General features: G+C 48.9%; 5 protein-coding genes across 17 annotated transcripts; 1 reads left to right on the forward strand and 4 right to left on the reverse strand.

Annotated features, from left to right (window-relative positions):
* Window positions 1-693: 693 nt before the first annotated feature.
* On the reverse strand, window positions 694-7339 carry LOC141739857 (lymphocyte antigen 6E-like). The gene is made up of 3 exons (XM_074577970.1): window positions 6765-7339; window positions 3060-3179; window positions 694-2415 (listed from the first exon to the last, which is right to left on the reverse strand). Exons 1-3 carry the CDS (start codon window positions 6814-6816, stop codon window positions 2207-2209), a joined length of 381 nt encoding a protein of 126 aa, XP_074434071.1. The 5' UTR covers window positions 6817-7339; the 3' UTR covers window positions 694-2206.
* Window positions 7340-10652: 3313 nt separating this feature from the next.
* On the reverse strand, window positions 10653-14523 carry LOC141738466 (lymphocyte antigen 6E-like). The gene is made up of 3 exons (XM_074573683.1): window positions 14472-14523; window positions 11853-11972; window positions 10653-10861 (listed from the first exon to the last, which is right to left on the reverse strand). Exons 1-3 carry the CDS (start codon window positions 14521-14523, stop codon window positions 10653-10655), a joined length of 381 nt encoding a protein of 126 aa, XP_074429784.1.
* A 13816-nt stretch (window positions 14524-28339) lies between these two features.
* LOC141739861 (lymphocyte antigen 6E-like) lies at window positions 28340-35205 on the reverse strand. Of its 3 annotated transcripts, none has more exons than XR_012585819.1 (4): window positions 34198-35205; window positions 32282-32401; window positions 31308-31570; window positions 28340-29602 (listed from the first exon to the last, which is right to left on the reverse strand). XR_012585819.1 is itself a non-coding variant. In XM_074577978.1 (4 exons), the coding sequence occupies exons 2-4, from the start codon at window positions 34247-34249 to the stop codon at window positions 31413-31415; spliced, it is 330 nt and encodes a 109-aa protein (XP_074434079.1). In that variant the 5' UTR covers window positions 34250-34291; window positions 34419-35205; the 3' UTR covers window positions 28340-31412. The 3 variants fall into 3 exon arrangements, 2 of the variants coding, with proteins under 2 accessions (XP_074434079.1, XP_074434077.1); XM_074577978.1 differs by having other exon boundaries at window positions 28340-31570; window positions 34198-34291; window positions 34419-35205; XM_074577976.1 differs by having other exon boundaries at window positions 28340-31570.
* An 11482-nt stretch (window positions 35206-46687) lies between these two features.
* Window positions 46688-71333, reverse strand: TOP1MT (DNA topoisomerase I mitochondrial). Of its 4 annotated transcripts, none has more exons than XM_074577973.1 (21): window positions 71260-71333; window positions 69997-70104; window positions 69635-69734; window positions 69430-69506; window positions 69130-69220; window positions 67345-67397; window positions 65178-65250; window positions 64125-65029; window positions 61676-61791; window positions 59003-59124; window positions 58105-58227; window positions 57409-57596; window positions 56508-56652; window positions 55499-55642; window positions 54793-54978; window positions 54111-54179; window positions 52909-53023; window positions 51818-51945; window positions 50967-51061; window positions 49888-50037; window positions 46688-49471 (listed from the first exon to the last, which is right to left on the reverse strand). In XM_074577973.1, exons 2-21 carry the CDS (start codon window positions 70035-70037, stop codon window positions 49369-49371), a joined length of 3024 nt encoding a protein of 1007 aa, XP_074434074.1. In that variant the 5' UTR covers window positions 70038-70104; window positions 71260-71333; the 3' UTR covers window positions 46688-49368. The 4 variants fall into 4 exon arrangements, with proteins under 4 accessions (XP_074434074.1, XP_074434073.1, XP_074434075.1 ...); XM_074577972.1 differs by lacking the exon at window positions 71260-71333 and adding an exon at window positions 70826-70910; XM_074577974.1 differs by lacking the exons at window positions 69997-70104; window positions 71260-71333 and adding an exon at window positions 70826-70892.
* A 2504-nt stretch (window positions 71334-73837) lies between these two features.
* Window positions 73838-105221, forward strand: RHPN1 (rhophilin Rho GTPase binding protein 1). Of its 8 annotated transcripts, none has more exons than XM_074577985.1 (16): window positions 73838-73916; window positions 74955-75050; window positions 85511-85626; window positions 89805-89933; window positions 93508-93583; window positions 93953-94030; window positions 95009-95133; window positions 95459-95625; window positions 96177-96364; window positions 96525-96681; window positions 98780-98899; window positions 101118-101312; window positions 101603-101679; window positions 102913-103059; window positions 104305-104463; window positions 104620-105221. In XM_074577985.1, exons 2-16 carry the CDS (start codon window positions 74955-74957, stop codon window positions 104812-104814), a joined length of 2025 nt encoding a protein of 674 aa, XP_074434086.1. In that variant the 5' UTR covers window positions 73838-73916; the 3' UTR covers window positions 104815-105221. The 8 variants fall into 8 exon arrangements, with proteins under 8 accessions (XP_074434086.1, XP_074434085.1, XP_074434087.1 ...); XM_074577984.1 differs by having other exon boundaries at window positions 73840-73916; window positions 74896-75050; XM_074577986.1 differs by having other exon boundaries at window positions 73849-73916; window positions 85508-85626.
* The last annotated feature ends 35049 nt before the right edge of the window (window positions 105222-140270 follow it).

Below are 140270 nucleotides of genomic sequence, written 5' to 3' on the forward strand. Positions count from 1 at the left end.
TTCTTGGCTTGTTCAAGATGTTCTGATGTGTGTGCCACTTGAATATCTCTAAAACTGTCACGAGGGGAAAAAAGGTGAAGAGATTAGATTGGACAGAAGACAGCTGAAGCCAGCTCAGCTGGGTGTTGACAGCACAATAGAAACCATGGGGACAAGCGAGAGTCTCATGGCTAAAGATGGACTATAGTTACCAACCTTGCATTTGTACCAAGGAGAAAAAAGAGGTGAGGCTTTAGCAAGAAAATAGAGGTTGGAGGTAAAGCTCAAACTGAGACTGGATGCAGAAGCCAAAGAGGAAGACTGGGAGAGAAAAGAGACAGCGAGTGTGTAGCTGGGGGTCAGGTGTGGATGAGAGGAAGAGTAGACAAGAAGGGGTAGGAGCAGGTTAGGGTGAGATGGAGCCAGGAGACCACATTTGCTTTGCAAACCTGTTACAGAGATCCATCTGTTTCTGAGTGTTGTTGTTCCTCTGCTTTCAGCAAATACCCAGCAGAGTGAGCAAAGTGTTTAGCTGCTCTCCCTGTGCAATGAGTCTACAGAGAGAAAACCGGCTGGGTGAGTTGCACCCAACTAATTGCCCTGGGAGATCTTGTTGGGGTAATCCATGCAGAGAGCTTCTTCAGCTCAGGAGAAAGCGTTTCAGCCTCCTGTGACTCACTTTGGAAGGGTTTGAGTGAGCAAATCTCTCATTCCTAGCTAAGATTATCCACAGGGAAGGTCAGTGCAGGGGAATGAGTTCCTTTAATTTTAACTCCAACAGGAAACTTGACTAGTAAACATAAAAGATTTATTTTCAAAGTTAATATTTTGTTATAGATGAAGATGAAATTTCCCGACTCCAGCAGACACACAGTAGAAACTGTCCGTCTTTTCTGATGATTTTCCTTTAAGCACCATGCAAGATACTTTTCTACCCTTTCAAAATAATCCATAATGCTTATAAAGCAATTTCCACTGGAAGATCTTAAATCAGTTTAAAGAAAACTTAATGCTCAAGATTCCTTCATGTATAGTCCCGCCTTGTCCACTCTTTGCCTACTAGAGAGCTCAACAGCCATTTCCTTTCAGGCAGCTGACCCAGAAGAGAAATTGAAAGCAAGTTAAATAGAATACAGTTTACTCTGAAATGAAGTCACAAAACGACACTTCTGTCAATGCAGAAAAAACAAGAAAAAAAAAAAAAAAAAGAGAGAAAATCTGGGGAGAGGCTTCCTGAGGTGAATGCAAAGCAATTGCAATGTATTTCAGCATTGTTTCAATTCAACTTGCAGACCAACGCCTCCGCTTTTGTTGCTGCTAACAGGGATGCATCCAGCCGCTATGCCCAATGTACCACACCACACAGTCACACGATAGAATAAAATGACACTTTATTGTGCCCACCTTCTGTTTAACAACTGTGATATTAAAAGCTTCCTCAGAGCCAAATGATACAGGGCGGAAAATGGTATGAAGGGAAAAATGGCACAAGAGAATGGCAGGGACAAAATGAAAGGGAAAAAAAATGCATGGAGTTATAAAGGCCAATAGTAGGAGAGATGGTGGCTATATGGTGCTCTTCCGCGTATGCAGGGCTCCATGTCATGCCTTTCTCTTCCACACACCATTTTGAGATAGGGTTGTGCTCTTATGCATTGTCATCGTAGCATGAAAAGAGTAAAAATATTTGCTAATGGGCTGTGACCTTCCAGGTAGGAGAAACCTATCCTACGAAGACAGGCTGAGAGAGCTGGCGTTGTTCAGCCTGGAGAAGAGAAGACTGCAGGGAGACCTTATAGTGGCCTTCCAGTATCTGAAGGGGGCCTACAGGAAATCTGGGGAGGGGCTTTTTATAAGGATATGTAGTGATAGGACAAGGGGTAATAGCTTCAAACTGGAAGAGGGGAGATTTAGATTAGATATCAGGAAGCAATTTTTCATTATGAGGGCAGTAAGATACTGGCCCGGGTTGCCCAAAGAAGTTGAGTCCCCATCTCTGGAGGTGTTCAAAGCCAGGCTGGATGGGGCTTTGAGCAACCTGGTCTAGTGGGAGGTGTCCCTGCCCATGGCAGCGGGGTTGGAACTAGATGATTTTTAAGGTCCCTTCCCATCTAAACCATTCTATGATTCTATGATTCTATGAAACAGGGCACCATTCATACTCTATAGATGAGAGTTTAATCCCTTGCAATGCAAGGCCAAGCAGCTCCTTTATCCTCCAACCCCTTCAAAAACCCAGACGGAGGATGCAAGTGAGACTGGCCAAGACACCCAGAGCTATGATAGTGTAGCTGGTTTTCACACTGCTGGCACCGCTGATGTTGCACAAGGAAGTCTCGCAGCAGCTGGTAGCAACACCGGCTATGCCGATATTCAGGTCAATTGTTGGGCAGAATGCAGAACATTTCTTGGTAATGCGCTGGTTACGGTCATTGCCTGAAGTGGGAGAGAGGGAAAACAGGAAGAAAAGTCAGGTTTTTATCTTGTGTATTTTTTACGAACTTCAATAATAGACTGGCTGTGCAATATCGAGTGAGAAATACATTGTTTTGTACTGAATGGTGTTGGTTTTTCCTTGGGCTTTGGCACAATGTGTCATTATTTGTGTATATGTGACCTATAGAGACCACCTCTTAAGACTCCTCTGTTTTCAGGGCCAGGTGAGCGTAACCTAGGGCAGGAATTTGGAGATCTAATACATTTGTACAATACAAGATTGCAAGACATCATTGTCACCATGTCCTGACATTGCCCCTTCCAGAGTACCAGACCTTTCCAATTCCACCACCTCATGAGCATATATATAATCTTGGAGATGAGACAAGGTGTTTCTGCAGAAAAAGATTCCCTCTTCCAAAGTCTCCCTCTCCTGGGTGTGTTTAATCAGCAGTGTGTTATTGTTACAATATATTGCAACAAGATGGGCTATGCTGGGTTCCTACCTGTGGCAAGATTTACTCTCCATGTGCTGTGATCCTCATTGATTCTTCCACCACACCCCATAGTGGGACGAGACTCTGCAGTCTGCCTAACCTGAACCCCTTCTTGTCATCAGAGCCTTAGAAAAGCTTCACACTTACCTAGTCCTGTGGTAGAATAGGTTGTGAGACAGTACTTCTCATGGTCGGAGCATGTGGTTGTACTCAGGCAGTGTATGTTGGAAGGTGCATCTTTGCATGTGAAACACATCAAGGAGAAAGCTGCAAAAGAAGCACACAACACCCATCAACCACCGCTAGAAATATCCGTAGGAGCACATAACTGGTGGTGCTGATCCAGATGGAGGATCTGTCAAGCCCTACGGCCACAGGCAGACACCCTCCTGGGTGCATGAAACTTGGCCCCAGAAACTCTCCTGGACCCAAATTACTTTAAGCTTAGATTCCTGACACTGATGTGGTTTGCTTATTGAGTAACCCTCAAAGGATCTTCCTTTTGGATACTTATTTAAATCCATATAAATATCTGGCATCCAAAGTGTGCTTTTGGAAAGAGTTCCCCAGTCTACTACCACTTGCAGCATGAAGCTCTTGTGGTTTCTTTCCAACTGGGCTACTCCAAACCCCGGTTGCTGCCCATTAGTTCTCATATGGAAAGAGATCAGCTGATTCCTATCCACATGCATCCTCTTCAAGTCATCTGAAGAGTCCTGGCCTACACATCCTTTCTCAGACCACACAGTGAGTTATTTTAAAAATCTTTTCAAAGGTAAAAAGGGAGAGACACACCTGAGAGTAACTTCCCTGGCCATAGTGAGCATGACTTTTTTTGCTGCATGCCCCCACAACATAATGCAAATTAGGGACAAGTGACCTAGATCTGCATCTCAGTGCTTGCGGGGAAGACGGATGCTTGCATTTGGCTGCTTCATTCTCAGACTTCTGTGCTGGGCAATCCTGGACCTGTAGAAGACACAACTCGGCAAACCACCCCTTGGCTGCGGCAGATTCCTTTTTACAGCCATCCACGGGAGATGACTGCCTAGCGCTACAAAACGTGTAACACTGTGCATCAGCAAAGCGCTGTGCTAATGTGAATGAATGAAAACAGCTTGCACTCAAGTTAAGCTAAAGCAGTCATTCAGAGCAAAGAGATCCTCGGGGAAGGTTTCTTTGCATGATAAGGGGAATTTCCTACTCATCTGTTTATCTGAAACAAACACTCCTGCAGTAATGTCACCCACTGGGGATTAGGCTCATTCTTCTCACTTCCAGGCTATCCCTATCTATGGTCAGTTAATACTCATCTTACTTTTGTACCAGCACTGTCCTTTGCCTTCCTTGCTCTTCATCTCCCTCACTCTGCCTCTCCCTTGCCCAAGCTTCTTTGCCCTTGTTGGTGCCTTTGACAGTGATGCCCCAACCTCACTGCTCCCCTTGTCTGACCTTAGACAAGCTCATCTGGTCCAAACATGCTCTCTGCTCCCTATCGTCCTACTAACCCAGACCTGGCTCCAGCTCAGACCATGACCCAAGGTGACCAGGGTCATTGTATTTCATAGGAAGCCACAAAAATGTCTTTTAGGGAATTATTCATTCTTCTTTGTCTGTGTGGAAACTCTCTTCTCTCCCCACTCCTTTACCCTTTTGCCCTTTCCATGGCTCTCCAACACAATATTATCCTTCTCTCCCCACTCCAGACCCTTTGCCCCTTTGCCTTTCCTTGGCCACCCAGCACTGACTATCAATTTCCTCTGTAGTTTTCTCAGATCCTACTCTCCCTCTGTTGTCTCTCACTGAGGAGCCACTAGCAGAGGACGCACAGGCCAGGCAACTGGGCTTACAGAAGCTCAGAACACATCTCCCATCTTCCCATGCTCAATGCCCTTAAGATTTGAAAAGCCTCAGACCTGGCACCCAGCTCACTCTGACTTGATACCAAAACTGTTGCAATTTGCTTCCAACCTTGGTCATAGTCATTATTTCCATCTCTAGGCACAAGGGCACATTCCTGCTCCACCCCACTGGGAACCACCCTTTCCTCCCAAAATAACCGTACGCTAGAGCAGAGTCCCCAAACTGGGTTTTCCAGACGTGTAACCCATTTTATTCCTTAATTGATGCAACTGGGTTTTCCAGAAATGTAACTCATTTTATTCCTTAATTAATGCAGCTCCTTTAATCCATCCCATTTCAAGAAAAACTTCCTGAATCTACACAGGCAGCAGTGGAGCTTGTTGCAGTCCTGTTTCAACCCAACCTCGCAAAACTGCTAATTTAAGAGTAAAGTTGTCCTGAGACCGTTCTAGCCAGGAGAGGAGGAGGCACCTTCAGGGGTGATTTTGCCAACATCTCTGTGTTCAGGAGGTTTCTCTCTCACTCACCATTTACTATAGAGGACTCTGGAGGAATGTGGGCTCCTAACTTGGGAGGGAACAATATTTCTTTCGAAGCATGCACTGCTCAGGATGCAAACCTGGGATTAAACCAGGCTGCTTTTGGAGGTCTCCTGCCTGCATCCAGCAAGATCTTTTCTCTAACTGAAAAAGAATACTCCTCAAGGAAGATTTTCATGTGAATAATTCAAGCCACCCAGATAAACAACTTACATGTGTAAAGCATTAGCAAGTGCAAGTGCCGGCACATGCAGGATTTACACCGTTAAAATCAGCCAGGTTCAGGATTAATTGGAACAGCAACCAGCCTTCTGGCTAGATTGTACAGCGAAGTGTGCTGCGTATGTGTTAATTTTCACTGACTTCTTTGGTAAGTTTGCTGTCTTGTTACGTGATCTTTTTAAAAATGCGATTACAGTTGATAAGCTGCAAGAAAGAATCTTTTTATTGCCCTCAACTTTCTCAACCCCGTTGAGCACAATGATTTAGCACATGCCAAATTTAAAGTCTGTGAAGTCTCAAGTAAGAACATTTACAGCCTCAAATTAAGTGTGAGCCTAAGTGCTCTGCTAGACCAGAAGGGCCAGTAATTTGCAGGTGAAACCCTACAGAAGAGCCTGAGAAAAAATCAGTTTGCAATAAGGCAAAAGCCTCCCAAGCTGAGGAAATCAATTATTCCCCTGGAATAGTCAGAGGAATATTCAGGGCTGCACCCTCTTTTCCGTGCCTGACCCACAGCCCACCCCTGTGCAAATGGGTCATCTTCCAGAGGCACAAGCAGCAGTTGTTGGCAGAGCCCAGCCAGGCAGAGTTAAAGTGCAGGTTCACACTGCATCCTTCCCCCCCCAAAAAACCCAAACAGGCAGTTATCAGAATGAGAATGGGACTCTGCATTTCTATCCCAGACCTGGGATCAACAGCGGCAAAGTGACACTTCAAAGCAACAAGCTGCAAGAAAGAGATAGAAGCCAGAATTGCGTCTTCTTGTGGCATGTCCATCTCTACTAATTTAGGTAATGATGGTTTGTAATTACAACTAATAAACAAGCAAGTGAAAAAAATAATAATCAGGCTGTAGATAGTTATATGTCAAATTTGCAGCTTTATGGCAAATATTGGTCTCTCCCTATCCATCTCTGTATATCCCTCAACTAATCCTTCATCTCAAAGAACTGCACCAAGGGCTCTCAGCTGCCTACTCCAAGGGCTGGGCTAGGATTGCACGAGTCAGGGGAGGTGGGTATCTCATCCCCCACTTCAACTCCTCAACATTCTTCCAACAACTTCCAACTTCTGGCTTCTTCTCCTGAGGAGTGGAGTATTTTCTAGAGCCCAATGACCCTTCAGATTCACCATTCATGCTGCAAAATCCTATTGGCATCCTGCAATATCAAAGACATGCCCTAACTCTGGGGGTCTTGCTAATGCAAAGCAATCCTTGGAGACTCACCACTCTCCGTGCACAGGGCTAGAAGGAGCACAACAAGAAGAGAAGTCTTCATCCTTTATAGGTCTCGCAGCTTCCAAAACAAGCAGGACTCACCCAGGGCAGGTTTTATACCTCTGCAGTGTTTGCTGTGATGCTAGGAGAATAACTATAGGGTTGCTGTGTCAGATGATGGATAATTGGGAGTAACATGTCAGTGCTTGCATGTGAAAGTATGCGTTGTTGGAAATCTAAGCAGGCTTATATTCCCCTCCCGCTTCTTCTTTTCCTGGTTGTTTCACAATGCAGCTTGTTCATCTAACTTTAAGCATGCAACAGTTTCTAATTCTGGTTAAGTGGAGGAAAAGCAAAACACGAAAACAAAACAGCATTCACGTGAGAAGAGGAATGTTTTCCTTTACAGGCCAGCTTGGGTCTCAGAGCAGGCTGCATCCTTGGGGATCCTGTCCTCCTCATGTACTGTTTTAGTGCATATGGAAATTGATTGAATTTGAAATTGAAATTGGGATTGAAATGTCTTCAAAATGTCTCCCAGGATTGTCAATACAGCTAGATCAGAAGAGCAGTATCCTTCCACTGAATTTCATAGGGGACCAGACATCATTTTCTGTGGGCTTTTTTAAAACAGCAGTTCAAAATCGTAAATGTTTCTGTTCTAAACTTGGATATTTTATACGAGGGAAAATGTTTTCTTATTAGAAAATAAATTCCACTGGGCAATGAAAATGACCACTTAAATTAAAAAATAGAAATAACACCCACCCCCATCACATTGAACAAGCTGCGATTTTTTTCAGAAATTACAAAAAATAAATGTCAGCGAGAAAAAACTAAACCAGTTAAAGCACGGAGAATGAGGGACTGCCTGCTCAAGGATCTCAACTCATTAAGTCTTCAAAAAAAATATATAGCCAGCCAAAATTATGTGAAATGCCAAATAGGAATACTCCACTGGGTTTCCATACGGTGCTCTTTATTCCTCCTTTTTTATCATGTTTCATCCTATCTCCCTGTATAAAATCAGAATCTTTCCTGTCTTCTGATTGCTGTTTCTTTTTCCTCCCACTGTTGTCTTTCTGCCATCTAGGTGTAGGGACAGAGGCACAGTCCCAGAAATGGTCCAGCTGGATCCTTTTCACATGACACTCAGAGCTGCAGAAGCAACCTGCCTGCCCCAAACCTCTGCCAGCAACTCTGCCCCTTGCTGCTTTCCATCTGTTTTATTTCCCTTTTTTCTTAGTCTCAAAGTTGCTTAGATTTCCACCCCCCATGGTAAATATTTGGCCTTCCAATGTGACCCACCTACAGTCATTATCTCACTAAAAAGGCATGCCCAGTTCTTGAGATGATGTAACTCTTTCCAACACCTTTAAATTGGATGTATAAATATTGTTAGTATGGAGACCTGTGTGACTAAGGTGAGGAAATTTCTGCTTTCTCAATAGGTAGAGCATGAAACTCAGTTGGAACAGAGGTGGCAATTAACCAAGAAAGCTCAAAGGAGGGGCGTTGTTTGGCTTCACAAGACCAATGCCTTTGTAAGGCACCAGGCAGGAAGAAAATAGAAGCTGGCACCCTCCATGCCAGGCACTGCAGCCCTCTCTTCCTTGTGCAATATTTTCTTTTCCTCAATCCAGAAGGGATTTCATGAGCCTTTATTGGTAAATCAACTTTTATAGCTGCCTATTTGAGGTAATAGCAGAAAAGGGGGCTCTAGGCACAAGGCAATGCCATTCTGCAGCCCGTTCATTGCACTGCAGAGGCAGCCCACATTCAGATTTATTTCAGCCAACAGCATCCATTAACAGGTACAGAAATAGCATCTCAGCCAGGCACTTTTCCCCCCCCCCCGCCTTGTAGTCTTATCCAAGCGAAAACTAAAATATCTCTTGTCTCCTGCAAGCTGCTGAGATTTTGAGATGGCAAGGCTGTACTTCTTAAAGGAGTTATTGCAGGATTTCTGACAGTCAAGATTTTCCATTAGATGATCCTGCACTTTACCAACTGGTCCCATATGTCCCCCTAATATTAATGTTATCTTCATCCTGCAGCAGTGCCAGATGAGAGAGATTGAAAAGAACCCATGGGGGTAGAAAGAACACAGATGATTAGGACACCAGAGGGACCAAGGCAAAGTTTACAAGTATTTGGAAGCTATGAACTTCAAGAATATTTTGGAAAGAGTATCAGGGGATTTAACTGTGGGTGGAGGATGGGGTGGAAAGACTTATTTCCCTCGACACAGTTGCTGAGTGGAGATGGAAGGAGAGTGTTTTCCTCATCTTGTTCTAGACCTGGTTGAAATTGTCATGTGAGAAAGGCAAACAATTTCTTTATTTTGGTGAAAACATGTAGCTTTCATGAAACAAAAGCTGAAATTTAAAAGTAACTGTGAAATCCAGATGTTTTTACTAAATATGTATTTTCAAGTTGGCCAAAAGCTTTGAGAAGCATTTCAGAAATTATGATGATTAACGTATAGGAAAAGGGATGGGAAAAGTGGTTGAAAAGAAGTGCAAAACCCCAAGTTTCTGTTGGTTCCGCAGCACAGAAATGCTACAATACTTACCATTCTTCAGTTAGCCCGTCTTGTGTTTAAATGAATACCAGAACACCCTCCTTGCCCAGAAATTAAATCTTTATAGGATGACAAAACCTAATCCCATCTTCACAGCCTACAGCCAGAGCTGCGTTTTTTCCCCGTTGCACAGAAACACGTTCACTTTGCAGCCTGTCTTGAGTGCTGGAGGAGCTCAGTACCCTCCTCAGATCCATCTGGGCTGCAAACATGAGGGCTTTTTTCCAGGTGCCACTTCTATAGAAGCCCTCTTGAAAAGCAGCACTGCACTTACAAACTGCTCAGCTGGGAATTATGCACCCTCCAGCTCCAAGAATAAATGTATTTTGCCCATCTTAGCCATAGCTCTGCTCCTCCAAGAGCTGCAGGGGATCTCCACCCCATCTCCTCCATCCCCAAGCCTAGAAATGCAACAGTGACAGAGGAAAGGGAAGCAGCAGAGACCTCCCCACCAGATCAGACACCCATTCCCTCTGCCAGGCTCTTTCTGCCCGTTTCGCTGCAGGGAAATCATGAGCCATCACTCAGCAGCATCTTCTCCAAGCAGGCATGGAGATCACCTTTCCATGAGGACAGATTCCAGCAGCACCGTCCTCATCTTGGACATCTTCAGCATCTTGGTGTGGGGTCTTTACCAATTTTAAAAGTTGAAACCATCCATCCTACAGAGATCACATGAGAACTTTGCAGCCCAACCAGGAGCACAACCAATACCTGGCAAACCTCCAGTCCTGCGTGTTAGCATTTACAAAACAATTCTCGCTACTGCTTACAATGGGAACAACACAAGCATCTTTGACCTTTCCAGGTTGACACCTTCATTCGTTAGTGCTGAGTGATCAGGCAGAACATGTGGCTTTATGGAGTGTCTGTCTTGAGTTGCTGGATGCAAGTGAGTCAATTGAGAAAGGCAGCCAGGAAAAGACTCCCAGGTGTTAAAAAGTGGAATTCAATATGAAGTAGAGATTCAGACTACAGCCCTTTCTGGCAGAGCTGTTTTCTCAGCCTGATCTTAGTGTGAATATAGCAAACACACTCTAGAATAACATAAATCTTTATTTTGTTTGACAATTGTCATACATATGCTATCAAAAGAGCTTTCCCAGGGAAAATTAGTACAAAACAATGAATGATACAGGGGAAAAAATAGTAGCTACACTGCCATGCCATTTTGTGGATGGGATCAGAAGCAATGTCTTGGAAAAAACAGGGTAGCATAGACCCTGTTGGGGACACTTGACAGAGGATGTTCGCTTCTCAGCTGGGGAATACCTTGTAGGTTCTTGGGTTGTCACATCTTCTCCCACCCCTCATCACAATCCTGCCCTGATGACACAGATCATACTGGCCACAATTCCCAGGAGCATCACGGCATAGCTGATTTTTATGCTGTTGGCACCACTGAAATTGCACAGGGAGGTTTTACAGCATTTGGTGGAATAAGCTGCCACACCGAAGTTCACGTTCGTCTCAGGACAGTCTACAGAACATTTCTTGGTGATGCGGTATCCCATGTCCTTGCCTGGATGGAGAATAGACGAGAAAGGAGAGCTATGATTTAAAATTCTTCTGCAAGAGCTGACCAGAGGATGATAGGAGGAGGTATAATACGCTATGCTTAATTTGCAATGCAGCAATAACAGCTATCAGCAGATCTGATGAATGCGGGGTGAGTATCCACACAACCCGCACCAAATGCATGACACTAGAAAGTCCTTGATAGAAATCCACACCGTGCTTCCTGTAGGACAGCAAAAAATCATAGAATCATAGAATCACCTATGTTGGAAGGGACCTTTCAGATCATCGAGCCCAACCATCAACGTAGCACTGACAAAAACCATCACTAAACCGTATCTCTAAGCACTATGTCTACCCATCCTTTAGATGCCTCCAGGGATGGTCACTCCACCACTTCCCTGGGCAGCCTGTTCCAATGCTTAATAACCTTTTCAATGTAAAATTTTTTCCTAATATCCTGTCTAAACCTTCCCTGGCACAACTTGAGGTAATTTCCTTTTGTCCTATCGCCTGTTCCTTGGGAGAAGAGACCAACCCCCACCTCTCTACAACCTCCTTTCAGTGAGTTGTAGAGAGCGATAAGGTCTCCCCTCAGCCTCCTTTTCTCCAGGCTGCAAATCACTGCCATCACTGCCGTCACTGTCACTGCATTTTCTGTTTCTAAAACCGCATTACTTACATCCAACCCTTTTCCATCCTCCGTCACAAAGCATGGGTGTGAGCTCTCAGATCGAGCAACAGGGTCTGCTCATTAAAATCTGTGTGCTACAACCAGCCCTGCCACAAGGTGGTGAGGACCATACCACAGGTGGTGGATCACAGACCACCACTGAGGGATTCACTGAGGTTATGCGTTATGATCCATAAATTGATCCTCTGTGATCACTTCTTTCCAACAAGACCTACTACTGCCCTAAATAAAAACTATTGTCCATCAATTTTTCTGGAAGAAAAAATAAAAACAAACACCTTGAGGTTTTGCTGGTACTCACCTAACCCAGCAGTGCTGTATGTGGTTGTACAGTATTTCTCATGGTCTTCACACTTGTAGGTTTTAAGACAGTTCCAGTTGGAGTGCTCATTGTCACATGTGTAACAAAACAGCGAGGAAGCTGGAAAGAGTGCATATGCCACATATTAGTGGTTTCCAGCATTAACCTCCTGGGAAGAAAGTGTCAAAAGCCATGTCCCTTCTTGGAAAATACAAGGTGAAAAGTATGTTAACGAACAAGTTTTCATGACAAGTGAAATAAGAAGTTAGTTTTGAGTAATGAAGTGAAGAAGCAAACAAACAGAACAAAGCAAGTTTTCTTTCTTTACTTCAGATTTTCGGTGATTAAACCTAAAACCACTTTTTTTTTCAGCCTGACCAGCACCCTCAGGTGACCTTTCTTTCTCCCCCTGGGTTCGCATTGGTCTGGTTGACAGCCAACCTGCAAAAGCAGAGTTCACAACCTGCCCAGATGGGTCCAGTATAGCTCTGGCAAGAAGAGGGGGAACTGTCACTGTTCTCAGGTGAGAGCTCAGTTGTTAGTATTTTCAGACTACATCTGCAAAACACTGTACAGACATGAATTAATTAAAGCCTATGACATCCCTGTGAGCTAAATTACTGAGCACAGAGCCACATTAAAGGGAGTTCCCTGGGAGAGGTTGCTCTGGACAATAGAGAGATTATTTCTACCAGTGCCTGGAACAACATGTTCTCAGTGATATTATTAGCATGGCTATTACAAAACCAGAAGTAGGTAGGATATGTATTTCTGAACAAAACTGAAGCAAATTGAGTCAAATTTCCAGGCTGGCCAGCTGGCCATGCTGGAAACACAGACACGTGCGATCTCGTTCCCTAGAGGTGGATTCACAACTAGTGAAAACTGTTTCCCTCCTGTTCAGTGTCCCCTGGAATGCTCCTCATTTCTGAGCAGCAGTGACAGAGACAGCTCAGCTGCTCTCAGGACAGCCTGCTCCATTGTAACCAGTGGTGGAGAGCCCTTGGTTGAAGGCGACCAAATTGCAAACTGGGGAGAGTCCTTCATTAGGCTGAAATTTCCCCGATTTTCTCAACGCAGGAAGGCTCTTATTTCTGCACAGAAGAGCCCCTTTCAATTTAATTTGAACCTGTTTTTAACAAGGAAACTCCTCCCAGGAATTCTCCAAAGCCCAGCTGCTGTGGATTCAAATTCATCTCTGAAGTTGAACCTGCCCACGACACATGGTTAGACAATTCCAGAAGCAGTTTTAAAAGAGAATTAAAAGCCATTTTAGGCCCTAACTACCCCAAGTAGGAGAAGAAAAGGCCCCCGTTCTGTGATGTGGGGAGCTGAGGTGCCTTAGGTACAGCTCAAGTCAGCATATGACTGACTGTCGTGCTCTGAAACCTACCCAGATGTTCTTTTCTAGTGCTAGGTGTTGTGAGCGGAGGTGTTCGCCATAACAGCAGATAAAATCATCCTTGTTGCATCCTAGTTTTAACTTCTTTTTAACTGACTATTCTGCACTCGCTGTTTCTCCGTCACTTGGATAAGTTAAGCCTCTCGCCTCTTCTCTGGAGGTCCCCCAACCGGAGTTGTGGGCTACTCTCCATTTGCAGACCATGCCAAAACAAGCCCAGACACGCTGCCTAGCAAGTGTTATTGCATTTTTCTAGTCCCTGTAGCACTCTCTGATCTGCTTTTCTGCCAAATCTCACAAAGTTGTTCAAACCACTTCCTGCTGCAGATGGAGACCCCAGTATGTATGTGAAAGCAACCGAAATGCACTCGACTGACTGATGCAAGGAAAAACCCTCCCAGTCAGGAAACAATAACAGCTTAAATCATTATAGCTGTTATAAAACCTTGCCTGCGTCTGACCTCCACCCTCCATTAGCTCTAGTTTTGCAAATGCAGCCAGAAATAGTCTTAACGGTGCAAAAAGGCTTGTAGTACTCCTGCAAATACACTCACAGAGACGATGTTTCTCAACTGGATATTTCTACACAATTATCTAGTTTTATCTGCACCTCCTTTTGAATGAGGACCAGCACAGAGCATTGTGGATCCCATTACAAATACACTCACTCCTAGACACTTAAAAACCTCTTCAAACCTAAGAGCAAAGAGCTGTTAGGCTTTCAAATATCTGCCAACAACCTACTTTCTTAATTGTAATGTCTTTGTGGGAAATAAAGTGAAACACTGGCAGAAGACGTGGTGTCAATAGCAGCTGTATTACCTTTATCAAGAGCTCCTCAAGTTTCATTCAGGAACAAAAATAAAACCAAAGGCAAAACTGTGAGCCCAGCTTCATTCCTATTAGCATTTCTCAGTTCACATGTCTATCTTCAGATGTGAGTGGTCGGAGCTTGGTACTTGAGGGTGTGAGAAACCAGAGTAGTGAGCTTGTCTTCTTTGGGTTACGGGTACCTCAGCAGAACTCACCCAGAAGCTAAGACTCAACCACACTAAATATTGCTTGGTGCAGCTGACGCCAAAGAGAAACTGCACTACCAAGACCTCACCAATTCCAATAAAAACTGTCAAACCTTCTTTTCCCTGCGTTATTCCTAATTTCACTTCTGGTATTTTCATCCTCTCCATCTGGCGCTCCCAGCCTCCAAAGCTCCTTACCTTGCTCGGCACACAGGACTGCCGCCAGCAGGGCAATCAGAAAAGCCTTCATGGTCGTTGTGCCCTCAGAGCCTGAACAATGTAGGATGGTGCACCATGGTAAGGTTTTATACTGGGACTGGTTTTATACTGGGACTGCATTTGACTTCCTTTGATTACAGTAATTTGAGGTTTGGGGAGTGACAGCACATAAGATGAGATGTGATCAGTGATGGGTGTGTTTGTGCGTAGGAACCTATTATGAGTCTCCAGGTAGCAATTTTTTTTAACATCTCATTCAGATCCAATCTTTTTTTCCAAGGCCTTCTCCTGCTGACCGAGTCTACATTGCTAATTTAGGGGAAAATTTATCTGATTCAAACATGGGAGTCCCTTCTTACTCCGTTGGGCTGAACCATGAAACCTGGAGCAAAGCAAAGGCAGCTGCACCAGTCTGGGGTGGCTCATAGCTTGCAACATAGTAGGCGTCACCTGGCATCCTCCATCCTTTCTCTCTGACATGATATGAGAGATGAGAGCTTCTGTCGTGGTTTGAGCAACACAGGACTAATTTATCTTCTAATGCTTGGGAAAACTGCACTTTTAGAAGATTCTAGTGTCTGAATTGGTGAAAATATTTACTTTATAGCCAGCTATGGTATGTGGGTTTCAAGGTCTCAGTGTTTTTGAGTTCACCAGGTGCAGGGATAAGGAAGAGTGAGACCCAGGCACTTGACCCAAGCTGCCAACAGGATTATTTCATACCATGAATGTCACATTCAATATAAATTAGAAAGTTTGTAGCAAAGTTCTCTCTCACCCTTGATGACTGCAATCCAGACAACTTCTTGCCACGTTGCCGGACCCCTGAGCCCTTCTCTTCCTCCTGAAACCATGGTGTCCGGCATTTGCTGTCCACTGCTGGGAGTGCACAGATTCGTACTGATAGAATGGGCTGAGTTCTTCATTATTATTGATGTTAATTATTTAGTTTTATCCTATTAACTCTATTTATATGTCAGCCCTCGTGTTTCTATGTTTTCCTCTGATTTCTCTTCCTGGGTTGGAGGGGTCATTGGGTGATAGAAGAAATGTCTAAACTACAATAAATTGTTGTGCGTTTCTCAAATCTTAACAGCTTCATATCTGTGGGAATTGGGAGAGGAGGCAAAAAAAGAAGGTTGTTCACTGGATTGTCTGCAGTCATTCATACTCATCTCACTTGTACTAAGGAAAGTGCTTTAAGCAGAAAACCAGCATGTATCGTTCCTGCAATGACACTGTTTGTGCCTGGAGACTGTCACTCAGTGGCTCCTGTGGTCCAGGCAGGGATGGGGTTTAATGTTTTTGTTTTGCTCTGCTTCTCTGTCCTCCAGAAGTATCCAGGGTTTCCAAGCAACGATGTTTGTTGCTACCTGTAGACCAATTTTGGACTCTGTCAGGTTTTTCCAGTCCCTCATGACCTTTCCAGTCCTTCTGGGCTCCCTCCTTCTGCACCCACAACCACTTCATCACCTCTTGCCAAATGACTCAGGATGCAGCAGAGGCACAAAGTGCATGGAAACAGCTGCAAGAGTTAAACTACGAATGGCAGTGAAAATGACTGAGAAATAAAACAAGTCCTGGTCAAGAAGGCATCTCAGCAGACCAGGACCCTTTGTCTTTAGAGAAGAAATGGCCAAGGGGAGCTCAGAGTCAAGATTTGTAAGGTCAGAAATGGCTTGGAAACAGAATAAAGGACATCCAGTTGCTCTTTGTTTTCCCCAAATTACCCCCCAAGGAGTAATCTTGATCACCTGCCTGCAAGATCCTGAGCAGATGATCCTGTGCCCAACCCCTGTGATCGGTTACAGTCATTCTTCCTTTGCCTAGTTCCTCCTTTTCTGCAGCAGGTTCAGCCCCCAACGATTTCTGTTTCTGCCTGTGCCCAGAGCAGGATGGAGGGGCTGAGCATCTGGTTTTCAAAGTCTTCCGCTCTGTTCTCTGGATTTGCCTTGACCTTGAGCATAAATCTTTAATTATCTTCTCTTTTAGCAAGACCCACGTGACAGCTACTGTAGGAACTATACTTCAAAAATAAACTGTGAAAAAGCCATACTCTCCAAACAAGACTTTGTATAAATACATGCATAAACAATGTTAGGCAGGAAACATGATCTGATAGAGCATGGAGGGAAATGGTAGGTATTAGTCTACATGTTTGTTTTACGTATAATAGTCAGGCTTCTCTCAGCCAGCTGGAGAAATGGAAAACAAAACTTCCTACCCTTCCATCCACATCAAAAATCCAGAAACGAAACTGAATTATCGCACTGAATTCAGCTCATCTTGGAGCCAACTGAGCAGAAAAATGCAGCTCCTCAGCAGGAGGAAGGGAGCAACACGTGAACACAGCCCACGACAAGAAAGAAGAAAGGCTTTGAAATTAAAACAAATAAAGGAACAGTAAATAAATGACACTGTTAAAGCAAAGTGCAGCTGAATAGAAAATCTGCAAGTGAGAAATAGGCTGTAGGAAGTGGAAATGTGAGAAAGCATTTAAATAGATTAGAGAGAGGGAAGGTTAATAATAATAAACAAGATTAATATTTCACCCAGAACTGGAAAGAGAGAAGGAAAGATCTGAGAAGTATTAGTGCAAAGCAAAATAAATCAAAGCAAACACACAAAGCTTGGGGGGAGATAATTAAAGACAGGCAAAGTGAAGGTAAGAAATAAGATGGGACGGGATGGACATATTGACGCTTCGCTGTTTCTCCTATCGTGGCATTACTTAGCGCTGTGCAAAATGTACATGTTGTTATGTGCAGACACTGTTCAGGTATTAACCATAGCCCTTCAGGGGCTGAGGAGCATTTTCTACAGCTCCCCAAATCCCAGTTTAACCAGCCACTGGAGTTAAACTGCGGGGTCTCCTGTGGGGCCTGGATAGAGAATGCATCTGGGGCATCACCTGGCTCCTGTCCCTGTGTCCCTGAAGGAGAAGACTGCAAAAGCTTTGGGACCCAGACTGGGGTCTGGCCAGGTCCCAAAAACACACTGTTCTTGTGCGCTGTTGATATTGCAATCACGCCCAGGGGCACTGCAAAGGCTTTGAGCTCCAACCAGCACCATAGCAGTGGGGCGGGTGACAGAGAGCAGCCCACTTTTTCAAGCGAGGGGAGAAGACAGTTGGAAGAAAAGCCAGGGCAAAGACAACTGGGGTAGTGGGAAGTGCAGATGGTGTCAGGAGAACACAGTGTGGAAGTGTTAAAACTACTTTCCCAGAGACATAAAAAAAAATAAAATAAGAGAGGGGAGGGTAGCAGGGTGAATCTTGCTGCAGAAACTGGGCCACGTGGGTGTTAACCCAATGGTGTCACAAAGGACATTAAACAGTTAACAGAGCCTGGGAATTTTAAGGAAGAAACCTTAACCCACTTTGCATTTGGCAGCCAACAGCAAGTGTTTGTGCCAGACCTTGGGAGCACGTTGTGCAAGGCCTGTCCCTTTTGTGTAACTGGAGCCAGACAAAACGTGTTTTCAACCCGTGATGAAGTGGCAAGGTCTAAACTGCCAGGTCCAGGGACGTTTTAACCTCAACTGTCCCCACTTTCTACACTTTTCTTTCTGGAGGGTGGCTCCAATCACAGGTTTCCTCCATGGTACAGGGAGGAAACTCTGTGATTCAGCTCAGGGTTGCAAATTGCAGCCTCAGTGAAAAAAGGAGATGCCATGGGAGAACGTGTGAAGAAGCAGCCATGGGCAGTGCACCTGGTGTGCCTGAGTCACACAGATGCATGCAGGGCAAGAGGTCCATCCCAGCCCCAGACAGCATCAAGCTGATCTGGTTGTGTCCTCTCCTCCTTCCTTGGCAGGTCAGGGAAAGGCAGGTTGCTCCATCTGGCCATGCAGTGGCAACAGGGTTAGGTGAAGGACTGCGTGGGGGGAAATCATGGGATCCAGAAACCCCAGGAAAAAAGGGAGATCTGAGTGTGATATTTTGCCTTTTCACCCTAAGGCCTGACTGTTGCAGGCAGCCTGTTCTATTCTTCCCTTTCTCAAACCACATCTGGGTCTGTAGCTGACCTGGTAGGCTCAGGACAACAGGAGAGTGCTCCTCAGGTCAGCCTCATGGCAGATGACAGAGGCTACCAAACCTGCATCTAGGAAGGATAGGCGTAGCCCAGATGCACCATGTCTGGTTGAAATACAAGGTGATCCAGGTAGACTTCCATCTCAGCATGACAGCTGTGATGGTCACAAGTAGCCTTGTGTAGTCACAGTGGGTGAGGAACATGAGTCCTTTAGGGTCACAGCTACCAGCCAACGGAGGACCAAAGCCATTTTGTCACATTCCCTTAACCTCCAAGGTCCTAAGAGATAATTCAGCCTATCAGCTTGGAGGCTTATGGGGAGATATCAAATGGCACCATCATGTATGGAGTTAATGACCATGATTCACATCCCTGCCAATGCCCTGGCTGAAGGGTCAGATCCAGACTAGCTTACCAAACAGGGCACAAGCCCAGCCCTAACGCCGACCATGCCATTGGAGCATCAAAATGTCTTGGGCACACCCCAACGAGCATTGTCTCAAACAGTGCCCTGACATGGGGCTGCTCCTTGCAATTTGGCTGTAACTATCCTGTTTGGAGAGGAAAGAGGTTAGAGTTACGGATGTGAATCATCCTTCTTGGATCCAGGGCCAAGGTTTATTATTCTGTGGTGGCACCTCTGCAGCCAGGAGGGGGGTTATTGGAGACCTGCAGGGTCTGAATGAAAAAGGGCAGTGAAGAAGGATGATTGGGAGAAGAAAGAAGAGGTGAGACAGGAAAACCCATCACCCTCTTGGAATTCCCCCAAAAGAGTTAATGCCAGTCCTCACCAAGGAGGACGCCACTGGCCACAACTGTGTTTGGGGAGAAATGATCCTCACAGGTTTATTTAAGTTTGCCCTTGTAACACAGCTCAGTTGGTAATTCCCCAAACTGTCATTGCTTTTCCATTGAAAGTGGGATTTTCCCATTGTCCGAGGTCCAGCCTTCCTCATCTACTTTAATGACATGAGCAGTCAACGTGCAGGCACTAAAATGAGACTGTCCCATCTGCCACATGTTCATGCTGGTCCTGACAAGTGAGGATCTGTTCTTTGGAAATCTTAGGCCACAATAGGCATCTGACCTATGCCAGAACGAATGCTTATGAAAGGCCAAAGATATTGTCAAGGCTCTCCAGGAAGAAAAGTAGGTGACAGCTCTCATGTTTGTCTTCACAACTGTCTTTCTGATCTCTGTGGGGTTTTTGTGTTTGTTTTATGGTTACATGATGGTGTAGACAGCAGTCATTTGAACCCGCCGAGCCAGTGATATGTGAAACTCATCTAGGACACAGCTGTGGTAGCAGCTGGCCTTGTGAGAACTTCCACAGCTATCCACGGAGACACCAAGAAAACCTTAGTCTAGTTGTCCCTTTTACTTCTGTAAAAAATAAACTTTTCCATGTCTACCCATTATAAAGGGTAGACATGCGCACCCCACTCCAGAATGCAGGCAAACAGTCACGATTTTCAAAATTGCTCCTTTTTAAAAAAAAAATTGCTTTAAGTTCTTGACTCATCTTTTGTGTGATGGGCATTTGAGGCCTGGAAGTGATCCTCTGCGCTGAAAACCAATACCTGAAGTTTCCAAAGTGAAGTGAAAGCTGAGAATAAAATGAGAAAAGCACGTTTCTCCCTGTCTGTGGGAAAGCTGTGATGAGCTCCAGAGACAACCTCTCTACTCTTCATTTGTTTTAGGGGCTCTGGGTCTGATATTTTCCACATGGATCCCAACTGGGAGTGGAAAAAGTCGTGAGTGGAAAAACTCAGCACGTGCGTGGGAAGATCTGGATGCTCTGGTTTCTCACTTGACCCACTCCTGCTGATCCAGCCAGGTACGGCATCAAAACCCCAGTTGCATATGAGAAGAGCTTGGGCCATCCCTCGTTACGTCTAGAAACTTGTCACACCTGAGGTAATAGCCATGCTGAAACCTCCGCAACTGCGGCCAAGGAGGATGAGGAGAGCAGGGCTGTCCCCGGAGGAGGAGAGCCCACAGCAGGCGGAGGTGCTGGAGATCAAGGAAATATCCTGGCCGAAAACATCCCAGCCCGTCGGGTGTGTTCAACGGGGCAGAGAAACAAACAGGATGATATCTGGGAACACAATCATATTCCTCTCTGGGCGAGCAGAAGGGTATTTTCCCAGGAGCATTAGCCAAAAATTCAAGGCTGTTTTTTGTTTGGTTGTTTTTTTGCTTGTTTTGGTTTTTTTTTAAATTATTATTATTTTGGAAAAGCAGGGCAATGTTTTGCTGGGATGTGCATGTTTGCGCTGGCAGAGGGAAAGACATCAGTCCACCTCAAGAGTATCCCTGCACACTATATCTGGGGCTTTGACTCCTCTCACCCCATCCCCAATGCTCACGAGGCATGGTGAGAGCAGCTCATGTACCATGATCCATCCCATCCACAGTTGGAGCGGCCCCTCCAAATCCATCTTGCCAACCACTCAGCACAAACAAAGGCTTGTAAACCTCATGGATGACAGCCTGGGAGGGGCATGGGAACCAAAAGACACCCACGCTGATCTAGGGAGCAATACCAAGGTGGAAAAGTCATCCTAGGTTTGCCAGTACCCTCCTGCTTGCCAAGGAAAGGGCATGGTAGGAACAACTTGCCCCATCTTGATTGCATACACAATGTACCAGGCTTTCACCCACTCCCAACTTGTTAAAAAGTCAGGAAAAAGACAACCATGCCTTGAAGGGACTTTACAGTGTTTCAGCAAAGGCTTCCAGAGCCTCAAAATTGAGTCTGGGTGAGGAGAGGCATGTCCAAAGTCACGGGGGTGGGAGAGCGGTGGCTTTTGCTCCTTAGCCTGCAGCAGCTGCAGTTGCTCCTCCTGCCAGCTTTGAGCTGACCACTGCTGCAGGAGCAGGGCTGGGGGAAGGAAACAAGATCTCCGATGGGAAAAGAGGCCTATGCAACTTTCCTTCCTCTGAAAGCAAAGCCCTGGGACATGCCCTCCCATTTCTGGGCTGTAAACACAGTGCTTGGCATCAGGCCCCAGTTTTGCTCACAGCTGCTCTCTCCTGCCTCTCTGCATGGAGGAGAACCCACTTTCTTTCAAGCTGAAAGGGAGATGGGATGAAGGAAGCACAGGCAGAAATTGCTCTGGGGTGGATTCAGCACCATGAGACCCATTCTACAGCCAAAACCTCACCCTTTGTCCTGTGGGCATGGCTTTCACAGCTGACATACAGGGTATCTCCTCTCCTCTGACACATCCACAGCACCAAGCAATGCATCTGGTGTCACCCGTTTGCTTCTTCACAGTCCTGCCAAAGCATGCAGTGCAGCATTTAGCATGGAGGGTCTGGAGTGGGAGGTGAGATTATCTGTGGGGACGCTGCTGTGACAGCCTCCAACCCAGCTCCCTCTTGTTCCAAATACGAGGAAGGGACCATGCATGCAGGACCATTTCAGTAATGCCTGGGAGATGCTGAGCACCACTGCTGCTGGTTTCCTTGGAAGCAGGACAGCATCTCGGGCAGCACTGGGTTTCTGCCACCACGCCTTGGCAACGGTGGGTATTTTGGGAAATGAAATACGATCAGACCTAAAAATTCATCAAGCTCTGCTTCCTCCAAATCCTTCAGCCCCACAGCAGGCAGCAAACCCTGGGGAGAAGATCTGTCTCCAGATACATCCCCCCCAGCAGTAAGGTCCGCACGCCCAGGGAAAGCTTTGCACTGCTCTAAGCATGGGGAAAGGAGACACAGAGTAGTCTGGGGAGGTTCTTCTGATGTGGGGAGGGGGTAAAGCACCATCCTTCATTCTCACCACTGCTGACATCCAGCTGGGAGCTGGGTGATGAGCAGCCAAGCCAGTCCCCCAGCTTTTTCAGGGTGGAGCAGATCCCCAAGCCTCCTCCTGGCTCTCCTGTCTGCTCTAGCATGGGCTGTACCAGGCTCAGCCCTCCTTCTCATCCACGTCAGTGCTGGGCAGGAGGGCAGCCTGCCTGCTGAAGGGAACTGAAGGTCAACAGCAGCATGTAATCCTTCTGCTGCCTTTCAAGGTTTTCTGAGGATATGGGGCTCCATCAGAGGGCCACAAAGATGATCAGAGGGCTGGAACACCTATGCTGTGAGGACAGGCTGAGAGAGTTGGGGTTGTTCAGCCTGGAGAAGAGAAGGCTCCAGGGAGACCTTACAGTGGCCTTCCAGTACCTAAAGGGGGCATACAGGAAAGATGGGGAGGGACTCCTTATCAGGGAGGGGAGCCATAGGATGAGGGGTAATGGTTTTAAACTGAAAGAGGGGAGATTTACATTAGCTATTAGGAAGAAATTCTTTCCTGTGAGGGTGGTGAGACACTGGAACAGGTTGCCCGGGGAAGTTGTCAATGCCCCATCATTGGAGGTGTTCAGGGCCAGGTTGGATGGGGCTTTGAGCAACCTTGTCTAGTGGGAGGCGTCCCTGCCCATGGCAGGGGGATTGGAACTAGATGATTTTTAAGGTCCTTTCCAACCCGAACCATTCTATGATTCTATGATTCTGTGATCTCATCCTGGCACTGGGCTATTCCAGGGACCAAGTCTGTTTGCACTGTCAAGAGCCTTGGAGTTGAACGTGCAATAAGGCCAAGGGGTCCTGGACCCCTTCAGACCTACTGAGTAGCCTCCGCCCACGGCTTCAACCATGAGACCTGTCACCCTGCTAACAACAAATTAGGCAGTGGCCATGTAACCAGTGCACCCTGCAATGCCTACACCCTTGCCTTCCCCTCTGTGTCTACATCCATCCACTGTAAAAGCTCCCGTGTGATGGAAAGCCAGGGAGAGATGTCTTTCTGTGCTGTTTACATGACCAGCTCCTAACAAAAGCTCCTTGGCACTACAGTGAGTCAAAGAACAGCATTCTGGAGGAGTGAGCGATGCGGGAACAGCCCCAGCTTTGCTGTGACAGCTTTCTGCATCATGTCATGGAGACGATGAGTGTTCACACCAGTTATAGCAGCGCAGTGCTGGAGGGACCTGGGAGAGGCAAGCTCCCAGACAGATCCCAGAAGATGTCTGTGCACAGACATCTTCAGTGGGTGGGCAGGCTGAACCTTCCTGGTCCAGGAGTAAGAACATCCCTGGACCAGCTGGATGAAGCATCACCAAGATCCTGAGTGCCGAGATGCAAAGAGCCCTCCAGGTCAGGATGAGAACCCCTGTGTTGTTTTCTCCATCTTAACTACATGAATCAGGGACACCGAATGACTCTTCTGAGGTCAGAAATGGGGAAGGAATGGTAGAGCTTAGTTTGAAGTCTCACCTAGACCATGCTCTCCGCAAAAACCTTCATGGACTTTTTCTCTACTTTCACACAGTTGTTGAAGGCATCAGGCAGTGGGTTGTAAACAGGGTATAAACCCACACATGAGGAGGAAAAAGGTAGCATTTCCATTATTTACTTTCAACGTGGGTTGGAGATGCCAGTCTTGCTTTTTGGCTGTGACCATTTATGGGAGGAATGGAGGGAATTAGCAGAGTTTAGTCTTAGAGGGGCAGGAAGATGTTCAAGGGGACATTGCAAAGAGGGAATGTGTAGGAAAATCAGAAAGAGAGGACAGAGGCACCCATAATGGGACAGAAAGGTGCAGCCCCATCCAATTTGATCCCTTCTTTTCTCCCTAGGACCTCAGAAATGCCAAGAAAATAAGTTTCCCTCGAGGTTACCCAGGCCAAGACCAACATGAGCCGAGCAATTTTGGGGACTCCCAGCTGTGGGTGAGGGAGGGATAGAGGGTCGCACCTCACTTCCATTGGGTGTCACATTCTGGGCTCCCCATTTCAAGAACGACAAGAAACTACTGGAAAGAGTCTGGCAGAGGGCTATGAAGATGATGAAGGAACTGGACCATCTCTCTTATGGGGAAAGGCTGAAGGACCTGGTTCTGTTCAGCCTGGAGAAGACTGAGAGGGGATCTCATCAATGATGATCAATATCTACAGGGTGGGTGGCAAGAGGATGGGGCCAGACTCTTCTCAGTGGTGCCCAGAGACAGGACAAGGGGCAATGGACACAAATTGGAACACAGGAAATTCCATCTCAACATGAGGAAAAACTACTTTGGGGGTGCCAGAGCACTGGAACAGGCTGCCCAGTGACTTTGTGGAGTCTCCTTCTCTGATGATATTCAAAACCCACCTGGATGCATTCCTGTCCAACCTGCTCTGGGTGACGTGGCTTTGGCAGATGATCTCCGAAGGTCCCTTCCAACTCCCACCATTCTGTGGTTCTGTGATTCTGTGACTCCAAGCAGCCCATGGCCACAGGCTCTGGATTGAAACCTTGCAGGGCTCGGTACGAGCTTTTGAGGTTCAGATGCAAATGCCCCCTCTTCTAGCACATGCACCCCGGAAGCTGATATTAGATGCACCAGAATTACCCTACACAGACAAACCAAGGCACATCCCCAGCTGCCACCAGCGTGGGAGCAAGCAGACACTGGAGGCTGGCCAGGGCCTATCGTCAGCAAGCTGGCATCGGCAGCTCCGTCCTGCAGCCATCCTTCCCTGGGCTGCTTCCAGCCAAGCCATCTCATCCCTTGCACGGCTGCTGGTTTTCCCCCTGGAAATTGTTCCAGGAGCACAGGTTTTCTGCTGGCAGACAGCATTTTGTGGCCGGTCCACCACCACGCAGAGGCACCAGCTCCCTCTCGTGGGCTCAGTTTGTTTCTCCGCCCTGGAAACCATCCAGGATTTCCCAGGAAAGTGGTTTTTTTTGTTCCCCATCCCCCTGCATAATTCAGAATATTCATTAGTGCACCAGACGTGGAAGTTTTATGGAAATGTGCCAACTTCCATCAAGTTTCCTCTCGTAGGCAGGGTTTTTTTGATAGTTTTGTCACCCCTTCTTTTTTCTTTTTTCTTTTTCTCACTGAAGCTGGGATTCAAAACAACTAATTTAGGCATTGCCACAGCTTAACCACGACTGGCAGCCATGAGGACCTCTCCCCCCACCCTGCAGTACTATAAGAAGAGGGAGAAAAAGGAAAAACAAGCCTACAACTCTTGGGTTGAGATAGTTTAATAGAACAGTAACAGAAGCGAGAATAATAATAATAATAGTAAAAGAATATACAAAATTGCGATGCAATACGATTGCTCACCACCCAATGATCGATTGCCCAGCCTGTCCCGAAAAGCGATCACAGATTCCTGCCCCCTGGTCAACCCCCATTTATATACTGAGTATATGGTATGGAATATTCCTTTGGCCAGCTTGTCGTCTGTGCTCCCTCTCAGCTTCTACGGGAAGCTGAAAATGTCCTTGATTTAATATAAACATCACTTAGTAACAACTAAAAGAATCTGAGTTATCAACATTCTTATTCTCATACAATTTATTCTCATAAATGTAAAACACAGCAGCTACTGAGAAGAAAATTAACTCTATCCCAGCCTAAACCAGGACAGGCATGTAAATGGTTGATCTCTCTGATTCACTTGCCTTGAGCCTCTGGAAGGAGTTGGGGGTCTCCATTGAGACCTCCAAACACCATCTTCGATGCCTGTCCTAGGAGGGGGGAGTCACCCCAGAAGTGCCCAGCTCTCTGCAACTTGGGGGGCAGGCACAGACTGAGGCATCCACCACGTCATATGAGGAGAGTCTAAGGGAACTGGGCATGTTTAGCTTGGAGAAGAGAAGGCTGAGAGAAGACCTCATTGCCCTCTACAACTCCCTGAAAGGAGGTTGGAGAGAGGTGGGTGTTGGCCTCTTCTCCCACGTGAATAATGACAGGACCAGAGGAAATGGTCTGAAGTTGCGGCAGGGCAGGTTTAGATTAGATATTAGGAAGAATTACTTTACTGAAATAGTGGTCAGGCACTGGAACAGCCTGCCCAGGGAGGTGGTTGAGTCACCATCCCTAGAGGTATTTAAGAAATGTGTAGATTTGGCACTTCAGGGTATGCCCTAATGACAGAGATTGTAGGTTTGGGTTTTTTTTGTGTGCGTATGGTTGGACTCAATGATCTCAAAGGTCCTTTCCAACCATGAAGATTCTATGATTCTATGATTCTATTCTGTGATTTAGATATGTCAATGAAGGCCACAGTCCCAAAGGCCATTTCAGTTATCAATACTTGAAATCGAGTATGTTTTGTGGAGCCAAAAGTCAAGAATGAAAAGGAGAGTAAAAATTAAAAAAAAAAAAACAAAAAAAAAAACACAAAACAAAACAACCTCTTTTGATTTGTACCACAGACGAAAACATGGCTTGACCCCAAACAGTGCCTGGGAAAAGCTTCTAGCTTTGGTTTGAAAAACTCCTTGTTTCCCCAAAGAGCTGGAATTACCCCCAGAGCTGAATTTCCTGCAGCATTTCCACTCAGTCCCTCAGCAGGGAGGTGTCACGAGTCCAGAGAGGTGTTTGTCCATCCTGCAGCACACGCTGGCAGGGTGCGCCAGGTTGCTTGCCCCCTCTCCCTCTTCCCTAGCTTGCGTGGCCCAGCATGTCTCACCAGCATCCTGATGATGCTGGCCACCCCACAAACCAAATGAGGATCTCACCTCCTGCTGTGAGCCCTGTGGAGAATTAGTCAACACATCAGGGGGCTGCTGGACTTTAGAAAGGTGTTTTAGGTTTTCCTGCCTGGTGTGATACTCATATCAGTGGTGTGGGTGGCCATGGGACACATGGGGTTGTTGCTGACCACAGGAAGCCTTGTCTGTCCTCATCTGCCATCCCCACCCCTGGGGACCCCTACCCAGGGGACTGCTGCTCCCCCTTTTGCAAGGCTTGTTGGCTCCATCCCACTTCCAGCCTCCCTCCCAGCACTCCTCAAGCCTTGCCCACACACACAGCTTGGCGCAGGGCTAAATTTATCTCGTGGGTTTGGCTGTTTGAGGCTGTAAGCCGGTAGCTCTTATAGTGGAGGAGAAGGGTGACAACCACACACAGTGAGTCCAGCTGTCCTACAGCCTGGATCCAAAGGAGCCACGTCACAACTCCCTTTGACATCCATCCAACAAGTCCCTTAGGTATTTAAACTGCTAGCTATTGTCTGCAACCAGGCATTTATTATGCTGTTTGTAATTCGTTGTTGCTTCATCCCCATGCTGTGTTTGTCTGCCAGCTCCAGCCACTGAAAGGACTCTGTGCTTTGTGCTGCATCTTCTAAGTGACATGCTTGGGCACCTCTTTCTCCATGGACTTTTCTCCATGACCTACACTGGGGTCTCTGAGCTTCTTTGGAGGACAATTGCCCCCTCTCCCCTCTCTCCTCATGTCTGGCTGGTTGGGTATCCCCTCCCCAAATGCCTGCAGTAATGCCGTGCTGAGTATCTATAGCATCTTTCTCCCACACCCTGGACCATCTCCAGCTGAGTCATCTCTTTTGCACTCTGCAGTGCCCTGAACCACTCAGGTGTTGTTCTGGGGAGAGAAGAAGGGTTTCTTCACCTCCCCCATCACCATCACAGAATCACAGAACCACAGAATGGTTCAGGTTGGAAAGGACCTTAAAAATCATCTAGTTCCAATCCCCCTGCCATGGGCAGGGACACCTCCCACTAGACAAGGTTGCTCAAAGCCTCATCCAGCCTGGCCTTGAACACTTCCAGGGATGGGGCATTGACAACTTACCTGGGCAACCTGTTCCAGTGTCTCACCACCCTCACAGGAAAGAATTTCTTCCTGATATCTAATCCAAATCTCCCCTCTTTCAGTTTAAAACCATTACCCCTCATCCTGTCGCTCCCCTCCCTGATAAGGAGTCCCTCCCCATCTTTCCTGTATGCCCCCTTTAGGTACTGGAAGGCCACTGTAAGGTCTCCCTGGAGCCTTCTCTTCTCCAGGCTGAACAACCCCAACTCTCTCAGCCTGTCCTCACAGCATAGGTATTCCAGCCCTCTGATCATCTTCGTGGCCCTCCACTGGACCCGCTCCAACAGGTCCATGTCCTTCTTGTGTTGAGGACTCCAGAGCTGGATTCATTACTCCAGGTGGGCTCTCATGAGAGCAGAGTAGAGGGGCAGAATCACCTCCCTCAACCTGCTGGCCACATTTCTTTTAATGCAGCCCAGGATTCGGTTGGCTTTGTGGGCTGCAAGTGCACATTGCCTGCTCATGTTGAGCTTCTTGTTTACCAGCACCCACAAGTCCTTTTCCTCAGGGCTGCTCTCAAGCCATCACATCTTTGTATGGGGTCAGAGAAGCTCAGGGCAGTCTGTAGTGATGATAACAACTAGTTTTCCTTTCCACCCGCTGCAAAACCCCTTTATGTTTAGGGTCCTCCAAGCACATTTCAAACCCAAAGGGTGAATGCTGCCTTGACCAACGTCACAGCAAGGGTCACAGGCTTGGGGTAATTTTCTGGACAGCCTCATCCACATGCTAATGACTGCCATCTCTCTGTGGTTCCAATTGGCCCTAATTCCTGGTCAAAATTAGTGGTTAGGAATCACACCCACCTCTTCTTCCTCCCTGCACAGCTTAAGCATATTGGAGAGGAGTAATTGCCACCAGGGTAGCTTTGCATTGCAGGAGGAGGTCAGATTTTAAAGTCCTTGAGCTGCAGTGCCCTTTGGGCAAGGGAAATAACCCTTTGCTCTTCAACTATGCCCAGGATGATTTATTTCTCCTTATATTAGCCATGGGATACAAGAATGCTTTTCTGCAGCAAAGGCAGACCGAACCAAGCAAAAAAAACCAGCCAGTTTTGCTTTAAAGCGGAAAAAAAAATACACCACTGTTTTTTTCTGCAGGCTGTGGAGGACTCTGTCTCCGCTACCGCAGGACGTGTAAATCCAACACAATGAAATATTAATTATTAGAGTCTGTCCAACTGGGATTCCTCAGTGCTTTCAGAGAGCTGAGTAATTCTGGCACACAGGAAAAAAAAACAACGACACACAAGTCCCTTTTTTTTAATGAGAAAATCTTATGTGAGGAGTAAATTAGAGCTTTTGAGCCTTTGGGCTGAGGGTCAGGAGGGGGCTTAGATTGCTTCAGGGCAAAAAATGCAAATTCCTAAATAGGGTATGAAAGAGATCATGGTCTAATGAAGAGGTAAAGGAAGGTGCATCGCCCAGCACGGCTCCTTCAGCACGGAGATCTGCCCTCGCAGCATGGCGTAACTGTGAGAAGGAGGGGGTAAAGGAAAGTAGAAGTCGATTAATAAAAGAGAGCGCACATCTCTGAAGACTCCCGTTATGCAGCACTTCAGAAGAAGGCATTCATGCAGAGCAGCCACGGGCACAAGCCCAAGGCAGACGCGCTCAGCAAGGCTCAAAGTCCCTTTTGTCCCTCTTGTTTACCAGGGCTGGATTTGAAGCACAACACAGAGCGTCATCCCTGGGCTGAGCAATGTTTTGCAGATTTCGGAGCCCAGGCTGACCCAAGTTTAAGCATTTCCATGCTTTTTCCAGAGCAAAACTGCTCCAAAAAGTGCTGCTTGGGAGAAGGGAGAGGCATTCAGCAGCACCGCTGGCAATGAAAAATCTCTGAGCTCTCATCATTGTTCATTTTTTCAGCTTCCTTTTACCCTCATTTCTCTGCAGCCTCTGGAAACATCTACATGAAATATTTGGCCTCTCTGAAATCTGTATTCTTCTTTTATAAATCCCCCCACTGTTCCTCAGCAGCTCGACCCAAATGCGGCAAATACTTTTCATTACCCTGCGGTTGCTTTGGGGGATGTCAGAGGGTCGGGTAAACAAACGGCTTGCTGGAAGACACAATGCCAAGTGGTGGGTCCAGGGCAGTGCTGGCCCAGGGTAAGATCACTTGGCTCAAACAACAGCCACAAGCAAGTGAGGCAACATGAAGGAGACCTTATTGCTCTCTACAACTACCTGAAAGGAAGTTGTAGAGAGGTGGGGGTCAGTCTCTTCTCCCAAGTATCAGGCAATGAGACAAGAGGAAATGGACACAAGTTGCACCAGGGGAAGTTTAGACTGGATCTTAGGAAAAATTTTTACACCGGAAGGGTTATCAAGCATTGGAAGAGGCTGCCCAGGGAAGTGCTTGAGTCACCATCCCTGGAGGTATTTAAAAGACGGGTAGACATAGTGCTTAGAGATATAGTTTAGATTAGTGATGGTTTTTTGCCAGAGTTACGTTGATGGTTGGACCAGATGATCTGAAAGGTCCCTTCCAACCCAGGCAATTCTATGATTATATGACCAAGGACAGCTGCTGGAAGTAGAGATGGGGACAATGACTGCAGATAAGAAGATGTGTGCAGATGTGCACAGATAAGCATTGTTTTGATAAAAAGGTGGCACTGCAGGCAGAGCCAACAGGAAGAGGTATGTGTCTGGTGTATCTGACTGTTGGTGGGACACAGGGTGATGTCATTGTCCCCAGCTGGGAGCTGGGAGTGAGAGGCTTGAAGGAGTGGGTGAGGGGTGCAAGGAAGAAGAGTTGCAGTTAGCACCCATCACAGGCTCCGGCTTTCATACACAGGACTGCCTTTTCCCCTTCCCCAGCAGCAACCCTGAGAGTTTGCACAGTTTCCCTTCTGAGTTGGTGCAGAGGGTTGTTATTTTTCCCCACCCCGCTCCCTGAGTCTGAAAGTTGCCACTGCATGGCTCCCAGTTGCACCCGAGGTAAGGTAAGGTTGCAGAAGAAACCCCTCTAGAGACTTGCAGGACATGCAGAAGCAGCATCTCCCTCCCCCAGGCTGTAGAATATAACACGGCCACTTCTCCATCAAGCTGCCAGGGTGACAGAGCTCAGAGATGAGAGGCACATAAGAAGCAACAGGTTGGGAGGCAACACAGAGCAGGAGGTGATGACCATAATACTTTATCTATTCTGCAGCATGTTTGATGTTCATACCCTCCTGGGGGAATCTGTCCATGCTCTTCAGGCCTTCAGGAGCCCCTTTCTCCCACCACCACTGAGCAGGTGAAGAAGGACACTGGCATGGGACTCCGTGCCATCTCACTGCCGAGCTAGCCTGGGTCCTGGGCATGCACTCAAGTTGCACAAGAAGGTTTGGCAGCAATATGAGGTGTAGGAAGCCAGGCCCAGGCTGAAGTTGTGATGTGGGCAGGTCTCGGAGCACTTCTTGGTGATCCTCTTCCACAAAGACAAAAAGCCTTGCCCAAAGAAGAGAGAACAGCATTAGAGTGCTCTTTTATCTTGCACAGGAGGGAGATGGGCTACTGAGTCCTGCTGTCCTGCACAGCCCCAAGGACCAGCATAGCCAATGAGACCCACCCCAATCCCACCACAGCCCAATAATTGCTGGTTACCAGCTACACAAGGCATTCAATATCCTTGCTGGGCATCTGGCACCTGCCAGCATGGACCCTCATGTCAAGGCTTTCTTAGGTGTATGATGGGATCCATGAGACAATGTTCATGCCTGGATTTAAAGCACATTTGCAGGCTTCTCTGCTTGAAGGAAATAATTTTATTCCCCTCTGTATCTCTCTAGACCTTTTCATCTACCCTGGCTACCTGCTTCTTTTCCTCTGCTTGTATAATCATGGCTCAAATTTCTTTATTCTTCCTCTGAAGGATGATATCTTTGTCCTTCTTGTTCTCTCTGTGTCCTCTGCCTTTTCCACGCAGGCATAAAACAAAGGCTAAAGGGGAAAACCTCAATGTGTGATGGGGAGGAGGATTTCAAACCGTGCAAACTTCAGCACTGTATGGCTGGGCTAGTAAGGGCTCCGCCTCCCACACATGCTTCCCAGTGACTCCTCAGCTTATCCATCCACAAAGGGCAACCATAAAAAATTCAGGCAAAACCCCATATCCCATTCCTGAGTCCCCATCAGAGGATACACAGCCATTACACATACCAATTCCTACAGAGGCAACATTGGTCACACAGTACTCATCCTTGTCCGAGCACTTCTTGGCCTTTAGACAGCTCCAGTTGCTTTGTTCCCAGTCACAGGTGTAGCAATATAGGGAATTTGCTGCAGGAGGAGACAGAGGATATGGAAGATGGAGACAAAATGGATATGGAAGATGGAGACAGAATGCTGCTAGTCCCAGCAGCAAAAATTGCCTCCAGCTTTCCATCGACTCTCAAATGCACAAGGTGTGGGTCTGCTGAAAGTGATGGGGCTGCAAGACCCAGATCAAACCCACTCTGCCATCCACACACTTGCAGTCAGGCACACACATCTGTGTGTACATGCACCAATGGTGTAAGTCTGCCCTTCCTGCCCTCCACTCAAAATAATAGCACGATGGACCAAGGCTACTGGGTTTGATGGGATGCAGGGAGCTGGGTAGGACAAGGTCCCTCTGTAAGAGTCTGCAGGGATGTCCCAAGGCTTGGGGTCACCCATTCTAGTTGCTGGAGACACTATAATTTAGATTGGAGCCTAATTGGGCAGTAAGCATTGACAGTTGAATAGGGTTAATTGGGACCTCCATAGCCTAAAGAAGTCCATCTCCCAGGCCTGTGTCTTTGGGTGGGACTTCAATACTCTCAAATATATATCCATTACCTGGGTTAAAAATAAAGGGGAGGAGAAGGTCTTTTAACTCTTTGCTATGTGAATTGAGCCCTAAGACACATGCAGGCTAACACTTCATTTTTACTGCGTAGGTTATCTAACACAGATTAGGGCAGTCTTGGTTTTGGCACTGAAGACAATCTCTCTATCCCCCGGGCCTTGTTAACACTTGGAAATTTGTCAGAATCGTTATTCTGGTGAGTGAACAAAGCTAAATAGCAGAAAGGTATTCTTAGGCCACAATGAGACAGAAATAACTATTCCAAGAAATTATTTTTCTGCACCAGAAAATGTGGCAAATTTCCAAGCACTGGCAAAACCTCTTCCTCTTTACAAAATGAGTATAACATTTGTCCTTTCTGGTTGCTTAACTGTCTTGTCTATAGAGGCCATAAGATCACATACTTTAAGAGGGCTCTGATTTCATTTGCAGTCTCTCTGTGAAACAAAATATATAATCTATAATGCAAATAATATGCAAATATACATCTCCACCCAACACCCCAGCATAAGGCTGCTTAACCTATTTAGTCCACAACCAAACTTGGTCTCCCTAATTCCCCAACTTGGTCCCAAAATCTTGGAAATCAGCAGGCTTATTGGGTCTCTGAGATGGGCAGAAACGAGGGGTGTTCAGCAGGCAGCTGCACAAGGCCAGATGTTGTAGGTCTGTCCCTGTCATAGAATGGTTTGTGTTGGAAGGGACCTTAAAGACTATCTCATTCCAACCCCCCTGCCATGATCAGGGACACCTCCCACTAGACCAGGTTGCTCAAAGCCCCATCCAGCCTGGTCTTGAGCACTGTCCCACTGCTGCTGCTAGAAACAGTGTCACTGACAGCAGTGGGAGCCAGGTGGACAGAGTTGCTGATGTATTGTGCTATCGTAGGTTGAAGCACTTCTTCATAGAGATCTAGAAATAACCACAGTCTTGCATCATCTCAACAGACAAACTCACTGGAAAGTCTCTTAACAAAGGCAGAGCAGTGGCAAGTGCTTCCTTTTTTCTGTCTTGCTTTCATAAAAATCCAGCAGTGCATGAGTCTATAGGGAAATTTCGCTGCAGAAAATAAACATTTCACACATCCAGCCTGAGACTATGGATAAGAAATTCACCATGTCCTTTAGCTGCACCACTGCAAGAGCTAAAACACCCTCTCCCATGATTTCTTTCCCTGGCTACGAGGCCCCCCTGACTTTAAAACACACAACAATTCTTTGTTTAGTAGCAAACCATGATATCTCACCTTGGTCTGCACATAGGATCAAAACCAGCACGGCAAGGAGGGAGGCCTTCATCTTCTCTCAGTCGTCTCCGCAGCCCAGGAAAAGCACCCTCACCTGGGGACAGGATATATATCTTCCCTGTGTTTGGACCGAGTGATGATGAAGACAACAATTTTGAAAGAGTGGGCAGGGATCATGCATTATTTGACAGGCTAGGAATGCATGTGGGTTGTTTTCTCACCTCAGCATCGCCTTCAGGCTGTTCCGATGGGTCCGGAGAGGAGTGAAAGCACTGAGGCAATTCATTCCATTTATTGCTTTTAATACTTTAATTTATCTATGGTCAGGGCTAGCAGTGCTACTGATGTCTGAGTGGGGGTTTTGTACTGTTTAGTTCCAATCTGATCATCTTATCTGTGGGCAGATAGTTCAGTGAAGGCAGCTACCCAAAGTGAATGGCAATAAGAGGCATAAGTTAATGGCTTCATCTGGGTGGATTATTGCCAAGTGCGTTTCCAGGGTTAGACCTGGAGAACTCCCAATATCTACAGTCAGGGCAGACCTAGTTGTATATTCATGATTGGCAATATAAACAGGAAATGTCTTATAAATTCCTTCTTGCCTATAAAAGCTTCTGGTTACCTACAAAGTCCTAAATATTCTGCATCATGGTTTTGAGAGCAGCTGCTGCAAGAGAGGAATGGCTTTGGGGTTCAAATGTAGAGGCTGGGACACTGGAGGTTGGTTTCCAGCTTTGCAACAGCTCTCCTTATCTGAGAAAAGGATAAAAATATCTTTGTTCCCCTTCTACATGGAGCCTTCAATTGAAAGTCTTGCTAGACACCAGTCAGATATAATGTTCTCAACCTTTATGATTTCTCTGCATGCTTACAATTTGGGTGGAGCTGATAATTTCGGCCCTGCTGGGGCTGCCATTTGACTGCCCGTCCCACTTCTGCTTCCAAGTAAAGAGTTATCAGGAAGTTTTGTGCTGAATATCAGCAGACGTCTCCATGAGTCACCATGTGCCTGGCCACCAAATACCAGAGAGGACAAAGCAGGAGCAGCTCCTTTGAATAAAGCCACTTGGGCAATCGTCTGTCTGCTCGCCCCTTCCTTCTCTACCCTGCAAGACTTGGTCTGCAGGGAAGAGAACAGGGATCCAGCTGTAGCTACACAGCCTGGGGTTTAGAAGATTGAGATGCAGAAGGAGAAGAGGCGGACGCTCAGAAAACCTGTGGAAGAAAGAGCTTAGGCGGACAAGGGGAGGGCTAAAATGATTGGGGGCCAGCATTAGTGTGTGGGCAGGAGATCAGTCAGATGAGTAAGCATCCCTAAAGCAGGGGTTATGCTCATCAGAGACATTTAGAGCATCTGATGGGACTAATCATTGCTCATCACAGTGAAGGCATGGCCAGAGGAAGTTCAAAGGGACACCAAAACCCATAGCATCTTCCTTTTTAAGAAAAATAAGGGGGGGAGGGGGAATTATTGGTGTGGGCTTTTTTGGTTGATTTGAAGATATTTTTGAGGTTTCTGACACCAGCGTTAAACCACTGGGTCTGCCAATACAGCTGACAAAGCAGGATCAACAGGATGGTGAAGTCAGCCCTGATAACCCCATGAGCACTAACCATTCCTCTCCAATGGACATACACCTTCTGGGCGTGGAGAGGATAAGCCACATCGCTTTCACAACAGATGAAGTTCTGCCAGACTCAGGGACTGCATGCCACCATGGATGCTGGAGAAGGTGTGTCAGTCCTTCCAGATGTCACGAGGCAACAACTGAAGAGCGAGGCCTGTCCCAGGGAATAAGGATTCCCCAGGATGATTCACAGCATGGTGTCCTCTTGCAGGGATAACCCTTTGTAGAGTCTGGACATTAGCCTGGGAAGTCAAGTTTCAGCGTCCTGCAGCAGCAGGAGCGCCCAGGCAAAGGTCTGCACTGATAAAGCAGTTCGCTTTAACCAAATTTGTCTGGGTTTTTATTGAGGAAGAAGGGAAAAATAATTGTCTTACTCATCAGTATGATTAACAAGGTGCATTCTTGATTTTTTTTTAACAAAGAAATGTCTCTGACTCAGTTTATTCCCTTAATTCCAAGGACTGATGATGTGAATGTCTCCTCTCTGACACAGAGTCAGAGAATCATAGATTCATAGAATTGTCTAGGTTGGAAGGGATCTTTAAGATCATCGAGTCCAACTGTTAACCTAATGCTGACAAAATCACTACTAACCCATGTCCCTCAGCACCACATCTACCTATCTTTTAAATACCTCCAGGGATGGTGACTCCACCGCTTCCCTGGGCAGCTTCTTCCAATGCTTTATAACACTTTCTGTGAAGAATTTTTTCCTAATATCCTGTATAAACCTCCCCTGGCGCAACTTGAGTCCATTTCCTCTTGTCCCTGTTGCCTGTTACTTGGGAGAAGAGACCGACCCCCACCTCTCTACACCCTCCTTTCAGGTTGTTGTAGAGAGCGATAAGGTCTCCTTTCAGCCTCCTTTTCTCCAGGATGAACAACCCCAGCTCCCTCAGCCGCTCTGCATAAGACTTGTTCTCCAGACCCCTCACCAGCTTTGTTGCCCTTCTCTGGACACACTCCAGCACCTCAATGTCTTTCCTGTAGTGACGGGCCCAAAACTGAGAGTAACCCAGTCCAGGGACTGAAACACTCACTAACAGGAGGAAGATGATCTACAAGGCCACAGGAAGTGGTCCACCAATTGTCCACTGGCAGGAGTGGTTTGACAGACAAGTGTGATGATGGACAAGGGTACACAATAGGCCGCTTGGTATTTCGAGTGTTGCCAGTGGCCCATTGAGCCAGATAGTTGGGATGTTACCATCCTGGCCTCAGGTATGTCTGATGCATATGTGTGAGGTGTGGGACTGCCGTGGCTGGCATTTCCTCAGAGGCACATGGGAGACTGGGGTTGGTGGTGGCCAACTCATGGAAGCAGCATGAATGCAGCATGAAAGGCAGTGCTTGGCTGGGTCAGGGCAGAGAGCTGCAAAAAATGTGTCCCAGTATCCAGCATCACAGAGCAGAAATGAAACTACAGATATAGCAGTAAATTAAATGTGTCCAGTACCATCTCCAGCATGGAGGCCAAGAGGTGGACATCAACAGGGCCTCTTGTGAATAGTCATTCCTTTGTTCTCTCTCCTCTGTTTTTTTCCGGACATCGCACGGGGCAACGGTGGTTGGTCCACGTTAAAACCTTGGCAGGGAACGTGCTAACAATTAAAATGTTTAATTAAAGATTGCAGATGATGGCATTCCAGACAGTGATGTTCCTAGTAACTGTTTATTTCCCTAGCTTAGGTTCAGCCTTGGAGATCAGGCTCTTGCAGGTATGTGAATCACATCCTCCAGGATGAGAGCTTGGTCCCCGATTTTTGTCTTGGCTGTGCCACACTGCACTACACAACTGTGTCAGAGCTGGCTAGTAAACACAGCTTTATTTGGCTGCCCTTTGAAATGTCCTGGCCGTTGAGTCTTCCTGGATGTAGGAGTCAATGAACAGAAGTCAGCCAGGGATCTGCTCATCTTCTGGGAACTTCATACTGGGTTCTTCCCACAAAAGGCCTTGGGACACATGTCCGCATATGGAACCACAGCAACAAGGAGGGACAGAAACACCATGGCTTGGTCTCATCAGATCTTTTCCTTTTATTTCCCCTAAGTTCTTAACTGTTCAGCTTCCCTGTGGTCAGAGCATGATGTCTCCCTCATCATTTCTTAGGTGGCATCTCAGAAGGTTCCCAAATATTTCCATCTGTCCCAGCATCATCCCAATATGTATGTATCTCCATTTCCCACACGGTTGCTAGTACATCAGGGGCTGCCAGGAGTTGTAGGGCTGAAGAGGTTCTCAGCACCAGGAATAATTGCACCACCAGGGATTTTCCAATTGTAAATAAAACCCATTGAAGCAATTGCAGAATCTAATCCTGTCTTGTTCCCCATCCTTTGTTTTGGGTGGGGTTGTGAGGGAGGAAGAGACCAGGTCAGCATGGTACCACTTGTTTTTGGCAAGGAAGACAACGGTGTGAACCACACCCTAGGAGGACAAGAGGCAGTGGTGTGTGTTCAGCACCTCCTGGGTGAGGGCAAGCTCCAGCTCTTCCCATCCTCAAATCCAATGACAGTGGCCAAATAGTGATTTTCCTTTCTGGCTCTTTGCCTCCATCTTTCTCCTCCTACCAAGGGATTTACTTGTACTCGTTCCTGCAAAGGCTCATTATTTGTATCCTTCTTGGTCATGACCTCCCCAAAATCAGGACAGCAAGGTGGGTTGTCACCACCATTCCCCTGACACAGACCTGCCCCCACCTCAGACCTTCACAGATGTTTCAGTGCTTAACTTGTAGGGAAGTGAAGGGGAGCTCGGAGCTAATTCCACCCATAGGTTTACTGCAAAACTAACATGGGCTTCAACCCTTTTCATGCCATTTACTGAAGGACTCTGACACTGTGTCTGCTCCTACTCCACCTCCCATGCACTCCCCATTCCTGGGTGCTGTGACAGTGGCCAGTGGGAGTCCCGCTGTGGGGCACAGATAGTCGAGTTCAAGAACATAGTGTGGGCAGCCTGGGGCCAGGTTACACCAAGGTGTTGAAATCCTTCCAAGAACCTGCCCTTGGGCTTCCTTTCTTTCAAGCAGGGCAGGGAAACAGTGCCCTAGGGGCACCTCAAGTCTCTGTTTACCAGTATTACCTAATTTTATGGTGTGTCTGGGACATCTGTATTGCCCAGATCCCATCTGAGCCTGGATGAAGTTACATACAGGATTGTACCTGTACTTGGGGGCATTAATAGGCATATCCAGCAGTAATGTCCCAGTGTCACAAGCTCCAGAGGAGGTCACCACCCTTCCAGCTGCCCTGGGGCTAGAACCACGCTGCAGAAGAGCTGTCACGGAGGCAGTTGTCTATACCAATAATACATGGAGACCCCATGCACAGTTTCAAGGGCTGTCCCACAGTTGTCCACACCGTTTAATTGTTAGCACACTCCTTGGGATGATTTCGGCCTGACCAACTAGGATCATCCCTGACAATTCCAGATCTACTTTCCAGTTGGTATTTTGGATTCAACCACCTTATTTTGGAGGGAGACAACTTGGCTATACAGATGGGCAGCAGTTGACCCCAGGGCCAGGAACCGACAGAGAACATTTCATTTGCTAATATGCCTTCCCCATACTGTTCCAGACCTTGTCAAGACCAGAGTCTCAAGAGCGTACTAGAGCAATACCATCGGTGACACAAATTCACTATTTTTCCAGACCTTTTTCTACAAGTCTTCAGAAATTTCTGCCTGGCTGAAACAGTAAGAGATACACTCTGATCTGGGGCTGTGCTGATCGGGATTGCGTCCTCCTCTTACTCACCTCCATTTGTTTAGCTCTCTGCATACCTCCATGAAAACCTCATCATGCTGCTTGCAAAACCCCAGCCCTGCTGTGAGTCAGCACTCAATAAAAAAAAGAGAATAAATAAGAAACATCTTGGAAATGTCTTTTTTTATTTTTTTGGGCTGTAACCCAGCTCTATTTATGTTCTCCCAAAGCCCCGCAGAAGGGGGAAGGGCACAGACCCACTGAGAGTAGGACTGGGGCAGGGACATGCAGGAGCATTGGGCAGCAGGGTTAGGAGATCACAGCCCAGGCAGTTCACAGCCGTGGGATGCACCAGCACTTATCTTCTCAACTACAGTCACACAGTCTGTCTCATTTTTGGCACCTGGGGAAGTCATCACGCACTGATCATTGCTGGTCTAGTTGGTGCAGGTGTAGCACATCAGTGAGTTGGCTACAGGAGGGGAACATAAGTGATTTGCCTGAGGTCAAAGCAAGAAATTCCTTCCCAGCTGGACCTGTTCCCATGCACATACAGGCCACAGGACGTAGAGTAAGAAATAGAAGATTTGGCTGAGCCAGTTCTACCGCTTCTACTATCCCACACACGAAACTGCTAAACACACACTTCCCTTTAGAAAAACCCTCCTTCCAGGTGAGTGGGCAGCAGAGGTTTTCTGCAGACATTGATATTCAACTACCCTGTTACAGCATTTATCAAACGGTCACAGGGTCAGAAGAGCAGTGAAGGTCACACTCAATTTTCAGCTCAAAGCTTAATTACACCCCCATCCAACAAGTATAGCATTAGCTGCAGATCTCAAGATGTGATTAGATTTCCAGGGAAAACCCAAAGGACTCTTTCTGGTTGTGCATCACGAGAATAGGGGAAGGTGACAGATTTTGGTTTGCTCTGTGGGCAGCCCAAGGGTGCAGGGTGTCTACAGTACGAGTCCTTTGGCAGCAGGGCCCTGCTGTGACAGCAAAAAGGAGAGGCAAAGCTGACCATGCTGACCAGCTCTTTATCTGTCCCTATCTACTGATTTCTTAAAGACCACTGAACTTAGAAGTTATGGTTGTGGGTTCTCCCCAGAAAACACCAGCTCCCTCCATCCAGTGGAGCAGTTGACACGTGTGAGGGATGGGATGCCATTCAGAGGGACCTGGACAAGCTTGAGGAGTGGGCCCATATGAACCTCATGACATTCAACAAGGCCAAGTGCAGGGTCCTGCACCTGGCTTGGGGCAACATCAGGTATCAGCACGGTCTGGGGCTGAAAGGATGGAGAGCAGCCCTGCCAAGAAGGATGTGGGGGTACTAGTTGATGAAAAGCTGGACATGAGCTGACAACATGCGCTTGCAGTCCAGAAAACCAACCCTATCCTAGGCTGCAGCACCAGCAGTGTGGCCAGCAGGACGAGGAGGGGGATTCTGCCCCTCTGCTCCGGTCTCGTGAGACCCCACATGCAGTGCTGTCCCCAGCTCTGGGGCCCCCAACATAAGGACATGGACCTCTTGGAGCAGGTCCAGAGGAGGGCCACAAAGATGATCAGAGGGCTGGAGCCCCTCTCCTATGAGGACAGGCTGAGACAGTTGGGGTTGTTCAGCCTGGAGAAGAGAAGGCTCTGGGAAGACCTTAGAGCCCCTTCCAGTACCTAAAGGGGCTACAGGAAAGATGGCGAGGGACTCTTGATCAGGCAGTGAAGTGATAGGACAAGAGGGAAAGGCTTTAAACCGGAAGAGGGGAGATTTAAACTAGATATTAGGAAGAAATTCTTTACCCTGAGGGTTGTGAGACACCAGCCCAGGTTGCCCAGAGAGGTGGTCAGTGCCCTGTCCCTAGAAACATTCCAGGACAGGTTGGATAGGGCCAATACCTGCACTCCTCTGCACCACATCCCATATCTCCACTTCTCAAGACCTTTGCTGTTGTACCAAGGCTGCATTTCTCTGCACCATGTCCTTGAGTCAGTCATAAATACCTCATTCTACACAGAATAACAACTTGCTACTGCTATGCGTATAAACCTGCAACTGCATTATATAAAGAGACACAAAAGCAAAACAAATTAGCCATAGCCACTTGGTCAATTAGAAAAATTGCTCTTACCACTCAGCCAAGTTAAATAAAAGCCTCAGGCCAGTCAAGACAAGCTCAGTCAGAGCAAACCTAACAAGCCTCAATCCTGAGGTCTCACAAACTCAGTGTAAAGCTTACAGACTGTAATAGCAATGGCAATACCAAATTAAAGTGCTAAGGGATAAAAACCCACCTTGTCTTAGACTCTTAAAGGGGAAAACTGGTCTGAGCTATGTTTTTTTATGTATAGAATCATAAGTCCTGGTTTTTTTGTTTTGGGTTTTTTTTTTGTTTGTTTTTGGTTTTTTTGGGTTGTTTTTGTTTTTTTTTTCCTTTTCCAGCACACAGAAAGGCACTGTGAGGACAATCCAGCACAGGTGATAATATAAAAGAGGAAGAGAAAAAATAAAAAAGAAAAAAAATGAAGAGGAGAGAAAAAAAAAAAGAGACACAGGGGAGGGGGGAGAAAAAAAAAGCTAAAAAAGCTATTTGCTCAGCAAGGGAGTCAGGGGATGTGCAGTCACAGTCCAGATATGCTGCTTGCTAAAGGGGCCACACTGCAAAGCCTACCCAACTGGCTGTAGGGTAGATGAAACTAAATCAATCTTAACCAAGAGCAGTAACGGAGGACATCATAGAAGGAGTCGTGACTGCACCACAGGCTGTTACAGCACAGACCACACGCCAAGTTGCAAAGATGCTCAGCTCATCACAAGCGTTGCCAAGGCCCCATTGCATGTTCACATGGCGCCCATCACCATGTCAGTTTACAGCTGTGGTTGGTGACCCCCCTATGAAAGACATGGAGATGAAGCAGAGAGCTGGATGAAGCATGAGGACCCAATACAGAGTCCTATGGAAGAAGGAAGAGAAGCCTAATACAAAAAAATGGGATTGGGCCATGTACCTGGTCTAGGAAGAGAAGCCAGACCTGCTGGGTCATCTCCCCTCACTGCCTTCAAATCCCACAACCCCTGGATAGGCAAAAGCAAATTCTGTTGGCTGCAGGCATTGAAAGTCATCCTGTGCCTGGTTTTGTGGGGAAGCCTTCTGCATGCAGAAATGGGGACAGTGCTGAGTCTGAGGATGCACGGGAGATGGGGTGGTGGAAATTTAACACCCCCTCACAGGTCCTGTTTTCAACAGAATTGGGGTTTGCAGCACCGGGAATGAACTATGGGAAGTCAGGAACCCTTTCTGCCTGAGGGACTACCAAGAATGAAATGTGAGCCCTAATTAAAGGTGGTTGCACTAATTGCCACCTCATTCTCTTCCACTTTGGCAAAGTCTTCAGGAGTTTGAAGAGTCCTACTACGGCTTAAGAAATAAATGGAAGAGATTACACAGAACAGCTTTTAAAAAAAAAAAAAACAACCAAAGAGCTCATTCATGTATAGGTGACCTGGTGGGAAAGGATTAGAGACTTCCTCATCTGACCCACCTTGGCAGATTATTTATCTGCCCTGTTTACAAGAGAAAGGGTGGTCTGGATGCAATCCACCAAGCTAGAAACACAGCATGTTTTCTGAAAGGCATCATTGATCTGCCTCACCATCCCTCCTGCAATAGGGAGCAACCCCGGGCAACCACTGGAAGCTACCTCAGTTTGCAAGAGACCTCACATCACGCTCTTCTCAGGCTCATGGCAGCAGAAGGAAGCTATGAGCCCTCCTGCAGCTGTGAGAGCAGTTATTCAAAGACAATCACTCATAATTGCATCTTAATCTAGACTTGGATTAAAAATATTAAGTAATTTATTGGAATTCTTCATGCCTCATCTTGCAGTGGCTCCAGATTGAGGCCTAGAGAAGCTATTCTCAGAGTTTAGGACAAGCTTGGCTGCGCTGGGCTCTTCCTCATTCTTTATTTTCTTTCAAATAACACATGTGCTCAGCTGGACAAAAATCTCACTACTATGGCTAAAAAGATAGGAAGACCCAGTTCATGTGTCATCTACTCATTCCCTGTGGGACACCCACAATGGACAGCCATCCCCCTTTTACAGTTGCATGGAGCAAGTGCCAGGGGTTCTCCTTCACAGGGCACAAGCCTGCTATCCTGGAGTTTTATCCTTGCCTTGGAAGCCCTTCCTCTGCCTCTCATTAGGCCATCCTTCATTTTACCACAGGGATCCAATTTCTCGTAGGTTAATCTTTTGCTTTCCTTCACACTCTCTTTGGCATCAGCAGTGTCCCATTCACAAACATGTGGCAAGGGCCAGTGTCTGTACAATTGGAGCTTATTTTACAGCAGTCCAAACTTGGCTGACTGTTAATGGACACAGAGTACAACTGTGTAAACCCAGGAAGCTCCTTAAGCACATGTTTTATTTATACCAAACCACCGACATGATCTTCTCTCCTGCTAAACCGTGTTGGAAAAGGAAATGCCTCCATTCGTGGTGTTCAGGGACAGACGGTCTGACACACAGCAGTGACGGTCTCAAATGTTGTTCTACCCCTTTCCTCTCATACTGACAAAAGCATTCCCCTTTAAAGTTTCTGTTCTATTTTTCCTTTTTTCTCCCCCCCCCCCCCCCATTTTTGCAACATCAGACCTCAAGGGAAGAATAGAGGAGAGGAAAAAACCTCTGGAAACCCTTTACATTTCTCTTCCTCACATCCCCACAGGGGTTTCCCACCTCTCACATGCCTGCCAGACTACAGCTGTTTTGTTTTCCCCTTAATCTGATCACTCACCAGGGAGCAGATGCAGAATATAAGCAGCAGTTCAACAGCAAATGCTCCTCACTGAGGAGTTTTCATCACACCCACTTCCCTCTCTGCACCAATTAAGATGAATCAGCCAAAAGCCCATCTCTCCAAACCACCTACAGGCGAGCAAAGGCCCTGTCATTAAGCAGATGAAAGAGCAGCTAAGCAGCTTTGATGACTGCCCTTCCTCAGATCCCCCGCCAGGACCCCTTCTCCACTCCACGTAGCCCTAATGGGCAGCAGAGCAACACTGCCAACCCCACTGCCAGCCCCCACCGTGATGGAAAGCGGCTCTAGGAAACAGAAGGCTGTTGTGCTTTTTATCCATCAACGGGGATCAATAATCTCTTGGCCACGCATCAAGAGCTTGACTCATCCTCAGGAGAAAGCATGACGTGGGAAGGTTTCCGATGAGCGCAACTCAGTCCAAGGGCTTTAGTGTCTGCTAAAGATGCCAACGTGCAGGCTTTACGTTCCCATCTTTCCAGGATGCTCATGCAGAAGCAACAGGCAGGGCCGGAGCCCCATTGGAGCCTCCAGCTGCTCAAACAACTTCCTATGGAGGAACAGGTATTGCTCATACACACCCCCAAGCTATAGATTGAGATGGTCCTACATTCTTCAGCCACAAGCTCCTACCACAGCCCTCTGAAGCTGAGCAGGTTGGTATTTGGTGGAAGGTGAAGTTCAGAGAAGCTCGTGAAGTTCAGCAAAGTCCTAGCTGTGGGGATGAATGACCCCATGCAACACAGCAGGCTGGAGGAGAGCAGGTTAAGGGGGATCAAGTTGCTGCCTTCAGCTATTTAATGGGGGTGGCTATAGAGAGGTCAGATCCAGACTCTCCTCAGACATGCATAGAGAAAGGACAAACAACTGGTTACAAGACGACACAAGGGAAATTCCAACCAAATAAGAGGAGAAAAAGTTTGCTGGGGCAGTGAATAATTGCCAAAACAGGGACTCTGAGATATGGTGGAGGAATCTCCCTCCCTGGAGATATTGAAATTTGGCCAGAAAAGGCCCTGAGCAACTCAAAGTTGGCTTTCCTTTGACCAGGAGGTTGGAGACTCGAGCCCTCCAGAGACCCAGCACTTCTGGGAAGAGGCTGGGCATGGACAGTAGATGCCAAAGACAGACAAGAGAAACTTCTCACTATCTCCTACCACCAGAGGTTTATCTTACCAAACAGCCACAGTATCGGAGCTGTTCTTGTGCCATTCTACAGCGCAGGACATCCCCAGCCTGCAGGCAGGGAGACAAACTCTCCGGCCACCAGAAGAGTTTTTTAAGCATCATTATGTTTCTAGAGCAGCCCTAAGCCCACCCCAGCATCAGTGTGAGCGGTTCAGCTTTGTTCCTGGTAAATTCGCCTTGAGGTCTCCTCCCAACCAATACGAACAACAGGCTTTTACGAAAAGCACATTAGAAACCTGAGAAGTTACAGGAAAAGGTACCACTTCTGGTTTTGCCTGAAACCAGATCTTCCCTTTTTGCAATATTTTTTTTTGCTTTAGAATTAATAAAAAAAAAAAGGATATAATTGCAAAGGGAAAATGCTAAACTTTTGGCTTCACATTTCACTAGACAAATACTGGCAAAAATGTGAATAGCTTGACCTTAGGCTACCTAGTGCCTTAGGCATCAAAGCACAGGCTTTCATGTGCCTGCAGAAAAGGCACTTCATTGGAAAACCCGAGTTGAAAACATCCCTGTAAGGTCCAAGGCAGGTAGAATTCATCTGAGTGTGCCAATATTGCTTGGAGTCACCAAATAACCGCAAACAGTTGGGCTGGAAGAGGGATCCTGCTCCACGGGGTCCTGAGCAGTGGAAAATCCCTGTCAGATGGGGCATTAGACCAGATCACTGCTTCATGCCACTGATGTCAACGGCAAGTAGCTCAACTTCTCCAACCTGTATCTCACTTGCTTGTGGCTAAGGGCCAGGAGGACACTCCCCAGACTTATCAGCCTCTCCTTAAAGCTTAGCTGTTTCAAACACATTGTGTACTAAATCCCAGTATGGGTTTTTTGGTACCTGGCAACACACATGAACTCTCCACCTTGCTTTCGCTTCATACCTCCCATGCACTTGGATTTCCAGTCTTGGTTTCACTGAGCTTTTTTGATAGAAATGCTCAAGCCCCAGAGAACTGGTTTACAGGGCAACACAAACAAGGGTAACACCCTTTGGGGAAAGGACACTTAATTTAAGCTCCTACAGAACAGACAATAATTACTATTTAGCTGACGTTGGCAGGTCTTTGCAGCCCTGACATTCAGAGCATCTGAGCATGGCCAACAAGTCCTTCAGTATCACACAGAGTCCATCTGCCAGCCTGGTCATCCTCATCTGCTACAGCACAAGAGGCAAACACAAGTCCTCTAGCTTCATTAGCTGGGTTCTCACTGGAGTTGAGCCACCTCAATTTTGCTGCTTTTGGAGAGAAGTATGATGATTTGATAGAGAGAGGGGAGCTGTTGAGGAAAGCACAGCCCTGTAAACATGAAATATTGCCAGCATCCAGTTTGTGGATCCACCACCCCAGCAAAAACAGGGTGAGGATGGACAGGACCATGTGGGACAGCAATTACCCAGCCTTTCCACCCCATTAACCCAGCAGAGGATCACAGCACTGATATGAACCTGCTGGAGGAGAGGCCAAGGACCAAGTTACTCATTTCCCCCCAAAGCTGGCAGTAGGATTTGCTTTCTGGGGTGATTTTTCCACTGCTCCCCCAGGAGCTGTTCAAATTGCTGCAGCTGCTCTTACTAATGCAGGTCCTTTCGCTCACATGGTGCTTAAGAGAGACTTTTTCCTCTAGGAAATACTTAAAAAAAATAATTCTATTGGTTCAATGTAAACACCCACAGTGCTCATCAAATTGCATCTTGCTCCTTTTTTTCTGGAAAACAGGACCACTGTTTCACTAGGGGCTAGACTACAATTACTCCCTTGTTTGGGATGGAACAAACTTTCCATCACAGTCAGTGGAAAATATTCACTTTAACCTCTTTTGAAAGCCAGAAAGCATATAGCAGGGTGGGCAGAAAAAGAAACCACAAACACATTTCCATCCACTGGGACCAAACCGCTTACCCTTGTTTCACAGGCACAAATCCAACATAGGGGTCAAGGCATGCCAAGCTCCTGTTCACTGTGCAGCTGATAACCGGTCTACCTTGGCCAGAAAAAGAAATCTTGCCAAAATTCAGATTGATTTAGATCCCTGTTTTAGGGGTCAGTTGTCTCATTACAATCAAAATGAGCTTTTGGGTCTTGCAGAAACACTCCAGTTGGGAGTTTCATAAGTTGCCACATCTCAGCCAAGCAGTGGAGCAGACCCCAGTGCCTATGCGAGATAAAGCAGCATTGGCTTCATTTTCCCCCTTTACATTTGTCACGACTCTGCTATCCTGCGGCAATCCAGTTTTGGTGGCTCTGTTTTGCATCCGGGCCCTTAGGGACCAAGCAGAAATGGGTTTTGAGATCTGCAGGCAGGCTCTTTGCTTGAAGGCAAAAGGATTTCCTATCAAGACTAATCCCCTCCAGACAACTGAGGGTACGCGGACCCCGTTATAGAGACCGAGCCCCGGCTCAGACCTCTGCACATCAGCTCACAGCAGAACTGCATCCTGGAGGAGTTGCAAAAAGCCTCCAGTCACCAATACTCAGAAAGATAAATAAGTCACTTCCAGTTTTAATGAAATGCGTTTCAAGTACCTGACTTCCAACCAAAATTGCAACAGTTTAAACACAAGAACAAGTGGTTGTCAATGAACACATGGGAAGCACCGAGAGCTTTGGACTACAGCGACCTGAACATCAGCCCTGAGATGCCAGAAGGCTTTGCTGCCAACACAACGGCTTGCTTACACCTGAGACTCACTGATATGTAGGGTAACTGTTGCCAGGTACATGCTGATATCGTTGTTATTTTTTTTTTTTTCCCTCTGAAAAGCAGCCAATTAGGCAGCAACCACCAGCAGTTTATCCTATTGGTCCCTGCCTGCTCCATGCCCAGTGGGAGCAGAGCAGGGAGGATGCAGCCCGGTGACGAAGCTGTCATCCCCTGCAGGCACAGCTCCAGTAAGATTGGTACCACTCCCCAGCACACTCAAATCCCACTGGAGCCTGATCCAGCCCCACAGCCAGCATCATCCTGTCCCCAGTGCTAAATGTGGGACTGGACAGTTTAGTTTCTGCGACGGATACAGTGAGCTGAGCCAGAGACAACTGAAGCAAGTAGGGGAAAGAAAGTATGTCCCCAAATGAGGCGTCCTCTCCCAGACCAAGGCTTAAGCACATAGGGGTGATTAAAACACACTTTGCTCATGCCAAGGTGAATTTCAGCCCTCCACGTGGAACTTGCCTTTTAATCCAGTATCTTCCCCTCCCTCCTTCTCCTGCCAAGACGTTCGCTCCCGCCCACAACATTTTTCCATTTCGGTTTGTGCAGTTGCACGATTTTCTCCTCTCCTGGAGGTGAAAAGGCACGAAATACCCTGACATGTAAAATCCTGAGATTTTTTTCCCGTCCTCCCAGTGCATCCCTGACCCAAGCCCAGGTTTTACACCACAGCTGCCTGTTTCGGTGCTGTGATTGCCTTATGTTTCCCCATCAAGCCAATTCAGAGAGCCTGAAAAGGGCAGCACAGCTCCACTACACATCAAGGAGATAGGATTAGATCTAATCTTGTTTATCAGCACAATTAAGGTTCTCATTCAATCTTCTTCCCAGACTCTGGAGGAGGAAAGAAAATATCCAAAGCACTTGGCAACTCTGGAGAGGCATTAGAAGTTCACATCAAAGTCACTGCAGGCAGCATGAGTGTCACACGTACCTGTTTCAAGTAGAAACCAGGTGTTTTCTTTTGTATACAAATAAAAGGCACAAAATACCCGTATCAAACTCTTTCATTAGACAACACCCTAGCCCCACCCCTGCAACAACTGCAGTGGCACATAAAGATAAAGCCTTCCAATAGCACCAAAAAAGCACCACATAACGTGAAAGGCACTCAGAATTCAAAGTCCTCATCGGCCATGTCGATTGCCCAAGCAAACTTCTCCCTCTGTGTCTTGTTGTAGATCTTCTCGATGGGCACACCAAACTTCTTGCACCTGTACAAACCACAAAAGAGCAGCGGGGATGTGCTACCCATCCCGCTCTGCTCCCACCACCATGGTCCTCTCTGCTCAGGGTGTAGCATCTTTCACCCATTCAAACTCCTTTACCCCCAAGCTCCTTAAGAAATTAACTTTGTGCTGATAAAAATATGCACAGTGACCCCTTCTTGCCCTAAACCCAGAGGGAACATCCTGCAAACGGTTATTTGCAGCAATGGAAGCCTTAGCTTTGGATTTTGCTGGCCTCCCTCAACAACTCTGGGTCTTGGGCAGGTTCCTCTGGGCAGAAATAAAGTTTATTCCTTTCCCCCCCGAAAAGGCTCAGGTGTGTTTATACCCCTCCTGAGGCATCGCTAGGTGATCTGCACGTCTCTAGAGGAACATCTCCCCATAACATGCCCAAGACTTACCAAGCTATGCTAATCCTGGGGTCCAGGTAATTCAGCTTGGACGTGCCCAGAGCTATTTGCTTGTTCTCCTCCTTATCTGTGGCCTGGACGTTCAACTTGGCCAGCTGCTCTTCCAGCCGCTTCAACAGCTTCTTTTTCTTCTCCACATTGCTGAGGGCAGAGGAAAGAACACAGGCAGCATGTTAAAGTGGAAAAGAAGCAGCAGAAGTAAAATACAGAGCAGTTCTCCTGGTCTGCTGTTGCCTGGGAACACGATGGGAAGCCAAGGAGCTTCACTTCAGAGTAGTCTCTACACTCATCTGAAGTCCTGTAAGGCCTGAGCCTAGAAATACTCCAGAATGACAGAATCAAAGATGCCATTCAGCAGTAACCTATTTCTAAAAGTATTTTGACCTGATAAGTCACTTTTATAAAAGTGTTATTACTACCCGGGTTGGGCAAGCAGAAAAGTCAGCGTGCAAAGACCATCTCCCTCAAATCCAGGCTCCATGAGCAACGATCATCTCTGACAACCTGCTCTGCATCTCATCAACACAGGGCACGAGAAGAAAACAAGCAAACTCAAAGTAAAACACAAAACACAAGCTTTGTTTCTCTCCTCCAGATCCCTCCTGTCTCTGGGCAGCAAGTCACATTTGGGCTCTGGGAGGGAGGGACAAATTTGGACAGACCCAAAGCAATGACTACTGCAGAGATCCACAATCCACCACTGAAGCACCCCACAAGAAAAACATGCATCAAGGCCAGTCTGTGTGTCCCCAGCTCCAACCGCAAGTGAGGCAACCTTTGCACCGTGGCATTTGTAGGATAACTCCAAGGGTTGAAGTCTCAGTATTCAGTAAGGTATGTCCTATCACAAATAAATTCCCCTGGAGGAGCTCTTTGCAATCCTACTGCTGCAAAGAATCTTCCACAAGGCCTCCACCCATCTGCCAGGCTGCCATGGCACCTAATACCCAACACGGGCATCTCTGTTCTGATGAGCTGCACGTAGGGTGTTGGACCACACCATCCCCATCTGCAGACCCTCTGCACAGAGATCCCTCTGCCAAAGACGATTGTAAGGAAGAGTCACTCACGCTTCTGCTTTGGCATCTTTTGTGTCTTCAAACTCGTCTTCGGCTTTTTTCAGCTCTTGCTGGGCTTCCTCCACCTGTTGCTTCTTGGCATCGATCTGGGAAGGTATATACAAAGTCAGCCCATGCTCCTGTCCTCCCTGGAGGTTTCAGCTGCCTCCCTCTCGCCCTTTCCTTTGCCACATCACTCCTCAATTTCTCACCAGCCCTACTCCAGAGCCAACACCTTGCCCCTGCAGTATCTGCTGAAGCTCAGGCATTTCTTAGCATCTTACAAAAAATCATTACAACAGGCATGACAGAAACACTTGCAGTTCTTATCTGTTCATCTTGTGCAACTGCCCGACACTGACTGGCTCATGACAGCGCTGGAGTCCTCTGCAAAGTTCCAAGCTCACCAGTAGAGCGTGAACAGAAGCTTAGGACACCTAAAAATGGTAGTTGGAAGTATTTCCATAGCAGACCCATGAAATTTCAGCTGGTCCTCCTGCAAACAGCCAGACGGGAAAACTAATTTCCCTGCTTCCAAGCCAACTGTGTTGAAGCTGTGCCATTGCAAAAGGCACCCAGCTTGGTTTGAAGACACCAAGTCATGAAAAAACACAACCCCGAACTCTGTGCCAAGCATGCTTCAGCCAGCATTTGAGCCTACTCCATCGCTCTCCACCCCTGGGTTGCTGATGTCTCTGTACTGATTAAAAAAAGCCACTATGCCTCATTCATTCCCTGCCATGCTTGATCAACACAATCTCTTTAGGCATCAGGTTATTTCACCCTACCTCTCCCCATCCCCCTCCCTGAAAAAGATCGGAGATGAGATCAGATCTAGGGGCTCTCAGTTTGGTCTGTCTCACCTTGGCCTGGAGGTTTTGCATTGACTTCTCAAAGGTTTTTGGTGTAGACCTCTGATGGTTGCACAGGATGGCCACTGCTCGGTTAGCTCGGTTGTAGGAGAGGAGTTTTCCCGCAACATTGTCTTCAGCTGGAAATAAATGGAAGCATCACTATGTCTCCTTTCCGGGGCTTGGGGAAGGCAGGGAACAGCCCAGAACAACAGTAAGTTGTTTGCTTTTCCCATCCTTTCTCAGGGGAGAGCAATACCGGTTGTGAAAATTGGTGAGTAATACTGAATCTGATATTGTGCCTCATCACTCATGTATCCAAGGCAGGCAAAAATAATGTAATCAACCAGTAATGCAAGGAAGGGGGAAAACGAAATACTCACAGTATTTCAGCAGTTAGACTACCACTGAGCAGGTAACTATTTCTCACTTAGCATTCAGCCTTTCAGTACTTAAAGGGGGCTACAGGAAGGATGGGATCAAACATTTTAGCAGGGCCTGTTGGGATAGGACAAGGAGGTAGGGCTTTAAACTAAAAGAGGGAAGATTTAGACTGGATATAAGGAAGAAATGTTTTATGCCAAGGGTGGTGAGGCACTGGCCCAGGTTGCCGGAGAGATGGTAGATGGCCCATCCCTGGAACCATTCCACGTCAGGTTGGACGAGGCTCTGAGCAACCTGATCTAGTTGAACATCATAGAATGGTTTGGGTTAGAAGGGACCTTAAAGATCCTCTTGTTTCAATCACCCTGCCATGGGCAGGGACATCTCCCACTAGACCAGGTTGTTCAAAACCCCATCCAGCCTGGTCTTGAACACTTCCAGGGATGGGGCATCCACAGCTTCCCTGATGTCCCAGCTCATGGCAGGGGGTTGGACTAGATGACTGTCAAAGGTCCCTTGCAACCCAAATTATTCTATGATTGCATGGTTCTCAACCCACTGCATTCTCCCTTAAGTTACATACCGCCCTACAACATGATGCATGACCTGCCAAGGAGAGGCAAGCAGTTCTAGGGACCCCAAGGCAATGAATGGACACTGCTGAGCCCACTGGCCTCACAATGCAGCCGGTGATACCACAAACACTGTTAGTAACTCACAGTTAGTGAGTGCCTTGAGCTGCTCCTGCAGGGTGATGGAAGCATTGTAGGTCCTGAAGACTTTGGCAGTCAAACCATCCATCAGACTCTGGAGGTGTCTGTTCAAGATGCATGTCTGGAGGAAGGAAGACAGGACAAATATGGCGGGGGGTGGGGGGAAAGGGGGAAGGAAAAAAGAACAAGCGAAAGCAGGATGATGAAGCCCTTGCTTCTCAATCATCTTCTGCCTAAGCAATGAAATTAGGCATTAATTCTTTCATAGCTTGCAGATCTCCTCATTTGGTCAGGCTCTTGTCTACCAAAAACTGGCACAAATTCCACCTAAACCCACAAAGAATTTCTCTGGAAGTCAACAATGTCTGCCCATCTACATTCAAGAGGACACACCTTGCATCCCATATCACATCTGATATCTCTGTTCTATGGAGCACTTGGGGCTGCAGTTAGACTGGAAACAGAAGATGTTAAGATTCATCTGGGGTTTGGAGGAAGTCTTACTTGCACCAAGAAAGTCTATCACAGATAAATCCTAAATAACCAGAGAGGAGCAGCTTCTCCAGAGTAAAGATGGGCAAGTGGCTTTATAGGGGATGCATGCAGAGGGGGAGCATGGGTGGCAGCACCCCATGTCCTATACTGACGAAGAGGAGCGAGGAGGTTTTTGCAGGGGAGTAGCTCGAGAAGAAAGGCTGCAGCACATTTCTCCAGTGTCCCTCTGCTCCGCCAGCCTCTCACACTTCTGCCGAGCCCCGGTGAGGTGAGAAAGCATCAAACAGCTGAGGTTTGACACCTCCAGCAATGCCCCGAGCAACACATGCGTGGGCAGGCCTTCCCAGGCTAAAAAAAGCCCAAGCAGATGCGTTAGAGGAGGGAAGGAGCAGAAAGCCACCTCCTTAGCAGGGACATGGGTTAGTCATGGGTGCAGGCAGGCAGGCAAGCCTGCATTCAGAGAAGCAAGGATGCTACCAGTGCAGAAAAAGGATGGGGGAAAAAAAAAAATAATAATCACAGCTTCCCAACAGGGTCTTCAAACAATTACAGTGGTGTCTCTGGAGGGGAGATAGTTAAAACCAGAGTAAAGGATCACACTGATGCAGCACCACAGCCTGGGAGCCTGCAGGTTGGACAGGAGTGTCATGGGTTAGCTTCTACTCCCTCTGGCCTACCAGTGCTGTTTCAAAAGCTTAGAAGTGACAACTCACATTGAGCCTGTCAAAGAGGTCATCTGCTGGGTCCTTGTTCTTCATGAACAGCTGCAGGTTCTTGAACACCTAAAGAAGAGGAAAGGATGGCCCTGGTCAGGGGCCTCCCTCATCTCCATCTGCTTCCTCATCCAAATAGACTCTGATCCAAACTCATGGCAGGATGTGTACTACACACCATCAACCTTCTCAACTTCATGGACTGCCACTGGGACCTGAAAACCACTGGTGCCACAGGTCGGTTTTCCCTCATCTCTCCTATTTCTGGCACTCCAGTTTCCCCACAATCATTAAAATCATCTATCTCATGGGCAAAGCAAAAGAAAAAAAATATATCAATGAGGACAGTTCAAGTCCTAATGCCCACCAGTCAACCGGGGGTGCTCCAGCAGAAGGCAGGACTTCTCTCTCAAAGCTCATGGGCTAGAACAACCTTGAAAGCCCTATCCCAAAGTTTCTCCCGCTTCTCCAGGACAGGGTCAGCATGTGCATATCCTCATCACCCAGCACTATTGTACCTCATGTGCATGCTGCCATCATGGTGTTGTAGCACAGGAGGCATCCTTGCAAGAGGTTTCAGGTGCAGATTTGGGACTGATAAGCACTGAGTGAACTGAGCCATCCAGCTAACCCAGCACAAAATTGCCATGTCGGACGCTACCTGCATCTCTGCCCCACTTACCAGCTTCTCCACCGACACTTTGTTGTAGTAACGGATGGAGTCTTTCCCAAGGAAGTCAAACTCTACCACATGCTCCTGCCCATCCAGCTTGGGGTGCAGCTTGATGTGCTCCACGCGTAGGGAGCAGCAGCCAACTGTGTCCGCAGTCTCCCCTTCCTCCTTCTCATTGCCAGCTCGCAGGGCCAGCTGGAAGGAGACAGCAAGCCATCCATCCCAGCCCACATCAATTCCCTTTTCCAAGGTTATTAAGATGGACGTGGACACCAGAAGGGGGGGAAAAGAAAGCTTCCTCAGGACAGTACCTCACTGAATGGCTACTGGGACCCTGGTGGAAACCAAGCAGTGACCGCCTCCAGCAGGAGATTATTTCATTGCCTAAGAAACCCTAAAATATCCCCCCAGAATAAAGTTATCCAGCTCTCCAGTGGGGGCTTTGACATCATGCAGAGACACAAATGCAGGTAAAGTCCAGGAAGGACTGTACAGCTCCTGCACTGCCACAAAACTGCATCCTCAAACAAGCATCAGCAATTACTAGCAGTCACCACCCTCCATGGTCATTGCTAGATGCCCCATGAGGAACAGCCCTGGCTACTACAACCAGCAGACACAAAAAAAATGCGATGGGTTGGGGTTAATCAGGTAAGCTAAACCCAAACCTCACCAGGGATGGGGGACCCGGGGGCTAGGGTAAGGCTACAGATACCTTATCGATGAAATAGAGGGCCACTGCTCTTTGCCGCTTCTTCATCTCCTTGGACTTCCAGTCGGCTCGGTACTGAGCACGGATTTTGTGGACAACATCCTTTAGGCGCCGGGCTACCTCATACTTCTGCCAGTCTTTCTCACCCTGAAAAGACAGGCTAAAACCCAGTGCCCCATCTTCCTTCCATCCCTACCAGTTAGATCCTGTTCTGGGAACACCCCTCCAGCATCTAAATACTGCTCAAACCCCATTGTTTTCTTGAGGAAAAAAAAATCCATGAAGTGGAAAAGTCAGAGCAGAAACAGCTCATCCAGGGTTTCTGTGCCCTCTGCTGGCTGTGCTCGACTTGGCCAGGATCCCAGGTCTGAGCTGCTCACAGTCTGGTGGCGTCTTCCACCAGCTAGCAGCCAGGACACAGCAAGTGAGAAACCAAGTGGTCAAGCGCTGCATGGCCATGGCCACTGCTACTCAAGACACCACCAGCGTGGACTGACACAATGCACTTGCTCAATTGTGCCCAACTTCTATCCAGCGTCCTTATTTGTTTTGAGGACTAGAAATAGCTTTAAATCACCTTTCCCTCTCCAGAGGGTTCACTCCCTCCCTCCCATAGTACTACAGATGGTGATTCTACCTCCCCCTAACCCTATATTTACTGGCATAAATGAATTCAACCCCATAAACTCTGGTCCCTGTGGACCCTCTCAGCCCCTGCCAGGCTTTAAACACCCTTCCCTGGAAAGAACATGAGCAGCACAGCACAGGGATGGCTCTGACAGTAACATTCCATCCCCCTGGAATAGGCTTGATACTTAACAATCACATCTTCTTGTCCCCTCACCACTCAATTGCGCACCAATTAATTTAGTTTACCCCCTTTTTTGGGGGGAGAAAACACAATTACATTTTTGTCGATGTGCCACATGTCTGCTTTCCCCTGATCTTTCCACCTGACAGAAAGCCCATGGCCCAACAGGCAACAGCTCTGCCTGAACAGCATCACTCCAACCTTCAGCTTGGAGCTGGGGTTCAGCATGATGTACTTCAAAGTGTTCTGGATGTTTTCTGTCCACGAGGCCAGCCAGGTAACCGTGTTGTCAAAGCGCACCTCCTTCCACTTGTGCCCTGCTGGAGGCTCAGGGATCTTAGAGTCCCTGTAGGCAGAGCACAGTTACAGCCCTCAGGCCATAAAGAAGAAAGAGGTCGTTGAACTCAACTGCTTCTTCAGAGTGAGACAAGGATGGTCACCACACTGCAGCATTACTTACAGAAAACATACAGCCCACCCAAAATTGCTCCACAACATGGCCAGGTCCTTATCATTTGGACGCTGGGGACAACAGCAGAACTTGCTGGGCTGGTGGGGAGTGCTTTGAATCAAGGCCACAAGGTCTTCACATGGGTGGTTTAAGACCAATGCAACTCATGTAACTTAAGAGGGCAAATGCTCTTAACCCAATCGCTACTTTTCCTCCCTCCAGTGAGTATCCTGATGTTTCCAGCCAGCACGAGGGAGCCATAAAATGAGGAGGAATGGCTTGTTTGGAAGAGGAGCACAGGAGAAGGAGTAGAGAGTTGTCCCTTCTTCAAGTAGGCCATAGGAGTACTGCAGTATTTGCAGTGGATGTCAGGTGAACAGTGTGGGCACCAGTGAGAGATGGAAGCTGCTGACCAGCTTCCTGACCACTGTACCTCCACAGAGAAACTAAAAGCCAGATCTAACTGCAAAACAGACATTTGAAGGCAACTAGAAGGTGACAGAAGGGCTCCAGTGAAGTTGAGCCTCAGGGTGTGCAGATCAGTGACTGTAGGAGATAAAAGCCCACAGCAGCTCCAGGTAGAGGAGGTGTGCCATTCACCCCAGTCCCAAAAGCAGCCCCACGAACTCAGCTCTTCTCAAGGCAACTCACTTGCTGCAGTTGATGATAACATCTTCCGGCATGATCCGCTTCTTCAGCATGCCCATCTTGGGGTGGTCACCACGGCCACGGAAAAGCCCCGGTGGCTCAGTTTTGAAGTTGCCTATCTTTTCACGGTGCCCATCAAGGATGCAGTACCCATACTCTTCCTGGATCTTATCCGCCTCCTCCTTCAGTTTCTGAAACAAGCACCATTCCACAGGATAAAACCAAAACCCCATGACTCACACCTGCCTATCACTACCCTCCTTTCCCTGGAGAAAGAAAGGCTGGAAAGGCAGAGCTCAAAGGATTGGAGGAATAGGTGAACATGGGTCCAAGCCCCCTCCCAACAAATGGCGCATCTCCACCCCCTTTGCAAACCCTCACAGTAACGCTGTCCCAGCATGATATGCTAATCAAACAAGCCTGTGTGCCACCAGCCCCTTAGCAAGGTCCACTATCCTGTGGACAGGATGCCAAACCATGGTTCAAGGATGACTGGTACCCTGCAAAGCCATGAAACCTGCAGCATCTGCAAATAAACTTAATGAAGAGAGGTGTGATGGTCATGGAGACAGAGTTGGTCCAAAGAAGTCCTAGGTTAGGGCATAACACCAGGAAAGCAGACAAGTAGTAGCCAAAATACCCCAAGCTGGTTCCAAAACATATCAGCCAGTCCCAGATATCATTGGAAACAGTCTTCACCTGCTTCTCCTCTTTGGAGAGTGCCTTCCGTGCCTCACTTTTGTCCACAAAGTACTTGTGGATCTCCCTGAAGTCGCACTTGTCCAGGTCCTTGATTATCTTCTGCTCCTGTGAAGTCATCTCCTGAGCAAGAGATAAGAGGGGCTGGGTAAAGCCAGGAGGCAAAACCAACTCCACACAGAGCTGCTGCCTATCCCCCCCTTCCACAGAAAGGAAACGGAGACCCATATGCCAGTTCTTCAAAAAAAAAAAATCAGAAAGAAACTGCCACTCTCAGCTCTCCCAGCCACATCCACCCAAGGGCAGACAAAGCTGCCATGGCAGGAGGCCAGGTTGCCTCTGGACACCTGAGCCTGCACCCACAGAGAAGCAAAACGCAGCAAGTTCTCGGGTGGAGCAGCCTCTAACCTCTGCTGTGGAAACAAGCAGTCTGCAAGCATGACTACAAGCAGCCCGCGGAAGCAGCACTGAAGGTACCTGGGAGCACATAAACTTGCCCTAGTAGGGGTCTTGCTTTTATTTGGGGCCTGAGCTGTGGCGCTATGGGACTGCAAGGTTAATCCTTCAGAGGGACACATGCCCCAAAGTGTTTGTGAAGCTGTTTGCAAGACCCAGCACCTGCTTTTTAGTAGCATCACTAAACCTCAGAGGGAGCACAAGTGCCAATGAGAAGCCCTCAAGGATGCTGCAGACAGCAAGCCCCAGCCCAAACCCACAAGAAGCAAGGAAATAAATCATATCATTTAGAATCTCATAATCATAGGATTAAAAATAAAGAACTTAGCCGCAAAGAAACCCCATCCCTTCCATCCCACACCACAGCCTGGGGATGACAGGTTTAATGCTGAGCATTTAATGCAGAGGATGGACAGCAAGGAATCCCTCACAGGGAAGGTACCTTCCTCCAGTCATTGAAGAAGTTGTTCTGGAAGATCTCCTTGGTCGTGTATTCATGATCGAGCATTTTAGCGTAGAAGGTGGCAACTTCTTCTGTGGCCAGGCTCAGCTTCAGGGGTTTGCCTAGGAAGAAATAGGACCTTTAGCATTGGTTATGGGGGCAGCCCAACCCCACAGCCACAGACAGTTGTTCGGCGAGTACCCATGCTCACCACAGTACCAAAATAAGGACAAGGGGTGAGAACAGACACTGGCAAGATTTCAGCACCCCTCTGCACCAGGCACAACCTCATCTGCAGATCAATGCTCAGAGCACTTGACACAGCAGGATGCTACTGTGGCCCATTCGCAATCACACACTTCATTTTCTTTTCCAGGAGAGTGGAAATCCTGATTTACGTTAAGGTCACTGAGACACAGGGCTTTCAGCAGCCACCATGCCGTGACAAGTCCCAAATAAATGGTTCCACAGGACAACACAGAAAGGTTTGCTTTCTGACCATGATCACTTCAGGACCACGCTGAATAGCCAGGACCCCACTCAGAGAGGTTTCATCTCAAATGCTTTCCCATGCAGATGGAGCAATCGCGGGAAGCTCAAAGCTGAGATTTGTGCAACAGAGATGCGAGAGCCTCTCATGGTTGTCCAGTGGGTCTTGGATCATTCCTTGGAGGTAGCAAAGCCATCATCCTCTCCTGAGCTTTTTGGCTAGAGCAATGAAGTTCAGTAAAGCCAAGGAACAACTTGACTCTTCCTAGGAAACCGAGACTTTGAAATAGCTTTTCTAGGCACCCTGCAGGAAAAGCTCCCTGCAGAGCTCCAGGGGATGGTTCAATCCTGCCTGCACCAGGCACTCTGTTTTTTGGGATTCCTGACTTCCACCTGAACTCCAGGGCACGGTGGGTCACAGCCTTATAGAATCATAGAATCTTCATGGTTGGAAAGGACCTTTGAGATCATCGAATCCAACCATACACACACACAAAAAAAAACCCCCTATGATCTCTGTCACTAGAGCATGGCCTGAAGTGCCACATCTAGATGTTTCTTAAATACCTCTAGGGATGGTGACTCAACCACCTCCCTGGGCAGGCTGTGCCAGTGCCTGACCACTCTTTCAGTAAAGTCATTCTTCCTAATATCTAATCTAAACCTCCCCTGATGCAACTTCAGACCATTTCCTCTGGTCCTGGAAGAAGGACCTGGGAGAAGAGGCCAACACCCACCTTTCTCCAACCTCCTTTCAGGTAGTTGTAGAGGGCAATGAGGTCTCCCCTCAGCCTCCTCTGAGGGGGAGCCCCATGACAGCCCCATGACAATCTGCATAGCAGTAGACATGTCTACATGACAATCTACATGCCCCATAGCAGCCCCATGACAATCTACATACACCAGCTCAGCTGTGGGCCCTTCCTACTCAGTCTTGTTGCCTGTCCACAACCACTTTTTTATCCAGGAATGGTGCCACCTTTTAGCAAACAAGCCAACATCACCCAAGATCCCAGGCCAAAGCCATCACCCCAAATGCACAGAACACATAGATGGGTCTCCAACATCTCAGAGGGCAGACAGCAGGTCCAAATCCTCCTCATAGATGCAAAAAGTCTCTGACAGCCCCATCTATGTCCCAGCAGTGCCCTCTGGTGACAGCGTTGCCAGACACCTAATTTCTCAAATTGGCCTTTTTTTTTTTTTTTTACCTCCTGTAAAAACCCCACAAGGAATAGCAAGCCCCAGTGAGATGGCTGAGGAAGTCCAAGACCCCATGGGACTGAAGTCCCCTTTGATCTCCAGCATCCCTTGATCAAGTCCCAAGGTCCTTTTTGCCTCCTCCCCTTGTTCTGTCAGAGAACAGTTCAGGGAGCGGGAAGAAAACAGCCCAGCAGGCACAGTGGGAAACCAAGGAGGACAACAGAGACCTGGATCTGTCCTGCCAATCTCTCAGCCCCTTCACTGATGCACTGAGTTGCTGTAAGGCAATGCATGGTGGCCCTGGGGACAACATGGGAGGCTGTGACTGAGAGCTTGGAGTAATCCAGCAATGTCTTGGAGGGCAACTGATGTGTCAGTCACAGAGGCCATGGGACAAGCAAACTGCAGCTCTCAAAAGCAAAAATCGCATTTTTTCCAGTTTGCAGGGAAACCATGACCTAAAGCTCAAACCCAAAAAGGTATCTTAATGAGAAAATATTGGGGTTTTTTGTCTCCAGTCCATCTTTACAAGAGGTACACAAGGACTTTAGGCAACAACATCATGATGCATTGCTTCCCCTCAAGAAACTCAGGGTCCAGCCCCACCACTGCATGTCCTGCAGCCAGGACAGGCTGCGAGAAGACGCGCAAGTCTCAGAACCGCACATGGCTGCATTACAGCATCCCAAAACCAGCTGCAGGAACCCTCACCCTGTCTCAGGGTGCTCTGAGCGGAGGGGATGCATGAAGCACCCTGCAACTGTCAGGGGCTCATTAGCTCCCCAATAACCCCATAATTCCTACCACTTGCAAAACCCTCCAGCTTTAACCCATGGTTCAGGCTTTTATACAGTGGGATATTTAGGCCCTTTAATAATTTGTGTTCTGCAACACTTCCCCCTGCCCCATACAAGAGAAGATACTGTCTCTTTAGCTAGGCAGAGGACTCACACCCCAGGTCCCACCAAAAGGCAGACGTACCATCATAATAAAACTGCACATCATCAGGCAGCGGTTCGTAGAGGGGGGCAAAGTAGGGTCCTCTGTGCTCCAGTTGCGTCCACTTCACTCCATCTTCTTTCTTCTCCTCTTCCCACCTGGGACAGATGCACAGGGACCAGTGAGAGCAACCCCACCCAGGGGTCTGGGAGCTTCTCCCAGAGTCACACCAGGGAGATGCTCTGTGAGCAGCAAGGGTTGCCACAAAACCTGGGTGAAACCCTGTCGCCTCTGCTACTGCCTCAGTTTCCCCATGCTTTCAAAAAAGGAAGGCTGCAATGCAACCCAGGGAAAGGTATCTTGAGGAAGGGGACAGGCTCAGTGCAGTGACATGGGGAAACGCAGGGGGAGAGCCAAAGGATGGAGGGGTCAGCCAAATCCACAGGGACAGAGACCCCACCGCTGAGCCACAAAGGTTGCTCAGTTCACACCAAAGAGGCTGCAAGGGCTAAAACACTCATCCCTTCCCTCCCTAGACCTCACTGCATTTTTTTATTTTTTTTTTTTAAAAAAAAACACACAAAAAAGCTCCAGAGGAGAAGCTCACACCAACATTTGTAGCTAGGAGACCACCACGCCACACTATTTATACCTATGATCTTAATGCAAATAAAATCTTAAAGCACCTCTCCTCCCTGCAGAGGAATTAGGATTTTAAAGTCACCACAAGCCTTAGCTGAGAAATGATGGTTTAAAAAAAAAATAATAAAGAGGGGGAAAAGAGAATGAAACCACACACCCTTAAGAGCAGAGGAATAACATTTAAGAAAGATAACCCAGACCAGGGGTTGGAGAAGCGATTGCTGATGGCAGTGCATGGGACCGGCAAGGGATCTGCACCCTGCGGCTCAGCACCAGCCAGGCAGACACTTGCTCTTTAACCCCAACATCACCGGGAAAGCAAGGATTGCTGGGAAAACACAGCAAGATTTCACGCCAGGGAAGGAAAAACCGCCGTGTTTCTCACTCAGCGGCGCCCCGGAAGTATTTCATACCTCTCTCCGCTGCATGGGAAGCGGGGTGGAATAAATCAATTGCATCAAAAGGTGCATTGTGCCAAGAAAACACGGCAGGGGGCAGGGAAAAGATATTAAAGAAAAAAAAATAATCAGAAAGCTACAGAAAACTTGGCTGAAAGCATCTCAGAGACAGGCAGCTGGGAGGGTGATTTGTGGGATGCTGTAAGAGCTCCGATTCTCCTCCCAAACCCACGCGATCCCCCATCCCAGCAGAGCATCACCCACACTCACCTACTGCAGACCCCTGAACCTGGACGGAGGCAAAGTGGGGTGAGACGGGGTGGACGGACCCCACGGCCGAGAAACGAGGAGGCAAGATGCCGGTACATGCCACCGACCACCCAAAGAGACTGCAAGGCTGGTGGTGGATGCCCAGGTCACCCCCAGCATCCTGCCCTGGCACCTCACTACCCACTGAGGCATGGTGGTGGTGGTGCCCAAGGCATCGCCATGACGAGCCACCACTTTTGTTCAAGGAGTCCAGGTTGTGGCACTTCCCCACGTGCCAAGGCAGCACAGCCTTATGGGAAATGTAGTCCTGCACATGTTTCAGGGCAAAATTGCTACAAATCGAGCTGATGCTACCTACCGGCCTCTTGCCTCCAAGCCAGGCTCCAGCCCCCCAAACAAGGCATTACTTAGCAAAAAAGTCACAGAGTCCCACTTTTCCTGCCGCCCTGTGCCCCACAAAATCTGTCCTAAAGGCCCAGGCACCCATGGGCATCCCTGTCTGGGATAACACTGTAGCAGCTCCCCACCGCCCAGGTTTGCCATGCACTCCAAAGCATCCAGCCCCCTAAATGCTCCTTCTCTGCCCCATATATTGGGGTGCTCTGGGAGACAGTGACACCAAGTGGCTAAAGCCACCACTGTCTGCCACCTTAAAATTTAAAAATACAGCATCCATCAGACTTGCTCATACACTCTTTCCCAATGCTCTGCTACCAAAAAGCTTGCCTGGATCATCCAAAAACTGCCACAAAGGGAAAAAAATAAAATAAATTACAGCTCCTTTATACCCTTCACAAGTCCCTGATATGGCTCCTGCTGTCTTGGAAGCTGTTTTATCACAGGGGGTTGTGGAGATCATCTCCTTCCACCAGCCACAAGCATCTCCCGTCCCTGGGCACCAGCAGAGCCATTTCAGGAGGAATATATATTGTATATTCTGTTATAAGAATTAAAAAAAAATATGTACTAATATTATTTTGTATTCAGGACCTCCCCTTATCTCTCACCCACTTTCTCCTGCCAAGAGTGCTGAGTTCAAGGCCTAAGAAAAATACAGCAGAGCAGTTAGAACTAGTAATAAAAAGGGAATTTTCACAGTTTCACCCTAAAAAATAAAACTAAAACCCCAATTGCATCAGTGTTAGACCTGCCCACAGGCCAACGCAACACAGGACACTTACCATTTCCACTTGTTTTCTGCCTCTTTCTTTTCTTCCTCTTTCTCCTCCTTTTTAGCTCTTTTGTTGTTCTTTTCTTCTCCTTCTTCCTTAGATTTCCTTTTACGGGTTTTCCCTGGGGCCTTCTCTTCACTCTTTTCCCCCTGCTCTTTATTTTCCTCCTTTGTTTTTTTCTCCTTGATTTTCTGTTTTTTCGCTTTCCCTGGCACATCTCCCTTCCCTGCCTCATACTCCTCCATCTCCTGTCCAACCTCCGTGCTCTGGCTCTCTGCCCATCCTTCACCCCCTTTCTCATCCACCTCCTCTTCCTCCTCCTTTACTCTTTTTCCATCTTCACTTCCCTTTCTCGGCCCATGTCCCTCCTCCAGTCCCTCTCTCACTCCTTTCTCTCTTTCCTTATCGGTCTTCTCCAGCGCTTGATCCTCTTCAAACATTTTTTCCTTCTTTGTTTTCTTCCCCACTTTCTCCACCCCCTCTGTTTTCACCTTCTTTTGTGTCTCTGCTTTCCCCTTCTCCTGCTTTTGCTTCCTATCACCCCGTCCCTGGGTGCTGCTGCTCCCTTGCTTGGCTCTGCCCTGTCCCCTTGCCCAACTCCTGCTCCCATTAGCACCCTCCTCCTCCTCGATGCCCTCCATCACATCCCTGGGGCTTCCGTCAAACTCATCCTTCTTGCTCACTCTTTTTCTCAGAGATCCCTTTTCCTGCTGCTTCCCCTGCCCTTGCTTCTTCTCTCTTTCTTTTTTCCCTTTTGAGTTTCGGGCATCCCCTTCCTGCTGCGGGACAGTGGGGTCCAGCTCCTTCTCCTCATCCTCCCTCATAGCAGTGACCCCCACACCCATCTCCAAAGCCCCAGGCTCTTCAGAGAAGGATGGAGCCCCACCAGTAACACCATCATTTGGCTTTGGGACCTGTGGGAAGAAGCCAGAAGGGAAGAAAGGTTGAAGCTGGGAAAGAAGAGTGATTATCCCAAAGCCCAGGTGCATGGAAGAGGTGCTCAGGGATGTTCCCCATACAGGACTGTGTCTGGGGGGGTGATGGTCCCCCTGTCTTTCCTACCCTAACTCCAGCCTTGGTTGCTGAGAGCTGCCATCCTCCTGTGGGTCTCGCTCTCCGAGGTTTGCGCTGTGACCTACAGAAAAAGCACAGCCATTTCTCACCACATTAGTGAGCAGCAGCCTTAATCTCTTACAGCCAAAATTAGGGGATTGCTCTCAAACAAGCCCTCGTTTCCCTTTGAGCACAGGAGCACCTTGGGTTCTGCGGCAAATGGAGATATCCCAAAGCAGCAGTGACTGGCCCCCATAGGAACAGGATGGTCCCAGGTTGCAGCTTACAGGATGAGGAAGCTCAAATGAGCAGGACTGCAAGGTCCTCCCAAGGAAATGTCCCCAGAGACACCTCTGATCAGAGAAGGGGACAGGTTTGGAACGTTTGGCAGCACCAACAGAAAGCAGGACAGAGATGGTATCAGGCTGAGCATTGTGGACACACTGGAGGAGAAGACCTTGTGACAGAACACCTCTCCTTGGACTACAGGGACAGTCTCCCCCAGTCCCTTCCCAAGAAGGCAGCCTGAGCATCGGTACAACAGGGAAGGACACAGCCTTAACAATGCAACGAGCTGCAGGATCACGAGCATCTGTATCCATGACCTCCACCATCAGAAATATGGGTGGGGAATGCAGGAATGTTTCCCTGGTCAGCAAAGCGGTCAGGTGAATTTGGGGGATTTCTGTGGGACTTGCAAACATTACACAGCACTGACCTGCCCCTATAAAATACTTTCTCCCAAACCTTCTCCAAGCCAAACAGAGAGTTGAGAACCTCCTCTTTGAGTTGCTTATGTTCCAGAAAAGCAAAGCAAGAGATTAACAAGGGATTAGCAAGCACAGCCTAAAACCAAGCCAGATCAAGCCTACATCTACATAGAGTTGAGGTGAAACTTGTGGCTGTCCCTGTTGGGTCATGGCCATCTCTCAACCAAGTGAAATGCCCGCCAGGCTGCAGAGCATCACACCCCCAGCTTGTGATCAGCACCACCACAGAAAAACCCAACTTATCCAGGCCAGCAGGTCAGGGCAACCACAGCCACATTCCTCCAGCCCATGCCAGGCAAGCTTGGAGCTGAGCTCAAGGCCCTTGGCACCAGCCCATGGGTCAGACCCATTGCATGCCTTTCCCCTGCTCCTGGCACCCCTCAGCAGGGCCACTTTGGAAGCATGGCCAGCTGCCCGATGCCACCCAGGGAGGTGTTGGTAAGCCAGGTTTCTCCATCCGAGGAGGGTGGTGACAGCTCTCCTGCACATCCAGGTGAGCACAAAGAGAGAAGAGCCACAATTTCTGCTTTTAGCCAAAACATCCTGTAGACATAGTTTCTGCAAGGGAAAGGGAGATTTTTGGCCCTTTTCTAACAGATCATTTAGGGCTGATACTAAATTACCAGGCTGTGGGACATCAGAGTGACACAGGGCTCAAGAAAGCCTTCAAGCCTGCTTGGGATGGGGACAACAAGTTCTCATAAAAAATAGGGGCTGGATGGTTTTTCCACACAGCCGGAACACACATTACACAATCTCCACTAAACTCATTAGGGCAAGCAACTCGGCAAAATACGCTCAGCCCTTCCAATCTCATTAACAGCCAAGCAGATTCATGACTCAGAAGGCAAAGTCCTACCACCTCTTTGGGATCGGCTCCTTCCCCAAAAGGTCTTATTAGAGGCCTCTCACCGGACATGAAAGCCCCTGCCTCTAAGAGGATTAGCCTGCTATGGGACAAATTTACAAATTCAGCTTCATATCTCTGCCCAGATCTAGCATGGGGTGAGAGAAAGAAACACCCTTTTCCCAGGCTTTGCGAGGCTGGTTGTCCCCACTAGCATTTCCCCACCGCCTACCTCTGTATTTATGTAGGTATGTGCATCTGAGCAATCGCACCCTGCTGACTCGAGCATCCTTGGGGAGGTTGGATGGGGCCAGGAGCCTCCCTCTCCACCCTCAAATCCCAGGATGGAGCCTCAAATTCCATTTGTGATGTTTTTGGCAAGCTTTAAGATCACTGAAGGTACCAGGACATGGCAAGCTCCCCAGTGAAGGCATCAGCAGCAGGGTGGTCTCAGTGATACAGGAGGGAAAACCAAGGCCGTGCAACTCCATGGCAAGAAGAAAAAGGGCAAATTTCCACTTCTCTGGGCAAAAACCATTCAAAAAGTAGCCCAACTTACCTTGAAGAGTCTTTCAGCCCCACTGATGGCCCTTGGTGGAGGGTTGATTCAGTCTGAAAGATATTAGCAGTGTTGATCTGGGAGAAGTTAGCTGGCATGGGTACCCCAACAGCAGCATCGTCCCCAAGCAGCCATCCAGCCCCTGTGATTGCAGCCACCCGGGCCACAGTACCCATGTCCTATTGACATTACCTTGCCCATCCTCAGCCACCTTGGCTAGAAACCAGGGGCCCAAAATGGCAGGCTTTTCCAAGCACGAGGAGAGCTTTGAGGTTTTATGGGGTTGGGAAATCCCTGTCTTACTTCCAACAACACCGAATAGGTATTTTATAAAGCAAATACATGAAAACTATCACCCCTCCTCATCCACCTGCTCACTATATGTGTCGCTGCTATCAGGGACAGCAGCCCAGAACAGCAGACGGGACAGGAGGACTCCAAAACAAAGACGCATCAAATGACAGCTTATGTACATCCACGCCAACTTGGTCCTTAGAAGATTAAATGACCCTTGTAGCAGATGGCAAGGGGGAGAGAGAGGTGGGGGGGACAAGCCACAGGGTGGGAAATACAACAGGGGTGAACAGAGGGCAAGGAGAAAGAAAATCAGAGCATAGGGAAAACAGGGACAGAACGTAGAAGAAAACGAGCTTAGAGGGCACTCAGAGCCCTAAGAGCTGACCCGTGGTGGCCACCAAAAATATTATCACACTGCATGCTTGTTTTCAAAGCTGAAGCCAGGTTCTTCTGCTCCTGGCTGAGCAAGGCTATGTCTAACCACACAGGGCACTGAAACCCCATCCCAGCTTCACCTGATGCTTGCCAAGCATTGAGGCTCTCGTTATAAATTCTGACTTCCCCAAGTTTCTCTTTCAAAGGCTTTCAAGGGAGGCCAAAACCACACAGGGCTTTTTCTTGAAAGCTGCTGCTGAGAAGCTGCTGGGTTAACTCATTAAAGGTGGGGGGGAGGCAAAAAACAAAACCTTGAGTTAATTATAGGTTGGTAATGGCAATATACACTTTCGTTCCCTGGGAATACGCCTGCTCTCATATTCACAATCCTTCAGCCACTGTCAGAAATCAGGTTGGTAAATTCAAGAGCAGCCAGCCACGACCTTCCAAAAAAAAAAAATAAATTCCTGCATGCAAATGCCTGGCACTCGCACCAGGAACACCGACAACACCAGGACACCAACCACAGGCAGCCTTGGGGGGGTTTCAAGGCTGCAGCTCTGATCGCATCCATCCAGGAGAGTTTGCTGCCATTTCAGACACTGCAGGAGGAGGGGTGGAGACTCATCGTGGGGAAGGGAAAAAGCATCTCTGCTGGTTTTACACACCAAGACGACAAGTGCAATTAAATTAATGTGGGCAAAGCAAAATGTAGGGGGAATCAGCCAGGATTCCCAGCATCATCACAAGATCAGGGAATGATCTTCTTGGGATGCGCAGGGAAGACCAAATGCCTCAGAATGGGACACCATCAGGATGAGATCAATCCCAACATCGTGCTTGAGAAGTGACGGAGTCACCCACGTCCTGGTGCTCCCCATTTGTGCCAGTTCATGCTCTTGGTCCAACACCAAAATGTGACGGATTCAACCCTGATGCCACATGCATCTGAGCTTCTGGCAATTTATTCCTTAATTTAATTCAAGGTGCTCAAGGGATCCCTTTTAGGGGCTTGCACACAACCACAAGTTACAGGACACCATCCTCACAGCTCCCTTGAGAGGAAACCACATGAGTGCTCCTTAGTCTTTCGTTGCAGAGACCACCACGTACCAACCCAGATGCATCTCCTTCCTCTGCTTGGATCCCATCCTGCAGGCTTAAGCCGGGACCTTTCCCTTCTGCAGCCTCTTGCTTTAGAGAGCTTCTTGGCCAAAAAGGAAGGAGAGAAAGAACACAAGTTTTTCCCAATTAAAATACTTTTTTTTTTTTAATAATCAAAGCAGCCCAAGGATAGCAGAGTTGGACACAACACTTCCATGCACAACTGGGGAACCCAGCATAGGGGGGCACAAAGCCCCAGTGATCCTCCCTGGTTGCCACCATCAACCCCCCCATCCAGCCAAGAGTTACCTGCTGATGATGTTTTCCTGCAGCGGCTTCTCCTTGACGTTTGGCGATTTCTTCTTCTTCCCTTTTACTGCAGGGGGCTGCATGACAGGACAGAACAGTGTAACAAAAAAGGAAGATCATTCACTGGGTTTGAAGTCCACAAAACACTGGGGACAGTCACACGGGTGACCCCAATGCCTGGGCATGGCAAGGGCTTGTCTGGTACCTGCACGAAGCATGGCATTTCCTCCAGATCCTTCTTCACAGCCTTTCTCCTGGGTGCCTTTGATATCTCCTGCCCCTTCCCCGACTCGATCTTTCGCTTCCTGGGGACAAGAGAGAATTCAGCCCACTGAGGCCAAGCAGGCAGCAAACCCCTTGGTGGTGGGAAAAGCCATGGTATGATGCCACACTACCTAACCCTGGGGTCCATCAGGACTGAAAAAAGGCTCCCAAAAGGAAATTTGGATGGATTTCCCTTCTGGCCACTTTAGGGCTGAGCTGCCCAACAGAGCCAGCTACAGCAAGCATGATAACATAATGCTGGAGGCCTCCCCAAAGTCCCCTGTCATGCTTCACAGTACCCACCTGCTACTAGTCTTTGCCCCACTGGCTCTTGAGACCCCCATGGCTCTGTCATCCACCAGCTCTTCGAGACGTGACACGGGGTTAATGCAGCGTCCCCAGGGATAGTCACTGTGACAAGATGGGGACAGTGTGTGGTTGGTAGCACCCCACTTTTGCTCTCAGAGGGAACCCCAACAGATGCTCACCCCACAGCTCAACCCTAAAATTTGCAGCTACTCACAGTGTCAAGTAGAACATCAAATGGAAAAGCCTGAGCTGCTGTTGGAGATGGTAAAAATTAAATTGCTGCTAAAATAAAAGCAAAGCCCTTCCCAATAACATAGGGATTCACAGCTCCATGTAAGTAGATGGGGGTTGGATTTACACCCTCAGAACAGCCCAGGATATGCAGCAAGTATTATCTAGGCCCTAATCACACCACGGCAATGGAAAATAATAATTAAAAAAAAATACCACAACAAAGGAACAAGAGCAAAATTAAGATATTGACTCTCCCCAGCAAAGCAGGCAGCTGGGCCACCATCACCCAGCTATTATCTCTCTTCTCCTTCTCATAGCTGGAGCAGCCAGAACCACCCCCACCCCCAAAAATAAATTAAAAAAAAAAAAATCAATCACAATTACCCCCAGAAACTCAAGGCCTCAGAGAGTGCAAGAAACAAAGTACATATTCAAACAATGCCAAGGTGCTCCCCACCCATGAAGAGCCTTTACCATTGAGGAAAAAAGGAGAATTCTCAAGGAGAGAAGGTGAAGCTACAGAACACCATGAGACATCCTGCAAACTTTTCAAGGTATAGAAAACACGTTGAAAACCTCCATATTTTACCAGCCTCTGCTGAGCCACGAGCACTCACTGCTACTGGTGGGACCACGCTCACTCAGCGCAGCAAGACATGCTTCCTCAAAGCCACCCAGGCTGCAGAAGACCCCACCCCTCACCCAACTAACTCCCTAATGACAATGCCCCCCTACAGGAAGCTTATTTAAAGACTCCCTCAGCCCTGATTGGAAACTCCCAGCTCAAGATGCACACTGGGAAATGAAGTTTTAGCCCAAAAGGTGAATTTGAGGAGGACCCCTAACCAGCACCTCCTTGGCAAGGAGACCTCCTAGGGGCAGAACGCTTTGCACGACTCAGATGGAGCTAAACACATTGGTATAAAAACAGTGTAGAAAAATCTCCCTTGCCAGGAGACAGCCCCCCTGCAATTAAATAATTAAATTAGTCCCAAACCCCAGCCTTTCTCAGCTGCCTCTTACCCATCAGAGACCCACGGTTGGATTTGCAGAGGTCTCTGAGCCTAGACACTGGGTATAGAGCCCAGCTCCTGCAAAGTACAGCATGCTGTGACCCACAACCCTCATCCTGAAGTCCTCACCCATCCCATTCCTCTCCAGGCCTCTTCATGCAGGTGGGTCTATTGCTTTCACCTGCCCACGTTGCCATCAACCACCTCATCACAGCTGAGCCTCAAAACCATCTCAACCATCCTCAAGCTGCTGCAAGCTACTGGGAATGGGCTGGTGCAAAGGGGTTTCACGAAGCATGGAGAAACATGAGCTTTCCTCAAAAACGCTGGGTTTTGAGGCAAAAAAAGGTGTTGAGATCCATGGTGAGTAGCGGGGTCATGCGTTCCCCTGGGAAGATGCCACCCGGTTCGCGGCTCGGAGCGGAAACCCCTGGAGACAGGGCTGGCTCCGGGAAAGCCTCTTTGATCCCTGTTGCGCCACCCGGGGAAAAAACATCCAAGCCACCTTTCTTGCTGGATGAGTAAAAGTCGTCAAGGGATGGGAGCCAGCCCCAGGGCAGGGAGCAGGAAAGGACGACTTCATGCCGGGGCTTGTTCGCTCTCGGCCACCTTCCACCAACTGGCATATATTTAATTTTCTTCCATTTTCACCTTGGGTCCCGTATAGATTTATTCAGCCCTAATGCATGCTGAAGGTTTCTCCCAAGCTCTCCACGCCAGTTGGGATGCCCAACGATGGGGTTTGCAGGGTGGGTGAGCTGGGAGAAACCTGTCCCAACCTATACCAGCACCAGTTTGCCGATACATCCTGCCCAAGCACAACCTGGGTTAAATACCTTAATAATTAAGATGAATTTTGTATATTTTAATGTATTTTTTCCCTTTGCAGATACTCTTCTCTATGGAGGAGATGGGAGCAGGATGGGTCCAACCAGGGCTCTGCGGTGGGGAAACTTGGACCACAAAGTGGGTCTGGCTCATCCTTGGGGAAAACCAGACTGCAAATGGGGTCCCTGCACGGTTCGGTGACACCGTGGCGAGACGTTGAGGGCGGTGTCAGTGACAATATCCCACGAGCTGTTGATGGCAATCAGGTCCCTCACCAGCAGAGGAATAACTACCTTGTCCTACGTGCTCCCTGATGCGCAGACGTTTGCGGCCACATGATTAAAAGCATTTTTCTTTGCAAACCACTGCGATATTCACCCAAAAAAGCATTGCCGCCATTCCAGATAAAACAGTAACTCCACCTTTCCAGTCCAGCATCTCCTTTCGGATCGGGAAAACCAAAAGGAAGAGAAAAATCCATACCAACATACTACCTTCCCTGGAATCGCGCAACCCTTGAAGCCCCCAACAAGGAAAAACAGGCTGGGAAAGGTGGAAATGGTTTAATATATTCAGTAATAAAATAAATTCAGGCACTATAAAAGGTTTAATTTATGCCGGGCTAATTTTGTTTTTCCCCTTGTTAAACAGCTGAATCTGCATGGTGTTCCCCGTGCCCCATTGACGTGAACAGGATTCATCATGCATAAGCGCGGTCTCATTAACTTCATTAGAGAAAAGAAGCCAGGTCCTGGTAAAGACTAAAGGAAGTTTTTCCTGGTGACACGCGCCGGTGACAACCCAGCTCAGCATCCCCACGTAGGGTCCCACGTGCATCTCGGGAACCGGATTTTTCCAGCCCCCAGAATAAAATTTTGCCAGCTTTAATGTCGTTGCCCCGTCCAACTGTTATTTTATGAGTGTGATTGAATGTAAAACCCTGCCGTGGCTCAAAACTGTGGCTCAGGAAGGGGAAAATGGGGTAGGATTTGCCTTTATCTGGCTGGAAAAAGTAGGAAAATAGGATTTATTTTATTTATTTCTTTATTTTTCTATTATATTTTGTGTTTTGTAGAGGGCTTTACAGAAGCAACATCTAATGGTTATAGCAGGGCAAGCAGGTTCCAGATGTTGCAGAATCGCTCCAGCAGCTGTGTGAGCTGCAGTGGCACCATCCAGGTGTTGAGGGATATTTTTTTTTTGGGGGGGGGGGGGAGGGAAGTGAGGGGGGTGATCTGGGGGCCACACAGAGGGGAGCAGCCGGGGCACAGCGTTGGGGTGGAAAACAGCTGGACCTGACTGAAGGGTGGGCGCAGGGTGGGTGCTGCCTTATTGCAACCCCGCCACCTGCCACAGCAGCCCAGATGTTGCGGGGGGGTGGGGGTTATAAGGGGCTGAAGTGGGGGTGCGAGAGCCCAGATGTGGCCGGGGGGCGCCTGGTTAGAGGTGGGGTCGCCCAGCTGTGGCTGTGGGCGGAGCGGACGCGCATCCAGATGTGGTTGCGGGGGGGGGGGGAGCGCGCGCCCAGCTGTGGCCGTGGGAGGGGCCCCCCCCGCGAGGCCCCTCCCCATCCCGTGACGTCCTCGGCGTTCTAATTCCCACCGTTGCCACGGGCGACGGCCCCTCCGCCCCGCCCCTCCCCAAGCCGCTCCCGCCCTCTCCCCTCCCTCTCCCGCACTTCCATTGGGCAGCGCCGCCGCCGATCTTCGCCATCCCCTTCTCCCATTGGTCTCAACCTCTCTCCGCCCCGCCCCGCCGCCCTGCTTATGCCGGGACCAGCGCCGTGATCGCTCCTGCTCGGCGGCGCCCAGCGGCGGGGCCGTGCGGGGGCACTGAGGGGTGAGTGGGGGGCTGTCGGCTCCCGCGGGAGGGAAGGAAACGGGGCCTGAGTCACCCGTAGCGAGGGGGGGAGAGAGAGATTTGCGGAGCTGTGGGGTTTTCCCCCGGGCATCTCTGGAAGTGAGTTTGGGGGGGTTGGGCCCCCCCCCAGCTGAGGTAACTCTGTGAGGGGCGGGGGGGGACTGGGAGAATTTGTGTCGTTTACCCTTGCCCCCGGCTGAGGTAACTCTGTGGGGTTTGTGTCCCTTCTCCCCATTTGGGGTAGCTCTGTAAAGGTGGGGGTCTGTGGGACTTTGTGTGTGTGTGTGTCCCAGCTGGGGTAGCTCTGTGAGGGGGTACTGTGGGGGTTTGTGTCCTCCCCCCTCCTATCTGGGATAGCTCTGTAGAAGGGGTCTGTGGGTGTTTGCCCCCCCCCCCCCCCCCATTTAGGGTAGCTTTGCAAGGGAAGGGGGGGTCTGAGGTAGGTCTTGCAAGGGGGGCTGTGGGAGTTTGTGTGTTCCCCCCCATTTGAGGTAGCTCTGCAAAGCGGGGGGGTTGTTTGTGGGGTTTGCCCCCTCCCCCCTACCCATCTGGGACATCCCTGCAAGGGGGTCTTTAGGGTTTGCCCCCAGCTCGGTTGGGGCATCACTTCAAGGGTGTCTGTGGGGTCCCCCCCCCCCCTTCCCCTGGGGTAGCTCTGTAAAGGGGGTTTGGGGATTTGCCCCCCCCCAACCCAGCTGGGGCAGCTCTGCGAGGCAGGTGTCTGTGTCCCCTGCCCCAGCTGGGGTAGCTCTGGAAGGGGAGAAGCAGCCTGTGGCCAGATGTTAGGTGCTGGGGGGTTCGCAGTATCAGAGGGCAGGGGCTAGTGGGGGTTTAAACCCCCACCCAGGACTCTGAACCCCATCCCCCCCTGGGGCTAGCAGGGTGTAGGGTTAGGCCAGGACAACCAGAGAAGCCCACGGAGGGGACACTGAGCCCCAAAGCCACCCTGTGGGGTCAGGTGGGAGCCCCCACCTGTGGGCTGACCCCCCTCAACCTGTGGATGCTGTGCCCCTGGAGATGATGCCCCCTGAGGAGGAGAGCCTGGCTGGTGGTGGGGAAGGGGACAGTGGCCTCGTCCTCCTGCAAGCCTTGAAGAGCGGCAGCACCCGGAAGGTGAGGCACGGCGGTGGGGTGCGGTGGGTGGGGGCAGGATGGCAAAACGCCCAATGGATGCTCCATGGGGCTGGGTATCCCTGGTCCATGGGGATGGTGCAGGTCCATCCTGGCCATCAAACCGTGCTGGGGGTGTGAGGGCATAGCAGGGGAAAGGCTTAATATGTGATAGAAAAGTGTCCAGTAGCTCATCTGTAAGCAACCCTACAGTACTGTCTGATAGCTCATCATAGACTGGTTTGAGTTGGAAGGGACCTTAAAGTTCATCTAGTTCCAACCCCCCTGCCATTGGCAGGGACATCTCCCACTAGACCAGGTTGCTCAGAGCCCCGTCCAACCTGGCCTTGAACCCCTCCAGGGATGGGGCAGCCACAGCTTCTCTCGGTAACCTGGGCCAGTGTCTCACCACCCTCATAGTGAAAAATATCTTCCCAATATCTCATCTAAATATCCCCTCTTCCAGTTTAAAACTGTTGCCCCTCATCCTATGGCTCCCCTCCCTGATCCAGGTCCCCTCCCCAGCTTTTCTAGAGCCCCTTTAGGGATTGGGAGGCTGCTATAAGGTCTCCCTGGAGCCTTCTCTTCTCCAGCCTGAACCCGCCCAACTCTCTCAGCCTGTCCTCCAAGCAGAGGGGCTCCAGCCCTCACAGCATCTCCGTGGCTTCCTCTGGACTTGCTCCAACAGGTCCATGTCCTTCTTGTGCTGAGGACTCCAGAGCTGCACGCAGTACCCCAGGTGGGGTCTCGAGTAGAGTGTCAGAATCCCCTCCCTCGTCCTGCTGGCCATGCTTCTTTTGATCATCATCTCTTTAAACTCCACTCCTCTATCCCATCTTTTTCCGCTGGCTCCATCTGCAAGCTTCCCAGTGACTCTTTTTAGCCAAATTCTCCTATATTTTGGCTTTTTCTCCTTCCTGCCCATAGGAAGATGGTCCAGCCAGGCACTGCCTGTCCCCGCTCCGTTGCCATCAGAGGTACCGGGCAGGGTTTTTCTTGCTGACAAACAACTCCTGGGAGCTGCCTGCAAGGAAAGCCGGTGCAATGGCAGCCTGGCTGTGCGTGTGAGATGTGGCTGATAGCTCCACTGGCGTCAACTTGTTTAATTAGTAACAATGGGGTGAAAACAACGGGGATTGTCCTCCGGCTGCCACAACCTGGCTGCTCGACTTTCCCTGCTGTCCCTTGGGTGTCAAGCCACACTCCTAGAGTCGAGGAGGCTTTAAAGAGCACCAATTGTTGCCAGAAAAGATGGGTAAACATGAGGTTTTTGGGGCTGTTAAAGTGCGTTTCCCGCTAGGTCTGTCCCCTGGGAACCAACTTTATTAGCCTGTCGTGAATTCACCCTGTAATCTGATCTCTCGTTGCAAGTATATAATTTTCAAAACTTGTTCTTCAGCAGAGCGCTGCATTTCCGTAGCCCTTTGGGGGAAGAAAAACAAAAGAAAAAAAAAAACTAAAAAAAAAAAAAAATCACCTAAAAAAAACCCAAACCCAAGACTCAGCCGGGCTCTAGGGGTGTTTGGTTTTTTTTTTTTTCCCCTGAATGAGTGTTAGGATCACAACCTCAGCTGAATAAGGATCAATCTGATCTTGAGTCACTTGAGCCTGGCCTCTCTGACTGCAGCTAAAGAGGTTGCAACCTTAAACCAGGTTGGAGTTTACCCAGGGCCTTGTCTAAATAGCAGGTGCTGCTTCTAAGGGAAGATTATCAGGAGGGTTGGGTTGGGGTTTTTTTCCAATTTATTCTGCATACAGACACACCGTTTCCCGTGTATGATCCCTGTTTGGAGCTGTCGGATGGTAGTACAGAGGAGAATAACATAGGAAAATATTGCAAAGCAAGGGAGCAGGGGGGGAGGAAAACTGGCAGGGGATATGCAGCATTTGTCATAACATGATTACTTTTTTTTTAATTAAAAAGACCAAAGCACCTGATTAAATTTCCTATTTATGATGTAAGTTTTTTTTTTTATTTAAAAGGATCTATCAATACAGCCTCGTCTACTTTGTTGTGTTTTTTCTTTTTTTTTTTTTTTTTTTTCCACCCTGACGGCATCCGGGGCTGTGGATCTTTGCTCGCTTGCAAGGGGATCCTGAACACTGCTGCGATGGTCACTTTTTTCTTTTTTTTGCCAGGGTTCAAGTACTGGGGCTGAAGATTTAATACATCTGTTTCCTGCTGGCGTCCTGCCCTGACTCTCATGATGCCCTGTGCCTCCCCCAGCTCCCCTGAGTGCTTCCAAGCTCCTAAAACTCAAACTCTGGATGCAGATTTTGCTGTTTTAAAAACCCAGTCCCCCAGATCTTTATTTTTCCCCCCACGTTTTATTTTTTTTTTTCTTCTTGCTGAGCGCATTAGCCAACAGTGCAGGCACTTCGTTGTGAAATTTAAAACCTTAATCCTCCACTCATTTGTTAAAAGGCTGTGTGATGTAACCATATTCTCAATAAAAGGTTTTAGAGGTTTTAGCTGGTAATGTCTCCCACAGAAAAACAGCTTGCAGCCGGAGTGCTTCATGAGATTAGTTTCATGATAGGGACTTTTATATATAAATAGATGTTTGGGGAAGAAAAACAGTTGTTATGACCTACTGGTTGTTTTGTAGTAACAACCCATATTACTTTCTGAAATGCCTTTGGCTGTCAGGAGAAGGAAATTATCGATGATCTTTTAAAAAGGAGAATTTTAAAGCCTGCCTTTGTGTGTATATTGGTTCTCTGGCTTTTGTTTTGCACTCTGTCCCATGGGCTAACACGGCTAAACCGGGGTCACTTGGCCACTTGTCCTGTGCTGGCCTGACTCAAAAAAACTCGTGGGTTGCAAAGTTGCAATAATGCCACTTGACAGCTCTGACTCCATCAAAATAGCTTTTAGACCAGTGTGGTTCTGGAAATAAAACTGGTGCTCAGAGCTTGATGCTCCAGTTACCTTATTTCTACAGGAAGTTTTCCGGCTGCTGGATCATCTGTGTGCTTGGAAACATCCCTTTTTTGGGGACAAAACTCTGTTAGGATGTATTTTTGCTCTGGGCAGTGGATGAAAATAAGTACCTGCATATTTTATTTTCTGTTGGAGCGGGACATGTTATAAGCATTTACTGGGTAAAACCTGCAGGGTTGAGGTTGTACCTGGAGACCACGTGCTCAATGCAGAGGGTTGGGGACACAGATCAAGGGTACCTCTGTTAATGACCGTGGTAGCTTGTGTGTCAGGGCTTCCTAGAGCTGCAGAAACTGTTGTCGTCTTTGGCTGTTCCTTGTCTCTGCACAGGTATTCTGCTGCAGCTTTTACTACGGAGCAAATGTTGATGTTCTGGAGAGTGCCTTGACTGGTACAAGCTGGGTGAATTAGTGGAGAGCAAACCCAGCTTGGACTTGACCAGCTCTCATGGAGTTGCCCACCTCTGCCTGAGTTACACTTGGCGGTTGGTGTTTGACCTTCCCAAGCACTGATCTTGGGCTCTTCATTCACCGGCTGGAGCTGAAGGCTTCCTGGGTGCAAGCCGTACGATTTCCTTGTACTTTAGCACGTCATGCTCGTTCATGTACCGTTTTCTTTAATTGCGTTGTGAGCACAGACTGGTGATGCTGGAAAGGTTGGTTGGTCACTCAGTGGTGTTGAATGCTCTAGGAGCTCACTCAGTCTGAAGACTGGGGACCTTTAGGGTTAACAGAAAACCATATCGAGCATTGGCATGGGTTTGGCATTGCCTGTGAATCCTACATAAAGGAATTACCTACGTAAGAGAACAGTTTGCAGATGGGATGACTCATGATGTCCAAAGGTTACTGTGGCTCTATCTGGAGGATGGTCCTTGTGGCTATCGAGTGTCAAACTGAGATATCTCAGGCTTGTTTTGTAGCATTGCTTGGCTTTGCCTTTGTCTGTGAAGTGATTTTTATTTATTTATTTATTTTATTCTGACTGCCAGTTCTCTCTCTCTTTGTAGAAGGACATCTGGAGTGGCTCTTATGGGAACTGCTGGGGTTGGAGGAGGTGAAGTGGAGGAGACACAGGGGAGCCAGGCTCCAGCGGAGCTCCTGACATTTCATCTGAGGAGTATATTTATGCCTTGAGCAACCAACCTCAGCAACTGGTTGGTGGGAGGAGGGAACAACGCAGCGCTGGAGAGGTCAAACGAAATCCCAGTGGATTGTCCAGCAAAAGAATTGAACCATGTCTTCTTCCTTCCCTGGGGAAGAGTTGAATAGTAACACTTGTGTTGCCTTTTGACTCCTCCCTTAAAAAACCCAAACAATTAAATTGTCTATTTCCTGGGAACAGGTTTTTAATTATAAAATTGAAGCAAAATGATCCTTAAGGCTTTAAGGAACATATGCAGCAGTTTGGGTTAATGGGAATGCTGGAGGCAGTTGAGGCTTTGGGGCATGTAGCAGATGAGCATCACGGGTACCTTTGCCAAAAGCAGCTGGGTTATGCTTAACATATTCTGGTATCCACCGTCTCCTGATGGTTGGTCTGAGCAGTGGAAGGTGAGGTGGGCCTAATCCTGCCATTAGTCCACAGCTGTGTCCTTGAGATTTGCTTGTCTGATCTCAAGCACGTTGTTCTGGGTTTTGAGACTGGGTCTGAGCCTGTGTTATCTGACATGGGGTACCAGACCTGTGGTGCAGATGTGCCGCGGCCCATGTGCAGCGTGTGACCTCAATGACAAATCTTAGGGCAGATAATTTGATTTCCATGAAACGGGGTCATTCCCTCATTGAAAAAAGGAGAGAGAATTGTGGGAAAAGATGCCTGACTTCTCTGAAGCAGGAGGTTATCCCTTATATATTGCGTTGCCAGACACCGAGGGGTGTTTGTATACCCACAAGGCAGTGATACACTGGCTGGCTGATGCCCTGCTCCCCTTGCAGCTTTCTCCTTGAAATTCCCTGTCCTTGGGGATGTGAAGGTTATCTGCTTGGCAGTGGGTCTGGCTGTAGATCCTAGGTCAGCACCAGGTAACAACTCATCTCACCACTGCCATGTTATCAATGTCTCCATTCTACATGCAAACTGACCTTCTTTAGTTTCTCCTGCTGTTCTGTGAGCACCCTCCAGCTGCTCTAATTGGCAATAATCCTGGTGGTGGCTGGTTTGTGGCTAAAGCCAGGCTTGGAGGTGGCACAGCTTGGTCCATGCTTCAGCAGGTTGGCTGTGGAGCACCTCCCATGATTCAGCCAAGCTCTGCAGGTAGCTAGGACCTTTTACTGCAGTACCCAGTAACTAAACTCCCTGCTACGTATGCTGACAGCTCACAGTCATCCGTTGATTGCTTCATATGCTTAAGTTTTGCTTTTGCTCAGTTCTTTCCAGTGACTGAGCTCCTGTTCTTCTAGCGGAAACAAAAGAGCAGAAATTAGTCCCTTTGTGCCTGGCTTTGCCCTTTGGACTTGCTGGCATCAGCCTCTTCCTAGAGGTGATTAGCTTTTAGTGTCATCAATGCTGGGAAAGCTGTGAGGCGGTGGCCTTGTTTGGCACTGGGGTCACAAATAATGCTTTAGGTGTGCCTTGTCACCCAAGACATATCCAGGTTTCATCTCCTTGAGTTTATTGGAGACATGAAGTGCAGAGTACACTTGGTGATCATCTCTAAACAAACATTCCCTAAGGACTTGCTTATACAAGCAAACCTAACCACATAATTGCCCTATTTAACACCCCAGATGGGTGCACTTGAACTGGAAGAGGTGTTGGGGAGTTAACACCGCCATTACGTCATTGTGTATGTTCCCTTCAAAGATAGGGTTTGAGCTGGCAGAAACCTTGACATCCCTCAAAGGGGATGTGTTTGTCTTGGCCTCCTCTGGGAGGGGTCTTTCGGCCTCTTCCCTTTTCTCCCTTACGTGGAGGCATTGTCTGAGTGCTTTCTGTAATGCTGTCATCTTTCCACGCCAAGGCTTGAACGCAATGTTATTTGGCAGATGTCTTCTGAGCATAAAATTGAGCCTTGCTACAATAATACTGGCTCTAATCCTGCTTTGTCAGAAGCAATAAACTTCAGAGCTGGACACAACTCGTGTAACCTAATGACCCATACCTCATTCATTTTCATGGCTTTCGTAACATAGGCTGTACTCTCTGTACATACAAGCTGTGCCGTTTCATGGCTGCTACACGATTTATGGTCTCTCCCTGGAAGAGTTATGCGCTTGCTTCTCCTCTGTAAAAGCTTTAAGATAGAAAGGCTGAGAAATCTCCCATTTAACCTGGCCACTTCTGAAGCACCAAACTTTTTTCTTCTGTTGATGTCTGTAGGTGCACCCAAGAGGCTGGTTGAAATAATAGATCTTTCTTCTGATCTTAAAGGAGGGTTGACCTCAAGAGCTTGTGCAAAGAATTCAGCAAGGAAAATCCCTTTTATAACCTAACAGTGGGTTTTGGTGTGGTCTTTTTTTTCCTTTTTTCCCTATGCCCCCCTTATGTAAGGCACACTTAAATCCGTCACAACTTTAGAAGCTCTGTGCTGTAGTTTTTAGCTTTTGGTTGCAACTTGGAGAGTAGATGCACGGGCAAAGCGTTGGTTTCCTTTGAATGCAAGCTGTTAGAGGATGGGCACGCTCTCCTCTTGACTCTCTATCTCCCTTTTGATTTAAAGATGGCCTTTCTTGCTTGTGGTGGTGTTCCCTTTCATTTTCAACCTGGGCTAAGCATCTTATTCTGGAGCTGAATTTACTTCTTGCTCCAATATTTGTGAAATAACGTCATTTCTGCAGTGCTCCAGGAGCAGATGCAGCCTAGGCTTGGTCATTCCCAATGGTGGCTTGGGCATGATGTTTATATTGTCCATGACAGCGAGGGATGATGCTCTGGGACCAACAGCAGATCCTCTGGAGGCAAGATGCGTTGCAATTCTGTGGGTTACTGCAGTTACCTAACTTCATAAAGGGTGACGTGGAAAGCAAGGTGCGGGGAGATCCCATTAAGTCCTTAAGGACAGCAAGTCTTGAGACTCTGACTTGACATCCTGACAAGGCTTTGATATTACATCAGGTGCTCCAATACCTGACTTTCCAGTACTTTTTGCTGTTGGCTTAGGAGCCTGGATGGGAATTGATAACTATCTTGTTAAATCAGATTGAAAAGACACCCAGTGTTCAGATGGTGGGGGGTGGACCTTTCAGCTCTAGAAATGGCTTAGTGTCTCCTGGTGGGAGAATAGAACAGAATGGACTATTTCAGTTGGAAGGGACCTACAGTGACCATCTAGTCCAACTGTCTGACGGCTTCGGGGCTGAACAAAAGTTATTAAGGGCATTGTCCAAATACCTCTTAAACACTGACAGGCTTGGGGCATCAACCACCTCTCTAGGAAGCCTGTTGCAGTCTTTGACCACCCTCTTGGTAAAGAAGTGCTTCCTAATGTCTAGTCTAAGCCTCCTCTGGTGCAGCTTTGAACCATTCCCACAAGTCCTATCACTGGATCCCAGGGAGAAAAGCTCAGCAGCTCTCTCTCCAAGTCTAAGAAAATCCAAATGCCATGATGTCCTGGATGTTGTTGAACTGTGTTTGGTCCTCAGCTGCACAGGGGCTTGCAGGCGTTCCTGGAGGGCAGCTCCTTTGTGCCCTTGTGGAAAGACAAAGGGATTCACGATTATCAGTGCCGCTCTGTTTGCCTGCTTGAGAGGGTTCTCGATCATCAGGTTTGACACTGTAGCCACTCGACTTTTGCTACTTGGTATTGTCTCAAGCTGGGCATGGGAGAAGTGGAGAGCTGTCAAGTCCATTAGCTAAACCCCGTAATTGCTTTTGCAGTGAAGAGGTTTTAACACTGTTTTTGAATCTTTTGTAGAGCCATCCTGGTGTCTTCTCATGCCACTCTGCATCTTGCTTCTTTTCTTGCTTACTTTCTTCTTGCCTCACCTCCAGATAAGGAGGAGTTCATGGACCTTTTCTGTGGTTTTGTATAGTCTTTCCACTTGTGCGTCTTCTATCGCTTCTCATCTGAAGGTACTCTGGCCTCTTGCCCGTGTATTCAGGTAGTCTTTGCTGTTCTTCCCCCCTGAAAACATCTTAAAATCTTCTGACCCCTTTCAAGCAAACCTTTGCAAGAAGTGCAGAGATCTCAAAGGTGATGAAAGCTCCTGTAGTAAGAGTTGGAAGCAGAGAAGAGGTTCTTTCCACCTCTAACAGTTGCTACTGGGGCTGTTGAGTTTTGGGTGGATTTTTATAGCACTGGATGCAAAGAGAGGAGACCTGGATCCTGCTCGCTTGCATGTGTTTGGATATATTTGCATACACATTTGGCTTGCACGTCTGTGGAGCTGACAAGCGCACACAGCTCTCATCTGTACACCTGAGGGGCTGTTGAAATTTTAATAAGCATCAACTTCTCTTTATGTCTCCTTTCCCACCTTCTTAAGCTTTAACTTCCATATATAGGTTAATGTCTTGCACTGTATGAAGAAACCTCATTGAAGGCACAATGTTTGCAATCAGCCTTTAACTAATAAAATAAAAACTTGTGCATTGTCTTGGACTAATCTGCTGAGCAGATACTTTCTAGACAAGAGTTTGATGCTGTCCTCTTTGCTTTGAGAGCCTCTGGGTGCTCAGATTTGAGTCTGCATGGTTGGGTTGGGTTTGTTTTTTTTCAAGAGCCAAGTTCAGCGACAACCCAGCTCCTTCTTGCTGGAGAAAACCTGGCATGATACCTTCTTGGTCTTCATTCTGTGGGATTCCTTCATCGTTTACCTTTTTCTTCCAATTTCTGGATTTTTCCCTGGGGAGCCAACAGTGTGTTCAGGATGGGTGGGTTCCCCAGGGAACTTCTGGATCAGCCTTTCATGTATTTTGCTCCTGACCCAAGATTTCTGCAGCTGTTGGGGTGTTTTCCTTAAGAACCCACTTAATTGCTTTTCCAGAGTAACTGGGGCCTCCTGCTTCCAGCTTATTCCTTCAGTAATTTCAACAAATTCATGGATTACTGTAAAAGCATTAAGCCTGTAGATTTATGGACCAGATGGAGAGACTCTGAGTCCTCGGTCTCCAGTGTTCCAATTAGGAGCTCAAGTCTTTCACTTAAATGAAAATGCTAATGTTAATCCCAGACCCTTTTCAAAGAGGACACCGCTTAGTGGACTTCAAATATGAGAAACTAATTTTCAGAAAGCTGAAGTCTATGAAAATACAAATTTTTCCATTCCCTACTGACTAATCAAAGCTGGTCTCAATTTTTTTTTTGAACAAGGACTTCTTTTTTCCCTTTCCTACTTCCCCAGAAAAGTCAAGTAATTAGTTAGAAGTATGTTTTCCCAGAGTAACTCTGGGACCTACAGTGTTTTCTGGAGAGGTAACCAAGCGTTGCCCTGGCTTCTTGGATTTGAGACTGTTGTGACCCATCTTGGAGGATGAAGTGGGACCTGGTAAAGCCCACCAAGGTCTCTACGTGGAAGAAATTAGCTGAGAAGGTGTTTTGGACAGGACAAGAGTGGGCACTGTTGGAGGTCTGTAGAGTCTTTTGGGTGGCAAAACCCCTTCTCGATGTAGAGGCAAGAGGTCCACCAGCATTGATGGAGGTAAAGCAATGGGGAGCAGGGTAAAATCGATGTGCATAGCAAATGGAGGAGTTCTAAGGGAAAAAAGAGGGTGAAATAATGGCTTTGAGGAGTTTCTTTTGGTGCTACAGTGGATCTTGAAACAGTCTTGGAGGGATCTGCCCGTGCTTTGCACTGGTGTGTGAAAAGCAGGCTCAGAGGTCTCCATCCTCTTAAACTGCCCAGCCTTGTGCCCTCCCAAATGTGTTGGTTTTTTGGTTTTTTTTTTGGTTTTTTTTGTTTTTTTTATCCGGGGTCTCTTAGAGGCTCATTTCATCCATCTGAACCTCTCCTTGCACAATGGAAATCATCTCTGCTTGGGTAGAGCTTTTGTGGCCCTGCATTCGGAGACCCTCTTCGTGGCAACCTCTCTGCTTGGGGCATCCCATAATAACCTCTTGCCCCCACGAGACGGGGGATATTGCCGACTGTTATTTCCTGAAGTCGGAGATTAAACGTGTTTTCCCTGTCTGCAGAAAGTCCGAGCCGAAGCCAAGGGAAGGAGGCAGGGATGGAATTAATTTACTGCTTTGTGCAACTTGTTTCTCCACCCCCGTGAACTCTTGACTTGCTGCCTTGCATTCGATCCCCTATAGCCGGCAGGAGATGGGAGAACTTATAGGCACGGGGGTCACATCTGTTCCTGAGCTCGAGGGTTATGTTGAGCTCATCTGCAGCCCCCCGGGTCTTGTCTTGTGTCTGGATGGCGAGACCCTGGAGAGGAGGTGCTTAGTTCCTGTTTACAGTTGCATTTGGGAAGCCTTTTCTCAACAGCTTAGAAAATACATTACTGTAAGCAGCATGTGGTGTTAGATAATAAAACTTTTATTTCAAGTGTAATGTCGGGCTCTGAAAGAGCCCTTTTTAATCCCAAAATGGTGGTTTTTTCCGGTGAGAACCCTGCCCCTCTCTCTCAGCAGGGCTGTGACCCCTTCGCCCAGACCCAACGCAGCAAACTGCAGCATCGCCGGGCGCGGATTAACCAGCAGATCAACAAGGAGATGAGGATGCGTGCAGGGGCAGAAAACCTCTTCAGGTGAGTCCTGGCTCTGGAGCATCCCTCTGGCCCAGGGATTTGGCTGGGGGTGGAAATATGGTCTTGATGCTGGCGCTTCCATGGCTATGGTTGGGGTTTGCTCAGTCTGCCCATGACTTTGCAGCATTCATCCTAGAAATGCCCACCCTCCATTCGCTGCAATGCTGATGCCATGCATTTTAATGAAAAACTAGAATTTTAACATCCTGGAAGCCTGGTACAAAGCAGGGTGTGAGCAGATGGAATAATGGGAACAAGCGTTTAACTGGGATTGAGCTTGGACTGCAGAGCTCTTGCCTGATAACCCCAGCAAATAGGTCAAATCCAGCTTTAGTTCCGAAAAATCCCCATTCCACTGCTTCCACCAGAGCAGAAGCTGAAAATTTAGGTCTGTCTTTGCAGATGGGTGCAGTCCGGTGGCTCTTCATCCTGTTGGGAGGATGCATTTATGGAGTCGTGCAAAAGTTGGCACCTTTGCATGGCTTTCAGATTGTCCAGCACAAGTGGAGCTGGCGCAGAACTGGCTTCCCCTGTAGATTGTTCATGATGCGTGACTTTTTGCAGCTATTTTATCTTTTTTTTTTTTAACCTAAGAATGACTTTTTTTTTTTTAGCTCTTATGTGTGTCTCACGTCCCTGTAGGACGTTGGAGCAGATGTGCAGGGTGGGCAGGTCTGTTAGTGCAAGAAAATATCATAAGGCTGCCCTAAACTAGCTTCTTTTGGCCTATATTTCCAGTGTATTGATTTATTTCTTTTTTCCCCCAATAAAATAAAATCAACTTTTCACTTCTGAACTTGAATGATTTAACATCAGTGCCATATGCACCTGGAAGAAGGGAGTAATAATTGCTCCACCAAACTATAAGAAAAAATGGTATTTTACTGGTAGTCGAGGCCAGCGGGTCTTCCCTGGGGGAGGTGAGGTTACAGCCCCCATACCCCTCTGCTTCAACCAGGCTGCCGTGCCTCATCTAATTAAAAAAAAAAAAAAAAGGCCATGAAATCCCAACATGTGCTGCTCCATGTGACTCCCCTTTATGATAAAAAAAAATAAAGGGAAATGTGCTGGCTCAGCAGAAACATGCCTCGCCCCGGTTTTGGCGCAAACAGCGGGACTTGGAGCTGGATGCAGGGGAGTGAGCAAAAATGTGATGCAAAACACATCTTAATTACTCGGCCAGGGAAATGCACTGATGGAGCTCTTTTTTTTTTTTTTTTCTTTTTTTTTTTTTTCTTTTCTTTTTGTTGGATTAGCAGTTTGAATGTCCTTTGGTAGCAGCCACTTTTCCTCCCTCCCACAAATCCACTTTGCAACTGAGTGATAAATGCGGGTTTCTGGATGCTTCGATGGTCAGAACTTATGAAACATGGGAAACCTTGGGGCAGGGGGGCAGACAATAAATCAAGCTTGCGTCTGAAACTAAAGGCTGAAGTTGTGGGGGGTGGGGATTATGTTGTAAGTCTAAAGGTTATTGCTTAAAAATTATAGACTTGAAACTTCTTTTGCATCTCTCTATGCCAGTGCTAAATGCAAGCAGAAAAAATCTGTGGGTTGCCCAGCCTGGAGCGGAATTTGCAGCTGAACTTGCTGGTTTCTTTGCCTCTGCAAAAATAAAAATACCCCAACTCTCAATGCTTTTAAAAAAAAAAAAAAAAAATATCTCCTAGACTGTTCTGTTCAGTATATCGGTCTCCTTTCCTGAAGAGTTTGCCATGAATGGTGTGTTTGGAAAAAAAAATAAAAATGCACGTGGTGTTTGCTCAGCGGTGTTAAGAGGGTTTGTTTGCTGGATAAATAGATGGGCAGAGGCAGCGGAAACCTTTTCCTTTCTTGTTCAAATACTGGGGCTGAGTGAAGCAATCAGGGAGATAAAGGTGTCGCCAATAAACCAGTTTCTTAAAAAGAAATTAAAAAAAAAAAAAGGCAGAAAGCCTTGGTGTTAGCTAAGCAAACAGCTGATAACTTCAACGAGGAGGCTGATGGAAACACGTAGGCTCTGCGTGCTCATATGGAGATCGGTGCTTGCCCAGGATGGGGAGCACAAAGTACCTCAGTGCAGGTTTGCTCACAGAAGTGATTGAGTTCTTTCCCTAAATTACTTCTCTGAGAGGTGCTGTGCTCTTAACTGCTGCATGTGGCACTTGCAGAGTGCAAACTGCAGTGCCACGGAGTGACATTGGGCTTTAAAACCTTAAGCTGGTGACAACTCCTGGAAAAACTTGCACGTGCGTGCAAAACCCTGCCGAGCAGACTTGGTCTTTGGAAGCTGACGTGTCCTCTCTGCTGCAGAGCAGGGCTGAAAGCACAGGTCAGAAATATATCATGTGTAGGTAAAAATGTAAAAATGTTACCCTGGCGTTGCTGGGTTGCAAATCAGCTATTGGTAACATAAGACATTAAAAACTATATAAATATTGTTGCCAGCTGGAAGCAAGAAGGCGAAACTCTTTAATTCATATTGGAAGAAAATTGTAGCGACAACAGTAATGTACCTCTGTGTCCTGGAGGTGTAGTGATGCATGGAGGACTAAATTAGCAATTAAATACTGGTTTATAGGGGAAAAAGGGTGGTTACTGTGCTGATACTCTATGGGGAATAGCAAAAATGCCAAAGGATGTTTAAATGGAAGCAGCCATGGAGATCTTTGGACCTGCTGTGTCTTTGCTTTGTTTGTTTAAAATAAAAAAAAAAATTCATTGGTCTTGGGAAATCCCAGCAAAGGGGAGTCAGGGGAGGAGACACTGAAGGACCAGCGTCTTAAAAGAAAAACAGCATAGTTCCTTCTCGCCAGGTCAGGGCGGGGCCCCTGAATGATCCTGTCCACAAAAAACCACAAGTCAAAGACACTGTGCTTTGCAAAAGCTGGGGGAAAGCGTTGCCCTGGCCGAGCAGAGCTCGTACACATGTTGTTTTTCCAGGACCCCGGTGTGATTTAGCACGAGCAGCCAGAGCCCCTTTCAGCTGACAACTGCACGCTGTCAGCTCTGGGTTATCTCTCCCTGCTTTCCTTCGGAGCAGATAAGAAGGGTATAATCAGCCTGGGAGCTTGTCTTGCAGGGAGCGGGCAGCTGAAATCAATCCTTGGTGTTTACATCTCCTTGACGTGCTGGAGTGGGGAACGGAGGGCCTGGTCTGGCTCTACTAATGGGTGAGCACGGCAAGCCTCTTCTCTTGCAGAAGGGTTATTTGGACCCAAAAAGAAGTTTTTCTTCCTGTCATGGACCAGCAACTAGGACCACACAGCCACTCACACACTCCCCCCGGTTGGAATGGGGAAGACAATCAAAAGAGTAAAAGTGAGAAAAATCTCATGAGTTGAGATAAAGACAGTTTAATAGATAGAGCAAAAGGTGTGCGTGCAAGGCAAGGAATTCATTCGCTGCTTCCCATGGGCAGGCAGGTGTTCAACCATCTCCAGGAAAGCAGGGCTCCATCACACGTAATGGTTACTTGGGAAGACAAACGCCATAACTCCAAACATCCCTTCCTTCTTTCTTCTTCACCCAACTTTATGTACTAAGCATGACGTCATATGGCATGGAATGTCACTTTGGTCAGCTGGAGTCAGCTGTATGGGCTGTGTTGCCTCCAACGTTTTGTTCACTCCCAAATTTGTGTGCTCGCTGGTGGGGCAGTATGAGGAGCAGAAAAGGCATTGAGAGCTTAGCAACAACCAGAAGTGTTAGTGGGCTATCAACAATATTCCTGTCCCAAACCCAAACTAGCACTCTACCAGCTACTACTAAGAAAGTCAACTCTGTCCCAGCTGAAACCACAACAGTTCCTCAAACCCAACTATCAAGCACTTTTATTTGGTGTGGGTGAGCACCTTGAGTGCTCATAGCCAAACCTGAAGCTGCACTGGAGGTGGGAGCATGGATGGGCAAGGGGAAGGTTGCTTTGGGGGAGAAATAAGCAGGTTCATCTGAGCAGGGTGCAACACTGTAGAGTGAGTTTTGCCTGGCCTCAACCTCCATGGCACAACAAGCTGGGTGCTCTGGCTTCCTTGGTCCAACATCATGTTCAGAGCAAGAGGTATGGAAGGTTTGGATGGATGCACGTGTTATCGCACCACTGGATAACTTAACCTCTGTTTATCACTGCAGTCAAGTGTTGATAAATAAAGGAACTGATGAAATGGGGGAGGTTTGATCCACACGGTGTTGTCTTGCAGGGCCACCAGTAACCACAAGGTCAAAGAGACGGTTGCCCTGGAGCTGAGCTACGTGAACTCCAACCTGCAGCTGCTGAAGGAGGAGCTGGAGGAGCTGAACAGCAGCATGGACGTCTACCAGAATGACAGGTACACTGGGCAGGCAGCTACCTACAGCATGGGAAGAGCAACTTAATCAGTTGGGGGTTTATTTTTATTATTATTTCATTTTTGCTTTTTCTGGGAGCAAGGCAGCCTCTTGCCTTGTACCCATTGCTCTGCTTCCCTGTTCTGTGCAGGGTTTTGCCTCTGGCAGGGACCACGGGGTGGTGGCAGGGGGGGTTGGAACTGGGTGATCTTTAAGGTCCCTTCCAATCTGAACAATTCCATGGTTCTGTGTGATTTCATGACTTAGGCATGGGCCAGATTTCCTGGAAACAGTTTTTCACCTTGGGAACATCCATGTTCCATCTATAGAGCTGCAAGAGGAGCAAACTCAGCAGCATTCCTAGCAGATACTCAGGAGGCATTTGGGGATGGATGGTGTGTCCTCTTAACACCAATGTCCCAAAGTAGGATGGATAAGTCAGAAACAACCATCTTGACTTGCATCATCCCCCTTTTCCTGAGCATCCCACTAGAGCATGAATTTTTTCCAGCAGGTGAAAAGGGTATTTAGCAGAAGAAATTAAAAGTGTGGCTGTTCAGGTGTCCCACCTCCTGTTCTGCTTGTTCCCAGAGCGGATTACTCACAGGTTTCTTTTCCCGTCGAGGGTATTAGGTTATTTTTCTCTCTTTCTGAGGTTAGACATTTTTTGTTAATTGTAAATGCTCTGTCACTTTGAAATGCTTACCCAGCCGCCTCAGGCTTGACTCACCAGAGCGGTAATCCTAGCATGCTCGCCAACAGCAAGCCTACGTGCCAGGGCGGCTCGTCAGCGCTGTTTCACTGGGTGAGAAAAGCAGAAATCCCCGAGGCAGAACAGACCGGGGACGCTGCAGCAACGTGGGAGCCACTGCCGCTCCTTCCCTTCCCGAGATGGATGGGTGAATGGTGTTTGATGACACCAAGCTGAGTGGTGCGGTTGACAGGCCTGAGGGGCAGGATGCCATCCAGAGGGACCTGGACGAGCTTGAGAAGTAGGCCCACGTGAACCTCATGAGGTTCAACAAGGCCAAGGCCAGGGTCCTGCATGTGGGTGGGGGCAACCCCTGGTCTCAGCACAGGCTGGAGATGGAGGGATGGAGAGCAGCCCTGCTGAGAAGGGCTTGGGGGGTGAAAAGCTGGACGTGAGCTGGCAACGTGTGCTGGCCCACATCCACAAGCCCCCCGCATACTGGGCTGCATCCCCAGCAGTGTGGGCAGCAGGGCAAGGGGGGGGATTCTACCCCTCTGCTCCACTCGGGGGAGACCCCCCTGCAATGCTGCCTCCAGCTCTGGGGCCTCAGCACAGGGGAGGCATGGAGCTGTTGGAGCGGGGCCAGAGGAGGCCCCAGAGATGCTGGCAGGGCTGTAGCCCCTCTGCTGTGAGAACAGGCTGAGAGAGTTGGGGGGTTCAGCCTGGAGAAGGCTCCGGGGAGACCTCTAGACCCCCTTCCAGTACTAAAAGGGAGCCCACAGGAAAGATGAGGACAGACTTTTCAGCAGGGCCTGCTGCGGTAGGACAAGGGGTAATGTTTTTTAAACTAAAAGAGAGGAGATTCAGACTAGATCTAAGGAAGAAATTGTTTATTGTGAGGGTGGTAAAACACTGGCCCAGGTGGCCCAGAGAGGTGGTAGAAGCCCCATCCCTGGAAACATTCCAGGCCAGGTTGGACAGGGCTCTGAGCAACCTGGTCTAGTTGAAGATGTCCCTGCTCATGGCAGGGGGTTGGACTTGATGGGCTTTAAAGGTCCCTTCCAACCCACACTATTCTATGATTCTGCGTCCATCCACGCGCTTTTCCCAGCGCATGGTCCTCCTTGGAGAAGGATTGCTGTGCTGCTGGGGACAGAGAGAGGTGCAAAGACCAGGAGAGCATCAGTGACTCCATCCTGCAGGTTCTTGCAAGGATATTAAATGTAGGACCAGGATGATCCAGGTGCAGGATTGCGTTAGAGTCATGAGGTCTCCTATGTGTAGAAAGCCAAGGGAGCCCATATCTCTACCACCCTTGGGTATTTGCTGCACTTAGAGGGTCTGTTGCAGTCTCTGAATATAATCCTGGATGTTGGTCCTTCTTCTTCTGTGCTAGAAGTAGGGATGCATGCAACATTTCCCGTGTTGCATGCATCCTCCCCAAATTCTTCCCTATCAGGGATGCTCAGCTTTTCCAAGGCGCTGCTTGTTTGCTCTGGTTTAAAAAGAAAACAGCATCAGCAGCAACCCCAAAACCCTGCCCAGGCCAAACAAAAGCCTCTTTGTTTGCTCTAGGCATTGGATTCAAGCGGAAATCTTGTTAAGGAAGGAGCGATAATGGCTTTTCTGCAGTAATTATAGCTCTTGATGCTGTTTATTCAGTATGAACAGATGAAAATGTGGGTGCAACCTCCCTGCCCCGCTCCCCATGTTTTTGCAACTTTCTTTGCCTCTTTTCTTCCCTGGACTAATGAGTGATGTGCTAACAAGTTATCAGCAGTCTCTGGAGGTAACGAGAGGGGGCTCTTGTGCAAACTTGGACTGGCGAGGGCTTCATCCTGCCCAACCCGCTTCCCATTTCTCACTCTGCCAAACCCTTCTCATCTCTTTAAACCCTATAAACCAGACCCTTGGGAGGCCAAGGTCTGGGGATGCCATAACGTGGCTTGGTGCCAGGGTTGGGGACATCCCTGAGGGATAGGTGGGTATTGGGGAAGACTTTTGTGGAGCTGATGTGAGGTGTGCGTACCACCACAGGTTCCCATTCCCCATCTCTGGATACAGGAGTTGAACAACGGGTCCAGCTCTGGGGCTCTTTGCAGAGCAGCAACACTGTAATTTTCTGTGTGCTCCAGGCTCTGCTGCTTAGACAGGCCATTACTTCTTGGCAGCAGAAAACTGAAAAAGCCATTAAATCCCCCAAAAGATGGTCCTTCCTGGCTCTCATCCTGCAGCGTTTCTTCCTCGGTGCTGCACAACTGCCCTGTTTCAATGTTGAAACACAAACCACTCCCCAACTGGGTGTTCCCAGAGTCGTCGTCACCTTCAGCATTTTACAATATCAAATGGGCTCTGCGATAAGAGCTATTATTAGACAACTGCTTTTAATAGAGGTAGAAAATTTCAATATCAGGTGCAGGGGTACAGCCCAAGCAAGTCCTTATCAGCGCCGAAGCCCAGATTAGCATGTAGAAGTGGGTGAATCCATGACCTATGCTCCCATCACACCCGGTTCCCGAGGGCTGGTAATTAAAGCAGCTTCGTTGTTGAAGTTGATTTGGGCACTATTGTACTTGCTACAGAGAGAAAAGCAGAAGCTGGATGAATAAGGCTAATGGTTTCACATTCTTTTCATATCATATATGAAATATATGATATGAAAAATATATTCTGTTTTCTGCATGCCTCTGCTCTCACACTGCCGTTCCAAATATAACATTGGGAATTTTTGTTGACATAATACGAACGTTGCTGTGCAGAGTCGGGTCCTCTTCTACATTTACCCTTTAATAGGAGCAGCAGAAGCCCAGGGCAAAGAGCTGCTTCATTTTAATCCCTCCAAGGCTTTTAAACCAACCACCAAATAGGTTGCTGTCTTCTTCTAGTGAGTCCATCAGCGTCCCCATGATCCCTTTGGGCCTGAAGGAGACGAAGGAGCTGGATTTGCTGGTACCGCTAAAGGTGAGCATCGAGGTTTCATTCGCTTGATGCAATGTATGACGATGGAGGGAAGTGACCGTTTACTTTGGGTACGATTGGGTGCTGTAGAGGAGATGCTGCAGCAGCTGCAGAAAGTTTTCTATTTTAGAACAGTTGCAAAAAACTAGATTTATGGGGAGGAGCTGAACTTAAAACACAGCAAAGTGGGAGATGAGGGTCTGGAGAGCAAGAGCCAGGCAGGGGAGGAGATGGCTTTCCCTGGCACAGGTTTTCTTGCAGAGAGAGCTTGCAAACTCTCTGTACAGAATTGCTGAAAGTCATCCTTTAAATCTTGAATATCTATTCCCAAGGGTGACTCAGGGCATTTTTTTCTCTTGTTTCCCCATCCAGGATCTCATCAGTGAGCACTATGGAGAGGAGGGTGTCTTGTTTGAAAAGGAAATCAAAGAGTTCATGGAGCTACGGCAGGTCGGTGTCCCTTGAGTTGCAAAGTCTTTCTTTGGCTTGTTCAGAAACGCTCTCTGGAGGTGTCCCATTTTGCTCCAGGGTCCCCCCAGCCTTTCTCCAAACTGCACCCTTACCCTTGTGTCTTGGGGTGAAGGATTCCCGCACTAGAGCTCCTCAGTGCTTAGTTCATAGGTTACAAAATATTACAGACCATTCAGTAATTGTTTTCTTTCCCCATCCTTTAACGCTGCACTAACCTAGAACTGAATAGCAATAAAAGTTATAATGCAATCCATTACTTGTTTATGAATATTAGTTCACCCCCAGCGAGGCTAAATGACCGCTAGCGCTTGGAGAAGAGGAAATATAAAACAGTCTGGCAAAGGTGAATTTTCATAAGTAACTTCAGGTTTTGCCTTGCTGTGAAGCTTTGATCTGGGAGAGCGGAAAGAAAGAGGCTTGCTCAAGCCCTTGTGAAGGGCCTGATCCTGCTCTTCAGGCTGTGGGAGGGGGAGCCCTGCAAAGCCAGAAGCTGGGAAAAGCCCTGTGGTTACAACTAGGCGTTAGGAGAGCTCTGACCCTCCTCCCTGTGTCAGGTCAAAAGCTCAAGGGCTCTTTTATTAAGAGCAAAAAATCCTATTTCTTCCCTAGTATTTATTGCAACAGACTTTGCCTGAATTTCCCTCTTAAAAAAATAATAATCCCATCTTGGCTTAGGCAAGTGTTACCATCAGGTTGGTTCCCAGGCTGCTGGCTCTGGATTTGGGTACCCCAGCACTGAACTTGTGCCGGGGGACCGCCTCCTGCTGCTGCGCTGCCTCTCATGCACTATTGATCTAATCCTATTGATCATATCGATCTGATCCTATTGATCTAATAACTGAGGTGGAGTTTCTCTCCCCTGGGCTGGCCAGCATGTGCAGCTCTGTAAATCTGACATTTTCTTCCTGTTTCCTCCCCTCTCTTCCCACCCACATGTCTCCTCTCCCATCCCCGCAGGCGATGCGCACCCCAAGCCGCAACGAAGCTGGGCTTGAGCTCTTGATGGAATATTACAACCAGCTCTACTTCCTTGACAGCCGTTTCTTCCCTCCCACCAAAAACCTGGGTGTCTTCTTCCACTGGTTGGTGCAGCTTTCCCCATCCCACCCGGGGCATCATGAGTGGGGAGGGAGCCAGAGCCAAGCCTCCACAATGGGATCACTGCCTCGGCAGCAAAGCTGGTGTTGGTGGATGCAGAGAGCTGGGTTTTCCCTTTGTTCTGGGCTTGCTGTTGCCCTAGGCGAGTTGGTTAGGGGAGGCAGGGGAAAGTGTGTGCCCCGTGGGGATGAGCCATTGTCGCAATGGTGGCTGCGAGCCCACACAGAGTGCTGAGAACCCTCCAGGTTCCTCCTGCATCTGTGGGCAAGTACTCGGGGATGGGCAGCTGTTGACTCTTTCCTTCACCAGGTACGACTCCCTGACGGGGGTCCCGTCCCACCAGCGAGCACTGGCCTTCGAGAAGGGCAGTGTGCTCTTCAACATCGGAGCCCTGCACACCCAGATCGGAGCGCGGCAGGACCGCGCATCCCTGCCGGGCCTCAACCAGGCCATCGATGCCTTTCAGAAGGCGGCCGGTATGTGGGTTTCTCCGTTCCCCAGCTCCCCATGGGCATGCAGGCAGCATTTCCACAGGGTGGGAATAATCCTCATGAGTGCAAGAAGGGGAGGGAGCAGTTGTGCAAAGAGGGATGGTGCCAGGACATCTCCAAGAGACCATGAAACAAGCACAAGTTGGCCCCACACTGCTTCTGTCAGTTATGAAGACAAGCTGGGATGACCCAACAGCCACCCAAAGGGCTCTCTCCTGCCACATGGCTGTAGGGGTGTCCCAGCTGGGGAGAGGAGAGATGCTGATCCGTCTGCGAGCAGCCGGAAAAAAAGGGACCTTGGGACTGTGATGACCCAGGGCTTTGGAGAAGAAAGCTGTGGGCACAAGGATGGTTTAGGTAACAAGGAAGGGACCCGCAACATTTTTACCCACTGGTTATGGTGGGATGTTTGATGTGTGAGCTGCATTGGTGGCTCTTCTCATCCTGTGCCGCCGGTGGGGAAACCTCCATGGTCAGAAAGCCTGATCCTCCTGCTTACAAGCCCAGCTGCTACCAAGAGCTTCTGCCTCACACAGGTGCCTTTAACTACTTGAAGGAAAACTTCTCCAACGCTCCCAGCCTGGATATGAGCGCTGCTTCCTTGAACATGCTGGTGCGATTGATGGTTGCCCAGGTCCAGGAGTGCGTCTTTGAGAAGATGACCTTGCTGTGCACTCAGCATGACTTCCTCTCCCGGCTGCAGCTTGCCCAGGAGGCAGCAAGGGTGAGCACCTCAGAGAGGAGAGGACTCAGTGGGACTGCCACTACTGGAGAGGCTCCTTCTGTGGTCAGCAGAACCCCCCAGGAGAGGACAGCCTGCTGTCACTGTCTCCTGATGGATGTCCAACATCCCACCCCGTGACTTGTCTCTTGACATCCCACAGGTAGAAGACGTCTACTCGCTGGTGCACCAGACGATGACCCAGGCCCACGTGAAGGATTACGTTCCCTTCTCTTGGACCACCATGGTCCACGTCAAGTCGGAGCATTTCAAAGCCCTCTCCCACTACTTCGCTGCCATTGCTCTCTGCGACTGCCCCGGTGAGTGTTAGAGCTTGGAAACAGCTCCCTGCTCAGCCAAGTGCTGGCTCTGCGTAGTAGCCTGGTATTTGGGAGGCAATGCAAAAAAGAGGTGAAGGGACACATGCACAGGGTAAAGGGATACAAAACCTAAAGTTTTTGGGATGCTCTGAGCTGTTGATCTCACGTATTGACTCAGCGATTCATGCACAGGGCAGATTTCTCCTATATTTCTGGTTTGCAAAGTCCTTCCAAGAAGGTGAGCAAAAAGGTGCTGTAGGGATATCACCTGCTGTCCCTTTTGGGACTGGGTGGGTAAATGGGGGGATCAGCTGCCTGCTGACCACACGTGTGCTGGTGTCTTTGGCCGGGCATCCTCCCGAGGCACCCCGGTCCATGTGGCTGGCCAGCGAGGAGTTAAAAAAATAAAAATAAAATGAGAAAAATTCTGTTCTGGGCTACTCAAATTTAATTGCCAGCCTCGTGGCCAGCTGCTCTGGGCATCCCAGGGTGGTGGGGTGCTGGCAGCAGAGTACACGTGGCTGTGCCGGATCCAGGCTTACATGGTTCCGGGGAGCCAGCTGGAGCGTGGACGTGGGATGCAACCCATGATCTCCATCTGTGCCATCACCGACAAGTGATTTCGGGTCAGGCTGAGGATCTGCAGGCGGGCAGGCGATGCATGCTGTGACCTGTGGTGCTGACCCATCACTTGGTGGGGTGGCTGAGGACAGGCTGAGGGACTTCTTGGGGGATGGCTGCCGAAAGCAGTGTCGTGCCAGTGATGGCAATGTCTGCCAGACTGTCCCAGCATCCTCCCCCGCTCCGGAATCTGCCTAAAATCTTGCTGCCGGGCTTGTGCTATGTGGGTGTTGCAGAAGCAGGATTGAGCAAGGAGAGTTGCTGGGGCAGAGACGGGAAAGAGTGGGGTGCTGTGGGGCTGGAGCAGACAGAAAAGGGAGAGGATGATGATGGTGCTGGGTTTGCATGAGGTTGCAAAGGACAGGGCAAACCTCTCCCCTAAAATTTTTAGGCTGTTTGCCTGTCCTGGTAACCTTAGGTGCTGGGGGAAACACAAATCTGCAGGAGATCCCTAATTTAGGGGTTTAGGTTGTTTTTTTTCCATTCCATCTAGAGCACGCTGTTGAGATCTTACGTGCTCACTCACTGCCTCTCCAAGCATACCCTGACCCTGTTGTTCCAAGTAACAACTATTTTGCTTCCGTAACCAGCTGGAGGTAAACTCCTTACGCTGCAGTTTAATCCTCCCAGGGATGCAGGCATGGAGAGGGTTGGCGTGGGGAAAGCCAGCCCTGTAGCTGCTGGTTTCCAGACCACTGTGTGCCTTTGCTGGGTGTGCTCACCAGGCTTTGGAATTTACTTCCGTCTGGACCAGCAGGTGTACAAGGTTCCCTAGAGCCCTTTGGGTTGCTTCCTATTGCACCCTGTGCCCAGGAGAGGAGGTTCCATGCATCCCTGAGTTCCCTGTGAGCCAAAGGGGATTAGGATCAGCTTTGGTTGGAAATAGGGGCATAAAAATCACACGTACCAACAAATCACCCCAGCACCGTGCTTGGAGCGCCTGTGCAAGCTGTATCCATCTCAGTTTCTCCATTGAAGGACCCCCACGGTTGCACCACCAGTTCTCTGCCCATGCAGGGGTCCCAGGCACAGCAAGGAGGGCTCAGCTCCCAAATTACACTTTAATCTGCCCATCTCTTGTGCTTTAGTTGTTGTCTGACTTGGATCCATGTCACTAACCTCCAGAGGGGAAAACCCAGGGATCTTGATTTCCAATCCTACTTCCAGTCCAGATCAAAGGAGGGAAGGAGGCAAAAGAGTCAGGTACTTGTGCTGTGCACTGGACAAATTCTGCACTTGGTTTCAAAGCCTAGTAGAGCCTTGAATGTGATAACTCATCCCTCTCTATCAGTGATGGCTTGGTCGCCATTGCAGGCTGTGGTTGGGTGAGAGGAAGCTGCTGCTGAAGTTATAAGGGCCACCTGAGCATGGATGTGGCTTCCTGGTCCCCTTGTCCCCACCACTATTGGGGGTCCATGTGGCTAAGCAGCACCCTGACTTCTCTCTAAGCCCATCCCCACCCAAATTTTTCACACAGCGGCATCCGATGCTGAACTGCCAGAGCAGGAGAAGGCTTTTATCCAGTTCCATGTCACCATGCCAGAGGGACCATCTCTCCGCATCCTCCTGCAGGACCCCGAGGAGAGGAGGAAGCTGGGTAAGTGCATCCATGGGGCAAAGCCCCCAGTTCTTGTGATGAAAGCTCGATGCACAGACAGTGAGCCCCACCATAACCCTACCCATGTAGGCATGGTCTCCACGAAGGAATGTGATGAGCTGTTGGGGGATCTCTCCATGCAAAGACACCTTTTTTGGGACTTTCTTTGGAAAGAACCTCTCCTGGGAAGGCAGAAAAGTGTCACAGTTCCCTATTAGGGTGTCGAGGACCAACTCATGGTGCTTGCACTTACCTGTCCAGCTGAGTTTGACAGTAAAACCTCAGATGCCAAGGTGTCCTGTGCCAGGTGATGTCATCTAACTCAGCATGGAGAAATCTGTAGGGGCACCGAGATCCTGGAAGCTCCTTGGCTTGGGCTTGCTGCTGACTTGGCTCGATGACAAGAAGACGCAGCAGATGCCAGGGGGTGGCTTTTTTAGCTGCATCAAAAGTCTTGGGAGACGAGAGCTTCCTCCCATGCGGATTTTCAGCTTCAGGGGAAAAACAGAGCGTTGCTTATTCAGCTGAAGTCGTGTTTTGGCAGCCCCTCCCCAACAAGGCTGCAACAAGAGCAAGCTCAGCGCCCTGATTTTGGGGTGTTGTCTCCTGTTTGCCTCCCCCATAAGCTGTCTCCTGGTGTTCTTTCCCCTCATTGCACACATGTGAAAGGAGACAGGTCCCACCAGGAATGAGTTTGTCATGTCACCGACCCCAGCAAAGTCCTCCTGACTGCTCAGCCAGATTTTACTGCTGGGGATGGAGGACGTGCATGAGAAGACTCCTTACATGAACCCCCAAACCAGAGCGTTATGGTAACACCACCCCAATACCCTCAGCCGCTGTCTGGTTTCCCGGTTTGCGTCAACCCAGCTCTCAGCTCTGCCTGCTCTTTTTTTGGGGGGACGGGCTCCGTTCAACGTCCACTGGTGAAAAATGAACGCGCAGATGCCAGCCTCAGCTCTGGTTTTGGTTACAGGAAAGGAAGAAACTTGCATCATTAAAATCATCTTCCCAAAAGGATATTTTTTTCCCCCTTCCCTTGTCTCCTAATCTTATTACGTTTTATCATACACAGGATATTCCACCACCTTCAACAGAGTGGAGCCAAAATCTTGCACAACTTCCATGCTCAACTTCTATTCCCAGTGATCTCTCTAAAATAGCAGGAGTTGATAATATTCAATAAAACATAGTTTCTTTCTTGTCCGTGGATGGAGCTGGCTGTGAATGCTTTGATAAAATATGATTGATTGCATTTGATACAATTATTTTGGAGAGTCACTTCCTCTCTGGTTTCCATCCAGCCTCGATATTTCTGCGACTTGTCATGGGGAAAAGCAAAGGTCTTCAGGCCACTGGCTGTGGTTCTCATAAGCCTGAAGCAAATTCCGACCATCTCCCTGGGTTATGTTGCCACCGTGTGTCCTAAAACTGGAAATGCTACAGGCACACGTGTTTCTATGATACGTGTGTGCGTGTATATACATGTATATATATAGCTTTTTCGGTAGTTTAGCATTGGATACGGGTATCTTGGTTGCAGTCTCTCGCAAAGGAGATGTTTGCATTGATATCCGTGGGTTATCGTGATTTCGTCTCTTCTGGCCATTTTTCGGCTGCTCCGTTTTCGCAAGGATGGAAACACGTTGAAGGCAAGTTGAGAGGAGCAAAGCAAGAGCAGGTGCTGAAGAGGGTGGACAGCAGGACCTGGAGGGCAGGGAGAAGGCTTTGCTTAACCTAGAAAAGAGGGAGATGTGTTGCATCTTCCTGAAGCTAAAAGGCTGTCACCAGGAGGACCGGGCTCAATTGTCCTCTGTGTCCCCCACTGTGGGGCCACAATGCGATGGAGAGAAGTTAATTTGTGGAGGAGATTGAGGTTAAGCGTTAGGAGGTGTAACGTGGTGGCGGCTCCTTTGCCGGCAGTTTTTGGGAACATCTGCCAGCTCTGCTGCCGGCGCCAGGGGAGTGAAGTAGGTCACCCTTCAAGGTCCCTTCCCAGCCCTACATCGGGGGCTCGAGCTGACGGCTGGGACCTACTCCATTTAGCGCACGTTGAACGCCTGGCAGGCTGCGAACGTGACTGGGCTGTCCCTGAGTCACGTCGGGTGACACAGCCGCAGAGGCTGCTGTCATCCGTGGGCAGCCGAGTGAACAGAGAGGGAACAGCGGCGGGGCTGCTCCACTCTGCTCGGGCTGCGATCTCTCTGCTCCCTTGCAGGCAAAGCTCATCTGAAGAAAGCCATCATGAAGCACGAGGAAGCCATGAGGATCCACGGCTTGTGCAAGATCCTGCGGAAGATGGATATCCTCCAGGAGGTCCTCTCCTTTGCCCACAAACGCTCGCTGAGCAAATATTCAGAAATCGACCATGAGGAGGACTTCTTTGAAACAGGAGATGCCCCGGACATTCACCGTAAGTGTTTCTTTGGGTGTGCAGCTGGAGAGGGGGTTTGTGGCAGGTTGCATGGGGTGGGCAAACTCCACGGTGAGTTTGTGGCATGTCGCTGTGGACCAGAGCTCCCTGCACAGTGGTGGAGCATCACGGGTGGGAGTGGGGGCTCCAGGCTGCGTGTCTGGCAACTGCCTGAGCAGGTCCCAGCTCTTATGGGTCACACCATCCCTTCTCGGGGGGCGTGATGTAGAGGCAGCACCTGCTGCAACTACCTGACCCTGGCATATGTGCTTTTCTCTCCATACCACTAGCCAAAACACTCCAGAAACCAGAGATAAAATCCCCCAACTTCTCCCAGGTGAAGGTGACCGACCTCTTCCACAGGCTGGTACGTACAGCTATGGGATGGAGGTTGCCCCAAGGGAGCAGTCGTCTCTTCCTCCTCCCCTGCATGCTCTGCTTGCCTGGTTTCCTTCCTCCCCGCAGCCTCTTCTCCCTCTCCCGGTGCAGCTGCTGTGCTCATAGGCGGTTTTCCAGGGAGGATGAGTTGCCTCCTTGCAGGCAGGGACCCGTGCAGGAGGAGGGATGGGAGGGCGCAGATCTGTCTCTGCAAGACCTAAATGGGTCGTGAAGCTCCTCTGGTGCATGGGAGAGTGGGCACAGGCGTTTTGGGTGGGCTTTACCTGGGAAGGACTGAAGGGACCCTTTAGAGGAAGCTTTTTAGGGGAGCAGAGCAGGATGGTGCCAGCTGAGAGGCACCAGGAAAATCTCAGCGGACCTTTATCTCTATCCTCTTCAGGTTTACAGGGTCCCGGGGAGCAGGACTGAGCTTTGGGGCTGCTGTGGGACCTGGCTGTGCTGTCCCTGTCCCCCAGACACCCCAAGGGTTGCATAGCACCCCAGGGAGAGGTTGGGCATCTCTGCTTTTAAACAGCCTCAGGGCAGGCAGGTATATCCTGCTCCTGAGGGAAAAGAAAAGTAGGAAAAAGACATGGAAATAGGAAATATCTGGGGGGGATCTGACCCTGAAGACCCTGTCCCACCACCTCGCACCCTGCTGCTGGACCACCCCAGCCAGGCTGCATCGCCTAGAGCCAGGCAACGGTGACAAACCCTCCTTGGGTGATGGGTTGTTTTTTATTCCTGAAAGGGGGAATTAAGGAGCCAGCTCTTTCCACCAGAGCTTTCTGTTCTGTTTGCTCCAGGATTATAGTGTCTAAACTCATGCCAGCTCACTGACTGTACCGAGACCTCCTCCTCCTGCCTTGCAGGAGCGGGGCAGTGCCAGGAGGATGTCCAGAGCTAAGCGCTGGGCAGAGGGTTGGAGCAGAGACCTCCTGAAGTCATTCCCAACCTGCGCAAGACTGCTGCTGCTGCTCATAAAGCTAGCGGCTGACATGGACTTTTAAGCACCTCTAGCTTTGTACTGCATCAATCGGTGGTTTTGGGCATGCAGGCAGGGTAAAACGCTGGTCAGGCTCAAAATCACATTCTTAAAGAAATGCAAAAGCCTTTCTTGCCCTGCCTCCTCCCCATCAGTGGGTGTTTTGCAAGGTTGCACATCGCCAGAGAGTTGTTCTTGCACCGAAAGGTGCTTTCCATGTTTCTGCCTTCCCCCTAGGGGCCCCTTTCGGTTTTCTCAGCCAAAAACAAGTGGTACCCAGTGCGGAGAGTCCACCTGATGAGAGGAGAGAATGGTTTTGGGTTCACGCTGCGAGGAGACTCACCCGTCCTCATTGCTGGTGTCATCCCGGGGGGCTGCGCTGCTGTGAGTACCCCCGGCTCTTGCTGTCCCCATGGGGATGCTGGAAGTGAGGTGTGAGGGGTTGCCTCGAGGGGTACCAGGTGGGTTTAGGTCTTAACACTCAGTTGGTAACTACATCAGTGTGCTCAGGTGGAGACTCATCCCTGCCAGATCTCAGCCCAGGGCTTGCAGATGGGTGTCATGAAAGAATTGAGATTTTTTTTTTTTTGGTAGGAGGCAGCTAAGGCAAAAAATATGGATGTTAGCTCAGTTTTCAGCTGCTGGCAGCCTCTCGTTGGCAAGCAGCCAGCTCCTTTCTCCCCCGTTTTGGGACGTGACGGTGGATGGAACAAGGTGGCAAGTCGGAAACGTGAGTTATCTTAGTGAAAACTCACTGTGTAGGCTTTCTGATGGATTAGGGGCAATTTTGTTTTCCAGCAGAAGCTTTCTGGAGCATCCTGGTGGGACACCCAAAAGGTCTCCCCCCTCCCTCAGCATCAACCCTGCCATTCAGAGCTCAGCATCTCTGTAATAACACACTCCTTAGCAGCAGGATCACATCCCTTTTTGGGAGACTAAAATCTTCTTAAAGGCCACATATCTGGACCACAGTTGTGTCCCTTGGGCTACTAATATTCATTGCTCTCATCTGGGGTGGGATTGGTCTCCAGATAGACACCAAAATGTGGGTGTCCATGTGTGGATGAGTTTCTAAACCTCCATTGCAGTGGGTCCAGCATGTCCTGGCTGGGTTGTTCCTAGCTCTGATGCTGTCCCCACAGCCCCGAGCTGGCATGTTCTGTCCTTCAAGCATGTCAAAAGCCTTGTTGGTGCCTTGATGGATGAAAGGTGTGCAAAGAACCTTGCTGAGCCTGCTCTGCTTTCTCAGGGATCAAGGCTTGCAGGCAATATTTTTTATATGTTTTTCTGGAGACCTGCAATGTTTAACCTTTATTGAATGGTCAGAGCTGGATGCAAAAGCCAATGGGATGGGAGTTTAGAGCATGCTGGATGTCATGTGTGGCCATCTCCAGCAGCTGCAGAGGAAATCCTTAGTCTGTAGAGCATCCCACTTTTCTGTGCATGCTGCAAAGCAGATGTAAAATCTTTAGGATGATGAAGGCATTGGCTGTGCCGTGCTGTAGGTAGAGGGTGGACTCCCTGTGGCCCGGATCTCTGCAGATCCTTGGGGTAGGTTGGACACTGAGCAGACCTCATGCAGCAGCATCCCTGAGCTCAAATACGGGTATCTTCTGTCTTCCTCCGCAGGAAGCCGGCCTGAAGGAGGGAGACTACATCATCTCGGTGAACGGCAAGGACTGCAAGTGGTCTAAGCACGCCGAGGTGGTGCAGCTGCTGAAGAGCACTGGGGAGGAGGGAGTGGAGATTGGTGTGATAACCCTGCAGGGCTCAGAGGGACCGAAAGCCGTAAGTCATGTCCCAGCCATTAGGTGGGAAATCACAGAAGAGGTTCCCCAGTGTCTTGCTCCCAGGCTGGAGGTGCAGGGGTGAAGCCGGGCATCACATCTGCAGCCCAGGTGCTGCCCTGGCTTCATCCCTCTCACCGCTCCCCTTCCCAAACAGGCAGACAAGAAGGCAGCGGCGATGTCCTCGGGCAGCGGGCTGCAGAAAAGCAACAAGGAGAACAGCCGAAAGAGCCTGATGAACAGCAAGAGCGCCAGCACGCTGCTGGTCTGGAGCAAGAAAAGCAAGAGGAGCAAGAAGAGCACCTACAGCGTCCCCTTCACCACGGTGGGAGACAACGAGGCCATGTACTGAAGCAGCCACCGGTCTAGGTCGTGTCCTGCGAGCCCCGGGGCTGGCTGCCCGTGAACCCTCGCAAGCACCGGTGGCCTGTCCAGGTTGTACTGGTGTCGGTGCTGCCAGGAACCCCCCGCCCTGGGGATGCGCCGCTGGTCGGATCCTCTCCAAAGAGGCGAGCGATGCACAGGACCGGACTCCTCCATCTCCCAACTCCTGAGTTAAACGATCCTCAGCTAAACAACATGGGGAAATACTGATTTAGTCTTAATTTTTAAATATTTTTTTTGTTTTTTGTTTTTGCTCTTAAGGGGTCGGGGGGGAGCTGTGCTTCGGTGTAACGCAGGGAGTGGTTTGTGTCTTCTGCTCAGTGCGAGGAGTGGCCAAACCAAGCCCCAGCCATTAAAGCAAAAGCTGTAACCTTCTTTAGCGTCTCCTAAGCTTTCTCTGCAAAGTAGAAGATGGCACCGCTGCCGCTGCTTGCTGAGAGCTGCTGGCAGAGCCAAATCGTTCAGCAGCTCCAGCTGGAGGTCACCCTTCAACTCCCCTTTTTCGGGAGAGGGGATAGCGTGGGCATCAATGACTCGTGGTGACCCCATTATGGGGTCCGGCGTAGACCTGCCCAGGCAGCACTGGGCTGTGCATCTCTGCCGTGATACCAGTTAGGATGTGTTTCACTGGTTTTTTTTAGTGCTTTTTGTTTCTTTTTTTTAATGGACACCCAGCAAATACAGCCCAGCTGCACAGCCTGCTTCTTTGGAAGAAAAGGGAAAGACTTAACGTGCATTTGTTGTCTCGCTTTTTTTAATCAGTAGAGGTGGATTGCCCTAAATATGTGAGTAGATTAATAGCTAAGAGCCTTGGGCTTTTTTTCTTAGTATGAGATTAAAATTCCAGGAAGATAGCTCCTCCAGATTATTAAACTACTAAATTTGTGCTAGTATTGGATCTTGCACACGTTGCTAATACCCTAACACTGTGCTGTCAGCATTCGTACCAGAGCTGGGCTGATGGATACATACATCTTGGTAATTGTACTGGAAATGCTGGGAGACTCCAAATATGCGCTTAGATATATTGGCAAAATTTTCTCAACCCCATTTCTGCCTTGTGCATTATTTTTCTGAAGGCTAAAGAGCTGTCTGGTCTTCAGTGCTTGGATGATCTTGGTAGGTATAAAATACCCTTTCAGAGATGCAATTGTATTTTTGTACTTTTGAAGTCGTGACAAATTTGTAGCGGTAGTTTGATGAAGTGAACGTGCACCGGCAGCGGGATATCGTGGTGTGAGCATCCCCCCCCGGGGCTTTACAGTGACTTCTTCTAGGTGGCTCTGCCCACGTGCCAAGTTTTCACTCCCCGTTTTATTTAAGGAGAACTAAAGGATGGCTTCTAACTCTGCGTTATTGACCAAGAAGCCTCTCCATAGACCGAGAGATCATCAGACCGGATTATGGATCCGGCTGCCACCACCAGACCATCTGGTGCAGTTAGGTTTTCGACGTAATCTTGCCAGCTGCTTGGCGCAGGAGTGGGAAGAAAGGGGGTAGGTTCATAGAAAAGGCCACCTTGCCATGAAAGTATCCCGGCAACATCTTCCCCCGATGCTAAACATGTTGCCGACACGGTCGTCTCCGAGCTGGAGATGTATTTATTTAGAAGAAGCGTGTACAAGCGGCGAGCCTGCGTGTCGCATCGCCACCTGCATCACCCAACTCCTCCGTTGGCGCTGTCGGAGGGGTTGTGTTTTGTGTGAGTTTCCCTAACAACGGTGGGTTTGTTTTGGTTTTTTTTGTTGTTTTCTTTTTTTTTTTGATTTGTACCTGGACTCTCACCTTTTATGGATTAAAAAACACTGATTCAAAAACATTTTGTAGCATGTCTCTCTGTTGCAAATCACAGGTGGACTGGGTGCACCAGCCCTGGAGAGGAGCAAGCCCTGCATTGGACTTCCAAATGGGTTGATTCTGGGTTATGTTTACCTAAATCTGGAGGTGTTGAGGTTGGGAGAGATCATTTGGCTCTTGTACAGCCTGATCCAAGGTAAACGGAGCTTCTAAGCAGCCGTATCAGCCCAGCAGCCCTTGGAGAACCATCATCTCCATGTCCAGCGTGGTGTAATGGGAGGTGGTGGCTTTGTCACATAAGTTATTTCATGGAAGTAACATGGGAGGTGAGGAGCGGGGCTCAGGCTGGATCCCATGGGGGCTTTTCTCCTGGAAAAAGAAAAGGAAACCATTCAAGAAAGTAATTTTTGCTTCACACAGCATGTTTTGATCTGCTGGTTTTGGGTTTCTAAAGAGGGTTTCCAACAAGAGTTTTCAAACCCCATGTTTTTGAAGACCACATCAATAGGAACAAAAGTATCACTTGTGCTGGAGGAGCTCATTGGTAGCTGGTAAAGACCAAAGCATTGGCATCGAACCACTCCCCACCCCATATTCTCCCGGGGGTTTGTGTTTCGCTGGACTCTACCTCCCTGCCATCCTGGGAGGGTGACCAAGCCCCTGGCTGCGGGGCTGGACCATGGGTCCTGGCAGCCAGACAAGTCCCTCGCTCAGGGATTGTGCACCCAAAAGGAAGTGAAAAGACAGAGAAAGTCCTCCGCAGAGCCACAGAGATGGATTTAACCCCCCTTAGATGGGAATGAACCAAGGTCAGTGCTTTCAACATTGGGTTAGTATATAAAAGGGTGGTGGGGAGCCTCTTTTTCTCCCATCCACCAAAAACTGGCATCTGACCTTTATTTTTGGACGTATTTTTGTAATTTGTTTACCCTTTCGTCAGACCTCCTGTACCCAGCACCAACCTCAAAGCTGTACCAAGGTTTTTAAGCCACCCACAGGAACTTGTTCTGCTGCAGTAAATCCTTTTCCCGCCTACGTTCGGTGGATGTGGGAAACTCGTGACTCCAGAGCTGGGATCACCTCCCCCTCTGATGACATGTTTTCAGACGAGATGGTGTGCTCCATCAGCAAGAGCCTGCTGCTCCCTCCCTCCTTGCTTAGAGGCTATGGAGCTGGATCTTTCCATGCTTGTCTTCTCCATCTGGACCAGGAGGTGGAGGAGTCCTGTAGGATCCTGGTGGTGAGGGTCAACATGGGTAGAAAGCACAAGAACCATTGAAAAAATAGCTTTACAGTCACTCAGAACTTGAGGTCTCTCCAACCTCGGTCCCTGTGGAGAGGAGCTCCAGGTGGGCTCAGGAGCTGAAACCATGTGCAACATTCCTCAGTCTGGGCATCCTGGGTTGGGACCAGTTAGTGCAGCTCTTAGGGGCATCTTAGGACCAGAAAGAAGGTGCAAATAGGGTTTATTTTTATCCCTTGTTGTTATATAGGGCCCTTAAGACAGAAAACAGCAGTGCCTACCATCCAGGAAAACACCATCAGCAAACCCGCAAAGGTTCAGCCCAGTTTCCTGCCTTTGAGGTTGAATTTTCCTCCTCTCAGAGCTTCATGCTCGAAAATAAAAATCTTCCAGCCCATATATCAGCCCTTCCAGCGTGGTCGGAAGGTGTTTTGATTTTCCCCTCCATTAGGTACACAACGGCTCTTTTAATAGAAGAGGAGAAGGTACCTGCAGTGTCGGGAGCCACGGCCGTTCTCCTGCCTCCTCGCTTCATGGCTTGTTGGCGCTGTAACCCGTAATGGCTCCTCTGGAGCTGTCACCAGCTACAAATTAATGCTCCTACCTGTCCCTGGGGACAACAGAAGGAAAGCAGCTACGGGGCTGGTGGCTCTGGCGTGGTTTGGTGCTGGGACACTGCCTCTGTGCAAGGTGTTCTCACCGGTCGCTACACTCAATTTACAATTTATTAATGGAGTCAGGCCCTAAATCAGGTTCTGCTTTCAAAGGGTCCTGGGCCAGGAGCAGATCGATGGGGTCGTCTCAGGAGAAGGATGAGGCAGAGCAGGATTTCTCCTGCTCCCAGGAGGAGGAGCGGTGCTGTGTCCACTTAGTCCCTTGTCCAGTGCTCACTCCATCTCATGGAAGCTGCCACAGAATCCCAGAATAGTTTGGGTTGGAAGGGACCTTAAAGGCCATCTAGTTCCAACCCCCTGCCATGGGCGGGAACACCTCCCACTAGACCAGGTTGCTCAAAGCCCCGTCCAACCTGGCTTTGTCATCCTCAGGCCTATGATGCACCTTATCCCTCCGGAGCTCAGTGCAGAACAGGGTGCCCACTGCCACCCTCCCTTCCAGCCTGAGCCCACTGGAGGGCAGCAGCACCCTGTCCAACGCACCCACTCCTCGCAGCATCGGCAGCCCGCATCTGCCCAGCGAGGCAGGCACCCCTCGACTCACCCTGCTATCCAAGGGTGAGTAGAGGTATCCCTGGGGTGCTTTGGAGACCAGTGCAGTGCAAAGCAGGGCATAAAAAGTAGCTTTAAACTATATATCCTGCAAAGTCCTTATGGGAAAAGTGTGCAAGTAATAAAGCCAAACGTTGTGGTTCAGCATCCTCCAGGATAGACCACCCTGAGCTCATAGCAAACTCCATCTATCCTGTAAAGAATAGGGCGAAATTATGTTGGGACCACTGGGAGCACCCATCCTGCTCCTACAAGCTGGCCCTCAGGCCCCACTGGGGCTTCGGTGGGGATCTTGTTCCCTTGGCCTGAGCCTAAGAGCTTTGACAAGGTGGTCTTCTGAGGTTTGGAAGGTCCTCTCTTGGCCCTGGCTTCCCAGGAGCTTGGAGGTGCTAAAGCCCTCCTGCATGGCCTTCATGGCAGCAAACAGTGCTGGGAGGCTCGTCAGACAGGGAAGCCACAAGGAAGGGGCTGTGCTGGAGGGTTGTGAAGCCACCAGGGCATCAAAGTGGGGTGGGTCAAGGCTGGGCTTCAGGTAAAGGCATTGAGAGCTGCAGAGGAGAGACCAGCAGGTCCAGGAGCTGGTGGAGATGTAAGCTGGCAGCATTACACTAGAGGGCAGAGTCGGTACACGCTGAATCCTGCTCCCCATAGCCCGGCCAGTCCTTCATCAGCCCAAGCCACTCCAGCACAGGCTGGGATGGTGCTCAAGTCCCGAATTGTCACACACCCCCATGCACGTAGCTCCATACACATGACTCTGTGTCAACCAATCTACATGCTCGCGCCCAAGTCAGCCCTTGCTCTGGCAATTGCCTCGATGCTGCCCAACAGCAAGTCTTCTTGCCTCTGCCCAATGGGCAAAGTGCTGCTGGGAGAGAAGACAAGGCGAGCTGCCACAAGAAGGGACCTGCCAGGCACCTGCCTGTCTCCAGGGACCATCATCCTCAGCTGCTTCCTACCAGGAAAAAAAGTGTTGGCTGTGGATAATCCCCATCCCTCTGTGGTTCCTGGGAATGCTTGACAACCTTCCCATGCACAGGACCAAGGTGTTCCATGTGGTAGCAGGTCACACCTGCACCAGGGTGGACATGGTCTGGCAGCGAGGCAGGGGTGGAGAGGGGACTTCCTTTGATCCCTTGTACCCTATTTCCTGTAGGACATGAGTGTTTCTGAAGGGTCTGCACTCCAAGACAGAGTGCAGACCCTAGACAGAGCACAAAGCTGCCCCACTTCAGGATTTACATCCCCATACGAGGACCTGCCTCTGACTATCTCTTTGCAATAGCAGCAAGAAGAGATGAGCAAGTTTCCACCATGACACAAACTCCACGGGATTAGGAGACTAAGGCCAGACCAGGGATGTAGGACTTCTGCAGGATGCAGGATGCACTGGGAGGCCAGTCTGGATCTACACCAAACAATGAGGTCAGGACGGCCATCTATGCTACAGGTCAAGGAGATCATGCTGTGATGAAGGAGGGTAATGCTGTGGGGCAAGAGGATCATGCTAGGAGGCAAGAATGTCATGTTATGGAGCAAAGGGGCTATGCTATTAGCCAAGGACATCATGCTATAGCACAATGGGGTCATGCTATTGAACAAGAGAGTCATGCTGTGGGTCAAGGGTGTTGTGCTATGGAGCAAGAGGGTCGTGCTATAGAGCAAGGTAGACATGCTATAGGGCAAGAGGGTCATGCCATGGGGCAATGGGGGTCATGCTGTGGGGAAAGGGGCTTTCAGGGTCCTGGTCCTCATTGTGGATCCCTCATGGCTTGGAGCAAGCCCAGCAGGTGGGACCTCGCTCTACATGGCTGGAAGCAGTGGTTGGACCAGGCGGGGATTTGCCCTTGCATCGAGCCAAGCCAGCAGCCTGCATGACCCTCCAGGAGCTGTGGGCTCTGTTCAACTGCTGTAGATGAGGGGCAAGAAAACCCTGCAGTGTATGGAGAGGCCCTTCTCTGCAGGACCCAGGGGCAATGGGTGTTGTGGGATGCATCTCCCTGGTCTGCCTCTTCCCCCTTTCTCTCCTGCCATGGAGCAACTCCTGCCGTGCCCCAAGACTCTCCCAAGAAACTCAGCTTATTTTTTTCCCTATCTCGGGAGCAGTCCTGCTCTTTTTCTCTGCAGTCACGAAGACCTTCCTTCGCCAGGGCCTGGTCTTTAATGGGAAGTACAGAACTGAGCCGTTCGGAAATGGCTCCTGAATCTTTAATAAAGCAAACATTGCCTGGGCCATAAACATATGATGACAGCAACAGAGGCTCTCAAGCTTATTGCCTGGCCGCTAGTTCTTTACTTAACTCTGCCATAATGGCTTTAATAGCCCGGGAGGGAGCTGAGGTGAAAGTCCTATTAAAAAATGTATTTCCGAATTTAATTGAGGCTCCATCTGTGGGGAAAGACAGAGGAGAGGTCGCTCCACAAGAGAGCTATGAAAAAAAAAAAGAGCTCTCTCCACCTTCCGCTGCTCCTGCCTTGCCTGGTTAGTGCCCAGCAGCAAATCCCACACCTGCTGGTGGCCCTGGGGACATGGGACCTTCAGAGTGTTCCCTCCCTGGGGGAGACGACCAGCCCCCTGGGACTGTCCCTTTCATGAGAGGGGGCACCCCCATTTGTGGTGCATCCCTCTGGCTTTGCAAGGGTGTCCCCTTTACAATCGGCCGGGACAAAGCTCACCAGCATGTACAGGCAGCACCACCATCCATACTGGGCAGCATCGGCTGCTTTTGCTCTGCTGTGGCCTTTCCACAGGTATGGTCTAGGGAATTGATCTGACTGTTTCCCCACACATCTGACCTGCACATGGCCTTCCAGCAGTTCCTCAATCTGTTCAGTCATCCCCATAGATTCCTAGACACCAGGTCCCATATACATGTATATACATATACATACACATACACATCAGCATCATCAATCTGTTTGCCCCGGCCCCATCAATATCAATTCATCCATCACCCATTTATTCATTCACCTCTATCAGGCTATCTATCCACCTACCTACCTACCTATTTATCCGTCTATCTCTCCATCCATCTACCTATCCATCATTCAGCCTAACCATCTATCTATCTATCTACCTCTCCATCCATCTATCCATTCATCTATCTACCAGTCCATCTATCCACCTATCTACCCATCCATCTACCCATCTATCTACCTAGCAGTCTGTCTAAATATCTCTCCACCTCTCTATCCTTCCATTGATCCATCTGTCCATCCATCTATCTCTCCGTCTATCCTGTCACGCAGCACTGAGCTTTTCTCCATCCAGGGAAGCTTTGTGCATTGAGACCTTTGCAGCCTTTTTAAAGAAGTCACCATGGATCACAGAATCACAGAATGGTAGGGGTTGGAAGGGACCTCTGGAGATCATCTGGTCCACCCCCCCTGCCAGAGAAGGGTCAGCTAGAGCAGGATGAACACAATGCTCCAGACTGGGAGACATCGCCATGTCCTGGATCACCACTCTTCGGGGCTAAACACCCTGAGATAGGGTTATTTCTCCCCAAAGAAGGGCCTGTTGGAAGATGGATGAATGAGAGGACAAACAGACAAGAAAGCAGATGGATGGCAGATAGAGAAAGGAGGAACGAAAGAGGAAACAGCTGGGATCAGGATGGGAGACATGAGTCTGCTTGAACCGTGCGGGCTCGCGAACAGCCACTCTTATTAGTGATGAATAAGAGAGGTCAGGAAAGGAGGAATTCACTCCTTTCTCCACCCTCTTCCTGCGTCCCCTCCTGGCAAGCATCACCCTGAGTCAGCAGATCTGCCGAGGTCACGCCACCCGCTCTATTAATTGGATTAATAAAGATGTACGTCATTGAGGTAATTACCCGCTAATTGGGGATGACAAGGTTGTCAGGGTTTGTCCCTCAAAGGGACAATTTCCCGTCCCCGGCCCTCCCCTTTCCCAACACGCACTGAGTCAATCACATTAATTAAAAATCAGAGAGTCCATAACCTTGCACTGCCAAGCCCCGGGGAAATCGCTGCCTCTGGAGCCATGAGGCCAGGCAGGGTGGTGGCATCTGCCACCTCCAGCCACCAGCTCGGCTGGGGAGCCAGGTCCAGGCTGTTGGCACCCAGGCAACATGTTGGAGGGGTCTCAAAGGTCCCTTCTGCCTCCCTTGCATCCTTCATCAACCCCTTGTGAAGAGTGCCAACAGGAGGCACATGCATGCTGCAACCAGGGTCAATGAATATATTGATGTATATCACCTCACATGCCATAGTATCCAGGAATATAAGACACCTGACTTTTTGAAAGAAAACCAAGCTGCAACCCCCTCCATAACATGCAGGTAACTCTTTCAGGCAAAGAAACACTTATTGGAAATGTTTTGTTAAAAACATAAAAAAATAAAAATTCCCCCAGGAAAGATCTCAGCTTGACGATATCTCCGTGATGAAACACTTCCATTCTGCCAAAACTTTCCCTGCCCTTTCTCTGGAGTGAATCCCTGCTGTCAACCGCTGGCTGGAAATCCTCTCTGTCTCTCCCTGAGCTCCTGCCTCGGTGGCCATGGCCAACGCACGTCCAAGCCCGTTCCCCTGCATGGCCAGGCTGCCCCAGGGCAGCCTGGTGCTGAGTCCTGCACAGCTGGATGCTGGATCTTGCAAGCTGCATGCTGTGCCCTGATGCTCTGCACAGCTGGATGCTGCACAGCTGGATACTGAACTGTGCCAGGCTGGTGATGTCTCCTACACAGGGATGAGGAGCCTTGCACAGCTGGATATGGTTCTGGCATGGCTGGATGTTGAGTTCTGCACATCTGGATGTCATGAGGCCTGATTCTGAGCTGGGCATGAGCTGGTGCTGAGTCTCATACAAGTATGAAGAGCCTGGCACAGCTGGATACAGAATCCTGCACATCTGGATACAGAGTTCTGCATGTATGGATGCTGCCAGCCTGGTGCTGAGCTCGGGGAGGGGGGCGGGTGCTGAGTCCTAAGCAGGGATCAGGAGGCTTGCACAGCTGGATAGTGAAACCAGCACATCTGGATACTGAGTTCTGCACATATGGATGCTGCCCAGCCTGGTGCTGAGCTTTGCGTGGGCGAGTGCTGAGTCCTAAACAGGGATCGTGAGGCTTGCGCAGCTGGATACTGAATCCTGCACAGCTGGATGCCGAGCTCTACATAGGGATCTGGAGCCTGACACAGCTGGGTACCAAATCCAGCAGAGCTGAATGCTGAGCCCTGCATGTCTGGATGCCACACAGCCTGGGAGGGAGACAGGTGTCGTGAGATTGTGCGGCCTCAACGCCATTGCAGTCCTGGAGGTCTGAGCTTCGAGGAGAACAAACTCAGGCTTAACATCGAGGCCGGCGGGGCACTGCTCCCACAGCGGGAGCACAGCAATAAAAAAGGCTGAGGGGTTTTGCGGGGAATAAGTCCAAAACCAAGACGATTGCCTCAACTTTATTTTTACTGTTAACAAGGCAACTAAATTAGCAGCAGAGGGAAAGCAGCAGGTTACAGCAGTATGTGATTGAAACCAGTGAGTCACTGCCTGGCAAAGCTTAAAAATTAATAGCAGGTGGTGGGACTGGGAGGGTTGGGGAGTTCAGTGCCTGTTCCCCCCTGTGGGAACCACTGGTTGGGCTGGGAGGATGCTTCTGGGCTCTGCGAAAGAACAAGGAGGAGGGTTGCGTGGCTTGCAAGGACCCTGGAGGGGTGATTTGCTTGGACTCAGTTTAGCCCAGCGTGAAAATTTGGCTTTTTCCATGTCTGGTTGTCTTGGCCCTTTGGATGAGGCCCCCAAATCTCTCGTGCTGTTGCTTCCTTGGAGGAAACTGGTTGACAGAGAAGGGGAAATTGAGGCATGTGGGGTCAGGTGGCGTGGCTGGGTCTGCTCCTGCCCCTTATCTTCCCTAATCGCCAGGTTGAGGGATGGGAGGTGGCATTTCCTCAGCTGCTTATGCGCTATAACCGAATCATTTAATCCTTGCTGAGCCGAAATCAGCCTCCCTGCCCATGCCCTGTAGTGTGGAGTACGCAGATATATTTAAGTGTATCTTAAGTTGCTTGAACAGCCGTTAAAAATTGCCATACATGTGTAATGCTACTAAGCCAATATTTCTACAGAGACTTGAACTTCTTAATTACTCCATTTGGGGCGTGTTTACTTTCTCCTGCCTTTTTTTTTTGGTGGCCTTTTATTTAAATCAGGCCGAGGTCAACATGATTATTTCTGTGATTTAAGAGAAAACTGTAGCTGGAGGTTGGCATCTTCACCGTGGCCTTTTCCCTTCCATATTCACAGCGAAAGGCTGCAGGCGTCGTGCCGTGCTGATGTTATCTCCACCCAAAACCCAACAGAAAGGAATGGGAAAAGGAGCCTGGAAAAGTCAACAAGCTGAATTTCTGCCCCGGTTCCAGGACGGATATAACAGATGATGAATCAGAAGATTTGAAAGAAGGTTTTTGATTCCCCCCGCTGAGATCTGGCCATTCAAAGGGGTCTGGGCTCTCCTCTCCGTGTTTCCCTCCGTAGCAAGAAAGGCAAATGATGAAAACATAATTAGAGGGCAGAGATTAACACAGCCTCAAGAAGCCTTCGAGCAAATGCTCATGCCCAAAGGATGCACCAGCATGCCCCAGCGAAAAGGCAAATAAGTGAAGAACCAGCAGCATTATTTTCCCTGCATCCCTCTGGGGACACCTCCAGAGGACAAGGAGGCCAAAGGGATGTCACAGGGCTCATAATGGCCCCACTTTCTGCTTTTTAGCCACAGAGCTGCTTTTTGAGAGCTCTGGTGTAAGTGAGGCAGGAGACGCCGAGCCGAGGCCAGTGGGCGCGGAAGGAGAGTGATTACCCAAGCGATAAATCAGCAGCGCGAGGCTGATGATATAATAATGGCGATATGATGTCATCTCAATCCTGCCCATTGATTTTTTTTTTTTTCTTTTCTTTCCTCTCGGTGAACTGGCTTTTCCCATCCATTACCCTGCCCAAGCCCACGCCGATGCTGCTGCTGCGGCTCTTTATATCCACAGTTATTGATTGAGCCCCAACACCGTGCAACGGTGGCAAAGAGCAATGTTTGTGTGGGTGCAGCACCCTGGGGGTACCCTCACCAGGAACACCCTTGCTGAGGCACCAAGATGCTCCTTGTGAGCTGTCAGAGCAGCCCAGTTAGTCTCTTAAACCTCACCCACAGGGAACAGGAGCGTCTTTGCTCACGGGTGGGCTGGGACTTTGTGCAATCCTTGGTCCACAAGCTGTGATCTTCCTTTTGTTTTGTCCTTGCTCTTCCTTCCCTTCCGCTGCTGCAGGTGAGAAAGAAACGGCTCCCAGCCCTGGCAGGCAGCATCGGAATTCACATCTAAGGTAAGAGGGGATGGGAAAAGGTTTCAGCTCAGCTGAAACCAATTGAAGTAAATCAGCACGTCCCCTTGGTGGAGGCATTTATAATATCCTCAAGCCCTGGCTGGGGGGTTTGGGCATCCACAATTAAGCAGGACCTGACTTATTTCATGTTTCTGCTGGCTGTGGCTGCAGGTTTCAACCCTGCTGTCAACACTCCCCATCCTTTTGAATGAACGTCCCCATCCAAATCCAGGTCAATGTCCACGCCGCACTCACAGTCGTAGCTGCTGGGGACAACCCAAGATCAGGTTTGATTGAAGCCCCACCACCTTCCCCATTGTCTTGCAGCATCCTCCCAGGGAGGATTTTCTGTGCCCCAGCATCCAGGCTTCAGCAGGAAAAATACCAGGCAAGCCAGCTCCTCCAGAGCAGACGAGTTTCCATCGGAAATGCAAGGACAAGCATTAATCCTCAGGCTCCGCAGAGTCGGGCTCTGCCAAGCAGGGACAGGGGCTCAAGGCAGGGAGCCACTTTCTCAGCATGATCCCCGACCCATCCCCTTCCTCTGGCCCTACCATCCCTCTCCATCACCCTACAGTCTGTCTCCCCACCCCTCTGCCAGCCTCAGGGATGAAGGGCAGAGCTGACCCCACCTTGGATCAAGCTCTCCAAGGGGACAAGACACACCCCACAACTGGGGTGGTACCCAGAAGAGTTTCAACTTAAAAATCTGGAATTAAAAATAGGAATGTGAAGATGCTTTCCAGCTGGTTTGCAAGCACTAAAGCCACATGCCAAATCCTGGGGAGCACTTGGGGTGAGCCCCACCAGGATGTCCCTGCTCCCCTGGATCCCAGCTCCTCTCATTCCTGTCCCTGTTCCCATCCCCAGGCTTTCCAAGTCTCTGGGAAGGGCTGTGGATACCAAGCTCACCTGGAGAACTGAAAAGTGGTGAGCAAGGAACAGCTGATGGATCGGCCAAGCTGCTGCCAGCAATTTCATGCAGGGTAAATCCATTTATCACCCCGGCATAAGGAGGAGAGCCACCGGCAGCACAAGCCGCCAGCAGATGAGCACATCTGTCACTGGTGGGCAGGGGGGGACTACAGGGCCTCCCCTGTACCAGAAAACCCCCGACAATATCCCAGTTCCCAGGGAGAGGCACTCGTCTGGGGACGGGGCTGCAGTGAGGCCTTAGTTTGTGATGTCCCCTGAAGGCCTCCATTGTCCTCCCTACTTTGGGACATGACTCATGCTGACAGTGAAGATGGAGGCGGGATTTCACATGAGCCTGTACCACGGCCGATGCAGTCAAGAGTGGTGTAAATCAGTAGGCTGGGGAGGGACAGGGGTGTCACATCACTGACGGGACCCACTGGTGGCTCAAGGGCTCCTGGGCTGTCTGTGGGCTCTGGGGCTGGTATAACCAAGGGAGCAGCCAAGGCTGAGCAAGGTCTTTCAAGACTTGTCTCTCCCTTGTGGGTCACAGGTACACTGCTGGTGGCAAGCTGCTGCACAGGACTCTCCACCCTGTAGCATCTTCTCATCCTGGTAGTGGTTTCTCAGCCCCTTTTCTCCTGGAGCTCATCCAGACCCCACGGAAAGAAAAAAATAATAGCAATACATGAAGCTCTGGGACGCATCTCCTTGCCCCTTCATGCGTTGTCCTCTCCTTTTCCCTCGCTCTCCGTTGCTGCAGTGGGCTCCTATTTCCATATCTCCCTGGATAGCCTCCAAGGGACAGGTTCGGAGCCAGATGGGCACAGGACAAGTGCACTGGAGCCCCCCTTCAGCAGCATCTGAGCAAATTCCAGGCAGCATCTGAGCAAAGCCCCCTCCAGCTCTCTGTGTGTGTGTGTGTGCGTGTGTGCACACGGTGTATGCGCGTAACATGCCATGAACAGAGCTTTGCTGGGGGTGTGCACGTGGGATGCCATCCATCTCCGAGCATGCAAAATGCTTTCTGTTTGTGTGCACACGGGAAGACGCTGCATGTGCAAATCCATATGCAGATGCTCTTGTGCAGCCTGTGGGGCCCATCATGGGGCATTTTTGGGGTTGTGCAGGTGCCCCATGCACCGGTGGGGTGCAGGGTGTTACAGCATGTGCTCCTTTAAGAGGAAGCCGTGTTTCGCCGAGTTAGCACTTTGTAGCGTGTAATGTTAAGGCTGCAGTGGGAATTGCTCTCTGATATTGAACAGGTAAATAAAGTACAGCTTGGAAAAAGCCTTTAGAAATGGTCTGCGTGCGAGGCAGCCTTCCCTGGGGTGTCCTTGACCTGCAGCCCTCCTCTCCACCCTGAGACCACGGTGGGGGGCTGCCAGCCCCACAGCAGGGAGGCCTGAGCAGCCCTCAATGCTCTTAACCCTTTCCTCATCCCTCTGCATCCTGAGAGCATAAAGTGCCCATGCAAGAGTCAAGACCAGGGAGTGCAAGACCAGGGAGGTCCAGCTCAACAGGGTGGTGATGACCAGGAATGGTCCTAGAGACCTGCACACCCCCAGACCTCCCCGTGTGCCCCCTCATGGGGCTGCCTTGCTTTGGGAGCAGCTTCAGAGGGGGTAAATTTAGGATTTGAGAGACCAGAGGCATCTGCAGAGCACAATGAGGCACCACCACCAAGGGCCACTGGTGAGAACCCCTTCCTGCAACCAAAACACAGGGTAGGGATGAACCCCATTTCCCAGAGCATCCAGTAGCAGAAGGAGATCTTTGTGGGGGGATCCCGGCTGGGAAATGAACCCCAACATCCTTCTCTGTTCCTGTTAGCAACCCCACTCATGTTATCCTCCATCTGAGCCCTCCCCTGAGCGGGGTCTTTACCTTGTGCCCATCCCTGCCTAACGCAGGGCTCGTTAGTGAAAACCAGGAAGGATTTTTGTGGCATGACCAGATTTGCATGGATCTAAGCCAGAAGATACTGGACGGTGTCCCCCCAATGTCCCCCTACACCAGTGCCAATACTCCATATTCCTCCCCCCAAAAACCCACAGGCATCTGCCCCAATTATGGAGTAGCAATGCGCTCATCCCCACATTCATCCCTTTCCAATTTGACCCCCTCCCCTTTCTCCACGATCCTACTTGGTTGTAAAATGGTTACGTCTCCGCTGAAAGGAATTCGCGGATGATAATATATCAGTTTTTTCACCTCCCCTCAGGGATCCATTTGTGGCATTATTGCTGTAAGGTAGATGGCTGTTACCACACACCGGGCGGCCCTTACTTTGCGGCATTTGGACAGATTAACGGTAGGTTTCCTTCAGAAATATTAAATGAAAAGATTATTATTTTTTAAAAGAAAAAGAAAAAGAGAAAGGGAAAGGGAAAAAAAGATTAAAACCTTCCAGAGCCTGCATAAACCTCCACCTGAAGAAGGATTTGGGAAATAGAGTTTATTACTTAAGAAAAATTTCCCAAAAAAAGTGGTGTTTGGATGATCTTTAAAAACCCAAATCCCACTCACCCCTTCAAGGATTATTTAGGTATGTTTGTTAAAAACTAACCAACTGGTTTCCTCTGGTCCCTTTTTAAAAAGTGTTTTCATTTATCAAAAACTTGAAAGTCGAGGCTTTGCATTTTCATTTTTTCATTGAAAACACAGAGAATTTCAAGAAAAATGAATATGAAGGAGAGAAAACACCACTTGCAGAAAACCCATAGATTTTCACACCCTTACTACTGGATTTGCAAACTATTTCACTTGTATAAACGGGGTGCAAAAAGTGGCTGATCTGATCCACTTTGGGTTTTGAGGGGCTGAAAGCAGTGGGTTTCCCCTGTTTATGATTGCACCATGATTTTGCACGGAGGGTGGGAAACACATTGGATGGGTGCATGTGTGTGTGTATTCACCCCTGGTCAGCTGAGAGCTTATACAGGTCGGCGCAGAAGCAATGATTGTCTTGAGGCTGGGGAGTTTTGTGAATTCACTCTGGGTTTTTCCATCCTAAACCCACGGGAAATGATGCACCCGTGTGTCCAGAGGGAAGTAAGCACCTTCTGCTCATGTGAGCTTGCAGCTCTCCCTGCCAACACATAGCTGCAAGTGCAACCAGGTCAGCAGCATGGGCAAAAACCCCACAGAGCTACTGGTGATGGGTGGGAGGTGGAGGCACGTAGGGGTGTGATGCCTCCATTTGCCCCAAAAGCATGGGTGCTGTCCCATACCCATCCTCATGCATGGGATCCCCATGTGTGTTTGCAGATGCCATGTGGGAATGGGCAGCCCTCAGGAAGACTGGTGTTTCCTGAAGCCTTGGGACCAGAGCATTAGGCATCTTCTCCTCAGATGGAAAGCCCAGGTGCCCAGTGGTCCCAGCTTCTCCTCTTGGCACTCAATGCTGTTTACCAGCTGTTCTCCATCACCCCAGGTCCTGACCTGGTTCCAGCTGAGCAGCTTCACAGCAAGTGTCATCCCACACCCTCCTGTCCCAAAGAGATGCAAGTTCAATCCCCCTGGGTCCCAGGGGAACCAAGCTGGTGATGGAATTAAAACAATGCCACATCCTAAAGCAAACCTTTTTGAGAGCAAAAAGTAATTTCTATGATTCTATGATTTGCTGTCCCTAGGGTGACACACATCAAGGTGGGCTTACTGTAAGAGGCTGGAGCCATGAAGGAAGTTGGCTCTGGGCTTGGCCTCAGCGATACTTATCTTAGTGGAGTCAGATAAGGACTCCACAAGTACCAGGGCTGGTCAATACGCCTCGCTGCGATCAATGGGCAAGCGGCAGTAATTACATTTCCAAGATCAAATGGGCATATAAATGTTTCATCTGGGTAAACGTGTTGTTGGGTGTGTTGGTTTGCTGCTTTGGGGTTTTTTTCTTCCTTTTGTTTCTCCTTTCTGCACATGCTATGGGCATCTGAGTGGATCCCATCGACTCGAACCGAGATGCTCCGCTATGGAACGGGAAAGCCTTGCCTTGACACCTAGGGACTGCCACCCCAAAATCCCACTGTTTTTCACATACTGTGGGGGCAATCAGCTTCGTGCTCTCACCCGTCCTCTCTGCAGTCTTGGCTTCAATGCACAGAAGAGACATGGGCAAACATGCAAGAGGAGGTCATGCCTACGCCAATGTACCTTGCCAGGATCACAGCATCACTCTGGAGTGCCTGGGATGGCTCTAATCTTGCATGACTGACTGCTTTCCTACCATCTCCCAGCCTCTCTGAAGGCTCTGGGAAAGTGGCTGTGTCTATTTTTGCACCAGTCCAGGGGAGCTGGACACTGCCTACACTGGTACACATGGCTGTGACGTGGTCACATCCCAAAGGACCTGATGCCCCTCAACCACTGACCATGACACCCACTCCTCCAGCTTCACCATGACCCATGGGAGGCCCTTGACCTCCATCCTGCTCTGCAAACTCCCCTGCTGGCAGCTGGACCCCCTAATTTGTGGGCCAGGCAGTACACGCGCATTTGCATCCCCATATTGCTCAGCAACTGGACATGTGCCCTAGCAGCTCTGATGGGAAACATCCTCCCCAGCTACCACCTCTCCCTTCCCCTGCCATCCAACGCCAGGCTGTTTTGCACAGCAAAGCAGAAGAAACCTGAGCAGCCTCTGAGGACACAACATAACCACCTGGATTTGTTTCACCTGTAGATGAGCCCCAAAAGCATTTCCTTTCTGGATGCTTCAACCCTTTTCTGACACCATTGACCTTAGGCTGTGAAGGGCCAACAGTAAAGAACCATAGGAGAAGGAGCTGGTTTCTTCCAGTGCCAAGTAAGGACCTTTACACAGCTCAGGGAATGGCTGACCCCATCCGTTCTGCTCCCCGTATCTTCCTTTTTCTCATCCCTGTTTTTCTGTACTTGCTCATGGGCTGCAGCAAGATGAGGGCAGCTGGGAGGTAATTCCGGTGGGGTGCAAGGAGCAAAGCCCTTCCAGACCACATGAGACCTCTTTGGAGGAAGAAGGATGGAGAAGCTGTGAATATCTCTTTTGGTGTCCAAGGAGACCAGAAAATGTTTTCCCATGATTTTTCAGTGGGGAAAAAAAAGTCCTGTTTTGGCTGAATTTGAGTCTAAAAAGGAGGCTGGAATTTGGGCTGTTTTCAATATTTAGAAAGTCTAGTCTCATTCTCCTGTTGGACTGTCTTTGTCCTTGTCAACAGCATGGCACCAGGGCTTTAGTGCTCAGCAAAAGGGCAAATCTTCCTGTCAAGGAAATCAGGGCTGCCTGGAAGCAACCCGGTGCCTTTTTCTTCTCCATCTGCTCATGCACCAGGGTTGGGACTCTGGTGATCCATGTGTAATGCTCCCTGATGCCTCAGAGTCCCTGTGCAATGGGTCGGTCACTTCTGTCTCCCTCCTGAAGGTCACATCTCTCTCCATTTTTACAAGAGCACTGGGAGTTCCTGGAGCAGGGGCTGTCTCCATGCAGGGCTGGCCCGAGAAGTCCTGCTTTATGGCCATGGTAAGGGGTGTCCTGAACCTCTCACTACCTGACTCTGTGATTCTGTGACCAAGGTGCTCCTCAGCAGGAAGGCAAATTGTCTGATGGACAGATGGTCCTGAGACACTTGCAGAGGGTACACTTGCCCAGTATCTACCTATCCCAGATTTGCTTCTATACAAGATTCAGGGACAAGTCCACCCCAAACTCCTTGCACTTCTTGCTTGTCCTCCACCCCTGCCACACACTGGCCACACCACACTGTGCGTGTCATCCCAGCATCCCAGCCCCATGTGGCCTCTGCAGGAGCATCGTCCTTGAGACGTCCCCCAGAAGTTGCTGAGGAGACAGTTCCCGAACAGCTGACTTGGTGTGTTGGCTGTGCTCATGCACGGAGGCATTTTGGGGCCAGCTTCCCCACCTGGGCCCCGGAGCTGAAATCTAACACCAGGTTGACCCTTGGAAGGAGGATGATCGCCCTGTCCCTGCCAGGGAGGAATTTCGCTGCAGTCTGTCTGTGGCTTGATCAGACCAGGCTTTCAAAGTTTCCCACCCATTTTTCAGACCCACCTGTACCAAGGAAGAGCAGAATGACCCTCACCCTGCACAAAACCCCTTGGGACTTGATGGGCTTTAACTAACTAACACTGCCCTCAGCGCACCCACCAAGAGGATAAACATCTCCTTGACCAAGGACTAGAACGAGAAAACAGGCCTGCAGGGTGTTGTGGTTTGGGCTCAAACGAGGACAGTAGGACCAGTAGAGATGGACACATATTTTCCTCTGTTTTTTGACCGAGAAGAGTCAACCGTTTCCTATGAAGGCTGAGAACAGTCTTCTCATTGCATGTAACAGACTCCAGTACATCCTGTCTGCATGCCCAGGAGCAACCTGCAGAATCCTTATGGGGCTGCTGTGCATGGAGGGAAGAGGCCCTGCAATGGCAAGTGGTAGGTTTTACCCAGTGGAGAGCTAAAGCAAAGCTCCCACATGCTCCTCCATGGGACATGTTCCTCCAGCACCCCTAGGCTCAGGAATGGGAGGAGGAGGAGAGAGGAGGATCCAGCACTCACTGTGTTACACCTGACCCCACAAGAGATGGGGAATTCACGGGAGGACACTTGTAGGGCAGGTGCTGACAACGCAAGCTAGGAGAAGCTGAGCTGAGTGACCTGAGCAGCCCCATCTATCCCTTTCCGACTTCCCAGGAGATGAAACTCCTTAGTACCTCAATCCCAAGGTGGAGATAAGAATCACCTCTTGATTTTCCCCCTGCTCCCTACATGCACGAGACTGCACCTGCCCTTAACAGATAGCATGTACCTGAGGACAGCGAAGGAGGTTTTGGACGATGCTGTAGGGACACCTTGCATTTCACCCAACGCACCAAGACAAGGTCCTTGCAGGGCTTCCTGCAACTTGTGTACCACCAACAGCTTTGACCCATCAGCAAAACAATCCCCTTCAGGCTGGCAGTGGTGTTAAATCATCAGAAACACCAGGACCATTGTAACCACTCCACTGCAGCTCCCCTTCCCATACCTAGTGCTTCTCCTCTCTGTCCTGTGGACTTTCTTAAACACCACGAACCTGCTATTTGCTTAATTCAGACATACTTATTGAACAGAGCTATGAATTATATTTCCTTCTCCTTCATGCAGGTGTTTTCTGCCCTGGTTAGTGAATTATTCTCTACGTGGAGGACTGAAAGTGAAGACTGACCAGCTGTCATCCCCACCATCCTGCTGTACACCAGCATGAAGATTTCTTCTTTCATAGAAAACTTTTTAAATTTAAATGTCACAAAGACATGCTGACTTTTGGTTTCCTCTTGCAGGAAACATTTCCACTGCTGATTCTTTCTAGAGACCTGAAAAACTTCATCAAAAGCAGGCACTTGCCAAGGTAACCTCCTTTTTTGTCAGCAAGAAGATTAGAATGGCAGTTTCTGAGCATCTCTGCTTGAAGGGAGATTTTCAGAAGCACTTATTTCTCTCTGTGCCACATCAAGAAGCCCCCGGTGAAGTGGGGTGGTAAGGAGGGATGCGGTAAGAGACAAGCTCCACTGAGCAGACAAACCAACCAGTGCCAGGATTGCAGGTGGTGCTGAGTCTTGGCAGCAACATCTCCCAGGTAGCTCCTAGACTGGCACGAAGCAGATCCCCAGCTCCCAGGCTGATGACCTAATTTCAAGGGCCCTTTTTGCTAATGAGAGGTGAAGAGTGGGGGAGAGAGGCAGGCTCTTTCCCAAGACACTGCAATCAGCATCATTATAATTCAGAGCATCGTGCCCAGCTCCTCTGTTCAAAATCTGGTTGTCATCACCACATCTCCCTCCAAAGATGAAGAATTTGAAGGACTTACCAAAACTAGGACCATCACAACATCTCAGAGCCACAGGACAGGATGCCACTGCCCCAATCTGTCAAAACCAGAAGAAATAAATGGCCCCAAACCGCAGGTGAATTGGGGCAGACAGGGAGCACCCGAGAAGGAATGAAACCCCAGCAGCTGGCTTGATAAGTTCACCCCTTAAGCAGTCACTATAAAAGAGCCCCCACTCTCCAGGCTCCTTTCCCACATTCCTGCATTGAAATAATTAGTTTTCACTTCTAAATTATTTTTTTTTTCCAGAGCCCAGAAGGTCAGAGTTTAGCACCTCAAAAAATAAAAAATAAAAATAATACTAGTAAAAAAAAATCCTCTCTCTGCTTTGCTGGCAGAAAACAGCAGGGGGTGAGGGGTAAGGGAAAAAAATCAATTTGAGCTTGGGTCAGCGGTGTGTGCGAGAGAGACCTTTGGAGCAATGGAGATTAATTTAGTAGGAGAGAGAAGGCAAAGTGGAAAAGCAAGGAGGGGGGAGAGGAGAGAGCCCAGGCCCGCTCTAGGGGAGTCAGGGACAGGTTCGGGATGTGCTTGGTCTCTCTTTAATATGATACCAGCGTGGCCCAGTGAAATTAATCACTGCTTCATTAGTACACAGATGCAAAAATGCCAAGTCAGTTGCTGCACTAGAGGAAAATTTTGAGGAGCTGCTAGCCTGCTGCTGTGTCCCAAAGTCACCGTCCCCAGGGATGGGAGGTAAAGGTGCCTAGATACAGTCCCTCCTGTTTATCTCTGCTGGAAACCCTTTGGTCCCACTGGAAACCCTTTCACACATCTGATAGGGGGTTAAAGGGGCTTATTATCTCCAGCTGAATGCTAGGGAGATGGTCCAGCAGCAGCAGCAAGGGTGTAGATCCTTAGGGACCTCACTAGAAGCAAGCTAAACCTGGGGCAGAGTTGGGGTAGCGGCTCAGATGGATGACGGGGAGCCTGGCCGGCTACAGAGCCGCTGGAAGCGCCTTAGTGTCAGGAGGGAGGGGTCCCCTTGCTCATCTCCACCTGTCAAAAGCATCATCCCTGGATTATGCATTGCTATAACTGGGGGATGATAATAAGCACCTAATCCAACGTCTGCCCAAGCCTTGGAGTATCTCGGTGGAAGTTGAGCTCCTCTGAAAATCTGTCCTGCTCACCTCCGCTATCACAGTGATGGGTTCTGTGACGTGGACACGTCCAGAGCTGCTTAAGAGCTTATGGAGCCCAGATGGCTCATTAGAGGCACCTTCCAAGGCTTGGGATGGGAAATATGAATGTTTGAAGGGGTGGTGTGGGTAGAGGGAGAACAAGGTGGGGCAAGAAAAAGGCAAAAATTAATTTATCCCACAATCTCACACGGTAATGGGATGCAGAAGGCCCAGCCCATGTTTGTTGGTAATTAGTTGCTCATGGATTGATTGATTTTATCTGTAACAACCGCTGTAAAATATTCTGGGGTGCATTCTGACCATATTGACCCCGGTGAACTCAGTCATCAAAGACAGTATTGACAATGATGAGTATTGCTATGGACAGCATCCTGGACTGACTGGGATGATGGCAGTGGTGGAGGGTGGCGGAGGGGAAAGAGCAAGCTTTGCTTTTCCTAAAGATGCTCCAAAACTGCCAGAAGCGCAAGAAATGAGCCCAAGTGGGAAATATGATGTCATGGAGAGGAAGCAAAGGTGAACTCAGGGCATCCTCCCACCATTTGGCAGGTGCTCAGAGACTGACTGGTCTGAGGAGGGGGGCGGAGGCATACCCTCGCTCACCAGGGCAGATTGGCAAGGATCTGGGGAGACTTTGCCTTCCTCTCCAGCCCAGGACATGATAGGCCAGCCAAGAAGCTCCTGGCCGCTGTGAGGACCACAGCAGCATGAGCCATCACACAGCACGTCCTGCCTTCGCCTGTGATAGACAGCCACTGAGAGCTGCAGAGCTTCAGTTTTTGGTTTCCATGAAGCCAGGGGGTTCAACACAGAGTGAAATACACGTGATGCTGCAGATGAAATGTCCCCTGTGGGTCTGACAGTTTGGAAGGAAAGCTGAAGCAGTCACTTGAAATATCTAAATTCCTGGGGCCAGCTAAACCAGCAGCTGGAAAAGCCCTGCCCACCTTCAGGGCTCTTCAGAGCATCCCTCTTCTGCCATTAACCAACAGTCGAGACTTGCCTACATCATTGCGTATTGCCCAAACAGAGAGGGCAATAGGGCTTGAAGAGAGAAGAAAATTCCCAGCAAGGAGAAATTGCTGTTACAACACCCTTTCGTCTTAGCTCTGTGTCACTTCTCACAGGGAGAGATAAAGATATGCCCGACTTGGAGTTGTGCTGATGACCTTAACGCTTGGTGCCCTAGCTTGAGACCAAAGATGGGGCTGATTCCACCAGGCTCTCAGTGGCAGTCAGATCTCACCCAGCTGGAGAAGAAAATATTGCTAACAAAGCTTATGTCCAGCAGGATTAATGGCTCACCCCAGGCTTTCAGCAGCCTTGCTGTGCCGATCACGTTTGCAGAAATGAATAAAGACTTTCTTATTGGCATTTAAAAGGCTTTTAGGAAAAAAAAAAAACAACCCAAAACCCAGCAACTCCCCAAAACCTTTTAATTGAGCCTGCAAAGTATTTAAATGCTTGACTGGTCAGCAATTGCTTACAAATTACTTCAGGAGCCATGGGGACCTCCCTGTATGGGGCCAGTGTCATTGAGTGGTTCTGCCTCATGACACTCCCCCAGATGTCCAGGCATGTACCTTGTCATTGGAGGATGCTTGTCCTGTCAAGGGTGCTTTAAGACCAGGATCCAGCCCAAAAGGCAGAGTCAAGGTGCAAGGTCATGAGCTGAGCAAACAGGATCCCTCATAATACGGGCACAGTTGGCACGCCTCAGTTTCCCCATCACTAAAGTGGATAAAATGAATAACAAGGTTGGTGGTAAAGGTGGGTCAGCTTAAGTATTAATATTTGAAAAAGAGAAAAGTGCTCTCTTAAGTATCTCTTGCTCACATGCATGCACATATATATATATATATGTATATGTATTTCCCTCTCATATTTGAGCACAGCATGAAAGCAGCCTAGGAGGAGCTCACTTTGCACTGAAGGACTTTGTTCATGGCTTCACTTAGTGAGAACACCAAGATGTATTAAAATCTAAAGGGGAAAATCATCTTTAAGGAAAAAAAATAAAAGAAAGAAAGAAAGAATGAAAGAAAAAGACCCAACTCGATTTGACTTTCATGAGACACCAGTTGAATTTTTATTTTTTTTTAAGCTTCCACACAAAATGGCAAATCGTCTAAAATTAGATCTAGGGAATTATTTTATCTGCATGGGGAAAAAGGCTGTTTGATACCGCGACTGTGTAATAGGGGACTTCTCGGCTTCCTAAACACGTTAGGAAGATGCTTTTGATTTTTTCCCTTTTCTCCTCCTCTTGTCTTGGCAAGCACTCAACGTGTTATTTAAAGAAAAATTAAGAGGTGCTCTCAGGTCTGGCTAAGCACAAAGTATAGATTTTGTTTTAAAATAAAAGGCTGGACTGGGTTGGGTTTTTTTGTTATGTGCTTTAACACAGCAGAAGAGCACTATAAAAGCAATCCCATCACTGATGCTCTTCCCAGTGCTGATGATCCCTGTCCGCCTCTCCTGGCAGCATTTCTACCCCACGCAGTGCAGCCAAGGGCAAGATGTCCGGCTCTGCCCAAAACATGTTGCAATCAGGGAATCCTTGGGTTCACAGAGACCGGGACAGAGAAGGAAAAGACCATAAAGTGAAGAGGATCCTACATCTGTTTCGGCTGCAAAGTCCTAGGGAAGGGGGAGGGAAATATCTGCCCTGCAGGTGTTGAAGCCTGTGATGTTGTGTGGCATACCTTAGCTTGGGCTGAAGCATCTGGTGAGGGGTCTGGAGAAAAAGTCTTCTGAGGAGCGGCTGAGGGAGCTGGGGTTGTTTAGCCTGGAGAAAAGGAGGCTCAGGGGAGACGTTGTTGCTCCCTACAACTCCCTGAAAGGAGGGTGTAGGGAGATGGGTGTTGGTCTCTTCTCCCAAGGAACAGGTGATAGGAAGAAAGGAAATAGCCTCAAATTGCGCCGGGGGAGGTTTAGACTGGATCTTAGGAAAAATTTTCACACTGAAAGAGTTATCAAGCACTGGAACAGGCTGCCCAGGGAAGTGGTGGAATCACCATCCCTGGAGGTATTTAAAAGATGGGTAGACATAGTTCTTAGCAATATGGTGTAGTGACGGGTTTTGACAGTTAAGTTGATGGTTGGACTTGATGATCTGAAAGGACCCTTCCAAACTAGGCAATTCTATGATTCTATGATACTATCTGCATCTCCTCAGGGTCTCCCCAGGCTTGAGGAATTGCCAAAGCAGTGTGGCTGGGGTGGTGGGAATGTGTCCACGCCCATGGGTCACATCACAGTGGGGAAATTTGTTGTCAGGCTCCTGGTTGGGCTTTTCATCGTTGTTCAAGTACCTGAGAGTGTCTTACATGCACGCGGGGTTGCAAAGGGGGAAAGAGGCCACCACACGGAGCTGAGAACGTGGGACAGCCCTGGCCAGCAGGGGGGGAAAGCGTCACCACAGTTCTGCCATAGGTAGCTACACGTCACCGCAGATCCACTGCACGTTGCTCTGCAGGAGACAAATCCCCTGACAGCCCCCTCAGGTCTCTATGACCACACACAGGACAGCTTGTGAGTCTAGGACTTGGGTTTTGCGCAACGTCAGGCACAGATGGGCTCTGATTTTAGCAGGGGACTTGCATGAGGCAAGAAATAATGCTGACAGGGTTACAGATTTTGAAGCTGGAAAGATACACTGACCTTCTGCACAGCACCGGCTGAGCATGGATGGAACATAGTGACCAGAAATACCCATCTACTCAGCTCCTTCATGCTTCTAGAGAACTTCTTACACAAATAAAGATGAGTAAAACAACAGAGTGAAACGTGGCAATCCTTTCATCTTGCATGACTGAGTGGACAAAAACTTTGGGGAGTCTTTTTTTTAAAGACAGTTTTTAACCCAACCTATTAAATACAGTTCTGAGAGGGGAGTTAGGGAAAAAAAGTAGAGGTTTCTTATTTTTTTCCTTTTTATTTCTTATTTTTTTCCTTTTTATTTCTTTTTTTTTTCCTTTTTATTTTTTTTTTTCTTTTTTTTTTTCATTTGGAACTGCCAGGGGAATTAAGATCCACAAGATATACTTGCCCATGATGCTGGATCTAAGCTCCTTACCTGTCATCATTTCTAAATTAAAACCTGATCCATATCCGCCTATAGCCCCCGGAACTGCCCTGCAAGTGGCCACAGTTGTGTTACACGTGACGGGTCTGAGTGTGAGGACCTGGCAAAGTCCCAGAAGGGCGGGAGGAGAGACCATCGCCCGGAACGAAGGTCAGACGTTCAGGCTGCAGCTGTGACCATCTGCTTTTATCATTGTCACCTCCTGGAAAAGTCCACCTCTGTGTTCACCTTGCCAAACTCCACCACCACCATCCTGTAACACCAGCAAGAGCAACTGGTTTCACCACTGGCCAATTTCTACGGAGCTTACTCTTGCTTGCTGGCAGGGACGCACAAGGGATAGATAGAAACACCTTGCACAAGTCCCAGGTGTGGTGCCTGTACCTCAAACACTGCTTTGCAACCTTCATCTGGGCTTAGGGGTTGAGATAAGACTGGACTACGGTCTGTATCTGTTCAGCAGTTCGGTTGGCAGCTAAGGCCATGTTACTGGGCTGGTGCCACCGACCAGTGTCCTGGGAATGGTGTGCATGGAATGCAGGACTTGCTCTGAGCCTATAGACCAAGAGCATGTAGATGACATGGCTTTTTTCAGTGCCTTAGCAGGACATCTGGAGTCTGAACTTGAAACAAAAGCTGTTTTTCTTGGTCTCCACCTTCCTGAGGTAAGACTAAGCTTCAGATCTGGTGGATGGACAAGCCCCACACAACCTCTGAGTAAATGGTTTTTCTCTTGAGGGAGTTGGAGAGTGCATTTCCTTTGGCTGCAGTGACCATAAGTAGTGAAGTTCAGGATCCTGAGGGAAGAGAACAAGATAAAAAGCAGGATCACAGCCTTGGACATCTGGAGAGAAGACTTAGGACTGTTTGGAAGAATACCATGGGGTACAGTCTTGGAAAGAAGAGGAATCCATGACAGTTAGTTGCTTTACAAGAATCATCCTCTCCAAGCTCAAGAGCAGTGCATCCCAAACAAAAGTGAAGCTGGAAGCATGGCACAGGAAGTGCAAAAAAATTATAGCCAGTCTGGAGTCAACTTGCTTACTGAAAACCATCTTCAGCAAAATCCATTCCCAACCCATCTCCCAGGGGTGGAAAATTCTGCTCAGAAAGTCATCCCTCTATATCTTCTTCTTTTCCATTCCTCATCCTTCCCTCATGCTCCAAGCCCTGTCCTAGAAGTCAACACAACACAAACTCAGTGTGGATGTTGGGAAGCAGGCATCTATCCTAAACATCCCCGAGAAAAATTCCCTGGGGGGAAGCTGGAATTGGGAAACCCCACGCAGAGGTATATGGCAACAAAGGTGACCAGCTAATAGAGCCGCTCTCCTGGAGACCTCTGTTAGATATCAGTGAAGCTGTTTACCGGCCAAGCCAAGGAAGCGTGCTCTGCAGCCTGTCGTGTCATATTAATGGGCAGGATCATTTAAGCTTGGATAAAACCCACAACTTAATTTTTTTTTCTTTTTTGGTGCTGGTGCTTGTCGCGGCTGCCTGTTCCAGATGATGAATGGTTCTGTTTCAGGCTGATCCGCTTGTTTGAGCACCGTGGTGGTTTCAAGACTTCATGCAAAAGAGGAGCCCTGGCCATTTTTCACTCAGAGAGATGAGCGACACAGGAATAAATTTTCCTGCTTAAAATTTGCTGGGCCCAGGGTTTCTTGGTGAGGCAGCTTTGACAGCCTGTCACTTTGCTAGATGTTTGGTGCTTCGAGTATTCTGGGTCCTTTTATTGCTTTTTAAAAGATTTAAAGGAAACAAAACCCTGGTGCATTATGACATTTAGCAGGGTCGATATGTGTATCTGACTCTATCCAGGCATCACACTGAAACACGCTGGGTCCTGATCCCACCCTTGCTCAGCCCAGCATAAATCAGGAGTGGATCAGTGGCAGGTGCAGGAATCCCAGGGCTATAAAGAAAAGGGAGGTGAGATCAGAGTAGCACCAAATACACAACTCACCTCTGGCTCGTAGACAAGCCAAGATTTAACATCCTGCACTTTTCCATGACACTGGGAGGAAAAGATTTTCCCAGGCCTGATAGCAACGCACATGCGATACACATCCAGTGCATGGAGCTGGGCTCCGATACATCAGCACACAACTGCAGTTGGATGCGTTTGATCCAGTGACCTCTGAGGATCCTCATAACATGAACAAAAGGCCAAGACACAACTGAGACCTCCCTCAAGGAAATGTCTTCATTTTGAGTCTGTAGATTCAGAATACTTCTTGTCTGACTTCACTTTGCTTAGCACTTGCATCCTTAGCTGCACTGTGGTTCAGCTCCATGGGAAGAGCAGAATTCCCACTCCATTCCAGCCTGTGGTCAGGACATGCTGGGCAGTGGGAGTGGTTCATCCAACCTCCCTCAGGCTGAGCAATGATGACCTTAGACAAGTTGTCTACTCAGGAGATTAGGCACTCTGCAGAAGGAAGACACCTTCTTTTCCATCTCTAAGACTGTTCAACATCCTGAAGCTACCATGACACACCACGTTGCCATGCATTTTCCATGATTTGGCCCTCTGCAGTGCCCTCTGCAGCATGTAGAAGATTGGACCACTCCATGGAGATCCAATAATGGAGGAGGAATGGTACGAACCATTCTTTCAAGGTACGTACTGCTCTCTGTTAAAGTCTCTTAGGCACATAACTTCACCACTGCAGGCAGAGCTTTTGTTAGAGAGGTTGTACTGTCCTCCAGACATCTGTAATTCCTAGTTTGATTGTGACCCTAACTTGTTGTGCATTTTGCCTCTGCTAAATTTTCCACCAGGCAGTGAGTGACAGCTGTGGGCAGCAGCTGGACAGATGTGGAGAGGGTGGCTCCCATCAGAATCCACCTGAGATCCACCTGCCAGGGTGGTCTGCGATGCCAACTCATGGAGTGTTGGGCAGCCAGGCCCACCAGCCCCATGAGGGCTGGAACAATTAGGGTAGATAGAGGTTTGAAGTGTGTGTCTGCACGGACAAAGAATACACAACAACCCTCACATGCAGAAGCAAGGGGAAAAAGGGTAGAGGATGCTCTCCAAGAGATGAGGTGGCCGATGTTGACCCTTTAAACCAGATGTCAAGTTGCTCATCTGGCTGAGAGCACATATCTCAGAGACCTGAGAGATGAGGGAGTGCCAGCAACAGGTCACAAGCAGAAGATAACTGCATCTCCCCAGAGCCACCACCACTCTCCACGGCTGGATGATGCTGGGCTGGGAGCAGGGCCAGTCCCCAGGACGAGCAGTATTGCTACTGCCGGCACAGCTCGGAGGAAGAGATTAAGTCAAGCACTAAGCTAAGACCTGGAAAGTGGAGAGGAGACACACTCAACTGCAGGTCGGACCTCGAGAGAGCTATTTGGGTTGAAAGCCAGCGCGTAGGGAAGGGTGGAAACCATCAGATATAGGAACGGAGACAGGCCAGCACTGCCTCAGCAAGGATTGTCCCAGGGAGGGGGAGAAAAGGGATCGGAGGATCAATTCCTTCAGTGCAGAGGCCAGGCTGGCCCCGGAGATGAGCACTGGGAGAACGTGGCTTATAAATGCTGCATGGAGTCCTGCAGGGACAGAGATTGGTGTCACTTTAAAAAGTAAACATAGGCAGCCTAATGAATGAGTTATATCCCAGACGCTCCATTCCAGGAGAGGTATTTAACAGGCACTATTGGATTCTGCGGTATCTCTCTATCTGTAACCAGTGCATTATGACCATTAATGGATTTTTGAGGCTGGATTGATTTTTCATTAATTTGGTAAAAATCTTTTCCCTCTCCCATATAATTCTGTCTTAAAATGCTCCCACTGACAGACCGATAAGTCACTCACCTCATAATGCAAGTCTGGCTCATAAATCTCAGTGATCTGGTGAGGTGGGGTGTGGGGGAGCAGACTGGGCTCGGGGAAGGAGGGGGAACCTCCATGGGTCTGGATGGAGCTGCCAGACAGCTTTCATCACATGTGGAATCAGAAAGGTCCATCGGTAATGAAGTGAGGATAGAGGAGGGGGACATGTGGACATACAGTTTTATGGGGGCTGATGGTCATCCAAGCATAGGCTCCAGAGCCCACCTTGTGTCCCCAAGCCTTGATCTTGTATGTCCTTATGTAGGACAGTGCTGTGATACACTGGGACCCACTCAGGGACCCCATGAGCCTAGCTCAGCTCATAGGGGTGATCCATGTTGTCCCTAAACTTTGCACCCTGTGGAAGATGCTGTGTGAAAAGATCCTGGGACTATGTTGTGTTTAGCTCGGGTCATCCCGGTTAATGGCTCTGCATGGCTGAGGATGAAGGATTCATGATTTTTCTCCAGTATGGTTTCAGATGCTTTACAGAGAGGCAGACCTCATCCAAGGTTCAATCCTACCCCCAGGGAAGCCAGCCAAGCAGAGAAGAAGCAGCAGACCAGGACCTGTTTCCCTGAGGGTGTCTGGGACACCCTAGGACTCTGGAAGAGCCCAGATCCAACCTGTGACAGATTCCAGGGTGCCCCAAACTGAGGGCAGGATGCATTTGTCTCTACCCTGGTACACCCAGGAATTGACCTTCTCTAGAAAATGAATCACATTCTCCCTTTAGTGACTCATGGACCACTTGGCTATTGGGTTAGAGGAGCAAAGCCTTGCAGAACAAACACCCTTGAGGGATCTTCATCCAAACAAGCAAAGATCTCCTCTCTGGACCATCAGGGAAGGAGATGGGGCAGAGATTAGCCTGCTTGTGAATTAGTCTTCAAGGTGTCTCTGCTTGTATGGAAACAGCCATGATGAGAAGGAGTAAAGTAAGGACAGAGCAAATTTTTGGGAATTTTTGCAGCTAATTTGAGGACGGGAGTCCTATCCCTGCCTCTGCTCAGGGACATCACCCACATCAATGTTACACAGACTCACATGTGGACTGTCCTCCTCAAAATGCATGTTCCCAACAGCATCATGCTCTGGGCAAGGAGGGAGCTGGCATGGGAGGCTTGTTCATGGCCACAGCGGGAAACTGGAACATCTTAGAAGGAAGCGAAACAGCTGCTGTGCTCTTCTGAAACTGCTGCCCCCTGCACGATCCCCCACAAATTACCATGACTGCGGGAAGGTGTGAGAGACCCACTTTAACTCATGCTATTGGATTTCGTTGGAGCTCTTGCTCCTGCTGCGTAACCAGTGCATTATCACCATTAATGGATTTTTGAGACCAGATTGATTTTTCATTAATTTGGCCCAAAAAAAAAAAAAAAAGGGAAATCTTTCTTTCACCCCAATGCATTCATAATTCTGTCTTTAAATGCACCCCTGGCCAGCAAGACAAGTCAGTGCTTCCCAATGCCATTGGGAAGGAAGAGGTGGAAAACTCATATTCAGAAATCCCCCCTTGCCTCTTCCAGGTAGGAAACCTTGCACCGCCCCAGCTCAGCAATGCTCTGATGAGAAGCCACAGCTCCACTTGTAGCAGAGTGTTGTGCCCTTTCCCTGCCTCATCCACAATGTGGGTGCACGGACAGATGCCCAGACACCTTTACGCTGGCCCACATGCACCCTGCCAGTCCTCACCCATGTGCGCACACTCATTTCCAGTCCTGTCACCTGTTTTGCACAATGCATGCATCTCCAAAAGGCTTGTGCAGAGCTCCTGCAGCCCTCGTTCTTTCACAAGATAAGTGCATCCCAAATGCAAAGTCTCTCCCAGTGAGGTGGGGTGCACTTATGGCAGACTGGTCTGTAGGAGAACTGCCCCTGATCATAAGAAGGAGAGAAGGGCTAGGAGAGAAGGGCTAGAAGAGAAGGGGTAGGAACGACGGGGTTCTCAATTGTCTACGTATTTCCATTCCCCAGCTCCATCTTCTGATCCAGAAAGGGTCAAAAGAGTTCTCTATACATCTCATAAAACATCTGCCAGCTTCAGGAGGGTGTCCCAAATAACTTGAGACAACTCAGATGACACACGGTGCCCCATTTTTCTAAACTGAATCCATAACACCAGAATCCTGGGCAGAAAAGGAGAGAGACGTGCTCTGGAGGGGGGAAAGGCAGAGGGAGGAACCGATGTCACCTCTCCCACGTCACATCCAGCACCATCATTGGCTTTGTGTCCTACAGACTCAGGGGGTGTTAGTCAAGTCCCACCATCCGGTGTCCAAGGCAAGGGACAGAAGAGGACCTCACTTGTTCTCCCAGGGCAGAGGATTTTCTACATCCACTATGCTTACAACAACATCCTTGGAACAAAGGGCATTATTGGCACCAATATTCCCTTAATCCTGGAGCAGAGCTTGTTAGACCCAGGGCATCAGTGACTTTTAGTCACATCCAGCCAGGCAAGGCCAGTGATCCCACCGAAAGTGAGTTGAATTTTCTAAAAGGCTGCAAACTGTGTGATTCGGGTACCATTTCTGAGGATGTTTTCCTGACTGGGAGACGTTGTTGGAGGACACATTGTTGGGGCTGGATGGGATCCACCCAAGGGTACTGAAGGAGCTGGTGGAAGTGCTCACCAGGCCACTTTGCATCATTTATGAGCTGTCCTGGATAATCGGGGAGATCCAGCTGACTGGAGGTCGGCAATGTGACACCCATCCACAAGAAGGGCTGGAAGGAGGATCCAGGGAACTACAGGCCAGTCAGTCTGACCTCGGTGCCTGGGAAGGTCATGGAACAGATCCTCCTCAGTGCCATTACACGGCACATGCAGGAGAACAGGGTGATCAGGCCCAGTCAGCATGGGTTTGTGAAAGGCAGGTCATGCCTGTCAAACCTGATCTCCTTCTATGATAAGGTGACCCACTTAGTGGATGAGAGAAAGGCTGTGGATGTTGTATACCTGGATTTTTGCAAAGCTTTTGACACTATTTCCCACAGCATTCTCCTGGAGAAACTGGCTGCTCATGGCCTGGACAGGTGTACTCTTTGCTGGGTAAAAAACTGTCTGGATGGCCGTGCCCAGAGAGTGGTGGTAAATGGAGTTAAATCCGGCTGGTGTCCGGTCACATGTGGTGTCCCCCAGGGCTCGGTGCTGGGGCCGGTTCTCTCCCCTCATCAATGATCTGGATGAGGGGATCGAATACACCCTCAGTAAGTTCGCAGATGACACTAAGCTGGGCGGACGTGTTGATCTGCTTGAGGGTAAGTTGGCTCTGCAGAGGGATCTGGACAGGCTGGACCAATGGGCCAAGGCCAATGGTATGAGGTTCAACAAGGCCAAGTGCCGGGTCCTGCACTTGGGTCACAACAACCCCATGCAGCGCTACAGGGTTGGGGCAGAGTGGCTCAAAAGTTGCCTGGCAGAAAAGGACCTGGGGGTGTTGGTGGACAGCCGGCTGAATATGAGCCAGCAGTGTGGCCAGGTGGCCAAGAAGGCCAACATCATTCTAGCCTGTATCAGGAATAGTGTGGTGAGCCGGACTAGGGAAGTGATCATCCCCCTGTACTCGGCACTGGTGAGGCCCCACCTTGAGTACTGTGTTCAGTTTTGGGCCTCTCGCTACAAGAGGGACATTGAGGTGTTGGAGGGTGTCCAGAGAAGGGCTACAAAGCTGGTGAGGGGTCTGGAGGACAAACCTTATGAAGAACGACTGAGGGAGCTGGGGTTGTTTAGCCTGGAGAAGAGGAGGCTGAGGGAAGACCTTATCACCCTCTACAACTACCTGAAAGGAGGTTGTAGAGAGATGGGGGCTGACCTCTTCTCCCTGGTGACAAGTGATAGGACGAGAGGAAACGGGTTCAAGTTACGTCAGGGGAGGATTAGATTGGATATTAGGAAACATTTTTTCCCTGAAAGTGTTATTAAACATTGGAATAGGCTGCCCAGGGAGGTGGTGGATTCACCATCCCTGGAGGTGTTTAAAAAAAGGGTAGATGTGGTATTTAGGGACATGGTTTAGAAGTGGTTTTTGTCAGGGTAGGTTAAAGGTCCCTTCCAACCTCAGCGATTCTATGATTCTATGACACCATAAAGCAGAACAAGGCCAGGTCATAAAAAAGTCAGGAAATCAAATCCAAGATTCAGTTTTTCTCCCTTGAAGAACTGCAAATGAACATGACTGTTTATTCAGATGGCCCATCTGAAGTAGGTGTGCAAAGTTTCCCAAGAAAAGCTTCTGCTTGCCTCTTCATTATCTTCCAATTGTTTATGAAAAACCATACTTAATGAAAACTAACAAGCAAATAATCGATACCCACACAGGTTCACCTAGGAATAGATAAGCCTCAATAAGCCCTTGGGGATCAGTGTATTTAGTAAGCAGACAATTACAAGGCTAATGACTATCCGTGCAATTTAAAATTAATAAGATGTGATTGCATCCTGATGAAATGCAAACTGATTAGCAGAATCGTGCGTTGAGGTGGGAAGGCATTTTGGAAACATGTTTTAATTTGGGGTAGGCAGGATACCCATGAAGGCCCAGTATTTAAGGTCTCCATTAATGTGACAATTAAAAGCCAACTTTGAATTTTCAGGCTTTTTTTTTTCCATCATAGAATCCAAAGACAGGCTGGAAGGGGCCACAGGCCCCTCTACTTAAAGCTTATCAACATTGAAGGTAGATTCAATTTCAAAGTTAGAGCAGGATGTTCAGGGCCTTCTCCAGCTGAGGTCTGGATACTTCCGAGGATGGAGACCCCACACGTTCTCTGAGTCCCTAGTCTAAAGCCTGATCACCCTCAGGAATAAATTTTTATTTTGGTGTCAAGCTAAAATTTCTTCTAGTGTAACGTCCATCTGTTGTCTCTCCTCCTATCACTGTGCAGAAGAACGTGAATCCATCTTCTTTGTAACTTCTCTGGACGATTTATATTCATTTCTTTATGTTACTTACAGTGTTCAGTCCAAATCATTCTTTTCCCTTCCTCATGTTTGTCCCCAGCACATTTATAGAAATCAGCCATAACTTCTCTCAAATCACCCTCTGCTGACTAACCAAGCAAAAATCTTCTTGTTTTCTCCTAAAAGCTGTGAGGTTTGTTTCCCTAGCCCCACCTCATCCTTCTCTCACAGTTTAATATCAGCTCTGCTATAGTGTCCTCAAGCAAAAACATTCTTTCTTGATCAATTCTAAGAAAAATCCCTGCCTTGGTATATCTTACAGTCACATTCACCTTTTTTCATGGTCACATCTACTGACTTCTCATAGCATCAAGTCAAGTCAGTGACTAAGCTCAGCTTTCCCTTTTTTTTTTTTTTCAGGTTATTACAGAGAATCTTGTTGTAAGCCCATATATGCATCATCTTGTGCTTTGCATAAATACATTTCATCGCATTTCTCCTTTTCCAATCTCTCAAGGTCATGCAGCACTTTCCTGGACATGGGTTTTGCCTCCTAAACTCGTATCATCAGCAGATTTCATCGGCGGACTCCTCCTCTTTGAAATGAGGTCATGCATGAAATTATGAAATAAAAGCTGTTCCAAAGAAATCTTTGAGAAACTCCACTAGTTCCCTTCGGCCTGATATTTCCCCTCTGAGCCACTGTTCTCTCACTGTCTGCAAGTTCTTTACCCATCTCACAGTTTTCATATAGATCCTATCTTCTCCAGCTTCATCTCTAATTATCCATGAGGTGCCACATCACATGCTTTGCTAAATCCAGATAGAGGAGACCTACTGCATTCTGCTTTTCCTGGAAAATCTGTTATCCAGGGAAGATCTCAAGAGAGAAGGACACTACCTATCTCTAATAAATGTATTTCCTTTCATTTATGGTTTGCTCCAAGTCTTCAATAAATGGCTCCTTGCATGCCCCTGAGACCAGGCTAACAGCCCTGTAATTGCCCAATTTAGTGTATTCTTAAGCCAGCAAATACATCTGCCAGTCTCCAATCAA

Source organism: Larus michahellis, chromosome 2 (assembly GCF_964199755.1).
Source record: "Larus michahellis chromosome 2, bLarMic1.1, whole genome shotgun sequence".
In the NCBI taxonomy this organism is placed as follows: Eukaryota; Metazoa; Chordata; class Aves; order Charadriiformes; family Laridae; genus Larus; species Larus michahellis.

Excerpts from the sequence above, each read along its gene's own strand:
- LOC141739857 (XM_074577970.1), bottom strand. The coding sequence starts at position 6,816 with ATGAAGACTTCTCTTCTTGTTGTGCTCCTTCTAGCCCTGTGCACGGAG. Across the intron at positions 3,180-6,764 it reads AGCCCTGTGCACGGAGAGTG|CTTTCTCCTTGATGTGTTTC; the intron begins GTGAGTCTCCAA and ends CTTCTTTTGCAG. Across the intron at positions 2,416-3,059 it reads CTATTCTACCACAGGACTAG|GCAATGACCGTAACCAGCGC; the intron begins GTAAGTGTGAAG and ends CTCCCACTTCAG.
- LOC141738466 (XM_074573683.1), bottom strand. The coding sequence starts at position 14,523 with ATGAAGGCTTTTCTGATTGCCCTGCTGGCGGCAGTCCTGTGTGCCGAG. Across the intron at positions 11,973-14,471 it reads AGTCCTGTGTGCCGAGCAAG|CTTCCTCGCTGTTTTGTTAC; the intron begins GTAAGGAGCTTT and ends CACTCTTTCCAG. Across the intron at positions 10,862-11,852 it reads ATACAGCACTGCTGGGTTAG|GCAAGGACATGGGATACCGC; the intron begins GTGAGTACCAGC and ends TTCTCCATCCAG.
- LOC141739861 (XM_074577978.1), bottom strand. The coding sequence starts at position 34,249 with ATGAAGGCCTCCCTCCTTGCCGTGCTGGTTTTGATCCTATGTGCAGAC. Across the intron at positions 32,402-34,197 it reads GATCCTATGTGCAGACCAAG|CAAATTCCCTATATTGCTAC; the intron begins GTGAGATATCAT and ends CTCCTCCTGCAG. Across the intron at positions 31,571-32,281 it reads TGTTGCCTCTGTAGGAATTG|GCTTTTTGTCTTTGTGGAAG; the intron begins GTATGTGTAATG and ends TCTTTGGGCAAG.
- TOP1MT (XM_074577973.1), bottom strand. The coding sequence starts at position 70,037 with ATGGGGGTCTCAAGAGCCAGTGGGGCAAAGACTAGTAGCAG. Across the intron at positions 59,125-61,675 it reads TGTGCAGTTTTATTATGATG|GCAAACCCCTGAAGCTGAGC; the intron begins GTACGTCTGCCT and ends ATTTCTTCCTAG. Across the intron at positions 54,979-55,498 it reads CCCTCTATTTCATCGATAAG|CTGGCCCTGCGAGCTGGCAA; the intron begins GTATCTGTAGCC and ends GTCTCCTTCCAG.
- RHPN1 (XM_074577980.1), top strand. The coding sequence starts at position 74,955 with ATGATGCCCCCTGAGGAGGAGAGCCTGGCTGGTGGTGGGGAAGGGGAC. Across the intron at positions 96,365-96,524 it reads TTGCCCAGGAGGCAGCAAGG|GTAGAAGACGTCTACTCGCT; the intron begins GTGAGCACCTCA and ends GACATCCCACAG. Across the intron at positions 101,313-101,602 it reads AGATGCCCCGGACATTCACC|CCAAAACACTCCAGAAACCA; the intron begins GTAAGTGTTTCT and ends CCATACCACTAG.